General features: G+C 40.4%; 10 protein-coding genes across 14 annotated transcripts in view; 2 read left to right on the forward strand and 8 right to left on the reverse strand.

Annotated features, from left to right (window-relative positions):
- Window positions 1-4,206: 4,206 nt before the first annotated feature.
- LOC311270387 (uncharacterized protein) lies at window positions 4,207-17,601 on the reverse strand. Its single transcript, XM_084375227.1, has 2 exons — window positions 13,720-17,601; window positions 4,207-5,753 (listed from the first exon to the last, which is right to left on the reverse strand). Exon 1 carries the CDS (start codon window positions 17,470-17,472, stop codon window positions 14,383-14,385), a length of 3,090 nt encoding a protein of 1,029 aa, XP_084231353.1. The 5' UTR covers window positions 17,473-17,601; the 3' UTR covers window positions 4,207-5,753; window positions 13,720-14,382.
- Window positions 17,602-21,449: 3,848 nt separating this feature from the next.
- Window positions 21,450-32,925, reverse strand: LOC311270658 (gap junction alpha-5 protein-like). Its single transcript, XM_084375706.1, has 7 exons — window positions 32,581-32,925; window positions 28,536-28,680; window positions 26,446-26,610; window positions 25,974-26,264; window positions 25,690-25,755; window positions 25,446-25,594; window positions 21,450-23,024 (listed from the first exon to the last, which is right to left on the reverse strand). Exons 2-7 carry the CDS (start codon window positions 28,602-28,604, stop codon window positions 22,538-22,540), a joined length of 1,227 nt encoding a protein of 408 aa, XP_084231832.1. The 5' UTR covers window positions 28,605-28,680; window positions 32,581-32,925; the 3' UTR covers window positions 21,450-22,537.
- Window positions 32,926-41,649: 8,724 nt separating this feature from the next.
- On the forward strand, window positions 41,650-47,706 carry LOC311270237 (follistatin-related protein 1-like). 2 transcript variants are annotated; one of them, XM_084374984.1, is made up of 11 exons: window positions 41,650-41,850; window positions 42,089-42,163; window positions 44,508-44,597; window positions 45,325-45,454; window positions 45,565-45,594; window positions 45,702-45,832; window positions 45,956-46,074; window positions 46,204-46,316; window positions 46,415-46,525; window positions 46,639-46,773; window positions 47,213-47,706. In XM_084374984.1, the coding sequence occupies exons 2-10, from the start codon at window positions 42,089-42,091 to the stop codon at window positions 46,752-46,754; spliced, it is 915 nt and encodes a 304-aa protein (XP_084231110.1). In that variant the 5' UTR covers window positions 41,650-41,850; the 3' UTR covers window positions 46,755-46,773; window positions 47,213-47,706. The 2 variants fall into 2 exon arrangements, with proteins under 2 accessions (XP_084231110.1, XP_084231111.1); XM_084374985.1 differs by having other exon boundaries at window positions 46,642-46,773.
- A 223-nt stretch (window positions 47,707-47,929) lies between these two features.
- Window positions 47,930-50,539, reverse strand: runx2a (RUNX family transcription factor 2a; the record flags this gene model as incomplete). Its single annotated transcript, XM_084374941.1, has 6 exons — window positions 47,930-48,359; window positions 48,599-48,664; window positions 48,753-48,857; window positions 49,170-49,329; window positions 49,505-49,698; window positions 50,452-50,539. The coding sequence occupies 6 exons, from the start codon at window positions 50,537-50,539 to the stop codon at window positions 48,013-48,015; spliced, it is 960 nt and encodes a 319-aa protein (XP_084231067.1). The 3' UTR covers window positions 47,930-48,012.
- On the forward strand, window positions 50,236-67,131 carry supt3h (SPT3 homolog, SAGA and STAGA complex component). 3 transcript variants are annotated; one of them, XM_084375175.1, is made up of 12 exons: window positions 50,236-50,299; window positions 51,649-51,752; window positions 54,213-54,297; window positions 63,581-63,667; window positions 63,819-63,915; window positions 64,018-64,157; window positions 64,260-64,335; window positions 64,657-64,769; window positions 64,869-64,973; window positions 65,100-65,228; window positions 65,372-65,461; window positions 67,020-67,131. In XM_084375175.1, exons 2-12 carry the CDS (start codon window positions 51,661-51,663, stop codon window positions 67,059-67,061), a joined length of 1,056 nt encoding a protein of 351 aa, XP_084231301.1. In that variant the 5' UTR covers window positions 50,236-50,299; window positions 51,649-51,660; the 3' UTR covers window positions 67,062-67,131. The 3 variants fall into 3 exon arrangements, with proteins under 3 accessions (XP_084231301.1, XP_084231302.1, XP_084231300.1); XM_084375176.1 differs by lacking the exon at window positions 50,236-50,299 and adding an exon at window positions 50,453-50,529; XM_084375174.1 differs by lacking the exon at window positions 50,236-50,299 and adding an exon at window positions 52,995-53,112 and having other exon boundaries at window positions 51,666-51,752.
- A 103-nt stretch (window positions 67,132-67,234) lies between these two features.
- cdc5l (CDC5 cell division cycle 5-like (S. pombe)) lies at window positions 67,235-74,787 on the reverse strand. The gene is made up of 19 exons (XM_084376265.1): window positions 74,604-74,787; window positions 74,025-74,128; window positions 73,688-73,849; window positions 73,354-73,481; window positions 73,082-73,181; window positions 72,831-72,957; window positions 72,638-72,729; window positions 72,332-72,476; window positions 72,046-72,237; window positions 71,419-71,567; window positions 71,155-71,326; window positions 70,819-70,983; window positions 70,648-70,728; window positions 69,648-69,899; window positions 69,424-69,531; window positions 69,219-69,308; window positions 68,976-69,107; window positions 68,524-68,604; window positions 67,235-67,626 (listed from the first exon to the last, which is right to left on the reverse strand). Exons 1-19 carry the CDS (start codon window positions 74,646-74,648, stop codon window positions 67,513-67,515), a joined length of 2,439 nt encoding a protein of 812 aa, XP_084232391.1. The 5' UTR covers window positions 74,649-74,787; the 3' UTR covers window positions 67,235-67,512.
- Window positions 74,788-76,135: 1,348 nt separating this feature from the next.
- On the reverse strand, window positions 76,136-85,165 carry napba (N-ethylmaleimide-sensitive factor attachment protein, beta a). The gene is made up of 10 exons (XM_084376047.1): window positions 84,912-85,165; window positions 82,155-82,234; window positions 81,571-81,687; window positions 80,237-80,283; window positions 80,054-80,131; window positions 79,889-79,944; window positions 78,610-78,694; window positions 78,349-78,453; window positions 77,804-77,872; window positions 76,136-77,145 (listed from the first exon to the last, which is right to left on the reverse strand). The coding sequence occupies exons 1-10, from the start codon at window positions 85,007-85,009 to the stop codon at window positions 76,993-76,995; spliced, it is 888 nt and encodes a 295-aa protein (XP_084232173.1). The 5' UTR covers window positions 85,010-85,165; the 3' UTR covers window positions 76,136-76,992.
- A 3,277-nt stretch (window positions 85,166-88,442) lies between these two features.
- LOC311270290 (1-phosphatidylinositol 4,5-bisphosphate phosphodiesterase beta-1-like) lies at window positions 88,443-117,637 on the reverse strand. The gene is made up of 32 exons (XM_084375070.1): window positions 117,184-117,637; window positions 113,637-113,714; window positions 112,481-112,549; window positions 110,280-110,420; window positions 110,079-110,158; window positions 108,697-108,750; window positions 107,393-107,468; window positions 106,798-106,898; window positions 105,891-106,054; window positions 104,226-104,372; window positions 103,594-103,751; window positions 103,025-103,107; window positions 102,835-102,919; window positions 102,538-102,703; window positions 100,745-100,800; window positions 98,850-98,946; window positions 98,351-98,435; window positions 97,591-97,715; window positions 96,757-96,911; window positions 96,478-96,645; window positions 96,298-96,397; window positions 95,425-95,529; window positions 94,356-94,468; window positions 94,122-94,272; window positions 93,980-94,033; window positions 93,494-93,671; window positions 93,220-93,352; window positions 92,918-92,994; window positions 92,059-92,148; window positions 91,888-91,945; window positions 91,616-91,702; window positions 88,443-91,121 (listed from the first exon to the last, which is right to left on the reverse strand). The coding sequence occupies exons 1-32, from the start codon at window positions 117,280-117,282 to the stop codon at window positions 90,969-90,971; spliced, it is 3,486 nt and encodes a 1,161-aa protein (XP_084231196.1). The 5' UTR covers window positions 117,283-117,637; the 3' UTR covers window positions 88,443-90,968.
- Window positions 117,638-128,337: 10,700 nt separating this feature from the next.
- On the reverse strand, window positions 128,338-133,675 carry crls1 (cardiolipin synthase 1). Its single transcript, XM_084375136.1, has 7 exons — window positions 133,078-133,675; window positions 131,821-131,958; window positions 131,406-131,535; window positions 131,226-131,311; window positions 131,053-131,121; window positions 129,834-129,925; window positions 128,338-128,932 (listed from the first exon to the last, which is right to left on the reverse strand). The coding sequence occupies exons 1-7, from the start codon at window positions 133,534-133,536 to the stop codon at window positions 128,839-128,841; spliced, it is 1,068 nt and encodes a 355-aa protein (XP_084231262.1). The 5' UTR covers window positions 133,537-133,675; the 3' UTR covers window positions 128,338-128,838.
- Window positions 133,676-133,948: 273 nt separating this feature from the next.
- The window catches only part of mcm8 (minichromosome maintenance 8 homologous recombination repair factor), a 7,959-nt gene continuing 652 nt past the window's right edge, over window positions 133,949-141,255 (reverse strand). The window contains exons 2-21 of one of the 2 annotated variants that reach the window (XM_084374904.1): window positions 140,864-141,184; window positions 140,550-140,615; window positions 140,370-140,452; window positions 140,093-140,242; window positions 139,707-139,804; window positions 139,413-139,611; window positions 139,149-139,234; window positions 138,836-138,981; window positions 138,540-138,614; window positions 138,295-138,430; window positions 137,667-137,697; window positions 137,420-137,557; window positions 137,202-137,262; window positions 136,855-136,935; window positions 136,341-136,536; window positions 136,035-136,248; window positions 135,745-135,954; window positions 135,481-135,557; window positions 135,017-135,206; window positions 133,949-134,787 (exon numbers count right to left, since the gene is read on the reverse strand). In XM_084374904.1, coding sequence (XP_084231030.1) covers window positions 134,695-134,787; window positions 135,017-135,206; window positions 135,481-135,557; window positions 135,745-135,954; window positions 136,035-136,248; window positions 136,341-136,536; window positions 136,855-136,935; window positions 137,202-137,262; window positions 137,420-137,557; window positions 137,667-137,697; window positions 138,295-138,430; window positions 138,540-138,614; window positions 138,836-138,981; window positions 139,149-139,234; window positions 139,413-139,611; window positions 139,707-139,804; window positions 140,093-140,242; window positions 140,370-140,452; window positions 140,550-140,615; window positions 140,864-141,182 — 2,649 coding nt within the window. In that variant the 5' untranslated portion in view covers window positions 141,183-141,184 and the 3' untranslated portion in view covers window positions 133,949-134,694. Of the gene's footprint in view, window positions 134,788-135,016; window positions 135,207-135,480; window positions 135,558-135,744; window positions 135,955-136,034; window positions 136,249-136,340; window positions 136,537-136,854; window positions 136,936-137,201; window positions 137,263-137,419; window positions 137,558-137,666; window positions 137,698-138,294; window positions 138,431-138,539; window positions 138,615-138,835; window positions 138,982-139,148; window positions 139,235-139,412; window positions 139,612-139,706; window positions 139,805-140,092; window positions 140,243-140,369; window positions 140,453-140,549; window positions 140,616-140,863; window positions 141,190-141,255 lie in introns of both variants that reach the window. The other variant, XM_084374903.1, reaches the window with a different exon arrangement.

Raw genomic sequence — 141,255 nt, forward strand, 5'->3', positions numbered from 1 at the left:
GCAGTTTAGTTGATGTCATAGGTTGCACAAGCAAGGCAAGGGTCAAGACAGCAGATGAGTAAAGGCAGTAGTAACAACAAGGTAACTCGATAACCAGGAAAGAAAGGTGGGCCAGCAGGAACAGGTGGACAGAGAGAAGGAGAGATCAGGTGAGCAACTGATACGCTTTAGTCAAATTAATTATATCAGGATAAAACCTTGTTGTTCCCAAACTATACACCTGCAACAACAACTGGAAAACAAAACAAGTCAACAACAAAGGCGTCTTAAAGGAGACTGTTACACTTTTTTGTTTTTTTTCCCTGCACTTAAAAGTTCCTGAAAGTTAAAAAGGTCAAAGTTCGAACACTCCTCTGCTCCTGAAACGCCTCGTCGGCAGTCCCGCTTTTAATTCTGTGACTTTGTGACATCACACTACCTCATGGAGTCACACATTTGCATAATTTAAGCCTAGCAGCTGTTTTGGCAAGTAACAATTAATTTAACGCTCTGTTGTTTTTAAGCAGCGCTGGGTTCAGGCTTGTGTGAGCTGACCAATCAGAGGAGACTTGGTGTTCAGGAGGAGGGGCTTTAAAGAGACAGGAGCTAAAACAGAGCGTTTCAGACAGAGGGGGAAAAAAGTGCTGCTGTAATGGACAGAAGGAGAAAACTGATGTGTTTTTTGAGCATTAAGCAGAAAGCAATAAAGTAAATCTATTCTATGAACCTGAAAATTAGCATAATATGACTCCTTCTAACATTCTGGGGTTAGGGTCAGCAGTTATGTGTCAGGCTCGTGGCTTGTTAGTGATCCCTGGTGGTCCAGGTGGGGTTTTCACAATTAAATGCATGTTTGTGTTCAAGGACAACGGCACAGATTATGTGAAGTCGTAAGTGCGCTGATTACAAAACTCAAACATTTATAGTAAAATTACGTATGCAATAAGAGAGACAGAAGTCAGATAAGTAAGTGAGAAAATAGGAACATTTTATGATATTTTTGGTGTATTAACTGGAAAATCAATCAATAGATCAATAAATCACAGGTGAGAGCACATTAAGATTGTGGAGCCAAGATTTGATAAATGATGTCATAAATGACAATGTCACTGCTGTTTTAAAATAGCTCTTAATTATTGTTTGTAATTTATGGTGACATTTATACAGAGCAACATACGGGGCACGCACACACACACACACACACACACACACACACACACACACACTTGTCCTAACTATAACCACTGCTTGTCCAACATTGAGCCTAACAAATACACTATTTATTATAATCACTAGTGCTTAAATCGTTGGCCTGTCATCTCAAGTGTTTTTTTAAAGGGACGGGACCTTTAAGATTCGGACCAATCAAATTAGGATCTGACCTTCTGATCAGGGAAATGATTCCTTCATCAGCTGCTCTTGCTACTCACTTGCACAACCTACCTTTCCTGATCGGCACATTTGGAAAACAGGGAAATTTTTGTCCCCAAGATTTGGATTTAATCATTTTTAGCCACATAAGATCACCTCTTCTAACCTGAACTGAACACTAACCTCTCCCACTGAGCCAAAAATCATCTGTTTTCCAATTGCTTTTGCCCCCTGATTGCACCAGCTGCCCTAAATGAAATGGTCGTCAGGCTGAAATGTTTCCTGAAGGTAACCTAAGTCATAACCACACACACACACACACACACACACACACACAGAGCCAGCTGTAAATGAGGGTCTCCCTTATGAGTTATAAATACAGCCGACCCAGATATAGGGTTATGGATGACAAACAGGTGTGTGTGTTTGTGAGGAGGCGTTGGATGTGACACAAGCTGGATTACTTTGTTGGTAAAGATGATACAGAGACCTTTAGTGTACACCTGAGGTCATGTGAGGCCTCATGAGGTCACAATATTGTTGTCAACGGCTTTGACTACAAACACAGACGCTAAATTATTTGTACTTGCGAGCACCTGCATTTACATAATTTATTCCCTCGCCACAAATCCTAACCTTAAAATCTCTATAATCTATATTTTTTATAATAAACAATCGACAGAGCTTTGAGACGATGGAACCCGATGTGCAAAAATGCTGACTGATTTCTGGGTTTTAGGACTACAAACCACACCACTCTACAGTGCATGTGAACTTAAATGACAGTATGGGGTGCACTTGAAAAGCTTATGTTCCATGTGTATTTTATTAGTAAATTTGGAATAACTTCCTTCACTTCATGCACGAACCATGACCTAACAAAAGAGCTGGTGAACTTAAAACAACTTTTCATCCATAATGCTGTAAACACACCGTATTCAGGTCATCCTCACTTTGAAGAAAGCAGCATGACTTCCGCATTATGTGTGATTAAACACATCACATCACAGGGTGCTCATAACGAGTTCGAAAAAAAATAGTTAAACTCGCTTCAGGACATATTTTTTTATGATACCCACGTTATCATTTTTACAGCCTGTTGCACTTGTGACCATAAATAATGTTTTCTTTGGTTATGGCTGTATTTCCGTCAGCCTGGTGTTCATGTTTCATTCATGGTTTATTATCATAGATAGTTTGTGAGTTGGTAGTGAGGATATTAGTGGACAACTACAACGTGTAATTTTAAAAAGGTACTAACAGTACTATGGTGTTTTTGTCATATGTGGTTTTGTCATATTGCTGTAATATATTCGACCACAAGGGGGCACCCTCGTCCACACATATTTGTTAAGCATGAGTGATGTTTGCCATTGCGTTTTCACTTTCCAATAATCTTGTGCATTTTTGTTTCCTGTTTCAGTTATAACCTTTAATTTAAGCTTCTCCAAGTAGACTTTTCCATGACATTAATTTGATATTTTCATCTTTATATGCTTCATATACTGTCATTTTCTTTTTACGTTTCTATGGCCATTTTAAATGTAAGCTTTTTGCCATGTTCATTTTGATCTGTCATTCAAATTGTCATATCACAATTTTAATTTGATGACTACTTTCCCTTTTCTTTCAATCGTTTGAATATGGAATCACTATCCTAAAAGTAGAGCCAAATTATTTTTTTATGTACCTTTTCTCTTGCCTTTTTACAACTATTATTATTAAAATTATTCCCTACATATAGGCTTATGTTGCTGATTTTTGGCATTGAAGTTATATAATGGTGGACTATTTTAGTTTATTCTGAATTAAAAAGCTGTAGTATCCCCTCCCAAACAGCAGGATTGTGGTGTAAACACTGCTGCCACAGATGGGAAAGAAGACAGTTAACCTTTCAGTGCTGCAGCTCTCAAACATTCCTGATGTATTCAGATGACCTTACTGGGAATTCTCCCATCAGCTCCACTTCCAAACTGGACATGTGCCATGGGAATCAAGCAAGACGTTTTTAAATATCTTGAGTGCCCCTTTCTTAAATTATCCAGCATTTCTCAGCAGGCAACTGTCTTGATGCCTGTCTCTCCATCAGTAAAGGGCTCTCTTGTCTCGTTTTAGAAAGAAAGCCAGTCAGTAAGAAGAGCATGAAGCGCCTTCAGGTGACATAATGTTATCTCTAGTGGCCATATGATTGTTCACAGCAACAGCAACTGACTAAATCAGCCTATTGTAGCAGATTGTTGTTGTAGCAAGAGGAGCAGAGTGTTAGCACAAAGCTAGCAGCTACCTCTTCTGAAGAACATTAACTGCCTCCATTAATATTTAACATATATTTTTTTTAAGTATTTTGAAAATCTCTGATCTATTTTTTTTTAACTGTTACTGTATTTATTCATCTATATATTCTGTGAACATAAACAATGTCCGCTTGAGTGTGGCGGGAAAGTATTTCCGGGGTTTCACCTTATCCAAAGTTTGAAGAAAGTATCTCAAAATGTAAGTTTTGGTACGTTTTAATTAAAGAGACATATTCAAATCAAATGCAAAACACATATAAATAAACATTTTCACATATGGCAATACTTGTCTTAAAAATGCATGACTAACCAACTCACCAATTGGGTATGAATACCAAAAGATAGTTAAGGTAAAATATATATATAGCATGATAATAATGAGCATTAAAGTGTGAGCTATACTATCGGCCCATTAGGTACCGAGTGGTATTACAAGACAAGATTGTATTCACATTCAGTTTGTCCTGCCCTGTGTAATGAACTCAGCTGCTTCGTGGGGACATTAGGTTTTCCAACATACCATCAGAACCAACACATACCTGACGAGACAGACAACACTAGATTAATTTGCAGCCAATTTATTTTATTCTTATATTTTACAATTAACCTAAGTTGCATTTCTTTGGGTGGGAGGAAGCCGGAGCACCCGGAGAGAACCCACGCAGACACGGGGAGAACATGCAAACTCCACACAGAAAGGTCCAAGAATCTGGAATCGAACCCAGGACCTTCTTGCTGTGAGGTAACAGTGCTAACCACTGTACCACCGTGACGCCCTATGTCAGCCAATTCATACATTTTGACGTTTCACTTTTTATAGGGAGAGAGCAGAGACCCAACATTCCCCCATGAGAAAGGCGACAGCAGCAAGGAAAAACTGCCTTTTTAAAATGGCAGAAACCTTGAACAGAGCCGGACTCTAGGTGAGCAGCCATCTGCCTTAAATGGTTGGGTTGAAAGAGAAAGAGGCAGGGGCAGGAATTGTCCTACCTTGCATGTCTTGGGGTGGGAGGAAGCCGGAGCACCCGGGGAGAACCCACGCAGACACGGGGAGAACATGCAAACTCCCACAGAAAGACCCCAGCCAGGAATTTAACCCTTGCTGTAAATCTAACTGTGAGGTAACAGTGCTAACCACTGTACCACCGTGACGCCCTTTGTCAGCCAATTCATACATTTTGACATTTCACTTTTTATAGGGAGAGAGCAGAGACCCAACATTCCCCCATGAGAAAGGCGACAGCAGCAAGGAAAAACTGCCTTTTTAAAATGGCAGAAACCTTGAACAGAGCCGGACTCTAGGTGAGCAGCCATCTGCCTTAAATGGTTGGGTTGAAAGAGAAAGAGGCAGGGGCAGGAATTGTCCTACCTTGCATGTCTTGGGGTGGGAGGAAGCCGGAGCACCCGGGGAGAACCCACGCAGACACGGGGAGAACATGCAAACTCCCACAGAAAGACCCCAGCCAGGAATTTAACCCTTGCTGTAAATCTTACTGTGAGGTAACAGTGCTAACCACTGTACCACCGTGACGCCCTATGTCAGCCAATTCATGCATTTTGACGTTTCACTTTTTATAGGGAGAGAGCAGAGACCCAACATTCCCCCATGAGAAAGGCGACAGCAGCAAGGAAAAACTGCCTTTTTAAAATGGCAGAAACCTTGAACAGAGCCGGACTCTAGGTGAGCAGCCATCTGCCTTAAATGGTTGGGTTGAAAGAGAAAGAGGCAGGGGCAGGAATTGTCCTACCCTGCATGTCTTGGGGTGGGAGGAAGCCGGAGCACCCGGAGAGAACCCACGCAGACACGGGGAGAACATGCAAACTCCCACAGAAAGACCCCAGCCAGGAATTTAACCCTTGCTGTAAATCTAACTGTGAGGTAACAGTGCTAACCACTGTACCACCGTGACGCCCTTTGTCAAACCAGTTTTGAGATGACGCCTAATTAGAGACGTTATATCTCACGACACTTTTTGAATATCCCCATGAGCATCACTGGGCTCAGGGGGACAGAGGGGAGAGAGAGAGAAAGAGAAAGGAGGGAATAGGGGATAGTAGGAGGGGGGGAGGACAGGGTAGTAGGCACCAGCTGGGAATCGAATCCAGGACCTACTTGCTGTGTGGTAACAGTGCTAACAACTGCACCGCTGACAGCAGCAGCAGCTGGAATGGACTGTCTTTAGCAGCGAGGGCCTTTTGGTCTGTGTAGCCTGATCCTGAGCCTCATCATTCTTCTGTCCCTGACGAATAGATGCTTTTCACATCGGCCCAACATGTGGGTGGGTCTTTTACACAACCTGAAACATAACCCAGATCCTCCAGAGAAACCGGTGGAAATAATGTGGGATCCTCATCGGTTTCTTCCAGAGGGGCGGCGTGGACCTTCTTCTTCCAACATTTGCAAAAGCGGCTCCACCAAGACGACTTTTTCTTGTGGACTTTGTCTTGTGTTTTTGCAGCAGCCACATCACAGGAAGCGTTCACAAAGGAATCATTTAAAATCTGCCTCATGTGTTCGTCAGTGATGTTCAACTCCTTGGTAAATTTTGAAATTAACTCTTGGGTGAGTGCCTCTTTCTCACATACTTGGCAAGAGGTGGCACTCCATGTGTGCAAGCTACAGTATTGGAGGGGTAATGAAAGGTCAGCTTTGAGCCCTTTCGACCAAACCTTCATCCCCTTTACAAAGCTGTCATACAACTTCTTCTGCACATCCAAGCTATAAACACATCTGCTCCATTCCTTCCGCTGCTGTTCAGTAAGGCCGTCCATGAATCCTTTGACTATGTTGTAGAGAGCACTGTTGTCCTCTTGGGAATCTTCAAGATGTCTGTCCTGTGCTGAATGTCTTGAGGTGGAGTCCGCGTACACGATCTGGTCTTTCACTTCAACTGGAGACTGTCCGTGATTCTCTGGTGGTGGAGGCGAGCTAGTGGTTGAGGGTTCGGCTGCTGTGTCTTCTTTCTGGGAAGGTGCCTCCATCTCGTTGGAAGTGGGAAATGGAGATCCTGGTTTTGGCAAATTAGCATCGGTGCTGGATGACCCAATGACCTCACATGCATGTCCTGGTGCCGGCAGCACCGTAATGACTGTAGTGCCTTTATCCATGCCTGTGACATGTTCTGCCTTCTCAGCAGTCCAGATGTCCTCACTGGACCTGATTGAGAAAGTGTTGTACAGCTCTCTATAAGATGCACAGCCAAATTTCAGGTTATTGCTGCCAGTCTCGACATTTTCATCCACATTTTGCTCAGCTCCCACATAAACCTCTGAAGGTTCAAGATGTCCGTCCTGTCTGTAGGGTGCTGGTATCGAATCCATGTCTGTGACAAGGTCGTCCTCCATGACAGGAGACGTCATATCGCAATGCTCCACTGCTTGAAATGAGCTGATTGAGGCAGTATGAGACCTTTTGTTGTGAAATGTAGAGTCACATTTCAAGGAGCTGCTTTCTGATACGTTATCCACACCCAAGGCTTGTTCATCAGTCACCTTTGTTCTTGAATGACAATTGAAAAAACACTTCCATGCAGACTTAAACCCCTTAAAGATCTTTTTGCCCTTCCTTGGAGGAGATTTCTTATCTGCCTTCGGTGATTTTTTCAAATTAGAATCGCTGCTGGCTGATCCAATGACCTCATCCACATGTTCTGCTCCTGACAGCACCATGGAGGATTCAGGTGTTGCATCAATGTCTGTGACTGCTTCCTTACCAGTCATGGTGTCCTCACTGGAACTGATTGAGACAGTGGTAGACAGCTTTCTAGTAGGTGCAGAGTCAGACGTCAGGTCGCAGCTGGCAGTGTCAACATTTTCATCCACATTTTCCTCAGCTCCCACATGAACCTCTGAAGGTTCAAGATGTCCATCCTGTCTGTAGGGTGCTGGTATTGAATCCATGTCTGTGACAAGGTCGTCCTCCATGACAGGAGACATCACATCACAATGATCCGCTGCTTGAAATGAGCTGATTGAGGCAGTATGAGACCTTTCGTCATGAAATGTAGAGTCACATATGGAGTAGCTGCTTTCTGATACGTCATCCACATCCAAGCCTTGTTCATCAGTCACCTTTGTTCTTGGATGACAATTGAAAAAACTTTTCCATGCAGACTTAAACCCCTTAAAGATCTTTTTGCCCTTCCTTGGAGGAGATTTCTTATCTGCCTTCGGTGATTTTTTCAAATTAGAATCGCTGCTGGCTGATCCAGTGACCTCATCCACATGTTCTGCTCCTGACAGCACCATGGAGGATTCAGGTGTTGAATCAATGTCTGTGACTGCTTCCTCACCAGTCATGGTGTCCTCACTGGAACTGATTGAGACAGTGGTAGACAGCTTTCTAGTAGGTGCAGAGTCAGACGTCAGGTCGCAGCTGGCAGTGTCAACGTTTTCATCAACATTTTGCTCAGCTCCCACATGAACCTCTGAAGGTTCAAGATGTCCGTCCTGTCTGTAGGGTGCTGGTATCGAATCCATGCCTGTGACAAGGTCTTCCTCCATGACAGGAGACGTCACATCAAAATGCTCCGCTGCTTGGAATGAGCTGATTGAGGCAGTATGAGACCTTTCGTCATGAAATGTAGAGTCACATGTCGAGAAGCTGCTTTCTGATACATCATCCACACCCAAGGCTTGTTCATCAGTCACCTTTGTTCTTGGATGACAATTGAAAAAACACTTACATGCAGACTTAAACCTCCTAAAGATCTTTTTGCCCATCCTTGGAGGAGATTTCTTATCTGCCTTCAGTGTTTTTGTCAAATTAGAATCGCTGCTGGCTGATCCAATGACCTCATCCACATGTTCTGCTCCTGACAGCACCATGGAGGATTCAGGTGTTGAATCAATGTCTGTGACTGCTTCCTCACCAGTCATGGTGTCCTCACTGGAACTGATTGAGACAGTGGTAGACAGCTTTCTAGTAGGTGCAGAGTCAGACGTCAGGTCGCTGCTGGCAGTGTCAACATTTTGCTCAGCTCCCACATGAACCTCTGAAGGTTCAAGATGTCCATCCTGTCTGTAGGGTGCTGGTATTGAATCCATGTCTGTGACAAGGTCGTCCTCCATGACAGGAGACGTCATATCGCAATGCTCCACTGCTTGAAATGAGCTGATTGAGGCAGTATGAGACCTTTTGTCATGAAATGTAGAGTCACATGTCGAGAAGCTGCTTTCTGATACGTTATCCACATCCAAGTCTTGTTCATCAGGCACCTTTGTTCTTGGCTGCCTGTCGCAGAAACACCTACATGCAGACTTAAACCCCTTAATGAATTTTTTTCCAAACCTTTGTCTATATTTCTGATAAGTGCAGTTTCTGGCTGGTCCAACAACCTCAACTGCATGTTCTGTGGAATCCATGTTTCTGAAAAGGTCTTCAGTTCCATCTCCTTGATGCTCTGCAAACACTCGCCGGAGGTAAAAAAACTTCTGCGAGTGCTGCGCCACCTTTTGTTGGGTGCGACAGGCCCATTGACCCTCAGAGTCAGCAGTGTCGGAGTGTCCCTCAGACTCCCACCTGACGATATGCTGCCCCAGCTCGCTGAGATTGTCAGCAGCTCTATCCAGTGTCATTAGGACGAGCATGTTGGCAACATCAGAGGTCACTGAGGTAGTCGAAGAAACAGAGGAGACAGAACTCTCACTTTGGCGTCTGGAGGGTCTGGAGGTTGATTCTGGCTGTCTTGTCCTGTCTGTGGAATGTTCTCCTGCTCTTTCCATTTTTTCTGGGTCCTGAGAGCTTTGTTTAATTTTTGTATTCTTCTTATTTCCTTCCTGATTCTTCTTGCCTTTCATGCCGCTAATTTTCAGATGAAGTTGTAGTGGGTGAAAGTGACGATGACAATCTGAAGATGAAGATTCTCTTACTGTGTTGAGATTTCAGTTCGAAGTCTAGGAGTGATATGAGGTTCACTGTGGAGCTTCTCCCTCTATGAACTCTGTAGAATGGAACAGTGGTGATGCATGAAAGGACTTCTAAGGTTGTAGAGTTCTGTTCTGCTTTGATCTGTGCTTTGATCTCAATGTTCTAAAACACACACACACACACACACACACAGACACAGACAGACACACACACACACACATACATACACACACACACACACATTTTCTGTACACGAAGCAGCACAACATCAAAATATTCACACATACACAGACTAAAGCTCTCCCAGACCTAGCCACTCTCTCACCCACTGATAATAAATAATAAATGCCAAAATACATACAGTAAATGCACATATACAAAAAGCTAAACAAATACTTACATTAACGTTAATTATGACCATATGTCAAGTATAATATTTGGAATTAGAAACAGAGGCAGGTTGATTGAAGACAAGTCAAAATAAAAGCAGGTAGATCCAAGTGAACTGGGTGGGTTATGTCAATCAGATGGAGCTTTACTGTTAATTTACAGAATATCATGCAATAAAGTTCCCAAGCTACCATCAAACTGCGGACGTCTTTTATTATACAGTACACATCTAGGCCATGGGGACTGGCCCTTTGAAAGAACAAATATGATTCTTCACTGAAGTCACACAGTTTATTTAGTATAGTATTTTCATTTTCCAAATAAGAAGCAAGCTGTAAACTGACAAAAGTTGTGTTTGTTTATTGTTTACTTCAGGATTAGAATAAATAAAGCCACCTACTTTTGTATCCAGACATATGATTGTTACATGCTCCCCCCTTTCATGATCATGTGATTATGGCCACAGCGATAAAAGACGAACCAGAGTATAATTCACACAGAAAGCCGGTGCCACGGCTCCAAGAGAGGCGTGACGATATGCGTCATGGTGATGACGTGTGTTTTTTTCAACGTGTTTCACCGGTGTTTACCTGTTAATCTAAACATGTACCCGCTGTCTGTTTATAATCACATGGATGCTGTTATAATGTGTTGTGATTGGGATCCTGACCCACCAAACTACCTGGAAAGTGACAAAGTTACGCTTTTCTCTAAATTACATAATTACATAATTGCCATCAGTAAACAGGACGCTGTCTGACTCTATCACTCGCGGGGAGGGAGGCTGTTTTCTGGGGGAAAGTTCACTGAAGTGAAGGTGGAGGGCTGACCGTCACAGTGATTTTTTCACTGCGACAAACAGTTGGTTAGTTAAAGTTTTTTGCCGGGGACAGGCGCTGTTTTTCAGGCAGAAATGTGACGAAGAGTTGGTAGCAGGGGCGCAACTACCTACTTTCTGAGGGGTATGCAGACATATTATAGGCCCCCCCCCCCCCCCACCACCACCCTTTTTTTCTATTTTCTTCAATGTTTCACACACTTTTATTTTTCATATTGCAGCAGGTGATCAGCAATAACAAAAAATAATGTAATAACATGTAGCAGTGGGTCTGTATTGCAAATATGACATTATGGCATCTAAACAACAGTTTTTATATGTTTCAGTGTTACCACTACATTGTTACATGGCGTGCCCTTGCACTCGCCCATTTATCAAGAATGGCATCAAATGAAATAGACCGTGCCACACTGTTTTCAATTGAGATCACTGCTAATTGGGTCAGGCAATCATTGCTCATACTCGAACGAAGGTATGTTTTGATAAGCTTCAGCTTACTCTTTTGAAAGGTAACACTCTGAAGTTTTTCCCCAAACTGAAATAATCACTGTAAGTGCTACTACCATTGAGTAATCTAAGTTGGAACACACTGAAGTACAATGTTTTTATTCTCGCCTGAGTTTTTGTTTTGCAATCAGATGCCTGCTCCTCCTCCTCCTCCTCCTCTTCCTCCTCCTCCTCCTCCTTCCCATCATTATTCATACCTTTCATACATTTCCAAATGTTTTTAAATTAACTCAATAATATCTCATAAGAAACAAATCTCTATCTGTCACTAAATGAAATCATATTCCTGGCATCTAAATACTAAGTGACGTTTTGAAAGAATAAAGAACGTGTTTCAGTATCAGATCCTTCCTCCTCTCCTGTCTCTGTGCTGCTGTCCTCCTGCTGTGAGCCTGCACGTTAGAGGGAGGGGCTGCTTGTCTCAATCAGCAGCGGTATACGAGAGTTTGCAAGGTATTAGATTTGTGACAAACTATAGGATTAACGATTAGATGACACACAGACAGCTTTCTTTTTAGCTTGTTTAACGTTAGCTGCTCTGCCCCGTGCTGCGACTGTGAATGTGGAGACGGAGCAGATTAAAATATCGTGCTCTACATGTTCACGTTAATGCATGTTGAACAGGTGTACTGATAAAGTTTTGGTAAAGGTTTTATTACACTTTACTAAATAGGAGCATTGACAGGAGCATCACTACAAACATGTTCCTTTATTTTTCTTGACATGATCTGTAATCAGTACACAGTTGCAACAAGACAACAGTAACCTGTCGTTTTACTAGTAGTAGCTTTAGCTAACCTGAATATTTACAAGCCTCCTCTTGATACACTGACATAACTTACCCACTGTCTTTCAACCACTTAGAAAAACTTTTTTTCATTCCCTCAAAATCTTTATCCTTCTCCCTCTTTCTGTTTTGTGCCCCCGAGAGCTTTCTCTTCTGCCTCTCCATCTCTGCCCCCCGTCTGTCATGTAAACAACACGATTCAAAACGGAAAAAAAAAAAAAACGCGCTCCAGCGCGTGCTCGAGGGGGCGCGCACTGGAACGGCTATAGTGTGTTGTGTGTGGGAGGGGGCGTGAGGAGGGGAGGCGAGGGAGCGGAGGGGCGCCTAATGACATGCCTCTCTGTTACTGATCATATCATTGATTTACACATGCACAAACAGCTGTTAAATACAGAAAATGCCGACTCAAATTTTTTTTCCCCCCATCGCTTTGGCGCCCCCTCTAGCGCGGCGCCCCTATGCGCCGCATATAGTGCATACCCACTTTTTGCGCCACTGGTTGGTAGGACCGACAGGCTGACAGACACTTATCCACGTATAACTGCGGTATTTTTCTCCTCATATAAGTTGCCAAAGACACTACCAGTTACTACGTTATTGTTGTTTGGTCCTGTAATGTTTCTTTGTGGGACATTTCTCTATATTTTGTTGAGTGATGGACCTGTTTAGTTATCAGACAGTGAACACCATCAGATCGACATGGCCTCACTCCGTGCCACCGGCTTATCCGTTCACACTGGTTCGGTTCGGTCCGGTAGTCCGGAGCCTTCCGTAGCAGATACGCAAGGCCTCTATTTCTGCCGGATGCCGGAACATCATTAATGTTATACTCGTCTTATTCTGTGTTTTTCCCACAATTGAAAGTCAACAGCAACTAAATCATTGTAGCAGATTGTTGTTGTAGCAAGAGGAGCATAGTGTTAGCAGAAAGCTAGCAGCTACCTCTTCTGAAGAACATTAACTGCTTCCATTAATATATTAAAATATATTAATATATTTTTTAAGTATTTTGAAAATCTCTAATCTATTTTTTTTAACTGTTACTGTATTTATTCATCTATATATTCTTTGAACATAAACAATGTCCGCTTGAGTGTGGCGGGAAAGTATTTCAGGGGTTTCACCTTGTCCAAAGTTTGAAGAAAGCATTTCAAAATGTAAGTTTTAGTACGTTTTAATTAAAGAGACATTTTCAAATCAAATGCGAAACTCATATAAATAAAAATGTTCACAAATGGCAATACTTGTCTTAAAAACGCATGACTACCCAACTCACCAATTGGGTATGAATACCAAAATATAGTTAAGGTAAAATATATATAGCATGATAATAATGAGCATAAAAGTGTGAGCTATACTATCGGCCCATTAGGTACCGAGTGGTATTACAAGACAAGATTGTATTCACATTCAGTTTGTCCAGCCCTGTGTAATGAACTCCACTGCTTCGTGGGGACATTAGGTTTTCCAACATACCATCAGAACCAACACATACCTGACGAGACAGACAACACTAGATCAATTTGCAGCCAATTTATTTTATTCTTATATTTTACAATTAACCTAAGTTGCATTTCTTTGGGTGGGAGGAAGCCGGAGCACCCGGAGAGAACCCACGCAGACACGGGGAGAACATGCAAACTCCACACAGAAAGGTCCAAGAATCTGGAATCGAACCTAGGACCTTCTTGCTGTGAGGTAACAGTGCTAACCACTGTACCACCGTGACGCCCTATGTCAGCCAATTCATACATTTTGATGTTTCACTTTTTGTAGGGAGAGAGCAGAGACCCAACATTCCCCCATGAGAAAGGCGACAGCAGCAAGGAAAAACTGCCTTTAAAATGGCAGAAACCTTGAACAGAGCCGGACTCTAGGTGAGCAGCCATCTGGCTTAAATGGTTGGGTTGAAAGAGAAAGAGGCAGGGGCAGGAATTGTCCTACCTTGCATGTCTTGGGGTGGGAGGAAGCCGGAGCACCCGGGGAGAACCCACGCAGACACGGGAGAACATGCAAACTCCCACAGAAAGACCCCAGCCAGGAATTTAACCCTTGCTGTAAATCTAACTGTGAGGTAACAGTGCTAACCACTGTACCACCGTGAAGCCCTTTGTCAAACCAGTTTTGAGATGACGCCTAATTAGAGACGTTATATCTCACGACACTTTTTGTATATCCCCATGAGCATCACTGGGCTCAGGGGGACAGAGGGGAGGGAGAGAGAGAGAGAGAGAGAGAGAGAGAGAGAGAAAGGAGGGAATAGGGGGATAGTAGGAGGGGGGAGGACAGGGTAGTAGGCACCAGCTGGGAATCGAATCCAGGACCTACTTGCTGTGTGGTAACAGTGCTAACAATTGCACCACTGACAGCAGCAGCAGCTGCAACCTGAAACATAACCCAGATCCTCCAGAGAAACCGGTGGAAATGTGGTTTCTTCACCGGTTTCTTCCAGAGGGGCGACCTTCTTCTTCCAACATTTGCAAAAGCAGCTCCACCACGACTTTTTCTTGTGGACTTTGTCTCCAGTGGTCTTTGTCTCTGGTGGTCTTTGTCTCTGATCGCTGGTCTCTGACAGAAATAACTTGCGCTCAGTGATCTGAGTCTCCCTGATGATTTTGGGTAATATGCTGACAGGTGTTTTTGCAGCAGCCACATCACAGGAAGCCTTCCCAAAGGAACCGTTCAAAATCTGCCTCATGTGTTCGTCAGTAACGTCCAACTCCTTGGTAAACTTTGCAAGCAACTTCCGGGCGAGTGCCTCTTTCTCACATACTTGGCAAGAGGTAGTGCTACATGTGTGCAAGCTACGGTATCGGGAAGCAGATCCTTGGAGGGGTGATGAAAGCTCAGCTTTGAGCCCTGTCAACAAAACCTTCATCCCCTTTACAAAGCTGTCAGACAGCTTCTTCTGCACATCCAAGCTATAAACACATCTGCTCCATTCCTTCCGCTGCTGTTCAGTAAGGCCGTCAATGAATCCTTTGACTATGTTGTAGAGAGCACTGTTGTTCTCTAGGGAATCTTCAAGATGTCTGTCCTGTGCTGAATGTCTTGAGGTGGAGGCTGGGTACACCATCTGGTCTTTCACTTCAACTGGAGACTGTCCGTGATTCTCTGGTGGTGGAGGCAAGCTGGTGGTTGAAGGTTTGGCTGCTGCATCTTCTTTCTGGGAAGGTGCCTCCATCTTGTTGGAAGTGGCAAATGGAGATCCTGGTTTTGGCAAATTAGCATCGGTGCTGGATGACCCAATGACCTCACATGCATGTCCTGGTGCCGGCAGCACCATAATGACTGTAGTGCCTTTAGCCATGCCTGTGACATGTTCTGCCTTCTCAGCAGTCCAGATGTCCTCACTGGACCTGATTGAGAAAGTGTTGTACAGCTCTCTATAAGATGCACAGCCAAATTTCAGGTTATTGCTGCCAGTCTTGACATTTTCATCCACATGTTGCTCAGCTCCCACATGAACCTCTGAAGGTTCAAGATGTCCGTCCTGTCTGGAGGGTGCTGGTATCGAATCCATGCCTGTGACAAGGTCTTCCTCCATGACAGGAGACGTCACATCACAATGCTCCGCTGCTTGAAATGAGCTGATTGAGGCAGTATGAGACCTTTTGTCATGAAATGTAGAGTCACATGTCGAGTAGCTGGTTTTTGATACATCATCCACATCCAAGCCTTGTTCATCAGTCACCTTTGTTCTTGGATGACAATTGAAAAAACACTTACATGCAGACTTAAACCTCCTAAAGATCTTTTTGCCCATCCTTGGAGGAGATTTCTTATCTGCCTTCAGTTTTTTTTTCAAATTAGAATCGCTGCTGGCTGATCCAGTGACCTCATCCACATGTTCTGCTCCTGACAGCACCATGGAGGGTTCAGGTGTTGCATTAATGTCTGTGACTGCTTCCTTACCAGTCATGGTGTCCTCACTGGAACTGATTGAGACAGTGGTAGACAGCTTTCTAGTAGGTGCAGAGTCAGACGTCAGGTCGCTGCTGGCAGTGTCAACGTTTTCATCCACATGTTGCTCAGCTCCCACATGAACCTCTGAAGGTTCAAGATGTCCATCCTGTCTGTAGGGTGCTGGTATCGAATCCATGCCTGTGACAAGGTCTTCCTCCATGACAGGAGACATCACATCAAAATGCTCCGCTGCTTGAAATGAGCTGATTGAGGCAGTATGAAACCTTTCGTCATGAAATGTAGAGTCACATGTCGAGTAGTTGGTTTTTGATACATCATCCACACCCAAGCCTTGTTCATCAGTCACCTTTGTTCTTGGATGATAATTGACAAAACTTTTACATGCAGAGTTAAAGCTCTTTTTGCCCATCCTTGGAGGAGATTTCTTATTGCTGGCTGATCCAGTGACCTCATCCACATGTTCTGCTCCTGACAGCACCATGGAGGGTTCAGGTGTTGCATCAATGTCTGTGACTGCTTCCTTACCAGTCATGGTGTCCTCACTGGAACTGATTGAGACAGTGGTAGACAGCTTTCTAGTAGGTGCAGAGTCAGACATCAGGTCGCAGCTGGCAGTGTCAACATTTTCATCCACATGTTGCTCAGCTCCCACATGAACCTCTGAGGGGTCAAGCTGTCCGTCCTGTCTGTAGGGTGCTGGTATTGAATCCATGTCTGTGACAAGGTCTTCCTCCATGACAGGAGACATCACATCAAAATGCTCCGCTGCTTGAAATGAGCTGATTGAGGCAGTATGAGACCTTTCGTCATGAAATGTAGAGTCACATGTCGAGTAGTTGGTTTTTGATACATCATCCACACCCAAGCCTTGTTCATCAGTCACCTTTGTTCTTGGATGATAATTGACAAAACTTTTACATGCAGAGTTAAAGCTCTTTTTGCCCATCCTTGGAGGAGATTTCTTATTTCTGGCTGATCCAGTGACGTCATCCACATGTTCTGCTCCTGACAGCACCATGGAGGGTTCAGGTGTTGCATCAATGTCTGTGACTGCTTCCTTACCAGTCATGGTGTCCTCACTGGAACTGATTGAGTCAGTGGTAGACAGCTTTCTAGTAGGTGCAGAGTCAGACGTCAGGTCGCAGCTGGCAGTGTCAACATTTTCATCAACATTTTGCTCAGCTCCCACATGAACCTCTGAAGGTTCAAAATGTCCGTCCTGTCCTGAGGGTGCTGTTGTTGAATCCATGTCTGTGACAAGGTCTTCCTCCATGACAGCAGACCTCACTTGACAATGCTCCACCACATTCAAGCCATGTTCTTCAGGCACCTTTGTTCTTGGCTGCGTGTTGAATAAACTCCTACATGCAGATGTAAACCCCTTAAAGAATTTTTTTCCAGACCTTCTGGATTCCGTTTCTGGCTGGTCCAACAACCTCATCTGCATGTTCTGTGGAATCCATGCATGTTCTGCATGTTCTGCATGTTCTGCATGTTCTGTGGAATCCATGTTTCTGAAAAGGTCTTCAGGTCCGTCAGTTTCAGGTTCTTCTGTTGTACCCCAATCTCCTTGGTGCTCTGCAAACACTCGCCGGAGGTAAAAAAACTTCTGCAAGTGCTGCACCACCTTTTGTTGGGTGCGACCCTCAGAGTCAGCAGTGTCGGAGTGTCCCTCAGACTCCCACCTGACGATATGCTGCCCCAGCTCGCTGAGATTGTCAGCAGCTCTATCCAGTGTCATTAGGACGAGCATGTTGGCAACATCAGAGGTCACTGAGGTAGTCGAAGAAACAGAGGAGACAGAACTCTCACTTTGGCGTCTGGAGGGTCCGGAGGTTGATTCTGGCTGTCCTGTCCTGTCTGTGGAATGTTCTCCTGCTCTTTCCATTTTTTCTGGGTCCTGAGAGCTTTGTTTAATTTTTGTATTCTTCTTATTTCCTTCCTGATTCTTCTTGCCTTTCATGCCGCTAATTTTCAGATGAAGTTGTAGTGGGTGAAAGTGACGATGACGATCTGAAGATGAAGATTCTCTTACTGTGTTGAGATTTCAGTTCGAAGTCTAGGAGTGATATGAGGTTCACTGTGGAGCTTCTCCCTCTATGAACTCTGTAGAATGGAACAGTGGTGATGCATGAAAGGACTTCTAAGGTTGTAGAGTTCTGTTCTGCTTTGATCTGTGCTTTGATCTCAATGTTCTAAAACACACACACACACACACACACAGACAGACACACACACACACAGACACACATACATACATACATTCCCACATACACACAAAATACAGCACATGAAGCAACACATCAAAATATTCACATATACACACAAAATACAGTAAATGAAGCAACACAACATCAAAATACTCACACATACACACACAATACAGCACATGAAGCAACACAACATCAAAATACTCGCACATACACACACAACACAGCACATGAAGCAACACAACATCAAAATATTCACACATACACAGACTAAAACTCTCCCAGACCTAGCCACTCTCTCATCCACTGATAATAAATAATAAATGCTATTGTAAATAATATTTAGCACTCCGTTGTCTCACATGCCCAATTAAAAACACACTGCCCAGGGTCAAAAGGAGCCTATAATCACAATCTCACTTGCAGAGTACATATAGTATATTTTCATTTCCCAAATAAGAAGCAAGCTGTTATTGCTTTTATTGTTTACTTCAGGATTACACTAAATAAAGCCACCTACTTTTGTATCCAGACATATGATACATTCATTACAGGTGTCTATCTTTCTACATAAGTATCCTTATCTTACCTTACGGCCCCATGCAATCCTCCTTCGTGTACGCATGCTTATCACTGTGGATATTTTTCATGTCTCGCACTTCTATCGTTTCTCACCCCTGAATTCAACCAGATCCACGTTCAGTCCGTCTAGGTTTCACTCTAGTTTATGTGCGTACTTCCACTGGCTCCGCTGCGTATCTACTATGTTGCAGCTCCGGCAGTCTGGACCCTTCTGTAGCAGATACGCAAGGCTTCGATTCCTTCCTGGATGCCGGTGCACGGTGCATCAATTCAGTTGAATTCAGCACAGAGCAGACAGGAAGTCAAACACTGCAACGGCAACATGACATCTGGTTAATTTTCATAATAAAACACTCCATGTTGACGCCAGCATGAAAATGTCAAAAAAGAGAAAAATCCAAGCACTTCTTCTAATCCTTCGGTTGGGAACACTAACCTTTTGTCTGCTTGTTGTTGTGTCAATGACATATATATATAACTGCGGTTGCGCGTGACTGTGCTGCGCCGTGCTGCCCTCAAAATGCATGTGGGGGTTGATGGATGACGGAGCAAAACCGCTCCGCAACGTACATGCAACCAGTGGAACTCCTGGGTTAGTTTTATGACCTGGACCGCCAAACACATTGGCCATTTTTACCAGTTCAGACTGACCAATCAACATGAGGAGACAGACTCAGTAATTTTAATCATGTGTTAATACGTTTATTCATAAAGAGAATAATAACCAATTTGTTGTATTAACACAAATGGAAAAACTTATGTTTTGCAATCTGATACGAATTACTTTGAACTTATAAACTCTTGGGATGAGGTAAATGCGCACACATGCACGCGCATGCACGCACACACACACACACACACACACACCCCTGATGCTGACTGCTAGGCAAGCCAGGGAATCTCACTAGGGTGGATGTACACCATCTGATAATCTTGATGAGATGTTTTTTCCGTCATACTTCACAGAGATTTTTGGACAATGACAAATAAGAGACATGAAAGTACCCAAAGTCATCCACGGTGCTCAAGAACAGCAAAATCTCACCGTGTCTCAAACCAAGCATGACGTAGAACTTAATTAAATCCGGCTGGGAGTGAGACTGTGTTGACTTGGCAGGTTTGTTGTTGAGGATACAAGGATGTGCATTGTTTAATTTGCAATTTGGACACACGACATGTTCAATGTTAACACATTTTGAATAAACTGTAAACCCTGCTCTGTTTAGCTCTCTGGCTTCATGGCTCTGCAGACCGAAACAGGCTCACACATGAGCCCTCTTATGTGACCTCAGCGGAAGCAGACATAAACAAAATGGAGATCGACATGGTGCATCCAACAAAAGCAGAAGGTAAAACAAGTCTTGATGAGTTGGGCGACGCTGTCAACACAGGTTTAATATTCTTGAGCGAGAACTGGAGGTGAGATTTTAAGTTTCTGTCGACAGTAGCATGCTAGCTAACGTTAGCCTCGAGGCTAGAATGTTTACTGTTGCTTTGCAGCACTGTCAGCTGCTCTCTCAGTGGGTTTTGGAGCAGAAAGTACTGATGTTATCATCCGGTTTTTACATCGTAAATATCAAACATGACCTGAAGCCATGTAAGACATAAATATTTACAAGCTTTGCTAAAGTTGATAAAAATCTTTAGTACAGTAGTCATGTGAGAACTCAGACCGCCAAACTGCTTCAGCTGCAAGAGACTTGACCAACATTTCTTTACAAGCCAGAAATCCATCTGATCAGCGTAGAGGCAGATTGTTGATCTTTAAGCTGATTTATCAGCCTGCCGGTGTAATCACAACTGATTGGGCCGAATCTGTACAGCGTCTGTCCATGTTGAAAAATGTTAACATGTCATAATAATAAAAGCATCAGCGCAAATAAAATAAATGATGGCTGAATTCAATTCATCTGCTTCAGTGTCAGGGTGCTGGTATTGTTCATGCTCACTGACACGCTGTCATGGCTGACTAGGCCATTGTTAATGTTTGACTCGTCTTATTCTGTATTTTTCCCCACAATTAAAAGTCAAATATCTACTATGAACAGCCCAGTCACCAGAGTGTAATGTCGATATTTGTCGATTTCTGCAATCTACAGATATGTTTAATGTGTATGCTTCCAAAGTATCTCCTACAATAAGTGTAATATCACACTCAGGTTCATGTGTATGAGCTGACTTTAACGTCAGGAGGAGAAGGGACTCTTGATCATTGTAAGCGTGAACTCACTGGATATTTTTAACGAGTAGTTCAGACATTTTACAGCAGTGTTAAAAGGCAGAAAAGCAGATATCGGAACAATTTACAGCCGTGTTAGTGACAACAGAACCAGGTACTTTATGCCAAAACATTATCTTTTCCTGACCATAAGGAATAAGTGTTTTTTCATGGCTAAACCAAAAACACACCTTAAGCACAGCGTTGTCAAAGAAACATAAAGTTTCAAGATATCGGGGTTTGCAGAAACTAAGATTTACAACATTTATTTTGGTGATTGGGTCGTATTTTGTGTCTCCTCGTGTCCTTAATCCTCCGTCCAGCCTGTGACACAAAAATCGATCTCAGTGCGCCATTTTGAAGGATGCATTAATTCCCCGAACATGCATCTCAAGGAGAGTGAAGGCTTGTAGGAGTGAGGATGCGAAGGTGTTTTACCGGTTGCACCGGTGACATAAAACAGGCGTGACCACAGCAACAAATTGCATTTTTTACTGACATTTCACCTTTATATTTATGTCACAAGTAAATATATAAGTTGTCATTGACACTGTTCTGCTCATCTGACAGATAATAAAATACAATACAAGAACATAACAATGGACAGATGATGCAGCTGTGACACGTCATGTCTCATTTTGTTGCCTCGTCTCCTCTCTCCTCGTGTCTCGTCCTCGCCTTCTCCACTCGCATCTCTTGTGGGAGGACTAAGACGCGTAGAGAGGACGCAAGGAAAGGAATCGAGGATGTACAAATGGACAGATAATGGCTGCATGAACTGAAAAGAAAACTGATTCCACTCATAATGTCCATCGTATAAACAGAAGTCCAGTGTACAGACTCTAGCAGGGCTCGCATCGTTTTAAAGCTTTTTAAACATGAAGCATTCACATTTTTTAACTGGAACATAAATATAAAAGTACAATAGAGGAAATCCAACAATTAAAAATTATCCTGATAATAGTGAGCCCCTAATGATGTGTGGAAAAACTTAAAACACACAACCTTCATATCAGATTGTAGAGACTGTAGTAGGCTTCAGTGTAGATGTGTTCATGACCGTAACAGAGTGCAGCAGAAACTCAAGTGACTACTATGTCACAAAAACACAATTTAGGACATTTAGAGACATAAAACGAAGCTTTTAAAAAAGTGAAAAACAGTAAAAACATGCTGGTATGAACATCAAAACATTTGTGATTCATGTTCATGTCTGATGAAACAGGGGAACGAGAATCTGCGTTCAACTGGGCTTAAACAGGCGCTCAAACAAGCCCAAAGCAAGTTAGACTATACAGTAAAAAGGATAAACAAAACTGTTCACTGGTGCCGAGTGATCATAACAAAGTTCAGATGTTGTTACTTCAAGAATTTAAGAGCAGCAACAGTTTATTTCAGCCAGTAAATCAGTGAGTTTAGGCTCAGTCCACAGGTTGATCTTTGGTGGCTCGAGGGGTCAAAAAGTTCCCAACACCCCAAACGCTCTGTTAAATCAGAAGCTATATCTGTATTATATATCAGATATGTTTATTTAGTTTGTGTTGGAGTAGGGGCGTCCGTTCTTTCTAAACAGCGAGGTCGTCTGCTCTCGTTCGGCTGCTCGTTCTGCTGGTTTTGCTGAGTCTTCGCTTGTCCTTCTGACAGACATTCGGGCAAAGCAACAGCCGGTCGGTGTCGCCATTTTGGATCTGAGGGCAGCTGATCTCCCTGCTGCCGGGGCTGTAGCAGTTAGTGTCGGTCATCAGGTATCCGCCATCTTGGATCTCATTGTTACTAGTCTCCTGCCAACCGGGCGGGTAGCAGCTCATCTGGAGGAGACTCACCTCCTCCACGGCGGCGGCCATTTTGTGCTTCTCCGTGGCCATGTTCTCTGAGTTTTGTTGGTTAGCCAGGCGGTGGTTGGGGAAAGGAAGGGGCAGGAAGTGCGTGGAGCCAATCACACACTGGTTGAAGTCTGGAGGCGGTGTTGACGGCGGTGGAGGAGTCAGAGAGAGTTGTCGGGCCAGCGAGGCGTTAGCGGGAGTGACGTCCTTCCTTCCGAAGAAGAACCGCCTGCAGCGAAGAGGTTCAGACACATGAACGATAAAATGTCACCAAAAAGAAAAAGATTAGTAAACAAGATGTTTTAAACTGAACCATGTGCCCAAGAGAGAGCTTGTGAAACAATGATTTGTCTGATTTAATCTTCAAAACTATTGAAGTCGGCCATTCATTCCCAGAAAAAGTGGGAAGTCACATTTCAGGCCTGCGGGGCGTTTTCTCGCACAGTTTGGCCTTTATGTTTCACTCCCGAAATGCTGAATCACTGAAGGCCTAAAATAGTTGTGGGACTCTCTCTGTGGGAGATTTTCTACAGGACTAATACAAAAAGGATTAATACCCACATACACCACACAGCGCACACACAAATCCCTATTTTTCAATCCCACAACACCACAAGGGCATTTTCACTGACATTGTCTAAAAAAAGAAACGCCCCAAAAATGTAAAAATCACCTCATGTTTTGGGTTTTTAGTTTTCGTGATGTGTCAAGTTTTACTTTCCACTTCCTGTCTTTGTCTGTTTTTCCACCTTTTTCTCTGTACACCTGCGTTCGATTAGTTAATTATTCATAAGTATTTAAGTCTGTATTTTCCCCTCGCTCTCTGTTGGTTCATCGTTGTCACTTGTAGCCTGCGTTTGCTGCCTGTGTCCTCGTGCTTTGTAATGCAAAGTTTTTTCGATCATGTTGAGTTAGTGTGAATAAATTAAATACCTTAGTCTAATTCAATTAAATGAATGCAGACGTATACATAAACCTTATGTGTTTTTTCAATTATTACATATAAAGTTAAGTGGGACTTTGACATAAACATAATGTGTTTTCCAGTGGTGGAAGTTACTAATAACAGCTACTCAGATTAATGTAATCAAGTCATGTTTGGTGTACTTTGGGTACTCATCCCTAAATATGCATCACACCGAGTAATCTGCATTTACTACAAACAAGTCAACAAAAACACAAAAAGTTCCCACAATGCTTTGCAGCAGGTTTGGAGAGGTGACCATGACCACTGAGCAGAACAGTAGCATTAGAAATAACTAATACTCTGAGTAATGTTTGAGCAGAATAATTTTACTGAAGTATTATTTTAATACCAGTAGTTTTACTTGTATTTGAGCTATATTTGAGTAAAGTACTGTACTGTACTACAGATTTTCAGTACTTTTTCACCACTGGTCTTTTCAAATCTTTATTATTCAAGTATTCAACATACAGTTAATGCATTTCAAATAGGTTACTGGGATTCCTGTGATAAATCACACATTAAGACATTTATACACATTGACTCAAGAAATGTGACCCTTTCATTTTGAATGTGAGTAGCAGGCAGTAGCTTACTGCATCTTTTAGCCTATTAAACTGGCAGTAGACACATTTTCTTCTGCAACGTATCATTATGAAGTAAATGTTGATTTCACAATGTAATGGATAAGGAATCATGAAACCATTTGCATTTGTATTGGAAGGTTAACTGATCCATTTTTAACGGAGACTCAATGACTGAATAAACTCACGTTTTTACCCTCCTAAAACTGAAACGAGCCAGTTGTCTTGTTAACAGCGGCACTATCAATAATACCACTCGGAAAACACCAGGGGGAACGTTGTCTGTTGCCACTTTAAATTAAACAATGGTAAAATTGATGCAGCAGAGCCGCGGCATCCCCAGCTTGTAGCACAGGCTTTCTGTTAGGTCTCCAAACCTAATCGAGAGGACCCTGATAACATCAACAGGTCTCTCACAGGCTGAATAGTCCCTCTCACGATGGGTAAACTGGCTCTTATGTGTAAAATCAGTGGAGCTCCCCCTCGTGTAAAGATTGATTTCATCCATTTTAAAGGCAGCTTTTGTTTTTTATTTATTTCAACAGAGCTCTCAGATAAAACCATCATAATGTTGGGTTCTCAATTCAGTTATTTCCTGTTTTATTTTGTTTCCTCCTCATCGAATCTCTTCCTTTCTTGGTGTTTTCCTGCCTTTTTTTCCTGTTCACCTGCGTTTCATTTGTTAATTAGTCCCTGTGTATTTAAGCCTCTTACTCTTTGTCAGTTCTTCTGGTTTGCGTCTCGTGTCTTCAATCCTGCCTGTGCTCCCTGAGCTTCATAATGGTTTGTACCACATTCAGTTTTGTATTCCTCTTTAGTTTCAGCTAATGCTATTAAAGCTGGCCTTTTGTTTTTTGCAGCACTTGTAATCCATCTAAACCGCATCCTGTGTTGGTTTTTGGCTCAGTACAAACAAGTTGTTTGTTCTTGAATGTCAGACACAGATTTGGAAAACACCTGCAGTGATGTTGGGTCACTGTGGTCTGATCAAAGGCTTCAGCCACTGTTATGCTCCTTCAGACTCTCATGAATGTGTTCAAGAATAACACACAAACACACACACACACACACACACACACACACACACACACAGAGTTCGTACCTGCAGCAGTGTTTCCAGGCCAGGTGATGCAGTTCGAGCACACTGAGGGCCAGAGAAACAGCCGACACAGCCAACATGAACACTATGAAGACATTTTTCTCTGTTGGTCTGGAGACGTAACAGTTCACCGGATGTGGACACGGCCAGGCCTGAGAGAAAGCAAGCGAGAATATGAATATATAGGACTTGATGTCATGTTTTATCTGTAAAAATTATTAAAAATAATGTGCAGTTCTTGTTTTACCTTGCAGACATACAGAGGATGGAGGAAGATTCCATACAGGAAGTACTGGAGACACAGAAACACTACCTGTGTGGACGTCCAATCACAGACAGCTGCAGTCATATTATACAGTGGTGGAAACGGTGATGTCACACAGTCAAGTTGCATTGTGGGTTATGTAGGCGCCAGGTTAAGAAAAGGAAGAGGTATGTTTGGAATAAAAAAATGACCATGAACATGTGTGGACTGCTTTTAAAAAGCTGGCGCCTACATTACCCACAATGCAATTTAGCATCTGAGTTTACCTCCATGATGCTCCGTATCAGGATACTCAGTACGTAGGTCTGCAGCAGCGCCCCCCTCAGACGCACTCGACCTGCCGATAGACCTTTCTCCTTCCCGTCATCCTTCTCTTCTTTCCTCCCCCGTTTCTCTACTTCTCCTCCTCCTTCACCTCCTCCTGGGTCGTCCTCTCTCCCTCCACCCTCTCCTCCCTCCTCCTCTCTGCTCCTCCTCTTCTCCTCGCTGCGGACAGTGTGCATGGCGTGACCCATGTAGATCAGACTGGGAGTGGACACGAACACGATCTGGAGCACCTGGGAGGAGATCAGGTGAATCAGAGGTTAGTGACGCTCAGAGTTAAAGGGCTATACCAACAGATTTGAGACATGATATCTCATCCAGGAGCCATGTTGTTGAGAAATAAAGTTAATCTTCAGTTCTGAAATGAAAGGAGAACAATGGCTGCAAGTAAAGATTATAAACTGTATACATTACCCAGTATCGTATGTGTGCAATGGGGAAGGCTCGGTCGTAACAAACGTTCTCGCAGCCGGGCTGTTCAGTGTCACAGTCGAAATCTTCCTGTTCATCTCCCCACGATGACTCGGCTGCAGTCCCGAGCACCAGGATACGGAAGATAAACAGGATGGTCAGCCACACCTGTGGAGCAAAAACACAAGGAATCAAACCCTCAGAAACAACACTATGGAAATATAGTAGATAACGTGTGGAAATAATGAAGTAATGAGGAGTTTTTGTAATAAAACGTGCGTGTAGATCTGCAGGAAGATGATCTGCCAGACTTGTGCTTTACTGATATTACAGTTGTTGGTCTCGCCTGCAGATGTTGCTCAGGTGTCTTGTTTCAGTATGCAGGGATAATAAAGTTTAAATTAATGGTACAAATGGCTTAAAAGTAAATAAATGCATGATGAGAAATTATCTAGGGACTCTCGAGTATGATTTCAGGACACCATGAATAGTTATTGTTGTTTTATTTGAGAGTTACATGTTATTTTAGTTTATTTTGAGATTAATTGTAGCGTGCTGAGGGCAACAAACTCAGTACGCTCACATTTACTGTGCTTCATGTGCTCCCTCAGTGTTTCTTGTGCCTCTGCAAAGCCAAACCTGTAGTTTTCCTCATCATTTTTTTTTTCCTTTTGGTAATGTTGGCTTACGTTTTGTACTTTTCAGTATTTATTAAACAATGGGTCTCCCTTGTTTAATAAATACAGACGATTAGAGACGATTGCTGCTACAAAGGTATGTGAGGTATCAAGTTATCAGATAACAGTTGTTCATTGTGTATCTTACTGTTTCTAGTGTTGATTTTATACTCAAGTCGCAGAGACGTTGGCTGGTGGACGCCTCCAGTCACTGGGAGAGTGTGGGAGTGAGTCCACCTGATGGAGATGTAGGTTTTTTGTTTGGTTTTGGCCTTTTCATGGCTTTATCGACAGGACAGCTGAGAGGTGACAGGAAATGGGATGAGATGCAGCAAAGGACCGCAGGTTGGATTTGAACCCTGGGCCACTGCAGCGAGGACAAAGCCTCTGCCTGGGTCGCACGCTCTGCCAACTGAGCTGTTTCTGCAGAACCACAGATATATTTCTTTATGTTGAATTTTTACATCTGTTTTGGTTCAGTTTTCTATTTCTCTCTCGTCATAACACTTAGGTTTAGGCAGAAAATCCACTTGGTTAGAGTTAAGAGAACATCATGCTTTGGCTTAAAATAGCCTTCCTGTTTTGGTCACAACAAAAAAAGTCTGGAAATGTCCCCAGGTCTCCTTTTTAAAAAACACGCCACAAAAAATACAAAAACAGAACGATAGCCGTCTTTGGTCGCCACAAAAACAGCTGGAAATATCATGTGTAACGTGTAACGTGTAACGTGAACATGACATGCCACGTTTGGTACAAATGTCAATCCTCGACGTATCTTTGGTTTTGCAGGAACGTTAACTGCTAACGTTATATCCTGGGGCTGTGCTCCAACAGTGCGTGGTTCACTTTCCCTCCGCGGTATGATGTCTGTCCTCTCCTGTTCTGTTTTCTGAGCAGGCTGGACACGGGCCAAAAGCAAACACCAATCGTACAGTGTTGTGTTGTGTTGTATTGTCAACATGCAAAATGGCACCAAGTTCCCTTAAGTGACTGACTTCCTGAAGTGTTACACTGCCCGCTACGTTCCGATTACGACAAACAATGATTTGAATGATATTTTAAGAGCCTCTGAACTCACAAAATTTAAATCAAATATTTTTTTATTTTATTTTGTTTTAGCTAGAAACATCCAGTCGGCCAAATCAAACCTTTGACAGCCTTGTTTTAGAGTTTTATTACATAAATACGACACATTACCTGCAGCCGTCGTGTCTCAGCTCAGATATTTTCCACCTTTAAGAAATTACATGATGATTTCCTCAGCGGTTGTTCAATGCAAACAAACAGAGCGTGTTTACGTCTGTTTATCTTCTTCCAGCATGTGCGCAGGAAGTCAGACTGGTGCCGCGCTGGCTGGCACGCTGTGTGTGTGTGCACTGCAGTGTGTACATGCGTGAGTGTGTTTGTGTGTCGTACCTTGCCAACTGAGGTAGAGTGCTCCTGTACTTCCTCTAGGAAGTTTCCCAGCAGGCTCCAGTCTGCCATGACTGATTACAAGCTCAGCGCAGATTTTTCAGCTCGTCCAGCGATTGTCTGTTAGCTCTGCAGGTTCACGATTCACCTGAGGAACAGAGAGCGCACGCAGGTTTAATGTCTGCAGCGGGGTCAGGGGTCATCTGTTGAGTTTAGGCTTCTCGTGATCTCATTCATGGTTTATTTCGACAAAAGATTTTGAAAAAAGCTGCATGTATGAAGTGAATCGATGTACTCTAATACCGACTTTAAGAGCTTTAATTACATGTAACTTGTCCATCTAATTTTATTACATACATTTAATATAAAGGGTCACAATTAAAGCAAAGTTTTTCATTCAAATAATGTTATTAACACTACCCGAGTAAAAATAGAGTAAAAATACTTAAATTATCTGACATTAAAAGTAAATTAAACATATATACATGTTATTTACTGTAAACTATGTGTCAGTTATCATCATGGCAGATAATTGGATTTGATATTCGTCATTTTTCTGATTAAAACTGTGCTACTTTGGCTCTGACACTGCATGCAATCTGCAAAGTAACTAGTAACTTAAGTAATCAAAAATATGTAGAGTAAAAGTACAATATTCGCCTCCAAAATGTAGTGGAGAGGAAGTATAAAGTAGCACAAAATGGAAATACTCTAACCCTTGAGTACAAGTACCTCAAATTGTGATAAAATTTGTGACTAGTAATTTAATTAAGACACAATGTTTTTTTTGTGTGTGTATCCTCGTTATTTTGTGTGTTCAAAACATTTTGGGATTAATTTTGTGTAAAACAAGATTTGTTTTTGGTGCATCCACTTTCTCTTCTGCCTCAGTGAGTTATTTCAACACATTCCCAGAATTCCTTCCAACAAAACTCAGAAGAACGTTTTTAGCAGAGGAAAAGCAAACAACCCGTCAAACACCATTGAATATACGTCACCTTTTAACGTGTTATATTGTACTTTACATCTCCAAATTTATTTCAGTTTTCTTTCACTAATTAGCGGCAGATTTGTTTAAAATTTGCATGAAGTTTGGTGGATGGAAGTGGACTAGTGTATACAGTCTGTTACTGTAACATGACTGCTTGGTGTGGGATTGTGGTTTGTGTGTGTGTGTTGTCTTGTATTATCTTGACCTCTGTGACCCTCTCCCCACCAGGCCCACGACCCCATTAATAAAAATGTCTGTGCCCATGTCTTAGTTTAGCTTCACTCTCGGTTCCCACACTCCCCTCCGTCTGTCTCTGGGGGAAGGAAAAACTCAACGTGGACTGTAAACACACAGTCTGTCTCTGTCCCTCGCTGTCACTGTGGATATGAATAAGTATGTTTATGTATGCAGTGTGTACTACTGCTTGTTTTAACTGTAGACTACTTAACAAGACTACTGTAGAAGTTTGGGTGTTCACCATATAAACAATATAGAAAAACAATGTTACAACAATTTTTCTGTTTGTGTTCTGTCCTGAGAGAAAATGCTCGGTAAATGTCGCAGTAATCTGACCGGTACGTTCCAGTGATGTTCATGTTTGGTATTTATGACGTTAAGGAATATTCCTGGAGTTATGACATACTGTTAGATCACTTCAGACAATCCTTTAAGTAAGTTTTTGTTTTTTAAATAATGCTTCTCTCGTTCTTCAGGTAAACTTTGACATGCAACATCTAATATTTGGTGCAGAAAAACACGATTTTCAATGCAAGAAACTGCCTTATTTAGTCTTTTGTGGCTCAGTCGCCTCAACATTTGTCACACCACTGGATACTTGTAAGGACACTCGGAGAAATTTTAATCTGCTTTTGTGGCGTCAAAACTGGGTGTTTTTTCTTTAAAGGAGACCTACAGAAGTTTTCGTCCTCTTTTCTAGTGACCAAAACCTTTTTGGTCGGGAAGTTGAACCATCTCCATCTGTGATCGTGGAGACCAAAACAGATACTTTCCACCAAACCATGATGTTTTTCTAACCCTTTACCAAGTGGTCGATGTATGTAAACCTAACCAAAGCAAAAGCAAAAGCATGTGGTTTTGTAGAAACCTACTTACTGTAGCTAACATGTATTCCTGCCATTGGGTTGAGAACTTGTTATAGTTTTAGGGGATTTGTTTGGACTATAAAGGTTGCATGTATTGTTTTCAGGAGGTGGTGGACCAAGTATTTTATTTTGATTTTGATTTTTTCGAGAAGTGAGAGGACCACAAACTCAGCTTCACTGCTCAACAACTTCATTTTGTCTTGTATTTCTCATGAATGGAAAAAATAAATGCATCATATTCAGTGTGCAAGATTTTTCATCGGGTGACGGATTACAAAACAGACTACGATAAAAACGGACTTGCTGTGCAAAGGCCTTAAAGTCTTGGAACTGAATTGGTGATTCATTGTACAATTCGTCATAACACGATGAAAAGGAGCAGATAAACCCGCACATTTGGGTGATTAAAGCTTTTAAAGTCCTATCGGTCAGTCTCAATCAGTCTCTTCCATTTGTTCAAATGTCCCTTAAATACCCCTCCCTTCCTGTTTTTGTGAAACCCAAAGGCTTTGAACAAACCGTGTGTCTGCGTGTGTGTGTGTGTGTGGGTATGACTTAGGCCACCTTCATTTTAGACTCAAGTTAATCAGGAGGGCTGATGACACCGGGGGCAAAAGCCGAGTCCCTCATTGAATAAAAAGCAGAGTTTTGGGTCAGCGGTCGAGGTCAGGGTTAGGATAAGTCTTTAGGAAAAGAATATAAGTCAATGTAATCTCCCCAAAAGTGACCCAAGTGTGTGTGTGTGTGTGTATTTATGTCTTTCACAAGTGCTCCCACCATCATTAATAACAATATTACTTCCTTGTATAGACTTTCGCCTGACCTTTGCATTCATGTGTGTGTGTATGCGCCCATTATCCAGCACTCAGTATTGTTCTGCATCCTGTCCTGATAACACACACAGACACACACACACACACACACACACACACACACACACACACACACACACACACACTCTCCTCTGCTGGTTTACAGTAATAAATGAATGACCGTTGACATCACTCAGACCTGAGGATGTTTTGACTTCGATATTAATCTTTCTTTATGACTTACACTATTAATATTCCACAAAGTATTAATAGGTCATCTTGATAAGAAATGGTGAGAAAAAAAATTGAGACATTAATTCAAAGCAGGGAAGTCAATTCAGAAACAAAACCAATGCATAAATCAAAAGTTTCCACCTTTTACTCCAAACTTGGACACAACCAGGAGGTTTGTAAGTTTGGGCTCAGTAAAGTTTTTAAAAGTCTTTTATAAACAAGCCAGAAGTTTGTTTTTTGAGTTATTTTGTTTATTTCGAGATGATGCATTTTGGAAAACAATTTCTGGCCAACAAGTCTGGCATTCAAAACAATGCTGAAGTATTATCAACCACATTGACAATCATAAGTAAAAGTACTTGTTGCTGCAGGAAGTTGTTCCCTGTCATATCTGATGTTTTTAGATTAATATCACTGCTGCCATTGCATCATTTTATCTCCTTTGTATACTCGTGGCTTGTTTAATCTGCAGCATCAGTCTGTAAAAATCATCAGCATCACTGTGCTTTGAAAACTGTGTATCTATAAAGTCTTTATCTTTTTTACGGTTTTGCAACGGTGCATTTTCCAGCTAATCCAAGAGGATTTAAAATTGTTTTATTTATCTTAAGAACCCATAAAGGAACATTTAAATACCTGATCAGTCACTAAAGCTGTCAGATACTTTGATAAAGAGTACAATAACTGCCTCAGAGATGCAGAGATGTCATATTTGTTCTTCACGACAGTACTTGTAAATGTACCCAGTTAAATTTCCCTGCTCGCTGTCTCAGAGGAATTTTAACTGATAGTAATCAAATTATGATCCTGACCCAAATCATTTTTAAAAAATAGCGATTTTAGCTGAAAATTACAGGAAGTCGTGTTACAGGATCAACCTGACGGACACACACACACACACACTTTACCTGATTTAGGAAACAGAAGCAGGAGATTGTAGTTGGCGTGAGAAAATCTTGATAAAGCCGTTAAAGCGGCCGCTAAACTCCTCTTCCTCCTCAGCAGGTACTGTTTAAGTGCCTTTGAGCACACAGCACTTCTTCGCCTTCCGCCGATCCTCAGCGGCCAGCAGCAGAAGATGTCCAGGTGTCTTCCAGTTGTTTAAAGTATTTGTGTTGTACTCCAACTAAAGTTTTTAAATGTGAGATTCAGGCTCTGAGCAGAGAGTCAGACACACAGAAGAGCAAATGTTCGAACAGATTCTGAGTCGAGTTCGATCGGTTGAGTTGTCAGTGAGAGTCGGTCCAGCAGAAGACAGATGACAGCAGTTTGTGTCCTGAGGACTGAACTGAAGTTTATGTGAGACTGAAATTTATACCAGCCTCCTCCTCCCTCCCTCCCTCCCTCTGTCCATCGTCTATATCTGCAGTTGAGGAAGTGGGCTTGGGGCCTGGCTGCCTGCTATTCAACTCTTAAGTATGTGCTTGTGAGCGTTTGTGGTGTCTGGCATCTAAAGGAAGTCAGATATTGTATTAGGACACAATGGTCCAGCTCCCAGTCCATTCTTCTCTATACGTCTCTCTTTGTCCTTCTGTTTGGTCATTTTACTGCTGCGACTGAGTGGAAAGTTACATTTAAAATCAACAGCAGTTTACACGTCCATCCACACACACACTTTCATCTATATTTTGCAGAAATTTTAAGAATTTTTCCAAAAGACGTCGGTGAGCAATTTTAGTTTCCATCGACTGCTGCTAGCCTGACAAATCTGCGAGCACATGTTTATTTGCTCAGCCCCAGGCAGATGCATCTCGCCACGCACGCACGACAGATTTCCCCGATTTGGAACGGGCCAATCACGATAGTTTATCCAATGTGGGTCACCGATCCAGATTTAAAAAGTCACAGGTTTCACTGCGCTGACGTCACTCACTCTGTCCTGTGCCTGGTACCAGGTGAAACAAGGTGAACACTGGTGATGCGTTTTATAAGTCTGACCTAAATTATTTTCTCTCTTGTGTTTATGACTTTTGATCTTCCAGGATGATCTTTCTTAGTTCCTGTACGTGTTTTTGATGGTGGGGGAAACCGGAGCACCTCAAGACAGCCTTCGTAAGCACTTGAAAGCTTGAAAACAGACCAAGAACAAACCCCGACTTGCATGCGTCAATCAACACTTAGTCACACATCTCGATTGGTTGCAGGTTTATCCAATTGCATCCAGAGTTGCTTTGGGCTGCACTCGTTGATTACACCACTTGGGAATCCAGAATGAACAGAGAGGAGACACACTTGCGAGTAAGTCTGTTGATGCCATGCTGACTTAAAAAAATGTCTTTTTGGGAAATGTGCTTATTCTCACCATGAGTTAGCTGTTTAGTATAAGGCCACAGCTACTTAGCTTAGCATAAAGTAAAGAAATCAGACACTGTTGTGCCTACATCTTGACAGAGACATGTCTCCACCACAGCATCCCTGATCAAGCTGATGCACTCAACAGGCGGACCACGTTTGTAGGCGACAGCAGGACGAGGAGACGTGGACTCCGCTTGCTGCTTAAACACAGTCAAACTTGATGGACTATATTTCCCTGATGTCAGGCTTTTAATGTGAAGCTGCCAACCATGTTACCATCACCGTCTTGTTGCTGTTGTTTAGACGCAAATTTAAAAAAAATGCCCTACAGAATTACCTCCTGGGTGTATAGGTATATATGTTTATAGACTAAATAACTGTTTATGTGGCATGAGGGTGTAACAAACGTCCATTTTGTTACACAACCCTGTGTTGTATAATGACAAATAAATCACCTTGAATATATTCGCTACACTTTACTGAATATAAGAAGATGTACAGTAAAGGCTCTGGCAGTGTCCTCGTAATCAAAGCAATCAGTCGCCTCAGTCCAGGCAGGCTCAGGAAATCCCCCATCATGCAGCAAACACTCTTCCCACATAGTCACAAGCAAAGTGTCTAAAAGTAGGTGAACTAGTCAACTGACTGTTATGTGGTTGATGTTGACGAGATAGTTTTTATGTGTTTAACTGGTCCCTCTTTGCATATTTGTGACCTTGTGGTTCCAGATACCAATGTCAGCTATAAGGGCCTTGTTAAATTCAGTAATTAGGCTACATGAAAATGATGTATGAGAGGCAAAATAATAAGACGGTAAACCTTTCTACCTGATGCCTAAACCCCTTGGTAAAGCTCTGGAAATGATACTGTAGGTTTGGGCTAAGCATCACAGGGTAGGGCGTCTGAGAGACCACGTCTCAAGTTCATCATGAGTAGATTTGCAAAGGGCTAATACAGAGTTGTTTCAAGGCGGTGAAGTGATTGATGGGCGTCATGGGTTAAATAGATTAGACTTAAGTGCGACTGTAATTAGTACTGTACTGATGACAAGATCAAGACGAAGAGTGGCTGAGATTCTGGTACAATGTTTGGATTCCTGTGATCGTTAAGGTCCGACTCAGAGCTCGTCTTGGCTCACCTCACAATGTAACAAAAGATTCAATCAAAGTATCTGTTTCTTACCGAGGCCCTGAGGGCTCATTTATTTTTCACACATGGAAAATAAATTCTCCCCTCACACATTTTCTCCTAAAAATGTTTTTTTCCACTTGAAAACAAAAATAGATGGGGAATTTTTTTTATGAGCTTTTTCTCAGGGGAGAAATAAAATTGTCAGGGACAATTTTATTTTCATATGTGAAACTAAATGAGAAGATTTTTCTGCTTGAAAAAAAAAATCTGTTTTCAAATATGAAAAAAAAAAAAAACAACAACGTGGAAATTAGAAAGATTATTCGAGGAGATGGTAAAATAAAAGAGAGTTTGAAACCAAGTGTGGAAAAAAAAATCAAGTGAGAAACCTGGCAAAACCTTTTTTTCACCAAGTCTCATGTCATAAAATCTGGGCTCTCACAATTTTATAATGATTTAATCACAAGGATCTGTTAATCAATGCAAATGTTTTGTCTCATCGCAGAGTCTACTGTCACACAGAAACAAGTACACCTAATACCGATAACCAGAGCCCCTAATAATCGCCTACCCCTAGTTGGTAATGATGTGGGATGCCAGTGAGGGATCATGTCCTCAATCTGGCAGGTCAGTGCCTCTGCAGAGGAGTGGTGGGAACAATCGCAGTGTAATTTAGGCATCCCTCTTCAATAAAAAAGTGGTGCAACATGTCTAAATCACAGCAGACTCTCACTTGTCTTTACTCTTGCAATCGATCATTACTGAAGGATGACGGGGGGTAAATATAGTGACAGGATTTTGCCTATAGCTTCTTCGTTCAGCATGAAAAATTCGAAGGAAGCTGCCAGAGAACTTGTGATAGTTTCAAGTGCGCTGATTTTTCCCTCCAGGCGTTGATCGGTTAGTGGGTTGCAGCGAAGAACAGAGTTCCTCTCGATTCATCTGAAACAGTGGTTACACCATGTGACACTTGGTATGAATGGTAGTAAACAACAATACGTGACCAGAAGCTCCAGTTTCTTTCAGCTGGGACGCTGTGAAAACATAATTAGAATCATGTGTCAATCAGCTAATTTTATTTGACAATACTTTTACTGATTGACCTCATCAACTTTATTTATTAATAAAAACAAATCAGTCTGCGGTGCTTTAGCTGTAACTTGACAAAATATTGTTTTTTACATGGCAGCCAAGCATAACAAACATGACTACTGTGGCTCTCTCTCAGATTTGGACAGTAAATTTGTTATGCCTCCCTGCGTTGCACAACGGGAAATTTAAACTATCAGAGGCTTAAAATTATCATTTTTTGGGAAAAACTATACTAATACAAAAGACAGCATGACTGGAAGCCTGCTGATATACTTTTCATGAAAACAGCTGAGGCAAAAATTCAAGCTCCACCTGCAAGACGCTTCAGCTCTAGATCAGGTGAGACGTAGGATCCATGTCTCACTGTCTTGATCATGTCAACTTGTATGAATCTCACTTTGTGGCCCGAATGTGGTGAAGTCTACGGGAGATGCACAGAGAAACACACAAAAACCCAACGTATCTACGTTGTATGACTTCTGATGAAGAAATGCCTCCAGAAAATGAAAGAACACGATTCAGAGAGTAGGTAAACAAGTGATTTTTTTTTATTGACGCATTGTTTATTCCTTGAATTTGCGTAAGAAAGGCTGCTGTTTGTGCTGCTGGTGTTAGTGCAGTGTCATCAGCGTATATCAGTCGGACCGGCCTTGTTTGATCATACTAATTATTATCGGCCCTGTCAATCATTTGGGGGGGATAAGTCAGTGGTTAACCTTCTCTCTTTAGTGTTTTCTTTCATTTTCTGGAGGCATTTCTTCATCAGAAGTCATGCAATGTAGATTTGTTGGGTTTTAGTGTGGTCCTCCCTCCATCTCCGATTGATTTCAACACAACTGGCACTTCTTCCTTCTCTTTTAGGCACCTTGGATCATGTCAGAAAATATCATACATCGGAGAGAGGGCAAAATTATCATACAAATACAATAATTAGACATCTGGCATTGTTGACGCATCCTTTCTTGGCTGATTAGCTCGGCATGCTGTATTCTTATCAGCTCAGGGTAACTGAACTTCCACACCTCCATTTAACAGGTTTGTTGGTAGCAGGTGATAGCATCATGATTGGGTGTGAAAGAGTTATCCTCTAAAGGCTCAGTCCATCACGAGCAAGGTTCACCACTTTACAAAAGGACTCAGGAACACCTCATAAAACCTTTGTCGGTGAGCACAGTCTGCACATCATTGCATTCTGTTTGTATTGTAAGTTTCACACAGCTTCAATATAATGAAGTTGTTTGTGCAAATACATTGAGAGAGTTGTGACCCGAGTGTTTGCTTCACTGCATTAAGACTGCTGTGGGTGGTTTAGCAGTGAAGTGGTGGCATTCAGCTGCACTTCAGAGGAGTTTGATGAAGTTTATGAGGCGTGTCTTCATTTGATACTTCCCCACATTTAATTCAAATGAACACATTTACCCCCTCAAGGTTCAATATGAAGAAAGAGAGCTGCAGATTCACATAAAGATAATTTGGGGTAAACTTCTGACCTTTTCTTAAATGCGCCAAACTTTTAAACAACAATTTACTTGATAAACAACTTGTTCCAAATAACTTCAGGTGATTTGAGCTTGTGCCAAACATCACAGCTGAACTTTGTGTGAACCCGTTTCTCTCATCCTGAGGTCAATTTGGAAAGCTAATAAAAAAAAAACTGCAGATTTTATATCAATTGACCCACTTATTCGGCAACAATTCAGGGATTTTTGTCCTTTTTCCTCTGGCTCCCAGCAGTGATGTGGCATGATAACACATTACGGGTACTAATGCTGGGTCAAATTTGTGGCTCTTCTAAGATTCTGATGCCAGTTCTGAACATCCAGGTGAATTCCTCATAATGTATTATAACACATGTTGGCCTATTATATAGTGTTTGTTTAGTCATTTGTATTTAAAAAGATAAAAAATCTAATTTTAGACTTTCATCTTGTACATTGAACTCGTGCTTGTATGTGAAGCATGGTGGTTTTTGCTGTAGAGTGACAAAACAATACCAGAAGTCAGGTTGAAGTCATTTACCAAGTAAACAATCCCAACATTTACTTTGCTCAAACTATAGGACAAGAGGATTGGCTGCTTTTCTGTACAATTAATCCTTGAAGACAAGAAAAGTGGAAATTCTTCGCAAATTTTGTGACATTTTATACATTAAATAATTGATCAAAACATTATATGAGCATGGAGAATTGTATATTTTTTCAGCCCTAGACTTGAAGCACATCAGTGGGTGTGCATGTCCACAGGCATGCTTGTTGTTGTGGAAGCCCTGCACTCATAATGGACCATCTGTTGTTCTGAACCAGTCAGATTCAGCGATGTAGAGACACGCAGAGAGTGTGAGCAGACTTTTAGTTCCTGTCATCGTCTCCTCTCCTGCTCTCACACCTCACATAAGTGTGTGTGCGTGTGCATTTCAGTGTGTCTTTGCATGTATCACACCTCTGTTATCGCCTTGCACGAAGCTCAAGAGAAGAACGATAACATACCTTTCCTTAAAAGAGACCACACAGGCATTTGATGTGCGCACACTCTGGCTGACCTCTCTGTTGTATTTTTAGGAAGCGCTCCGTCGGTGTTACAGTGCACACCAGGCGGGTGGGTTTATCTGAACTTCTGACACACAGCTGACTGTCACGCCAGAGAGAGAGGGAGAAACTTTGAAGTTGAACTTTACAGAATTAAAATTAAATGGCGATTGATACACATTTACTTACCCTCAATAGAGACGGGACAAAGAGATCCTTTCTGTTGGTCATTAAAAGAGGATGTGAAGGATTATTATACTAAATACGGATTCCATGAACACCACAGCACAGAGTCAGCTCTCCAAAGAGTGTTATGTAGAGGCCAAACTGCTTCTAGGTGTCAGTGCAGCTGTTTGACGAGATTCTCCTTGATCACTTGGCATGGGTCGAGATTTCTGGGTTCGCCCTTGATTGGTTTTGTTCTTGCATTATGCACAGACGCTTCACTGTTTCTGTCTGCAGTCCACACTTGCACTTACTTTTTACTAAAATGTCCTCCATTTATGATGATTTCTTTTTGCTGGATGATTATGAAAAACTTGAGCTGTGCTTTAGGAAGGGAAACTTTTTCATGGCAGATTTTCCTTGTCAAGCTTGGGAGAGAATGCAGATTATTTTGTTTAAGACTCAACTGCAAAATTATTTGTCATTTTGTGAGGAAATGAAATGAAATTAACTGTTTGACCGCTGCAACTGTATTTTTGGTGTCTCATAAACCAATGAGGGTAGGGCACTCTAAAAAAAATCTATCAATTAATCATGTGGGTGCCACAGGGGTCGGTTTTAGGTCCACTTCTTCTCCGTCTTTACTTGTCTCTTTTCACAGCTACGCAGATGATACCGTGCTCTCCCTCCCCCTCATTTCCCAACTTCAAGCCGATGTAACTCAACTACAAAACTGTCCTGTGCATGTCTTCTTCAGTTAAATGAGGACAAGATAGTGATAATGACAGTTTTAGTTTTGGGATTGCCTGTTTTATGTTGAAAGCCTCTCCTTGTATGTCATGTTTTACATTCCACTTCCTGTCTTTGTCTTTTTCATGTGTCTGCGTGCACCTGTGTTTTATTCGTAAATTAACACCTGTGTATTTAAGTCTGTGTTTTTCCTTCACTCTCTGTTGGTTCATTAGTGTTCCTGTGTCTGTTCCATGGCCCTCTGTTACCCCTTTTCGACCAAGGCGGTTCAGGTGCTGGTTCAGAGCCAGTGCCTACTCTGTAATCAGGCCAATAAATTGGAGATGTATGCAGTGATTGAATGATGTGACTCTACTGTAGCTCTCATGTCTGTGGAAAAGCAGAGCAGTTTTTAAAAGGTTCACAGGCTGAACCAGCCCAGAACCAGCACCTGTGTTCCTGCTTTGTTCCCTGTATCTTTCTGGTTTGTCCAAAGTTTTTGTATAACTTTTGATTGTTTAATTAGTTGAATTTTTTCCAACCAACTGCAATATTACCTGATTCTGTGTCAAATCCAATTTATAACAACTTGAAATTGTGGTTCATCTTGTAGTTGTGTGGTCCATAAAGTTGTACTGAGTTACATTCACAGCACATTAACTGGCAGACAGAAAACCTGGTGCTGCATTCTGACACTGTAAAGATCGAACTGCACGTACACATGCAACATGGTGACTCTGCCCTCTGCTGGTCACAGTGTGGTACTACACCAAAACGTTTGAGAGTTTAAAGGAGCACTATGTAGTTTTGGAGAAGAAATTAAGACTCAGTTTTAATATCAGGGTTTCAATATTTAAAAATATTAAAGAGATAATAATACAAACTCAGAAATATTTGTCTTTTCCATAAGTGAATAAACAAGCTGTTCTCAGAGGAAAATAAGGTCCCCAGAACAGTGTTTGAAGCTAGAAGGTTGGCAGGGTCCGCCACTTTATGAAATTGTGTTGTTGTTTATGTTCAGTTTGTTTATTCAGTTTATTCAGTCATGAAAACAGAGAGAGTTTGTGTATTTAGTTTTGTTCAAAGATCTTTCACTTCTGAGTAAAATGTCCTCACCAAAATTATACAGTGCACCTTTAAATCAGATTTGTGTCGAACAAATGATTGAAAATGTCTCTTTTCTCTCAGTATCTCAGTTGTCTCAGGTGAAATATAAATAATATGATGTTCAAACACCCAAAAGTCTTCAAAAAGTGATGATAATAATTTCCCTCAGTGGCCCTGCCACATTCAAGTGCTCAGCACAGTAACAACATGGAAGTCGGCCAGCTTTCATTTTATTATTTTCTCCTTGTCTTATGGTGACATGTCAAAATGTCTTCTGTGGTGAAGGCCTAATGCAGCCTGAATCAAACACTCAACTATGGATTTTTTTTTCTTCTGAACACAACTGCAAGTTTGAGCACTTCTTTAGACATTAACGATTATCTTATCTTCTGGTTATAGGCTGGCTTACTTGCATTTTGATGTTTCAGTACTTTATTTACTGAAAAACCGACCACAAAGGGCTGTTTTTGATTGTTAATAACTCCTTGTTGTTATGTGAGGCGTGTTGATTGTCTGTGTGGCCCAGAAGTATCCACTTCATTTCCAGATCCTTCTGGCAGCACAGTTTAAACATGTAGAAGTATGTCAAGAGGTTTTGTGCAGGAGGTCAAAGGATTTCCTTTGTTGTTGAGCGTTTCAGTCAGAGCAGTAATAACTTCTCCTCCTCTCTCCTCTGGGCTGTCCAGCGCTGCCTCAACATGTCAGCCGGTCGCGTGCCTTCATCGTATCATCCTTCAAGAGGACAGCTCATGTGTGTGTTTGTGTGTGTTTCAGCTGCATGGAGGAGGAGGAGGAGGAGGGAGGTGGGCTGTGTGACTCTGGACAGCTGGCCTCCTTTCTCTCCTCCTCCTCCTCCTCCTCCTCCTCCTGCTCCTCTTTCTTCTTCTAACTCAGATGTTGTTTCAGTGCAGAGCAGAGCAGACAGCTTCTGCTCAATGGATCCATACTGATAATCTGGATATTTGGATATGAATTTACCTCCTGACTGTTTTTAGGATTTCTTTTTCACTGCTGACTGACTGACTGCTGCTCAAACACTGTGGAGTGAATCTAAGGATACTGACTGACCTGTTCTTACAGGCTGTTTTAAAGCAACGGCATCTGGACAAACTGTGTTTGGACTGGCACAGCACGGTACGCTGCTTTAATTGATTTCTCAGTAGTAGCAGCAGCAGTCATTGTAGCATTAGTGGTGGTAACAGTAGTGCTACTACAGTGGTTGTAATAGTAGCAGTCTGTGGTAAATGAGTAGTTTTACTGTTATAATTGTCATTTTTTTGCACAATATTGAGATAATTTAATGAATTTTTAACTAATGAATCCAATATTTTCTCCTCTCCTCTCCTCTCCTCTCCTCTCCTCTCCTCTCCAGATGTTGACCGTCTCATTGCTCCTGCTGCCGTTGCTCCTCTCCTCCCCTCCTGTCTCCTCCTCTCCTCTGGCCCAGGTAAACTCACACTGTGACTCAATATTATCTTCACCTGCGACTTACATAAGCATTACAGTAGTCACTGCATTGTGTTTACATGAGTAATTCTAGTAAAGCAACGCAGTCCAGTGAGAATCACATATCTCCAAAAAGTTCCATGTTTTCAGCTTTGTGATGATGTATTTTCCAGCTAATCCAGGACGGTTTTAAAAGATTTTATTTAGCTGAAGAAGTAGCACACTTTTATCAACTCTAATCAACAGAAAGTGCCTCAGAAGTAACGGAGTAGAGGTATAAAATTGTATAAAAGTGGAAGTACAGTCCACCACTGCGGTTATTCTATCTTGTATTTCTGAGCAGCTACATTTGAATGAAAACAAGAGTATTAAGTTTAAACCAGACTGAACTCAGATAACAGTGTATTTGGAAAAAAACAAACAGGCAGACTGGCTGAAAACACAAGACCACTTGCAGGCACACGCTGTTGACTTCGGGGTTAAAATGTTAACAGTGATGACGTTTTCAATTTAGTTTCCATTTTTCACTTTTCCTTCATTACAAGACGACTGTAAATCCATCAGAGCAGTCACTCAGAGAAGACTGATGTCGACCTCTGGCTACAGGAAAAGTGGCTAAATATTGAATACCTCCTGTACACACTACAGTGTGTGTGTGTGTGTGTGTGTGTGTGTGTGTGTGTGTCTGCTCAGACAGTGAGCAGGTCCTCAGGTATGTGTGTGATGAGGGCTGTCGGCGGCTCCAGCTGTAACTCTGGTTTAAACACAATCTGTAACCCGGAGCTTCCTCTGCAGCTGTTTTATCACCCGGCAGTCAAAAATGCACATCAAAGGAGAAACGTTTGTGTTGATTCATTTAAAATGTATTGCATAAACAAAGGTCAAACAATATACTGTTTGTTTTTATCTGATGCTCTGACAGATATTGAAGTTTAAGCTCAGGAGTTCTTGTTGTTATTAACCATGATGACGCTGTGGCTTTAGAGACGGCAGAGACAGTCCGGCAGTTTGTTGGTCCGCTCTCCACTTTGGCCCAGACTGAAAAAAACAACAACTGTTGGATGGATTTGGTAAAACATTTGGTAAAATGTGAATATGAAGATGGTGAGTGGGGGAAGGAAAAAGATGAATGAAAAGTGAGAGTGAAGGAGAAAGAGAGAGAACGAGTTGTTTTATATTCAAAACAAGGTCAGACATAAAAAAATGTAATTATACCAACAAACCACTGCAGTGTGTGTGTGTGTGTGTGTGTGTGTGTGTGTGTGTGTGTGTGTGTTTTGCTGCAGTCAGCTGGTTGTTAACAGCAGGTTTGCGGTGTAGCAGATGTCAGCTGGAGGCAACAGATGTATCTATTGTGTGTGTGTGTGTGTGTGTGTGTGTGTGTGTGTGTGTGTGTGTGTGTGCGTTCGTGTTTGTGTTTGTGGTTTGTGTGTGTGTGGTTTGCTGACCTGCAAGCACAGAGGAATGTGTGGAATATCAAGGTCAACATCTGTTTGAGAAAATCTTTGTTTCTAATTTTTGTTTACAGTCAAGTGTGTAACGTAATGTGTGTGTTTGTGTGCAGTGTGTGCACGTCTGAGTGTGTTTTCATCCTCGACTGAATTGTTTGTTGTTATGAATTCATGTAACTTCTAAACAGGAAGATAAATGTTGATTTATTCAGTTTTGTAGTTCATGGTCATGGTTATTCTCATGTCACTCCCCAGCTCTCTCTCTCTCTCTCTCTCTCTCTTTCTCTCCCTAAACCATAAAAATGCCACAAATGTTTTTGAAAAGTTTTCTTTCTCAGGCTGAAATAAAGATATGTTGAAGGAAAACTCTTTATTTCTAAGAAAAATGGGTCTTATTTAATAGTTTTTGGCCTGTGTTCATATTGCTGAGCTCTGAGTCTGTTAGGCTGTGTCAGATGATAATACATGTTATACACAAACTCCTGGTTTTGCCGTGTTATTGCAGTTAACGTTAGATTTTGCAAGTCTTTACCTGTGACACTCACCATAGTTGTCAGATTTTACGTATGTTAACATTTTATTCCACTTTTTTAAAAAAGTATTACAGCTAAACTGGGTGTAAAACTTGTATCCAACCTTTTTACGACTTCTGGAGAAAGAAACCTCAAAATGGGCTGCTCTGCCGTCCAGCTGCCTTTATAATAAGTTTGTGTGTGTGTGCGTGTGTGTGTGTGTCGAGACCCATTGTCATTCAAAACAGCGTGTGTCTCTCCCAGTGGGAGGTCAGAGGTCACCATCTGCAGTCTGAAACACACACACACATACTCACACACACTATATTACACAGAAATACCTTGAAAACGTGATACATTTCTCCCTCTGTGTGTTTCTCAGGATGAGTCGGTGTGTGCCAGGACTCACTGTGGTGCAGGTCGAGAGTGTGTATCCAATGACAGAGGAGAACCAGTCTGTCGCTGTCTACAGGTAAAGTTATTGAAAATCTTGTTTTAACACTTAAACTGACAGAAGTTGGCGTTTAGCACAAAGTACCGATGTGATAAAGTGCAGCTTGACAGATCTGGAAGCTGTGGACTTGTTAGTAAAGTCTGAAAGTGGAAATATTCATGTAAATCGTTATACATCGTTTCAATCATGCTATAACAGTTGCTACAAAAAAGGACTAAAATCAAGTATATGAAGAAAAACAAATGTGTTAAAATCCAGCGTTAAACGACTTTACATTTTGAAATCTAAATGATTTGGTCAAATTGTGTCATCGCAGCACAACGAACAACACAAATGAAGTAGTGTAGAGAATATAACAAGAAAAAAGGCAGAAGAAAGAATAGTTTGAGAAGTGATTAAGGGAAAAAGTACTTTCAGTAGGCCCACTTAAAATGTTTCCACATGTGCCTCTTTTCAAAGTAAATTTTCTTTAAATACATAAAAGTGTGTTAGTCTTGGTTGCAGAGAAATAAAGGGCAGCACAGATTCAGCGCCTCGTATTTCTATCTCATAAAACACAGAAAAACACTGATTGACCTAAAAACACAAAAGTTGTCAGCAGACAGGTAGTGTGTCTAGCTGAAAAACAAGCAAAAGTTTCACTTTAATTGATGTCTGACCTCTCACCGAGCCCTGCAGCGTCGTCTTAAATCATCCTGCAGGCCGTTCTTGTTAAACTCGTGTTGACCCTCGCGTCTCTCTGCAGCGGTGTGATGAGACGGAGCACTGGGTGTGTGGCAGCAACGGCAAATCCTACAGAAACCACTGTGAGCTGCACAGAGACGCCTGCGTCACACACACCAAGATACATGCAGAGCACAGAGGACACTGTCAGGGTCAGTGCACACACACACACACACACACACACACCATCAAACACACTCCTACAGTACAGTTAAAGCTTTAATGTGAGCTGTAACGTCGGTGTGTGTGTTTGTATTTGCAGAGAAACCAACAAAGACAGATGTGAGCCCCAGTAAGTCTGCAGCTTATTCAAATTTAAATTATTGGTGTATGACTTTGAACTTGCAGGGACATTTTATCAACTGTTTTTCTGTTTGCTCCTGTGTTTTCGTTGCGTAGTCGTGTGCTTCCTGTCTGATCGTGATTGGCTGAGAGAGAGAGTGATCCAGTGGGTTCAGGAGGAGGTCGGATCCGACAACCTGACCTCGAATGTGTCGTCAACTAATGAGATTCTGCAAACGTACTTTAAGGTCACAATTTTTTAACTTCCTCTCACAGACGTCACTTCTGATCTGACCACGAAAACCACTAACCACGAGATAAATACCTATAAATGTTGTGAAAGTAAAGAAGATTGCGTTTGCGTGTTTCAGATGTACGACGACGGGGATTCAGAGCTCGACTCCAAAGAGTTCCTGAGCTTCCTGAAACATAATGAAACAGCCCTCAACCTCACGTACTCCAATACTCTGGAGACGAACTTGCTGCTGAGGTATAAAAACTTATACAAACAAAAATATAGTCAGTTATCAAGAACTGTACGCAAAGTCTGAACTGCACGTTATTGTAATTAAATCATTAGTTAATGTGTGACATCACTTACTCTCTCTGTGTGTCTCAGGTCTCTGTGTGTCGATGCTTTGATCGAGCTGTCGGATGAAAACGCAGACTGGAAGCTGAGTTTAACTGAGTTCGTCAACTGCATGACACCCACCTACCATCCATACGAGAGAAGTAATGACACACAGACATCAAAAATATATAAATCCAGTCTGGTTTGTTTTTTTGTACGTGTCCATTTATCTGCATGTTTTCTTGTGTGTGTGATGAAGAGTGTGCTCTGGAGGACGAGGTGTTCGAGGACGGAGCTGAGACTCAGATGGAGTGTAACAAGTGTGTGTGTGCCTGTGGAAACTGGGTCTGCACCGCTCTCACCTGCACCGGTGAGGATTTGTATATTTCTTTCCCCTTTTGTCAGGGATTATAGGCTTTTCTTTCCCATCAGCTGGTGTTTTTTTTTTTTTTTGTCTTTGTAACATGATCATTTGTATTTCAGGAGAGCACCAGGTCGAGGAGGATGTTGAGGAAGGAGCAGAAGAGGAAGAAATGACAGAAGAGGAGTGGAGCAGGAGAGTGGCTGAGCTCAACGCTTTACAGGAGGACAGTCACTGAACTGCTGTGACTTTGAAGGGTAAATACAGTCCATTATATATTATTCTGCTTATTCTACAAGTAGACAATATGCTGTATGTGTTACGGTTAGGGTTATTAAAGATATTAAATTTAAACAGAATAATCTTGAAATAAACAGTCCAGTTTGGACTTTCCTTATCATCTGATAATAACTTTTTTAATTAATAAATCAAGCAAACTAAACAGTTATTGTGATTGATTCCTTTCTTAAACTATTTTAAGTATTTTATAAATGCACAACAAAATGTTTTAGCCCTGAAAAAAAAGTGAAATATGCTTTGAAAAGTGGTCTGCAGTAATATAAACTTAACACGGCTCCAAGTTTAATGTTTAAAACATACAAAACTAACAGTGCGGTCATTTAGACTCGAGGTATGAGAACAGCGTTTCCTTTTCTCTCTTCTGTACCTCAAAATACCTCTCACCTGTTCCAACAGGCCCTCACCATGGAGACCTGAGGTCACACCCACTGCTCCCACACCAGCCAATCAGCAGCTGAGTTTTCTTGAACTGCGGTTAACAGGAGCATCTCATTACAAACCCATAAAGTTTTCATACAGAGAATATTTTTATAAATCTGTTTTATAGTATATTTGTATATATCTGTATGCAACACATTCAAATACAAGATTGTTTGCCATCTCAATTTTTTTATGGACTGTATACGTGTGATTCTGGCAGGGTTTTTATTATTATTATTATTTAAGAAAAAAATCTTAATTTTAAGTCACTATGAGAAAATTCCAATTACTGATCACAGGTTAAGTTTGTCAGTGTTGTTTTTAGAAGCTGGTGAAACACTCAGGAGGTTGATTCAGACTCTGAATTAATCATTTTATTGTTTATGAATTATAATATTTTGTTCTGAAGTTCTGAAGTTGATGCTGTTTTTTTTTACACACTTGTTGCTCAAATAAACAGTTTATTGTTTATCAAATAACTTGTCAAATCCTGAAAGACTTTAATGGAAAACAGAAGACTGATTTCATTTCATGCATTTCATTTGGGTTATTAATTTATTGTATACACAGTATTATTAAATAATAGTAAAACTAATAAAACATTACGTAAATATTTTTATAACAGTATAATTGCACTCAGAAGTTACAGTTGACGAAAAACAAAAGTCAAAAAAACAAACCATTTTTGTTTACTGGTGGGTGAAAGGATGAAAAAATATTTAAAATGTCCAAATCTCATTAAAAAAAAATAATCATATTTTAATTGCATCCAATCATCAGTAAGGCCTCCAGACAGGCTCCTCCCCTCTGAGAGAGAGACACGCCCCTTCTATATAATTGCTCAGGGCTGCGATGACGTTGCGGTCCTCCCCTGCGGGTTGGAGCGGTTGGTTCGGTCCGTAGTTGTAGTAGCTGCCCGGCTGGAATGGACCACTGTGGCTCAGCGGAGGTGGAGGGGGAGGAGAAGACAGGTAGGAGCTGTACGGGGAGGGCTGGGTGGAGTAGGTGAGGGTAGGCAGGTGGTGCATTCTGGGATTTGGAGGGAAGGAGGAAGTCAGAGAGGTCACCTGACCCAGGAAGGACGGCTCACTGGTCCAGAGAGAGGACGAGAAGGATCTACAATCTGGAGAGAGATGACGTCAACAACTTTTTAAAATGTATTTTGTATTTTTTGTGAGATGTGTGATTTTTTAAATTTTGGGTTGGTTCATTTTTTTTCAATAAATTGTTGCTATTATCAATTTTCCATTTTCTTTGGTAACACTAGATATTCACTCAAGTACTGTAGTAAGATGTTGTAGTATTTCCAGGTTTCTCACAACCTGATTTAAAACAAAAGATTTAGCGTCCCTCCTCTCATACCTGATGATGCAGAGCTGCTGCTGGATGACCTGAACACTCCTGACTTCACCTCCTTCTGCCTCTGTCCTGAGAGAGACAGAAGAAGAAGAAGAAAGTCATTCTCACTGACAGTTTGGACCAAACCATCGTGTCATAGTCTCTGGTGTGCACTCACGTCTTGGCAGCCGCTGTCCATCCACCGTCACCTTGATGGCTCTGTGCAAGGTGGCGATCTGAGGCGGCGACGTAAGCACGTTGATGGAAATTGTGAAACTCTTACCTAAAATAAAAAAAACAGCAAAGTAAGTGGGTTATTAAAAGTAAGTTAACAACAAAACATAGTTACGTAGGTTGGCCTGTTTAGGTAAAGTTTAAGTAAAATCAAGTCAATTCATCTTTGAGGTTTTTGAACAACGCCTATCCTGAGTTCTCGACGCCGACAATGTTTGTCGAGGGAGTTGAATCAAAGATAACTTGTATAAATAAACTTTAACATTATTGCCTGAGGACAGGATAACATGCTTTATATCTGTGCGAGAAAGACATTTAAGTTACAGAAGATGAGGCTGCTGTTTTTTCTTCGTCTACCAACCTCTGCCGCTGCGACCTATGAAGCGGAGGTCATTAAAGTGGGCGTAGCCTTGCTTCATGGTTGCTGTGGCGTTGCGTAGCTCAGCGCTGCTGTTGTCTTCGTTGCCAGCCATCACCGTGACAACGACACCGTCTGGCACGTCGTTGCCCAGGGCAACCACCTGGAGGATGGAGGATGGTTAAGACAGGACAACAGGACTACTCTGGAATAAGGGATGTCCCACTGACATTTTATGACCTTTGACATTATGAACTGAAGCCACTCTTGTCCTGATAGATAGATAGATAGATAGATAGATAGATAGGAGGGTGGTTCTGTGTGGATAATTTCCTCACAGTGAAGGCTCTCGGCAGGGTTTTGTTACACCTCCAGTGCTTTGGCAGGCTGCTGCAGAGGAAGTTCGGGCTGTCCGTCTGAACCAGGCCTCTGGGTGGTGCTGTGCTGCGCTGGTGGAGGAGAGACCTCACCTCCTGGTCGTCCAGTTGGTGGTTGGTGGGCGATGGTGCTGGCCGACGCTTCACCACAGGATCTGAGAAGAAACAAGAGAGATACCTTTGTTGTCTTTTGTTTTTCTCTCTCCTGATCTTGGCCATATCATTTTTTTTTTTTTTTTTTGCTGACAACTCATGTAGCAAACAGCCTGAATACAAACCTACAACACAAATGAATTCATCTAAAAAAAAAAAAAAACCTGCATTTACACACTAGTCAGGCAAATGACTTTAATCCAGCATAAACAAAGCATACAGGTGGGAGTAGAGAAAGAGAAGGAAGCATCTTTTAGTCTGCATTTTATATAAAAACTCAAAGTTTGTCAAATAAACCAAGTTTAAGTAACGTTACACATAAAAACAACCTGTTTCTCTGTGTTTGTTTCATGAATAACTCATTTGTAAACTCCAGTCTGCCTCTATCCTTCTTCCACTCGATATTTCCCTAAAAATAAAACCAAGTTTTTAATAAAACTATTAGTGAGAGGACTTTTTTTAGGCAGAAACTGTAGAAAACTACAACAACCAAGCTCCCGCGCTTCCTTGATTCGATTTACGTCATCAAACCGCGCCGATAATCGCACCAAACATAAAAGTGTCAACAGTCGCAGCAGCAGCAGCGTTTTCTTATCGACTTCGGTGAGGACTTTAAATGATTTCGGAGCCGTTTCTCTCCGTCTCTCCTCCTCCTCATGTCCGTGTTTTTCTCCTCACTCTCTCCTGCTTTGTGTTTTATTCACCGCAGTGTTTGAATAGGAGGGAACTGCGCTGTATTATCATTCAGATTTTACTGCCGGACAGGAAGTTACTGCGGTCGCACCACCTGTCCCCTCTGTGTTTACGTGTTTCTGTGTCTCTGTGTTTGGACGGTGGGTTCATTTGCCTCAGATCTGTTCTGCTATCTTGTTATTTTAAGCTCTTTTAAGCTCAGCTTTTCTTCTGTGCTACATAGCTGGCTAGTTTTGTTCTGGTTAAATGATCCCAAAGTGCTCATTACACACTACATTTAACAGTGACTGTCTTTTGTTGACATTCACCTTTGTGTCTGTGTGGGAGAGAGAAAAGGTTTTTATTTGTATTTCACCTCTTTAAAGCTTTAAAAGTCAGAGCTAATCAGTTTATAAGGTAGAAACAAGCTAAAACTAATGCATTCCTGCTAGAAAATCTACCTTCATGGGGATTAAAAAGTTCAGTTTTTACTAAATAATGACATACAGTTAATAAGCACTTTAAACGACAGCCTCTGAAACAGTTTAATCAACACCTAAAAACAGTTTAAACTGAACTTTACAACCTTCTTGATGGGTTGTTATATTAGACTGCATTAGTTTTAGCTAATAAACATGAATATTGGTCAGTTTTGAACTACATTGTCCTCATTGCGGAAAATTGTCTTTGGCTTCACAAAACAGCGTTAAAATAATTTGATGACAACAAAGAGCAGATTCACCGCATCGACAAACAACATGATTTGAAACATAAAAACACAAAAGAATAAAAAATGTTTAATGCAAGACTTGGACCCCCTGAGTGAACTAAAGATAATAAAGCAACATCTTAATATATTCCTATGAACTAAACACTGTTGCAGGACCATTGCTGACAGTTTAACAGGTGTCAAATAGTTGTGTAGCCTTTTTGTTATCGGCTCTGCTGCTGGAAGAAAAGTTTCTTCAGAGGTCAGATGTTGATCTTGACATTCACTGACATCAGTGATAGGACCAGGGATCAAAATGAGCCTCAGCTAGTAGCAGAATGTGTTTGGTGGATTTGCTTTCCTCACCAGCCACATGACAAAACAAAACAAACAATGGTAATCAAGTGAGTGAAATGTGAGCGTTCACTAACCACAAAGTTTGCAGCCTGGAAACTACACATGATGTCTCATTAGACAGAATGGATAATGTCGTTTGACGGTGAGCTTAACCGTTATATAACAGTTATTTTTTGTTTTTGTATATTTCTTTTTTTTCCGTTCGTGTCTGCAGGTGGTTGTGGTTATGAGCAGTCCCATGGCTGGCTCTGCCGCCTCCAGTTCCAAAGACCGTCCAGTTTCCAGGACCAGTTTCATCCCAGAGCTACAGAGCATGATGTAAGACACACACACACACACACACACACACACACACACACACACACACACACACACAGAAAGAGACTCACCCCAGTACAGCATCGGGCTGCTGCTGCTGAACAGACTGTTTGAAGCCATAGAAACCTGTTTAACAAATGACAGAGATACAAATGATCACGCTTGCAAACTGCTACCAGAAAAAAACAAAACTAAAACACAGATATCTTAAAACAGTCCTCAGCCCTTCATTTCAATAAAGTATTTTATGTATAATATATAGCATTGTAAAAAGTATTGTGTTGTTTATTTACTTTCTAAAGTAAAAACTTATGTTGGAAAGTTAAGACAATCTTAACATCAAATAAAATAAAAGGAGAACATTCCCTTGCTGACATTGTTAAGGCATTTTAAATGAAATAGACAAGTATTAAGTATAAATTATTACAATAGCATTATCCCTTAATACCAATCAAGGCACATTTAAGATCATCTCTAGACTTTCAGTTCACTTCATAACAACAGCAACAAAGATTTATGACTAATTGATCTGTGCTGTCCTTAACAATCACACAAACACTTAAGCAGCAGACAATTAAACAGTCTCACAAAAAGGTGATTAACATGAAGTGTAGCTGAAATTAAAAGCTACGTTGCGTTTGAACAGTCTTTGCAGTAGAGCTGAATTGATTTGTCAGTTAATGAATGAGTCAATACATTTTTCGTCATTCTCTGACATTTTATAAACTAAAATATTGCATATTTTAACAGAAGAATAAAGTAGATTTCCTAAAATCAGAGACAGAACAACTTTACTTAACTCAAATATTAAGCTTATAGAAAAATCTTACTGGATCTGACTATTTGTACCTCCAAAAAGACCCACGTTGATCATTTTCCTGTCGCTAATTAAATCTTTTTGTGGGTTTTTCAAAAGACACCACATTTGTGATGTGGCATCTATAAATCAGTGTGTGTGAGTGTGTGTGTTTTGGGGTACTCACCTTGTGATGTGTGTGGGCTGCAGACAGAGAGAGAGATGGTGTTGGTGGTCAGAGAGGCTGAAACCAACTAAACCCCAAAACCTAAAACCAACACTCAGCCTGACGCCAACCTCTGAACCTGAGGGCATTCCTGCCCACAACCCCAAACCAGAGTTGTTCTTACCTGTTTGATGGACAGCTGCAAACAGCCAATTATAGCCCAGATAAGGGCGAGAGTGTGGGTCAGTGAGGGGGGCTGTGTGATGTTTGTATGTGACAGAGAAAGAATAGATGAAAGACGGAGGGAACGAGAAGAAACGAGAGATGGAAAGAGCTGCAGGATGTGGCTTCAGCTCAGTCTGCCATCATGGAAGTGGCTTCTCTGGATGCAAATTGAGGTTTGACCATATTGAAGTCAAAGTGTGTGTTTGTGTGTGTGGCCTGTCGACCTCAGTGTGTGTGTGTGTGTGTGTGTCATGGCAGGGGAGAGACACAGAGACATTTATATGTGTATACATTCACATTTGTAAGACCTTTTTATTTGGACAGCGACATGTTGTCTACTGTTTTATTTCTTGACATGTGACATGATAAAGTAACATCAATTGTTTTTTAAAATTTCAATGTACGTGCACTCCTGTTTTGGACGTAAATAAAATACTCATGTTTTTAACTTTATCTGGGAATCAGAATACCTTCATTTTCAATACCAAAATTACTAAACATGTTTTTCAACAAATTGTAGAATTTCTAAGAGGACACATTTTACAAATGATGGGCCTGAATGTTGTCTGAACACAAGCAGCTCTTCTGACTTTGTCAACAAGGGTATGTTATTATCATATAATCTGTAATGGATCATTCCCTTTTTGTGTAAAACAAAACGTACTGAAGTTTAATCTAATTCTGGTGCACTGATAATAATTCAAAAGTGACTTGAGAGCAAACTTCTATAATCTGCCATCGCAGAGTGCTGGTCTGAGTACTGATTAAGTTATTCCTTAGTGCTGTTGTCTGTTCTATTACACTGTGAATATAACTGGCTTTCTGTTGTCACACTACAGTGGATTCATCAGAAAGTCATCAGTCTAATTTTCTTCAAGATTGTCCGTACCACACTGTTTTTCGCTCAGTTTAATTCTGTTGAGTGCTGAAGCCTGTCAGCTTCATAAAAACTATATTATATTTAAACTGTCTGTTGTTGAGGTTTTGTCACATTTAGGCAGCAGAAACGGCAGCTTGATGAGAATAAACTGAAAAAAAGGAGTGAGCAAGGGTGATAACATGAGCAGTGACGGCTGAGTCATCAACAGAAAGTAATAGAACTAGTAGATTGACAAGTGATCTCAAAACTGGTGCAAAATCAGAACAGCAGATAAATGTTTGAAGAACTAACAGCTCATCTAGTCTAGATGTATTTCAGTGTTTAGAGGATTCACTTGAATCTCTGCATCACTTTGATTCATGTTTTGCATCTTTGTGTGTGTTTGTGCATCAGGTTTGCTCTGGGAGACGCTCGCCGGCCTCTGCTGGAGACAGCAGCTCTGGTGGAGGACATCGTGCACACACAGCTCATCACTATGGTAACATAAATACGGTGTAGTTGTGTAGAGACACTTAACTTTCTGTCATTAAACAAAATAGAAATCACACATTTTAATTAATTTTTTTTGGGTGTGTGAAACCAAGAGAAAACAAAAGTTTTGTCAGGAGAAAACATCTTTTGGGGGAATGGCTCAGTTTCTAAGTGTTTTTGTAATACTCATTTTGACCACAAGAGGCTGAAGTGCATCTCTGTTCGAAATAGGGCTTAAAAGCATTCATGTCATGAGTGGAATATAAAAATGAGCCTTCTCCCCAATTTTCTTTTCTCATGAAATAATATTTTTTTCACTCAGTTGTTTACTCATGAACATTTCATTTTCACTTGGTTTCACACATATAAAATGTTTTTTTCTGAAAGATTTTTTTTCCACACAATTTCCAATTTCACTCGTGAAATGAAACTTTTTTTCTCTCCTGAAAGAGGTTTTTCCACTCAGTTTCACACATGAAAAAAATTCTCCTGAAATAAGTTTTATTCACCTGATTTGACAAAGAAAAAAGAGATTCTCCTGAAAATTTCATGAAGATCTTTTTTCACTTGGTTTGACAATTTTTCTCCTGAAATTTTGAAAAAGATTTTTCTTTCCCTTGAAATTTTGAAAAAGATTTTTCTTTCTCCTTCAATTTTGAAGAAAAGTTTCTCCTGAAATATTTTTTTCCAGTTTCACACGTGAAAAATTCTCCTGAAAGAGTTTTATGCACTCAGTTTGACAAAAGAAAGCAATTTTGTCTAGTGACAAAAGCGAGTAAAACAATTCTTTTCACTCAGTTTCGACCATAAAAAATTCTGATGAAATTATTTTTTCACTCGGTTTGACAATTTATTTCTCCTGATATTTTGAAAAAAGATTTTTCTTCTGAATTTTTTTTCAGTTTCACATGTGAAAAAAACAAATGCTCCCGAAAGATTCTTTTTCAATTTCAAACATGAAAATAATTCTCCTGAAGAGTTTTATTCACTCGGTTTGACAAAAGCGAGTAAAACAATTTTTTCATTCAGTTTCAACCATAAAAAATTCTGATGAAGATTTTTTTTCACTTGGTTTGACATTTTTTTTTCTCCTGAAATTTTGAAAAAAAAAAAAAAATAATAATCTCCTGAAATTTTGAAAAACAAAAGTTTCTCCTAAAATATTTTTTATTTACTCGGGTTGACAAAAGAAAACAATTTTGTCTAGTGACAAAAGTGAAAAGCATTTTTTCACTCAGTTTCGACCATGAAAAAATTCTGATGAAATTATTTTTTCACTAGGTTTGACAATTTCTTTCTCCTGAAATTTTGAAAGAAGATTTTTCTTCTGAACAAATTCTCCCGAAAGATTCTTTTTCAATTTCAAACATGAAAATAATTCTCCTGAAGAGTTTTATTCACTCGGTTTGACAAAAGCGAGTAAAACAATTTTTTCATTCAGTTTCGACCATAAAAAATTCTGATGAAGATTTTTTTTCCATCGGTTTGGCAATTTTTCTCCTGAAATTTTGGAGAAAAAAACATTTTTTCTTGTGAAATTTGTCTCCAGTTTCACATGTGAAAAAAAACAAATACTCCTGAAAGATTCTTTTTCAATTTCAAACATAAAAATAATTCTCAGAGTAAAACAATTTTTTTACTCAGTTTCGACCATAAAAAAATTCTGATGATTTTTTTTCACTTGGTTTGACAATTTTTCTCCTGAAACTTTGAAAAAGATTTTTTTTTCTCCTGAAATTTTGAAAAATAAAAGTTTCTCCTGAAATATTTTTTATTCATTCGGTTTGACAAAAGAAAGCAATTTTGTCCAGTGACAAAAGTGAAAAAGCACTTTTTCACTCAGTTTCGACCATAAAAAAATTCTGATGAAATTATTTTTTCACTCGGTTTGACAATTTTTTTCTTCTGAAATTTTGAGAAAAACGATTTTTCTTCTGAAATTTTTTTCCCAGTTTCACATGTGAAAAAAATCTCCTGAAGAGTTTTATTCACTCGATTGACAAAAGAAAGCAATTTAAATAATTATTTTCACTCAGTTTCAACCATAAAAAAATTCTGATGAAATTATTTTTTCACTCGGTTTGACATTTTTTTTCTCCTGAAATTTTGAAAAAAGATTTTTCTTCTGAATTTTTTTTTTCAGTTTCACACGTGAAAAAAACAAATGCTCCCAAAAGATTCTTTTTCAATTTCAAACATGAAAATAATTCTCCTGAAGAGTTTTATTCACTTGGTTTGACAAAAGCGAGTAAAAAATTTTTTTCATTCAGTTTCAACCATAAAAAAAATTTGATGAAGATTTTTTTTTCACTTGGTTTGACACTTTTTTTCCCCCCTGAAATACTTTTTTCCCAGTTTCACAGGTGAAAAAATTCTCCTGAAAGAGTTTTATGCACTCGGTTTGACAAAAGAAAGCAATTTTGTCTAGTGACAAAAGCGAGTAAAACTATTCTTTCCACTCAGTTTCAACCATTAAAAAATTCTGATGAAATTATTTTTTCCCTTGGTTTGACAATTTTTTCCTCCTGAAATTTTTTTGGGGAAAAATTCTCCTGAAACAATTTTTTCACTCAGTTTCGACCATAAAATTTCTTTGAATATTTTATTTCACTCAGTTTGACACATTTTTTTTCTCCTGAAATTTTGAAAAAAGAAAAGAAAATTCTCCTGAAATTTTGAAAAAAAAGTTTCTCCTGAAATATTTTTTATTCACTCGGTTTGACAAAAGAAAGCAATTTTGTCCAGTGACAAAAGTGAAAAGCACTTTTTCACTCAGTTTCGACCATAAAAAAATTCTGATGAAATTATTTTTTCACTCTGTTTGACAATTTTTTTCTTCTGAAATTTTGAGAAAAACGATTTTTCTTCTGGAATTTTTTTCCCAGTTTCACACGTGAAAAAAATCTCCTGAAGAGTTTTATTCACTCGGTTTGACAAAAGAAAGCAATTTTGTCTAGTGACAAAAGCGAGTTAAACAATTCTTTTCACTCAGTTTCAACCATAAAAAAATTCTGATGAAATTATTTTTTCACTCGGTTTGACATTTTTTTTCTCCTGAAATTTTGAAAAAAGATTTTTCTTCTGAATTTTTTTTTCAGTTTCACACGTGAAAAAAACAAATGCTCCCAAAAGATTCTTTTTCAATTTCAAACATGAAAATAATTCTCCTGAAGAGTTTTATTCACTCGGTTTGACAAAAGCGAGTAAAAAAAAAATTTCATTCAGTTTCAACCATAAAAAATTCTGATGAAGATATTTTTTCACTTGGTTTGACATTTCTTTTCCTCCTGAAATTTTGAAGAAAAAAAAAAAAATCTCCTGAAATTTTGAAAAACAAAAGTTTCTCCTAAAATATTTTTTATTTACTCTGTTTGACAAAAGAAAACAATTTTGTCTAGTGACAAAGTGAAAAGCATTTTTTCACTCAGTTTCGACCATGAAAAAATTCTGATGAAGATTTTTTCTTCCATCGGTTTGGCAATTTTTCTCCTGAAATTTTGGAAAAAAAACATTTTTTCTTGTGAAATTTGTTTCCAGTTTCACATGTGAAAAAAAACAAATGCTCATGAAAGATTCTTTTTCAATTTCAGACATAAAAATAATTCTCAGAGTAAAACAATTTTTTCACTCATTTTCGACCATAAAAAAATTCTGATGATTTTTTTTTCACTTGTTTGGACAATTTTTCTCCTGAAATTTTGAAAAATAAAAGTTTCTCCTGAAATATTTTTTCCAGTTTCACAGGTGAAAAAATTCTCCTGAAAGAGTTTATGCACTCGGTTTGACAAAAGCAAGCAATTTTGTCTAGTGACATAAGCGAGTAAAACAATGTTTTTTACTCAGTTTCGACCATAAACAAATTCTGAGGAAATTATTTTTTCACTCGGTTTGACAATTTTTTTCTTCTGAAATTTTGAGAAAAACGATTTTTTTCTGAAATTTTTTTCCCAGTTTCACACGTGAAAAAAATCTCCTGAAGAGTTTTATTCACTTGGTTTGACAAAAGAAAACAATTTTGTCCAGTGACAAAAGCGAGTTAAACAATTCATTTCACTCAGTTTCAACCATAAAAAAATTCTGATGAAATTATTTTTTCACTTAGTTTGACAATTTTTTTCTTCTGAAATTTTTTGGGGAAAAAAAATTCACCTGAAACAATTTTTTCACTCAGTTTCGACCATAAAAAAAATTCTGATGATTTTTTTTTTCACTTGGTTTGACAATTTTTCTCCTGAAATTTTGAAAAATAAAAGTTTCTCCTGAAATATTTTTTCCAGTTTCACACGTGAAAAAATTCTCATGAAAGAGTTTTATGCACTCGGTTTGACAAAAGCAAGCAGTTTTGTCTAGTGACATAAGCGAGTAAAACAATGTTTTTTACTCAGTTTCGACCATAAAAAAATTCTGAGGAAATTATTTTTTCACTCGGTTTGACAATTTTTTTCTTCTGAAATTTTGAGAAAAACGATTTTTCTTCTGAAATTTTTTTCCCAGTTTCACACGTGAAAGAAATCTCCTGAAGAGTTTTATTCGATCGGTTTGACAAAAGAAAGCAATTTTGTCCAGTGACAAAAGCGAGTTAAACAATTCTTTTCACTCAGTTTCGACCATAAAAAATTCTGATGATTTTTTTTCTCACTTGGTTTGACAATTTTTCTCCTGAAATTTTGAAAAATAAAAGTTTCTCCTGAAATATTTTTCCCAGTTTCACATGTGAAAAACTTCTCCTGAAAGAGTTTATGCACCCGGTTTGAAAAAAGCAAGCAATTTTGTCTAGTGACATAAGCGAGTAAAACAATGTTTTTTACTCAGTTTCGACCATAAAAAAATTCTGATGAAATTATTTTTTCACTCGGTTTGACAATTTTTTTCTTCTGAAATTTTGAGAAAAACGATTTTTCTTCTGAAATTTTTTTCCCAGTTTCACACATGAAAAAAATCTCCTGAAGAGTTTTATTCACTCGGTTTGACAAAAGAAAACAATTTTGTCCAGTGACAAAGGCGAGTTAAACAATTCTTTTCACTCAGTTTCAACCATGAAAAAATTCTGATGAAATTATTTTTTCACTCGGTTTGACAATTTATTTCTCCTGAAATTTTGAAAAAAGATTTTTCTCCTGAATTTTTTTTTCAGTTTCACACATGAAAAAAGCAAATCCTCCTGAAAGATTCTTTTTCAATTGCAAACATGAAAATAATTCTCCTGAGGAGTTTTATTCACTCGGTTAGACAAAAGCGAGTAAAAAAAAATGTTTCATTCAGTTTCAACCATAAAAAATTCTCATGAAGATTTTTTTTCACTTGGTTTGACATTTTCTTTTCACCTGAAATTTTGAAGAAAAAAAAAATCTCCTGAAATTTTGAAAAACAAAAGTTTTTCCTAGAGTATTTTTTATTTACTCGGTTTGACAAAAGAAAACAATTTTGTCAAGTGACAAAAGTGAAAAGCATTTTTTCACTCAGTTTTGACCATGAAAAAATTCTGATGAAGATTTTTTTTCCCGTCAGTTTGGCAATTTTTCTCCTGAAATTTTGGAAAAAAAAAAAAAATTTCTTGTGAAATTTGTCTCCAGTTTCACATGTGAAAAAAAACAAATGCTCCTGAAAGATTCTTTTTCAATTTCAAACATAAAAATTATTCTCAGAGTAAAACAATTTTTTCACTCAGTTTCGACCATAAAAAAATTCAGATTTTTTTTTCACTTGTTTTGACAATTTTTCTCCTGAAATTTTGAAAAAAAATTTTTTTTTTCTCCTGAAATTTTGAAAAATAAAAGTTTCTCCTGAAATATTTTTTCCAGTTTCACGCGTGAAAAAATTCTCCTGAAAGAGTTTTATGCACTCGGTTTGACAAAAGCAAGCAATTTTGTCTAGTGACATAAGTGAGTAAAACAATGTTTTTTACTCCGTTTCGACCATAAAAAAATTCTGATGAAATTATTTTTTCACTCGGTTTGACAATTTTTTTCTTCTGAAATTTTGAAAAAAAAGATTTTTCTTCTGAAATTTTTTTCCCCGGTTTCACCTGTGAAAAAAATCTTGTGAAGAGTTTTATTCACTCGGTTTGACAAAAGTCAATTTTGTCCAGTTACAAAGGCGAGTTAAACAATTCTTTTCACTCAGTTTCAACCATAAAAAAATTCTGATGAAATTATTTTTTCACTCAGTTTCGACCACAACATTTCTTTGAATATTTTATTTCACTCGGCTTGACACATTTTTTTCCCCCTAAAATTTTGAAAAAAAGAAAAGAAAATTCTCCTGAAATTTTTTTTTTAAAGTTTCTCCTGAAATATTTTTTATTCACTTGGTTTGACAAAAGAAAACAATTATGTCTAGTGACAAACGCGAAATTTTTTTTTTCACTCTCGACCATAAAAAAATTCTGATGAAATTATTTTTTCACTCAGTTTGACAATTTTTATATCCTGAAATTTTTTTTGGGAAAAAAAATTCGCCTGAAACAATTTTTTCACTCAGTTTCGACCATAAAAAATTGTGATTTTATTTTTCACTTGGTGTGACAAATTTTCTCCTGAAATTTTGAAAAAGCTTTTTTTTTCCTCCTGAAATTTTGAAAAATAAAAGTTTCTCCTGAAATATTTTTTCCAGTTTCACACGTGAAAAAATTCTCCTGAAAGAGTTTTATGCACTCGGTTTGACAAAAGCAAGCAATTTTGTCTAGTGACATAAGCGAGTAAAACAATGTTTTTTACTCCGTTTCGACCATAAAAAAATTCTGATGAAATTATTTTTTCACTCGGTTTGACAATTTTTTTGTCCTGAAATTTTGGAAAAAAACATTATTTCTTCAGATTTTTTTTCCAGTTTCACATGTGAAAAAACAAATGCTCCTGAAAGATTCTTTTTCAATTTCAAACATGAGAATAATTCTCCTGAAAGAGTTTTATTCACTCTGTTTGACAAGTGAAAGCAATTTTGTCTATTTACAAAACGAGTTAAGCTATTTTTTTCACTCAGTTCCGACCATTTTTTTCTCCTGAAATTTTGGGAAAATTTTTTTTTTTCTTTCTTTCTTTCTTTTTTTCCCAGTTTCACACATGGAAAAAATTCTCCTGAAATATTTTTTATTCACTTGGTTTAGTTACAAAAGCGAGTAAAACATTTTTTTCGCTCAGTTTCGACCATAAAAAAATTCTGATGATTTTTTTTCACTTGATTTGACAATTTTTGTCTCCTGAAATTTGTTTTCCAGTTTCACACGTGAAAAAAACTAATGCCCCCGAAAGACTCTTTTCAATTTCAAACATGAAAATAATTCTCCTGAAAGAGTTTTATTCACTCGGTTTGACAAAAGAAAGTGACAGAAGCGAATAAAACAATTTTTTCACTTGGTTTGACAAAAGAAAACAATTTTGTGTAGTTATAAAAGCGAGTAAAAAAATGTTTTCACTCAGTTTCGACCATAAAAAAAATCTGATGAAATCATTTTTTTCACTCGGTTTGACAATTTTTTCTCCTGAAATTTTGAAAAAGATTTTTTTTTTCTCCTGAAATTTTGAAAAAAGATTTTTTTTAACTTGCGTTTGTCACAAGACAAAATTGTCAAATGAGTGAAAAAATAATTTCATCAGAATGTTTTTATGATCGAAACTGAGTGGAAAAAATGTTCACTTGCTTTTGTCATTTGACAAAATTGTTTTAATTTGTCAAACTGAGTGCATAAAACTCTTTCAGGAGAATTTTTTGCGTGTGAAACTGGAAAAGAAATTTCCAAAGAAAAAATGTTTTTTTCCAAAATTTCAGGAGAAAGAATTTGTCAAACGAGTGAAAAAATGATTTCATCAGAATTTCAGGAGAAATTTAATTTTTTTCAAAATTTCACGAGAAAAATGTTGTCAAACTGAGTGAAAAAAATGTTTTACTCGCTTTTGTCACTGGACAAAATTGCTTTCTTTTGTCAAACCGAGTGAATACAACTGTTTCAGGACAATTATTTTCATGTTTGAAATTGAAAAAGAGTCTTGCGGGAGCATTTGTTTTTTTCACGTGTGAAACTGGGAAAAAAAATCAGAAGAAAAAAACGTTTTCCCAAAAAATTTCAGGAGAAAAAATTTGTCAAACGAGTGAAAAAAAATCTTCATCAGAATTTTTTTATGGTTGAAATTATGTGAAACATTGTTTTACTCGCGTTTGTCACTAGACAAAACTTCTTTTGTCAAACCGAGTGAATAAAACTCTTTCAGGAGAATTTTTTCACGTGGGAAACTGGAAAAGAAATTTCAGGAGAAAAATTTGTCAAACTAGTGATGAAATAATTTCATCAGAATTTCAGGAGGAAGTTTATTTTCTTCAAAATTTCAAGAGAAAAATTTTGTCAAATGTTTTTTGCGTTTTTCACTAGACAAAATTGTTTTCTTTTGTCAAACCGAGTGAATTAAACTGTTTCAGGAGAATTATTTTCATGTTTGAAATTGAAAAAGAATCTTTAGGGAGCATTTGTTTTTTTCACATGTGAAACGGGAAAAAAAATTGCAGGAGAAAAATCTTTTTTCTAAATTTCAGTCGAACAAAATTGTCAAACCGAGTGAAATAATAATTTCATCAGAATTTTTTTATGGTCGAAACTGAGTGAAAAAATTGTTTTACTCACTTTTGTCACGAAACAAAATTGCTTACTTTTGTCAAACCGAGTGAATAAAACTGTTTCAGGAGAATTATTTTCATGTTTGAAATTGAAAAAGAATCTTTAGGGAGCATTTGTTTTTTTCACATGTGAAACTGGAATAAACATTTCAGAAGAATTTTTTTTCTTCAAAATTTAAGGAGAAAAAATTGTCAAACCGCGTGAGAAAAAATTTTCATCAGAATTTTTTTTAAGGATGAAACTGAGTAAAAAAATGTTTTTCAGGAGAATTATTTTCACATGTGAAAATGGAAAAAAAAATTCAGAAGAAAAAATGTTTTTTTCCAAAATTTCAGGAGACAGAATTGTCAAGCTGAGTGAAAAAATAATTTTATCAGATTTTGAAAAAACAAAACAAAGGAGAGAAAACAACTTCTTGAACAACTTAAGATCAGACTCAGAAAATGGATCACCAGAAAAAAAACACACAAGACACAACTCTTATCACCAAGAAGGATAATTTATTCTCAGTGTGCAGATTGAAGGACTAAAATCCAACTGTTCAACAGGACTTCATGTTGCTATATTTGACTGATAAAAAGTGGAATTATAGTTGATATCAGATGTGATCCTTGTATTTCTGATCCTTAAAATGACATAAATATAGGTTTAACTAATGCTGTATGATTGGTTTATTCATCAGCTGCATCAGGCCTGCGAGGGGGCGGCTCTACGTGGCTCGAGGGTCATTTCAGCTGAGGACATCCTGTTTCTGATGAGGAGGGACAAGGTGAACAAAACACACACAAAACAAACAGCAAACATACTTTGGATACACAAAATGTGATGTCAGGATTTTTATTGATTTAAAAATGAATAAATCTTAAAATTTCATTCATTCTCTTCCTTTTTTACTTTTTATGTCAATGTCTCTTGACCAGAGGAAAGTGGGGAGGCTATTGAAATATCTCCAGTTTAGAGATTATAAATCCAAACTACTCAAAACTGTGGAGGATGACGACACACAGCAAGACACGGGTATATACACACACACACACATCCAAGACAAAGATCAAAATGCTCATTAAATCTCTATGAAACCAAATAACAGGATAATATGAACATATCAATATTGTGCAGGTGCTGCTGGCGTTGCCGGTGGTAACCAGCGGAGGCAGCGGTTGGCCCAGGATTTTCTGGTGTGGATGGATCAGACCGGCGACCTCCTGTCATTGGCTGAGCGGCAGGAAGTAGACCCTGTCAAACAAGAGCGGATGGAGGTCAGAGGTCGTCATGATGCAATGATTTTACAGTAAATTCAAGTTTTTAAAGACTGGATATGATGAAGATGATTATAATTAATTGTGTCCGTGCATCATCAGCGTTTGGAGCGTCAGACTCGAGCTATGGACCCGGCTCAGTACGCCGAGTTCTGTGAGAGTCGACAGCTCAGCTTTGGTAAGATTTGATTAAGTAATTAAGAAAGTCTTTATTAATCCAAATGTTAGGAAGTTTGTTAAACCACAGAAATGCAGTTTCTATAGTTGTTTTCCTTCACAGCTGGACTGTATGACTTGTGTAGTAGCCACGAATCTTCCACCATCTTCCTGCTGTTAACTCCAAATTAACAAATACAATTAATTTATTAATGATGCAAGATAATTTGACTTTTTTAAGAAGAAAAGTCAAAATTTCTGGCATGTTTTTGTCCTTTTTTACTTGCTAATAAACTCAATTATCAAAATTGTTATTGAATAATTTTCTGTTTTCCGTTTCCAGCTAAGAAAGCGTCAAAGTTTCGGGACTGGCTCGACTGCAGCAGTCTAGAGCAGAAACCAAACAGCATCGCCATGGAGATCCTGTCGTACCTGGCATACGAGACTGTTGCCCAGGTAACCTGACGAGTTACGATGTCTCTGTCTACTTTATGTGTGTGTGATAATAACTTTTATTAAATCTGTCTCCTGTCTCTTTCTGTCATTCTTCTCCAGATTGTAGATTTGTCTCTGTTGGTGAAGCAGGAAATGGCAGCGAAGACGAATCCCATCAGTCATGTGATCTCTGCCAGCTACATCCACTACAACACTCACACAGAGGTACACACACACACACACACACACACACACGTAATTGTCCTGCATTTGGTTTTCATCACTAAAATGTGCAAAAGTTATGTTTGAGGTAAATAATCAACACCTGTCCTCCATCTTTCTGACCACCAGGTAAAGAAGGATCCAGACTCACCTGAAGCCACTCCCCCTTCTACACCAGGCTCCTCCCACTCCTCGAAGCCCCTCCTACAGGGTAACGGCAGTCTGGACGGCAGGGCGAGACAGAGGAAGCGCAAAAAGGTGTGTGCTTAGTCTGCAGCCTTCTTACCTGTATTCTCACCTTGATTTGTGTTTAACTTTACAGTGTTTACTCGCCCCAACATCCACAGAAACAACACTGAAAACTCAACCTTGTTGTATTAACACAGAATAATTTGTTTCAGAGCTGTCCGGCTGCAGTCGAACCTCCCAGCGGAGCCATCCAGCCCTGTCACATCAGAGAGGCTATCAGAAGATACAACTACAGACACACAGTAAGTACGACCACAACACTGAACATGACATTCACACACTACATGTCTGTATTCTTTACGTCGAGGATTGGTTTAGAGTATTTTCTTGTTGTCCACGCACTGAAATTTGCTAACTCCTGTAACATTTTGAACTACAAGATCTTTCTCAGGCAAAATTCTCATATTTTGAGAAAAAAATTGTCAAATGAGTTTCATCAGAATTTCAGGAGAGTTTTTTTTTTCTTCAAAATTTCAGGGGAAAAAAATTGTCAGAGTGAAAAAAAATCAAAAAAAGAATTTTTTTATGGTCGAAACTGAGTGAAACACTTTTTTACAAGTGAAAAAAAATGTTCTCAGTAAAAATCCTTTAGTTTCAATTTGTGAAAAAGTGTTTTTCAGGAGGATTTTCTTTTTCTTGTGATACATTTTCTAAATTGTTTTCACTATAATTTTTGCAAGTGAAAAAATAAGATTTCAGTAAAAGCATTTTTGTTTATTTGAAAACTTGTGGAGCCAAATAAAGAAAAAAATTGTAGTTTTTTTTCATGTGTAAAAACATTCAGGAGAACTTTTTTTTCATGTGTGAAACCAAATTCAAAACATATTTTGAGACGTGTTTTGGCTTTTCCGCGTGAAGCCAAGTGAAAAAAATTCTGAAAAAAAAAAAAATCTTCTGGAAAAACATTTTTCACTTGGTTTTCACACTAGAAATTATTTTTTTTCAGACCCCTGAAATGTGTTTTTAATTTGCTTCACACGAAGAAAAAAATTGTTTTCACTTGGCTTCACATATGATGCCAAAGTGACGCGTGAAGACAGAAATTCTCCTGGATTTCATGTTTGAAGCCAAGTGAAGAAATTAAATGCCGGTAGAAGTGTTTTTTGTGTTTAAATTTTTAAGTGCCAAATGAAGAAAAAAAATCTAGATTTTGTTTTCCATGTGTAAAAACTGAAATTGTTTGATCCAAATGAAGAAAAACAAAGTAGATGTTCGAGAAAAATCAGGAGAACTTCTGTTTTTCATGTAAAGCCAAGTGATAAAAAATTCTGGAAAAAAAACAAAATTGTGAAGAAACATTTTTCACTCCGTTTCACACACGAAAAACAAATCCCTGAAATTTTTTTTTCACTTCACTTCACACGGGACAAAAAACCTTCTCTTTAAATTATATTTGGCTTCAAACATGAAGTGAAGTTTTGGCTTCTTCTTTAATATTCATGTGTGAAGCAAAGTGAAAAATGTTTTTCAGTAAAAATATGTTTTAGTTTGTTTCAATTTGTTAAGCCAAGTGAAAAAAAACATTCTGAAAAACAAAAAAAATCTTCTGGAAAAACTTTTTTCACTTGGCTTCACATGAAAACAAGTATCACATTTTCACAGATGAGAATTGGTGAAAAAAGGTTTTGCCACGAAGTTCAAGTCACATACTCAGGAGAGAAAACAATTTAGATCAGACTTAGAGAAACTAGGGGTAAGAGAATTGTTTTCTTGAAGTGATTCATTTTCTAAGATCCCTCTAAAAAACAGGCCAGTACAAAATTGTATTTTTAAAATCAGTCCACCTCTTTTCTCTCTCAGAGCGCTTATTCGAGAAGTGGGATGGCCTTCCTCACCTGTTGAAGATGCAAGTACCTGCACAAATACGTTTTTTTGTTCTATTGTTGTAATAAAGATTTTTCACTAAGCTTGAGTTTGTATTTCTGACTAAATGTTTCTGTCTGATTTATTAAAATCTTCTGGGTTATCTGACAGTTTTCACCTCGTCCAAACAAACACACACTACAAACTTTGTCATTGTTGAAAAGAAACTTTATTGGTCACTAATACAGAAACACAAGGGACTACTGAGCATGCTCAAAACTCAGCTTGTGACACCATAGCAACATGAGCACACGGAGGCGGGGCTTGACTCTGGAATTGCTGCGAACATGAAAAATGACAGAAAAATTCAATGCAACGAATCGGAGGGGCGATAAACTGGTTTGTGTTCCTCGCAGCAGCTGTTAGCTTGATTTCAACGTCTCCATGAGGAGGATTTGAATGTAGCATGAATGTGTGATTTGTGTGTTGCTCAGTATTTCTGAGCACTGTTGATCAGCGCCTCTCTCTCCATCAGCAGCTCTCCGTATCTCTGCTGAAGCTCTCTCTCTCTCTCCATCTGCCTCTCCACGTCCTCCCGCAGGGCCTAAAACACAAACACAAACATAAAACTCTTCCTGATAACACCGAGAAGCAGAGATGGTGCTAACTGGCTGAGGTCAGACAGTGTAATCTGGTTTTAATGATATTATGGTTTCTTGCTCTTCCAGATATTTAACCCTGATATTTAAAAATAAATACTACAGAGATGATGTACAATCATTTTATTAATGAACTGTTTTGTCTGTAATAAGTCAGCAAACTGGAAAGTTTCCCAAGGGTGAAGTCTTTAAAGTGCTTGTTCTGTGTGACCAACAGACCTGAAGTAATGACATTTTAAGTGATATAAAATAAAGCAAATGCAGCTATTTTTCACATGTGAGAAGCTGGAACTCGGGGTGTCTCAATATTGCAATATTCACAATAATTGTGAGATAAAAAAAATGAAATTCTGATATCATTTTAATCACACACATGATAATATCATCTGAGAAATCAAGCCAAGATGTTCGGCCTTGAACATCTTTTGTTCACGAGTATATCTGGTTTCCTTTTCACTAGTAATTGAGACTCTCCACCTTCCTGTACTTGTATTTTGAGGGTAACTTATTTACCAATAAAAGAGACAAAACAACTGAAAACAAAGTTTAACACAGATTTGATTGTGAGAATTTTGTTCCCCTATTTCATAAAGATATTGCGATAACATTGTTATCATAATTTTGTTTGGCCACAATGGTCCTGTGGTGAAAATCTGATATTGTGACAGCCCTGGCTGGAACCTATAGTTAATATGTTTATCTCAATAAATGGGTTTGATTAATAAATTATCAAAATTGACAAACAGATTGACTTATTGTGAGCGTTTAGGTCAATATGTGAGTGTGATCACTGATGCTGAGGACGTTAGAAATGATCATACGTGTGTCAGAAATGTATTCACCTCTTGTCTCCTGGGGATGGCCATATCCTCTTGTTTCTTCAGCTGATCGAAGGTCTGCAGCTCTGTAGCTGACTGCTCCACCTGGTGGACACCATGAGTATGAGAATATTGTTACAAAAATAAATTAATAAAAAACTCATTTACCAGAAAAACACCACTTTAATCCGGTCTGCACGGAAACTGACTGCTAAGTAGGTAGTTCATCAAGTTCACTCAATTCTAGGTCAAAATGTAATGTTTTACAGGCGGATGTTTTAAATCTAATTCCTCACTGATCATCTCTGTAAAATTACGAATGAAACAAGCAGTAATATTTGTGGTGGAGGGAAAAAACTGCAACAAATCCCATCTGATTAAATGTGTTTTTGCACTCCATTACACTAAAAGGAAAGAATTAAACAGGAAGTGATGTTTTTAATGTTGCAGTGAGACTCCCGCCAGATGTTCAGTACCTGTTCCCAGAGTTCACCGTGCTGCTTCAGGAGCCCCAGCGCTCTGGACTGAAACCCTCCCAGCAGGATTTTGAGCTTCTTCTCCAGTTTAGCTGCTTTCCGGGCCTCTGCTGTCATGTGACCACGGTTCACCTGGAGGGAGACAGACGTCAAAGTGTGTACATGTAGCTCTTTTGAAGTGGAAAAATTAGTAACTTCGGGTCAGGTTCTGTTAGTTTTCTGTGTGTCTGTGTTGTTTCTTACATCTAGTTTTTTCTCCAGGCTTTCAATACGGTCTTTCTTTGATGCCAGGTTAGCTCTGGTGTACCTGTTCTGAGCAGGAAGATATAAAACCTGCAGAGAGAAGGAGCAGACCAGATGAATTAACAGTGGTTGAAGAAACCTTTCATGTGAGGAAGATGGTTACTAAACGAAGTCTTTCTTTAAATTCTCTTCGACAATTTATTACCTGTCCGTAGCACTCCTCCCACACCTGGCTGTAGGCCTCCATGCTGAGATCACCGTGACCCATTCCTCCCTTCACCACCTCCATTTCTGCTGCCAGTACTGCCTTTGCCTGTTTAATAACACACCACCTCATTAATCAGAACCACTGCCTATAAACAGTACATCTACATATGTAACATATTTTTAGTCAAGTGAAAACAGCAACGTTGTCGATGTGTGTGTTACCTGCTCCATCTCCTCTGTGCTGACTGGCTTGTAAGAGTGTGATTCCAGGTAAGCTATGTGTGAAGCGTTGTTTGACGTAGAGGTAGGGCCTCTGCTTTTGCCGCGCTGCAGCGCACTGGCTGCGTTGGCCGACGGGTGGTGCAGGCAGTCGTGGTGCAGCATGGTGATCATTTCCTGTTTGATCAGCTCCTCGGCCAGCTGGAGGTCCATCAGCGGCTCCATGGAGGTGGGACGGAGGACGGACTCGTTTACCTGCAGAGGTAACGAGCGGTTAATATCATGCTTATACAAATAAAAGAACTCATTCATATTAATCACCTTCCTGGATTGATCCAACACAACAGCAATCATAAAACAAATGTGACGTTGAAGAGTGTCCTTAAAGTTATGAGTAAAAATGGTGTCACTGTTGGGGCTGACCCGAATGCTTTGAAGCTTCTACCATTGACGTGCAAATACATTTTCTAAAGCAGAAGCAGCTACTCCAAAACAGATACGAAAGAGTGATAAAGAGAAAGAAATTAAGCTCCTCTGTGGTATCTAATTGGTCTCAAAATCTGTGTACTTAACCAGGTGAGTTCACGTAATATGAGCGCACAGAGCGGTATTTAATTTCTGCACGTGTACAAATGAGGACCCACGGGCACTGGGTTGTGATAGCTCGAGCTTGAATCTGCCTACGCATGTGCAACAGCTTTACTGAAGATGATTAAGTCTCTAGAGTTGGAATGGAATAGACAGCAGCTGATGTCTTCCTCCATCTCATTGGACTCATAATGCAGTAAAAGCAAAGAACAAGGACGCCTCAACGCTTCGAATATTAGCGAGGAGATGCTCACTGAAGCGTCAGAGCCCCAAAATAGTATTTATTACAGCACTACAGACATACAAAACTTATTTTTTAATATTTAAAAACATTGATATATAGACACCGTGCAGTTGTATTTTTGTCAAAAGGTCAGTGGTGTTAGCATCAACGTCTTCATCAGACTCTTGTTACCTCTGTGGGTCGAGGGAGATCCCTCTGAACAGCAGTGTGTCGCAGCTTCAGCTCCTTCTCTCTCTCTGCATCTCGTACAGCCTGACACACACATACAAACACAATGTTACAATACAGTTGGGCAGTTTAGATGAGGTTATGCACTCAAGAAAATCCTGTTATCCGTCTTACCTGCTTGCGTGCCTCCACTTCTGCTGCGTCCTCTGTGAATCCCGTCTCTGTCTCCGTTTCTTCGAGCTCTTTCTCAGCATTTTCGGGAAGAACGATCTCAAAGTCGTTCTTGGGGACAGGAAGCGACAGCAGGCCCTGCCTCAGCTGCTGCAGGCTTTCTCTTTGCTGTGTGTGAGGAGAGAGAGACAGCAGTTAATATAGTGTTAACCTCATCAGTCTCAATTTAGATGTCATTTTATTTTACCTGCCTCGGTTAGTAATATTTGCAAAATAAAAACATACTGTGTGATGTTAATGTTTACATTCCATATTTTCAGACAGGAGCTGTATATTCACCATGTGTTTAGCGAACGCAGGGTCAGCCAGCTGCTCCTCGCTGTTAATATTCAGTTTGTCTCTCAGCGGCGTGCGGCCGGGAGTCAAACCCGGGGTCACGGCCCCGCGTGGAGTCAGCCCTCCTCCAGCCTGAGGAGTCATACCATCCTGGCTCTGACTCCCTCCAGGTGTTCTGTTCCAGATGACATGAATGTTAACATTAACAGCTGATTTGTCTCACAAATCCACAGTGTTGGATGAGTATACATGTGACAGCATTGTTACCTGAACGGTGTGCTGAGAACAGTGTTGGGTGTTTGTATCTGCTGCCGCTGAGGAGTCACTCCGCTGAAGTCGCTCTCGTGCAGCGGAGTGTTGAGGCCTCCCTTCAGAGGAGTGTCGATGTTGGTCAAAGCCATCAGGTTCTGGGCTTCCTGGAAATACAGACAGACACAGATAGTAAATATTTAACACAGAAAGTTTCTTACTATCCAAAGATTTGAATGCAGAGTGTTTTTGTTTTCAGGAAAAATATTCCTGAAAAACAACACAAAAACACAACCTTGAAAAAAGAAACTCTGAAATTGATGTATGCTGTAAATTTTGTGTTTTGCATGGTGGACAAGTTATATACAGATACTGTGAGTCTGTAATAAGCCTGTACGAGCTGTGCATATATTTATCTAGCTGGTGATAAAAGGTGTTATTGATCAATGAGAAAGCAAAATCACACCAACCATCACTGATAAAATACAATGAAATTATGTAGTGAATAAAATTTTTTTTTAAATAAGTGCTGTTTACCTGTGTAGACAAACTTTAAACTGAGAATCTAAAGACTTCTGTGTTTTCTATATAAAGTATAATCACTGTGTGTGTTTACAGTACTGACACGTTCAGTGTGACTGTTACCTGCAGTATCCTGTCCTGAACAGCTGGGGTGCGTGGGGTCCGTAGCCCCGTTGCCATGGTGTTGGTGACGCTGTACTCTGACAGGAGGGCCGAGGAGGCCGAGTTACCACTCTCGCTCTCCTCAGCGGCTTGACGGGCGACCTCGCTGGCGACGCCCAGTTTGACGACTTCCTCCAGTTCAGCATCACTGATCTATGACGGACGTTAAATCAAATATTAATAAATACATGATCTGGTAAAAGAGGATTAATTAAAAATGGTACAGGTGTTGGTGTGTCGTGGTTACCTGTGGTGCAGGTAAAACCAGTTTGGAACGTTTCTTGGTGAACTCAGCCACTCCGCTGGTCTGCAGGATGGCAGAAGGGAGGTCGCTCTCTTTCTTCTTCTTGATCTTCTGTTTGTCTTTCTTCCTCTCCCTCTCCTCTTGCTCACTACATGCAAACAAACAAAAAAGAATAAAGAAAATCAGTCCATTGGTTGTGTTTAACTGTAATGTCTTTCTTGTGCATTTACTGTACTGTATCAGCAGAAGCCATCTGTGTGTGTGTGTGTGTGTGTGTGTGTGTATAAAACAGTGTTTAATGTCACTGACCTGCGTAGTTCTCCGTCCAAGTGCTGCTGTCTGAGTCGTTTGAAGTTTGGCTCCAGAGGGACGTACTGCTCCATGCTGGTGTCGTAGAAACCCTTAAAGTAAACAAAATGTAACAATTAATAAATGACACTGAGGCCAAATGTTGTCAGTGTGCATCCTGTTTAAATAGATTAAAACCGGCGACGGTGTTTACCGATGCAGGTTTCTTTTCGAAGGGAATTTCAGCGTTGTAGTCGACCCCTCTCTTCTTCTTCCTCTTCTTCTGAACATCGATTCCAGCCGCTCTCAGCTCTCTACGCTTCTGCAGAGCCGCCAACCGTCTGCAGCACAAAGGGAAGAATACTCGATTATGTTTACTCTTTGGACTTGTGATCATCCCAAGAAGTTACAACTAAGAACATCAGCATGAAAAACTACCATATTGTTTATGATTGTTTATCTAACCTGGCTTCCTCCAGCTGTTTCTCTCTGGCCTTCCTCTTGGCTTTCTTGCCCTGGGTGTTGGCCAGTCGAGCCCTGGCCTCTGACAGCATCTCCAACTCATCTACAGATAGTGAGACAGACAGACAGAATTAATTTATTTTGTGAGGACACATTGACACTGATGATTTTCAGTTAAAATCCTAAAGCCACAAACATGAAACTTGGATTTGTTCAAATAAAAGTTTCTGGAAAAAATTGGTCAGTGCATCATTGTCCTAAGTGTGTTGATGTACCTTCGTCCATGTCCACAGGGTCGGGTCTGGCTGGCTTAGTTTCAGGATTAGGGTCGATCTCTCCTGGTTTTAACTTCCTGGGGTCGTCTCCCACTTCTTCCTCATTGTCTCTTTGCGCTGCCTTGTCTCTAAATACACACAAACACAGATACAAATTAATTACACATTAATTGTGAACAACAAGAATAAAACCCTCAATTGAAGTCCTCCAGACACTGTATTAAAAATTAAGGTCAAAGGTCTGGAAAGGTCTGTTCTAAACTTTTAATAACTTAATAATAATAATAGAGCATGTGTAGTGTATAAATGTGATTTAAATCATGTAAAAGCGTACAGCAGGTATTCGTAGTGCTCCAGACACTGGGCAGCAGTGCGTCCTATGATAGGAGCAATGGTCCTCCACTGAGTGGGCATCAGCTTGGCCAGATGAAGCAGCTTCTCCTCCTCTTCTCTGGACCATTCTGTTTTCTTGATGCTGGGGTCCAACCACTCGTACCTGCAGACACACACAACAGACCACAGTTCAGCGGAAGAAAATAGGCACAGAGAGAAGATACACAACAAACACAGCCAGCTACACACACAAAAAGTTCCAACATTTCCATCCATGGGACTTTAATGAAGATGTCCCCAAGTACAGGACTGTTATTACGGACAACTTCAAGACTCACCATCTGGCTTTACACTGTTTGGCAGACTTTCGGTGAAGCAGGGAGGCGATACGAGACCACTGGTTTTTCCCATATTTCATCACCGCTGCCTTGAGGATCTCATCCTGGATAATTTAGCAGATTAGAAAACGACACAGACAGAAACACAGAACAGACGCGTTAATATTACATCACCGCAGCTTTGATCCAATCACATCGTTCAATCAGACGTAATGTCCATAAACACTAATGATCAACAGCAGATGTGTTTCACTGCAACCACAAGACAATCCCACTGCTGTCAGTCTTAACTAGTCTAACTTATCGTTAGCTCACTTGCTAACATTTGCAAAGTCTGTGCAGAAATGCTTGCTAATAACGTAGCCGCATTTACTAACAGGCTATGTTATTGTTTACACGACTTCACACAATCAGTAACTAAACTCTTTCGACATTGCTGGCAGCGGGATAAATAAACCAAACTTGCTAAGCGGGCTAATTCCCGTTAAGTGAGCAGCTAGCTTCATGCTAACTCGGACTCGCTGGTCTACTAATAGTGGTTAGCAACATGCTAACGCAGCTAGCCATGTAAACACGTACCTCGGTGTTGCGCCAGACGCCTCCTTTTATCATAATTCGCGGCATCTTTGCGGCTCGTTGTTGTCTCCTCCTTCAGTTAAAGTGTTATGACTGATTCTCAACCAGTCCTGAAGATATTTACACTCAAACAAAATCCAACACACAGAGAAATGCGAGGGAGGCACGAACGTGCACCAAACCGGAAACTGGTGTCGCAGAATACAACAGGTCCGCCGCAATGTATTGTGGGTATTATTCTACAAGTGTTGTGAGGAAATCTGTTCCCCAGACGATTGGTGTGTCTCCTTGATCGAAACTCGAACCAATATTGATCCCCGTATCAAATTAATCGGGTTTTTTAGATGTTTAAACGAAACCTGACCTTACCCTAAACCCACGTACCCATTAACTACACCAAACTACAGAGGAAACGGCTCCGGGGACACTATTTGAAGGGGGGAACATATTTCGACGTAACACCTGCGAACACGAAATGTTGCTCACTGCTTTGTTTTCAAGCTTTTTAAATGCTTTAATTGTTTTGGTGAATTATAAGTAAAAAGGTCGATTCAAAAAAAAATAAATCAGTTGTTAGAGTGATTGCACAATAATAACATAATTGAAAGAAATAACATAAATAGTTAATAGTTTAATAAAGACATACACTACTGGTTATGAGACAAACCTTTACAACCTGGCATATTATGTATTACTCAGTTATTTAAGTGTCACAATGACCAGTTACAACCTCCAGTAGCATGTCAGCAGTTCAATTCTTGGTAAATATTGTTTATTAGCCTACTGTAATTTTCAATAATGAGCATCAGTGCATCTCTAGTACTGTTATTCAACCTTGTTTATTATATGCAATAGCCCCATCTTGTGGTTGTAAGACATACCTGCACTTGCCAATTCATTTTCTGAGAACTACGCAGTCTAAAAAAGGCAGTTTACGTTGAATATTTAGACCCTAGATGGGGAATTGCACTCACATGCACTCCATACAAAAGCAATCACATGTTAGTGATCAGAGTTTCTGGAAGGAATGAACATTTTAAGCAAATTCTTAAATACTTCATACATTTTTTCTATTAGAAAACTTTTAAATCTGACATAATCGATGTCTGATACAAATCAGAGCAGGCTACATCAGGAACAGCTGAATTAAACACCAAGTTACTGAAATAATAAACTAAATAACACAAATAATTACTTTTTGTCGCTATTCAACAACTGGAAACAAAATCCAACACATACTGAGGCTACTAAGTGACTAAAATGTATAAATATCAGCTTGTATACAATATCTTTACATCTTTTTTAAGTTATAAATGCTTGTTTTTTAATGAAAAATAAATTTCTCATACCAGTATTTTGTATTTTGATAAGCAAGTATTTGTAATTTGTAACAAGATCGGCAATTAATCGATCAGTCCCTATCATCCCAGCTTTTAGTATCCCACAACTCTCTATCAACATCATCACAGCCTGCTAGTTGTTGCATTAAACAAAGTACTAAATGCATTAATAATACACCAGGAAGCAGTCAGATATCTGGAGCGATGATGTTTTTATTTCAACTCGGTATCTGAGGTACATATTTACTGATTTCACACAAATGATACCAGGCTACATGTATGTTGTTCACACGTTAGCACGACACGGAGAACACTTACATCAACATGACAACAGACATGCACAAACGAGGCAGAGACGGGAGTGAGCGCTGGCGGCTGACTGCACCGACCAACAAAGAACCAACCAATCACAAAGGGCGATATTACTGACTCGGAGGGGTGAGGGGAGGACGAGGGGGGAGAGGGAGACGAGGGCGGACAGATGAGGAGAGGAAGTGAAGGAGAATAAAAGAGGAGAGGAGAGAGGCTAATACCTAAAATATTAAGACAAGTCGTAACACTGAGCACCATAATAAACAATAAATAATATTCTCAGTATTGACAATAAATATTCATAATCTCATAAATAACATTAGTATCCCTTTTCATTAACATATATCCTTAAATCTGATATGAGCTGCACACTTTCCCGTCAAATTATGATTTACTTTACTGCAGTGGACACACACACACACACTCTCTCACACACACACACACACACTCTCTCTCTCTCACACACACACACTTTTTATTTCCATTCTTTCTCTTTAAGTACAAGTCAGTCCAGTGTTACGAGAGCAATACTGCAGGAACAGGGACACGGGGTCGTTTAAAGGTGATGCTTAGCTAGTTGGGGGGTCACATGCAGATTGATATGTACAACTGTAAACTCCCTCAGTCCCGCCCTCCCTCTCTTTTACCCCCACTTTCTTATCTTATCTTTCATCTCTCTTTTGTTTTATTCCCTCTCCCCTTGTCTCCCTCCCTTGTCTCCCCCTTCTCTACTTTTTTCTCTATTTCAGGTCCCCAGCGTCTCCCTGGATGGTCTTTTTGATGCGCAGCAGCATCGTGGTCAACCACTGGTCCAGACGAGACACCGAGTCGAAATCCTTGACGGCCTCTGTGAACGCCTCGCTGTTCTGCTCCTCGTGGGCATCTAGGAGTTTCTGTGGCAACGAAACATGTGACTTAAGGACCTATTTTTAATCTTAATCAATACCACCTCAGGGTCCTGACTCCCACTGTGAGGTGAGGTGATACAGAAGCTGCTCCTGTCACCATGTGTGGAAGTGTCATAAAGTAAAAAAAGAGGCAGCTGGTGAATTTACCCCCAGGGGATCTAAAATAATGCATTATCATGTTGTTGTTGATTATATTTTGCATTATTGCTTTAAATTCACAAAGGAACAAGTAACTTAAGTTATCAGATACATTTAGTGGGGTAGAAAAAAAAAGAAAGAACTTCATTCCACATCAACTAACAAAAATGAATAAGACATTTCTTGCTTTTTGTGAAATCAAAGTCATCATATTGATGCTGCGCTATCTTAATTTGTATTTTTTTTACTTTTTATGTGGTTGTTATGTTGATATGGAGATGAGCAAGACTAGCAACCACTTTGTGGAAGCTAATGTGAATCCAGTAAAGAATCACGAATAAGCAACATTATTTTTAATGTGACTGAAAATTCACACAGATAACAGCAGCAAACACAATATGTATGCACACTCAGAAGGTCATATAATAAAAATGTCTTTACGAAACACCTTTTTTCGATATATTGAAGTGTTAGCTTGTTTAGTTTGAAGAAAAAAAGAGATTACCTTTAACAGTTTGAGCTCTCTGGAGTCTGAGAAGGCTGGAAACATCTCCTCGTACTTCTCTATGGCCAACTGACACACACACACACATAAATTAATTCATGTTACATCTACAGACAAGGTCACCACACAAGACTTTAAGGTATTTAAAGCTATTACTAAGCATCACATTACAGGTCAATGATGTGACTTTTTTCCACATGCTTTATTCATAAATTCAGAAGTACTGAATTTAGAAATAAGCTTACACGCTTCTGTTTTTTGAGGACCGGGTCTAAAATTCTCAATCTTCAATAAAACACCCTACGAACTACGTATATGAACTATCGTATAGTGAATAAAAGTAATGTAATACCATTGATTTCATTATGATAATTTATTTGGGGAATCATGTCAGTCAAGTCAGCTCTCTGAAGCATCACAAGAATGTAATATCTCTCTCTAAAATACAGCGCATGCATCGGTATCCGTGTGTGTAACTGGCTGTCTGACAGTCTGTGTACACGTTCAGCAGTGTGTGTGTGTGTGTGTGTGTGTGTGTGTGTTACCTTGGCGTTCAGTTCGTCCACTATGAAGTGACACAGTGAAGCCTTGAAGAAATACTCTTTGGCGTTGTACTTCAACAGAGGATTGTCCATGGTGCTCATAGCAACCTGAAACACACACAAGTGCAGATAAACACACACAGTTACTGAGTTTTAGGGCGGCACGTGATCAGATAGGATGTTTTAATCGTGTTAATCCTTTGTTTATTAAAGGGACATTGTCTTCATTTTCATTACCATGTACAGGTGTTACTCGTCCATTACCTGTTCGTAGATTTCAATAGCTTTCTGGTACTGCTCCAGCTGAGCGCTGTAGTGTCCGACCTTCAGGAGACATTTGTTGGCTGAGCTGAACCACAAACACACACACACACACACACACACACACACACACACACACACACACACACACACACACACACACACACACACACACAAACACGAGTATAAGTGTATTATTATTGTCTCCACCATCATGCTCACTGCCTGAATGTAATAAGAGGAACATTTACCAGACTGAGCTTTCATACACAAGTCTGATGTAGATGATGTACGACTCGACTGTAAAGGCCACCAGACTGCGCTCTCATATAAATCTATAGGAGTGGGAGTGATCACTTTGTCTCATTTTAGTGCACTGTCAGCATCTAATTATGGTGCAAAACAGCTGAGCACAAGTTAGCTACATAGAGAAAATACACAGTATATATGTATGTACATGCATGATGATATATTGTACAGGCACAGGGCTGCAACTAAGGATTATGTTGTCACTATTGATCAATTTTCAATTTTTTTCTTGATTCCTTGATTCATTTTTAGTTTAGAAAATGTCATGAAAAAGCACATAACACCGAAAGATATTAAAATGATATTAAAAATGTAATAAAAGAAAAAGAAAAGCAGAAAATGTTTGACATAATCACTTAAAACTTGACTCAAACAACTGGAAGATTATCCAGATAGTTGCAGAGTAATGTTCTGATGACGTTGTGTATTTGGCATGTAACTAAGTACATTTACTTAAGTGCTGCACTTAAGTACAATTTTCAGATATTTGTACTTCACTTGCGTACTGGTATTTCCATTTTCTGATACTCGATGCTTCAACTTCAACACATTTTGGAGGCAAAACTCAAACTTTTAATTCACAACATGTATTTGTTAATTTTAGAAACCAGCTACTTTGCAGATCGCAGAGCAAAAATTGCATTTTTTATGTATTTATTGTATCAACAATCAGATAAAAAACACTGAATATCTGATCTGATAAATATAAATGAATAAATGATAAATAATATATATGTAAATAAACGTAGAATTTGCTTTTACTTGTACTTTTTTACACGTAAATAAATTCATTGCCAGAAAATTGACAACTTAAGTGCATCTAATATCGGATACTTTAACACTTTTACTCAAGTACTATGCACATGGATGACTCTCACTTCTAGCAAAGTTATATTTGAACACAATATCTTTACTTTTATTCAAGTATAACTTGTGGTTACTTCTTTACTGCAGTATTAAACAGCACACGTACCTGTTGGATTCTTCTCCCTTGTAGTAGTCTGCTGCCTGCTCATAGTGGGCGATGGCCTGAAAACAAAACATGTTTGTCAGCACATAAAATCATTATTTAAATGGAAATTAACAACAAAAAAGTTTGATTAAATTACAATGAATACTCTTCTCCCCCCTCACGCACCTTCTCAATATCAACCAGCTCAGCCTCATAAATCTCAGCTATAGTGATGTGATGTTTGGCTGCGATGGTAAACCGACCCTGTAACACACACACACACACACACACACACACACACATACAGGGTGTTACTCAGAGATAAGGATGGTCGTCACAGAGCAGATGAATGGTGGAGGCAGAGCTTACCATGTCAGTGTAGATGTCGATGGCCTGATTTAAACAGTTGATGGCCTCTGGAGGCAGACAGAGAAGAACGTAAGCAGGGATGTTATGAACACGAGAAAGAAAGTGTCTGCTGCAGCCGTCTGAGTCTGTTCAGTCAAATTAAAACTCTCCCAGCTTCCTCCCCCCTGTGACTGCTAACCTGCTAACCCACAGTATTTTATTAAGCTCATCACAGGGAGGCAGGAGAGCTGTTGCAGCATAACCCAGATATCAATTTCCTCGAATGAACCAGGGACCCATTTTAATCTTGCAACAATACTACCTGAGGGTCCAAACTCTGGCTGTGGAGGGAAGTTATACAGAGGCTTTTCCCTTTTCATCATGTGCGGTCTGCCAAGTGCCACAATTATGAAGAAAAAGAGGCAGCTAAACACCAGCGATGGAAGAAGTACTCTTTTATCTGATTAAAAGTAGCAATACAGCTGCTGAAGCTCCTCTCTCCCGCAGAAAACACTGCTCCTGAAACGCCTCGTCAGCGGTCCCGCCTTAAATTCAGTGACTTTGTGACACTACGTCGCCAAGTCACACATTTGCGTAATTTGCTGCATAGCGGCTAGTTTGGCACGTAACGATTTATTTGGCACAGCTGCTGTTGAGCATTGCTGGCTCGGGTGTGCGTCAGCTGACCAATCAGAGCAGACTGAGTATTCAGGAGGAGGAACAGGAATACTGACATGTTTTTTGAGCATTGAAGCACGTAAACCTATTCTAGTACTAACCAAAAATACAATTACGAACCTGAATATGAGCATAATACGTCTCCTTTAAGCAGAACTAATATCAGGAGCAAACCTGAGGACCAATGAAACTTGCAAAGACCCGACACAGAACACATGAAGACTGATTTCTGCCAACATACGAACATGTTTTTAGTCTTAATAACTGTACAACTCTGTAAATACAGAGGAAGGACAGCAGAATGAATAAAAAGTGGACCATAATTCATCAATAAACTATAAACTTTGTTCATTTATGCTGCAATTTGTGTAAAAAAAGACGAAGCAATGGAGGATAGAAGGCAAATTTGGGCAAAATTATGGATTAGGAAACATGACAGTGAACTCAGCAGACAGCTGAAGGTGATTTAAGTGAATTTATCTTAACAGGAACGACTGATACTGATTAAAGTTGATGATTTAAATGAAAGACAAACTGTTAAAAAATGAAATGTTAGTTTGTTGGAGGAACTGCGACAGAGCCGAGCTGCACACATACTGGAATACTAAATCAACTATGTGTGTGTGTGTTTGTATGTTTTCCTGTGTGTGTTTGTTAGACACACACGCGGCGCTCACCCTGTGGGTCGGCCTTCTTGTAGGCGTTGCCGGCGTCGACGAAGCTGGTGGCGGAGTCCAGTTTGTTCTGCAGCTGCATGTGGAGCCGAGCTGCCTGACAGAACGCATTCCCCGCGGCTACACACACACACACACACACACGCAGAGTCACAGTTTAAATGAATGCACTAAAATACGAGAAGGCAATTTTTTTAAATGTGCACTCTCGCCAAACTACGTGACTGTGTTCATGATTCAGGCTGTCGACACACATCAGCCGGCAGAACCATCAAACACATCTGAACAGCTAAGTTCTGCTCAGCAGCAGCTATTATTGGATCCCGGAGAGCACACGCTGGGATCTGCAGCCATGTTTGCCTCACTTGTTTGTCCATTCTGTCCTGAATTTTTCGTATCTGAGTCCTGTGCTTGTGTACGTTCAAAAAGCTCTCACTGCTGCACAGGCTGGTGAATCATTTACCTCCCGTTAAAACATTCAATTAACTGTGTGTGTCTGTGTTGGTGTTTGTGTGGGAGTTTGTTTATTTGTGCTCTGATTTAGGTGTGTATGTTTTTTGTCTTTATGATGAGTGTGTGTCACATACCACTCCAGTTCTTTGCCATCTTAAACATGTTGGCTGCTCTGGCGTACATTTCACAGGCATCCTCCACCTTATGGTTTCCTCTGTAACACACAGGAAAAAGGCAAAGACAAACAAAATGAATCACTTCCTTTCCTTTTTTCTGAGCCCATGACGTTGTGATGCATTTCTAAGATAAAAAAAAAAAAGCTTAATTTCACTGAGCATTCATCTTCATTTTGCAAACTGTCACTCTGCATATTTTAACCTAGCATGCGGTGCAGTCCAGCTGAAGGACGTCACGGCGGAGGGCAGCTGAGGATACGTTCACCCTGCAGGTGAAACCCTCTAAAATCTAATATTTTGCCTCCTGTGAGACACAAATCTGATTTAGTAAAGCTCACATGCGCCTCAGTTTTATACTTGAACCATGTTTGATTCTTATCTAGCCTATATCTGTGGCCATGTGACTGCAGCATGAACTAGTTCACACAGTGTTTACATCACTCTCCATGTGACGGAGCTCTGTGTGTGTTTGGTGAAGGAGAAACTGTAGACCGAGCGAGGTTACAAACTGGGATTTGTTGCGTGCAACTGCACAACAGAGATGTGCATTTTTTTATTTTCTTTGATAGAATTTTATCCGTTAAAAGTTTTTTGCAGCCATTGTTGTAGCCACAGAGTGAATGACTAGCTCTTTGTGCATTTAGAGATGTGGTTAAATGACGTTTATTTCCTCTGTTTTGTAGTTTCAAATAACTTATAACATATCTTTTAAAAATTAACGTCACATGATTCCTACATGTGTGTTTCTGCAGCAGGCATCGCAGCGACAGTATCACGTGTGAAGTAAAATATTATGATTCCTGCAAATGAAATGAAAAAATCTCTTAAAACATCATCAGAATTGAAATCGACAGAGAAGTGCTGCTGAAATGACCCCGGCTGAGTTTACTCCATCTCTTAACTCGGGGCTGAGGCTCATTAAAAAAACATGCTGCTGGTACCATGAGGGGAGAACAGATGTGACCCATTTCAGTTCTCGGGCCTGACTGCAGCATTTATTATCATGTTATTCATCAATAACATTGATTTTATATCAGGAAGATGTAAAACGTGTTATAAAATCTTTTACAACAAAGGTTAAGTGCAAACCAACAGAACACATCTTCATCTAATTGTACACTGAAGTCAGATATGTGTGTATTGATCACTTGTGATTTATGCCTTCAGTTTTCCCGTTTTATTTCATCGGGGACATTTTTTGATTATTATCCGAGTATTTGGCATTCCCTGGAAATATGAATATATATTTGTTTATGATTTTATGTGGGTTGTGGCTGGTTTATAAGCATTTTACTGCCGGTACGGCCACAGCGTGTTGATGTAGCACCGTATGTCTATTGCGCGCTGTGGTTTTATGATCCTGACGATTAAAAACTGGAGCCTGTGTTTTAATTACACATGTAAAAGGCCAACGAGGGGCACGAGTTGAAAAAGCAATGTGTTGGTGAAGATTCTCAGTCATCCAGGTCGTGGTTACTCTGAGTGGTGAATCGTAGGCAACTGGACTTGTTTTAGTTTCTTGAAGATGTTTCACCTCCCATCCAAGACGCTTCTTTAAAGTCCAGTAGCCTAAGATAAATAACTTAGGAGCAGTAGAGGTAAACTCTGTGCAGCACTTTGGTTTCTGTACTGGAACTGCATCGTCACTGCTACTAAATGAAATTGAAATAAAAGTCCCTGGTTTTGGACTGTTTGTTGGACGGAAGAAGCAAATCGAAGACGACACTTTGGGGCTCTGGGAGGCTGCGATCAGCATTTTTCATGATTCATTCACATTTTATGGACTAAAACATTAATAACTGGCAGATCGATCAATAATGAAAATAATCTTTGGTTTCTGCCATATGCACTGCATGCAACATTCAAAACACAGGTGTGTAAAATATCACTCAACATAATGACTGTAGGTCTGCAGATGCTGGAGCTCCCTCATCAGCCTAATGCATCTCCCAGGATGAGCAGTCATCCATCAATAGCCTCAGGCAGTCAGTGAAATGATCAATCAGCTGAATGATCTATCTATCTATCTATCTATCTATCTATCTATCTATCTTATATTCCAGTGTTTCCATTTTACTTGTAATCATCCGCCCCTCCCACACACACACACACACACACACACACACACACACACACACACGAAAGAAAAAAAAAACAACAACCAGCCCCCGCATCACCACATCACCACCGACTGGTTCCCCGCACAGCGTCCCCGCCTCCCTGCACCTCTCCTCGGCCTCACGCTCTGTACCACCCCGCTCTTCCCCCTCCCCTCCCCTCCTCTCTCTCCCGCAGCACATTAACATTCCTCTTGCGTGACAGGCCACGACACGCAGGCCACAGCATCTGCGATGACAGCTCAGATTTTTTTTTTTGTGTGTGTGTGTGTGATCCGACATAAAGATGCTGTGATGAGACATTAGGACACAATGTGACCGTGAGAGCTGCAGCTCCGACAGAGGAACATTAAAGGAAACAGGCTTTAAATACTGAAGATAAATGGCTTGATGAGGCCTCTGAGCTCATTGTTCAGCACCACGGGGACGCATCAGGCTTATAATAAGATTATTATAAGAGTATTTTCATGATTTTACGGTGGTCGACAGGCTGTGCGGGGCCCTGCGTGCAGGAATCCCCCCCCTCCTCCCCGCACACACACACACACACACACACACACACCAAAATGACATGGAGGTAAACAGAGACATCCTTTACCCGAACATCCCTCCGAGGAAGGATCCGGACGCTTTGACCTTCTTGTCTGCCTCAGCCATCAGCTGCATGGCCTCCTTCTCTTTGCCGGAGTTGTCCATGGCGAGCTGGGTCTGCCGCTGGCGGAGCGATGGGAGGAGAACGGGCCCGATGTTCCGCAGTGGACGGAGAGGAGAGGAGAGCAGAGGAGAGAGGAGGCGAGAGGAGGCGAGGAGGGAGACGTCTCTGCTGGTGCTGATGCTGAGGGGGCTGCAGCTCTTCTTCTACGGAGAGAGAGGAAGGTCATTTACGGCGCGGTGCTGCCATCTGGCGGAGAGAAGAGAGGCTGCAGGCAGCAGCATCATCGCTAAGCCTGCAGGACTGTGGAAGTACTTTTCTTTATGATGCTATAAACTTCATTTTAAAACAGCAGCATCTCCTTCTTAAACATAATTTCATTGATTAGAGTTGAATGTATGTTTGTATGGTGGCCCAAAGAGTCAAAACACAACAAACTTTAACACACAAGATTTCACAAGACACAATACTTTGGAAAACACAAAGACAATTCAAGAAACACAACAACAACATTTAACAAAACTTCACAAAGTGTGAAATGTTGTATTTTCTGAAATGTTGATTACTGTTATATGTATGTGTGTATGGTGGCCCCAAGGGTCAAAACACAGCAAAATTTAACAAAACACAACATTTTGGAAGACGCCGAGACAATTCAAGAAACACAACAACATTTAATTAACAAAACATTTCACAAAACTAAACAACATTTTATAAACCACAACAAAACTTCACAAAATGGTAAATGTCGTACTTTCTGAAATGTTGATTGCTGTCATATGTATGTGTGTATGGTGGCCCCAAGGGTCAAAACACAACAAACTTTAACACACAAGATTTCACAAGACACAAGATTTTGGAAAACACAAAGACAATTCAAGAAACACAACAACATTTAATTTAATAAACACAACATTTCACAAAACACAACAACATTTCATAAACCACAACAAAACTTCAAATGTTGTTGTGTTTTGTAAAATGTTTTGATTTTTCCTGAAATGTTGTGTCGTGTGAAACATTATTGTGTTTTCTGAAATGCTGCTGTGTTTTAACCCTCAGTGCTACCGTACATCACAAAAAAACTTTACACCACTAGGTGTCATATATTGTAGCTTTAACATAATTTTACATTTTTATTGTCTATTTTAATTTTCTAAGTTTTAATTTTTACACACTTTTGTTTCTTATCATTATTTAAAAAAAAAATTTTCTTATAATTTCTGTGACATTTCTATTCTAGAGGAAGCAGCTGTAACGTCACCGGCTGTCCCGCTCAGGAATCAATAAAGTATTTCTGATTCATTTAATGATCACAGTGAACACGTGCTAACAGAAACTATTCCTTCTTTATAAAGTTACAAAACTTTTCTCCTTCCTCCTTAGATTTCCAGCTTTTCCCTCTTCAAACTGAAACCTATAAGCGAGGCTTTGTGTTTATTCTTTATTTTCCAGTGCTTCATGTTTACAAGGTGATTCACTCATCTGGCCACTTGGAGGCAGCAGAGCCCAACAACAGTCTGAAACACATCACACACATGTCCAACATGTTAACACCTCGCAGCAGCAGCTACCACGACTGCAGTGTGCGCCTGTCAGAGGTGTCACTCGCAGAGAGAAGCCAACAGAGAATTATCATCGTACTCTGCAGTTTCTTTCTCTCTGCACTATGGAGCGTTTCAGCAATTTTCAGCTCATTATTTTGGTTTTCTGGCTCACAGCTCAACTGTTTTCATTCACCACCTCTCCACAGCGAGCAGCACCTGTTCTTGCCAACCTCGAGAGCTCCTTGAGATAAGGACGATATCTAACCCAAAGCCCAGTCTAAAGAAATTGAGTTTCAGAGACCTTGTTTCCCTCATTCTGGTATCTTCCTGAAGTACACTGCAACAGCATTTTTCTGTTAAATACCTTTAATTTTATTTAAAATTCTTAGGAAAGAAGAAAGGAGAATAATTTGCTCTATTAGTGTGAATTTGTGTGACTCTTTGGCAATAAAAATGGCATTTAAATCTTTAAATCTTTAAATGTTTTGAAATATGAGTATCTTCTTTTCTTCTCGATCTCTCGCTCACCGAGAAGAACGAGGTGCAACTTCACAGCAAACTACCACCACGCTGTACGGTGCCAGAGATTGTTGCTGTTGTGGAGAAAAAGGTGTGAAAAATGAATCATAACTCAGGAGGATACAGGAGAATTGCGACCCTTTGGAGGAAACCGGGAGAGGATGATGAAAAACAGGACTCTCCCTGATAATCAGTATGTGTACATCACCTGCTGAAGTCCAGAGTGTTGGGTGGTTGTTGAAGTGGTTCTCAAAGTTTGACACATCAAGGACCCGTTAAACTGACACTAATCTGACAACAGACCCCAATTTCATTCAGTCCAAGGATTATTTGAAGTTTATTTGTTTTTGCAAGCCATTTTTGTGACGCCTGACTGGCCTGTATTTATTTAGTTTTCCCCACCCTCTGCCAGGAGTCAGCATACATCATTTGATTCAGTAGAAACTTAAGTTTCAGTCTGGCTCATTTAACATCCTGATTTTACATTTGCTTTGCCTGAGAGTGGATAAATTTACCAGAATTAAAAAAAATGGCAGTCAAAATTTGGTGTTTTTTCTTTTTACTGTGAACTCAGGAGATGTAATACTTTTTTAATTTAAAATATGTACTTTAGCCAATTATTATAACATCTCAGGTGTTCTTTGTTTCTTTTTGTGATCCAATATTACCGACCAAAAATATATTAGAGAGAAATATATGATTCATTGAAGGTCCGTTGCCCGTTGGCCCAGAGGAAGAAACTTGTGTGTTGACTTGACAAATCAATGCTGCAGATCGTGATGGTGTAATCATGTTTACTACGGAGGCCCTGAACGCCCAAACAAGACACGTGTGACACTGAAAAGCTTAGAAACTCTACTTTACATTAGTTTTTAAAGCTTATGGATAGAATTTGTGGTTCAAAAGTTATTAAACATTTCAGATCAATAACTAAATATCAGTCTTTGAGGGTTGAAAAGGTTAAAAAGGACAATAATATTACTATTACTATGAAGAAAGTAACACAAATAGTGAGAAAAAAATGCAAATAACCTTGCAAAAGCAACAGCGGCTGATTTGAGAAACAAATGAGCCGCCCACAACAGGCTAAAAAAAACAACATATACTGAACGTATAACTATTGATTAAGTGTCCATGCTGTCAGTGACATCGACAGGCAGAGACTGACGGACCATCTCCCAGCTTATAAAAACCCTCCTCCATTTTCCTCCCCCGTGACAGCACGCTGCCTCCCTGTGAAAGCCCACATTATCTTAAGCACACACAAAATCACTGCGAAGTTTTGTGCACGGACACGAACGCAGTCGATGTGACTGACAACAGTAATTATCTCTGTGCTCTCCTACGCCTCATCCGTGCATCTTAAAAAGATAACACAGCAGTCGGACCAGGAATATCAACTGATAACACCTCATTTTTAGATCAAATAGTTTTAATAGTCTTTCAGTTAAAATAGCATTCAGTAAAACCAAGAAACAATTCAACTGGCGGAGAAATCCAAGACGATAAAAGCATGCTCAGTTTAATCACTAAAGCAGGGGTGCGTTCAACAAGGCGTTTTGTTGGAGAACCTCAGCCACTTTTTGCAGACTTCAACGTGTTTTAAACAGATAATTTCGACCTAAAGTGGTGACAGAATAGTGAGGTACTTTAACGTTAGCACACAAGAGTTAGCAGCTGAGTCTATAAATATTGCAGTGTAGGCTACCTTAACGAGGTCAGATAACGGGCCGTGGCCATGATTGTTCAATCTCGATCAGCAGTGGCTTAAATCTGGAGGAACGGTTCCCGGCAAAAAGGTTGTTGAACACACGCTGAAGCCTTAGTTAGAATAAGTCCAGAGGAAAAAACAAAAACATGGAAAATGTTCCAACAAATATGTTTCTGGAAGATCACTGTACAAAGAGTGACGAGCTCCATTCATTTTACATATTTTTTTTTACAAAAACTGTGCACTCTGAAACAAATTGTTTACGCTCTCGGTCCTTAATTATCATGAAAATAACAATTAATAAATAAATAGATCATCAGAATGATAACTATGTTAAACAACTTTCACATCAAAACAAATAAATCATGCAGTGGCAGCAGACTTTGAGGCTCTTCATCTAACAGGACGTCCAACTGTCAGAGCGTTTTGTGTAGCAGTCGGAGGAAACTGATCGGATGTCGCTGCTCGGCCAGAAAACTCAAACAAAAGAAATAAAAAAAACGGTGAAATTGCAAGAGTTTGTTCTTATCCCACAACGTTTCTGTGCAAATCCTCTTCTTTCTCTTAAACACTATTGAAGCTAAAGTCCACAGGTCTATAAATGTCTTAAGCTAACAGTCACACTATCATATATGATGTTAGTAACTTAATAAAAATCGCCACTGAGATTAATCCCCACATCTCATGAATAAATAAATAAATAAATAAATAAATGCATAATCAAACTATTAAAGGTTGTGATAAATGATCCAGTTGTAGTCGACAGCATAAATCTCGTAAAATACAAAGTACAGCCTGTTTCTTTGTCCTCTGTAAACTCTTTACCTCACTCAACATACTCAGTAATAGTGTGAACTCAGTCTTACATGTTATACAGATGACTGTCAGCTTCTAAATGATAATCAGGTACAAAAAAAACAAACAAAACTGTCCACCCCGAAGTGAAAGCTGTTTCAAACGTGAATAAAAACAGAATGTGATGGTTTGCAAGAGAGCTGCGTCTTTAGGAGAACTTGTATGAGGAGGCTGAGCGGTCGTCTTTTTAAAATCTTTGTACATTTTTGCATGAACTGCCTCCTGCCTCCTCGTTTTTCTTTCCTGACTACGCCATCACTCGCACCTGAAGCCCACTGAGGCAATGGAGGATTATAAAAATAGGATTAAGGACTATTTGGGCACTGAACACTTGGAACTGATTGTTTAAAGTCGTTTGTTTCTCTTATGTGAACATTTTTATGTTTTAAGTTGTTGTTTGATTCATGTGAAACACTTTTAATGCTGCTGTCTCGGCCAGGACTCTGAACGGGAACATAACTGGCAACATAAAGGTTAAATAAAAATAAAAATAAATAAAATGTTTGAAAGGTGTTGCTGGCATCAAATTTTTACAAAAATCAGTGAATATATTGTTTTTGTACTGTTTTCAATTGAGTTTATGTCAAAAGGGAAATAATCACATTCTGTTTTATTCATGTTTTAAACAGCTTTTTTCATGACTTGGGGTTTTGACACAAAACCATAAAAAATCACGATTTCCCACGTCCTTAAAAAAATGTGTGCAGTATTCACATTACACTGTGGTATGTGCGTTATCTTAACAGCTGCTGGGCACATCATGTACTATTATAATACGCAACATATTTCTAATTGTACTTTAATAATCTTGAAAGAGGAGCATACTGTGAGCTCCTCCCTCTGAAGTGCCCCTCAGCAAAGCCACTGACCTCCAGCTGCTCCAGCAAGGCCGCTGGAGAAAGTATCACTGGAGCAGCTGCATCGCTGTTAATGATGAGTAAATGCTTAGAAAATACAGTTCAGGTGGCAGAAGTGAAACTGTTTCCTTTCTATGTGAATTAACGTTGCAGTTTTTGATTCGTGGCGGCTGTGTATCATTGAATTAACGTCTCTCCATGTGAATAAAGAACAGAAGTATGAACAGAAGATAGATAGATAGATAGATAGATAGATAGATAGATAGATAGATAGATAGAGTTGTCATGCAGTACAAACTGTTGGGTGTCAGTTGTCTGTCAAATGAACAGGTGACAGAAAATAAACGCTGAGGAACAGTAAAGTGCATGCTCGAGTGGAATCAGAAAAATAAATCATTAAAGCATTCTCCCATTAAAAAGAAATTAACAGTCTGTATCTCCTCTCGTTTCACACCGACGCTTCCCTCTGTTGGTGTTTCCCGTTCTTACTTCCCTTGGATTCGCTCGTTTCTCTTCAGTCCTCCTCCGACAGAGTCTCGTGTGGCGTCGACGATCGGGACTTGCTGTGACCTCTGACCTCCGTCTTCCTGTCCTGCAGGAATTCTTCGATCTCTCCCGGCAAACACTGGAACTTCTCCTGGAAATCTGCCTCCACGGCTCCTTGCAGCTGGAGAGAAAGACGAGAGAGTTTGATTCAAATGTATTACAAATATCTTTCGGTTTCATTGATGTTCTCCTCCGCAGATCCCGCGATGAGCTCCTGCTGCATTATATAAGAAGAATCAGCTAAATGTATTGTTGATGACTCACTTCCAACGTCAAAAAAGACACAGACATTTGTCTTGTTAATTTCCTCCTGGTGAGACAGATGGGTTGTACATTTAGAGAAGCAACCAGCTGTTGTCAGCCATTACTGCCAACAGTTTAGCAGCTCAAACATGGCTGCCAGAGGGCGCGTTACATCACTGAAACGCCCCGCGTTGACGTCAGCGCTGTTCCTAAAGTGTGTAGGTGTGGAGCTGCAGACAGCAGCAGCAGCAGCTTGAAGCTCCGTGTAGAAGAAATGTCTCGCTGCGTGGCGCATTCGAGCGTGAAGTATGCAAAATGAGAGAGTTAGAGATGACGGGAGGTTAGAGAGACAGTTTAAATGTGTGTTTTCACCTTTGGTTTCTGGTCTTGTATCTCCTGCAGGAGCTCATTGTACTGCTCCACCAGCTGATCGTGGCGCTTCGCCTGAGTCTCCTCAAGCTGCAGACAGAAACACACACACACAGACAATCAAAGAGTCTTATGAAGCGTTTTATGATCACAGAAGAGATAGACACATTAAATTTTCATCGTCGTCTTGGCAGTATTCAGTCTATAGAAAGAAACATCAAAAAAATAAATAAATCCTGCGCTGCTTTAATCCGGATTCTCCATCCTCCGCTCACCCGTTTTATGTTCTGGACGACTTCATTGACGTAGGACTTATTGATCTCGATCTTCTCCCTGGGAACACACAGTCAGACGGGTTTGAGTTTGAGCTACATGTTTGCTGGATGGAGGAGCTGCACAGTGTGTTGTGCAGTGGATTAATGTCGGTGTGTGTCTGTGGGACATACTCTTCTGCCAGATGTTTCTCTTTGGTCTTCGCTTGGTTGATCTTCTCTGTTCTCCTTCGATCCATCTGCCTCTTCAGCTCTTTTTTCTCCCTGGAGCGGGAGGAAAACATTGAAAATTGACAAAGTGGATTAGAAATGTTCAGTCTGGTGTCTAGAACAGCTGGTAGTAGATTTTCTTATCACCTCTATGTTCTCAAACATAAAATATCATAATGAAAAGACCGACACATGGTCACCTCTGGTTTAATATTAATACAAATAGAGTACAGGAAAACATTTTGATGGGAAAATGACCTTTCTACAGTCCAAGGACGTCCCTGGTCAAAGTCAGCATTTAATGAAACAGTCCCACTTCTAATCTTCATCTTTCTAACATAAATCTGTCTCTTAAAGCTTAAGTTTTCAGAAGTTTTCAGTATCATGGCATCTGACTATTTTCTATTACACACTGTAAACAGGACGAGATGCTCTGCCGAGATTCAGGCTGCTCAGAGAAAACGAAGGCAGCTAGTGTCGTCACAAATATCGATTCTGTATATCTCAAATGGTTTCAATACTTATTTTCCAACAGTATCGATACACCTACACCAGTTGCATTTTCTGGCTCTCTCTTCTCTCCGACAGTGACAATTAACTTAGACTCTGTTGTGCTTAACACACACAGTACACAAACCTTGTTATATTTTCCCCGTGGTATCAGACATGAAAGCAAATATAATCATTTTTCAAGGTATTGTATCGAAGTCAGAAATTCCAGGATCGTGACAACAGTAACAGCATCACTCTTAACAAGGTCGTTCCCACACAGAAGCTTTAACACCCAGATGTTTGTCCTCTCAGTCACAGATTTGTAACTTACTTGTCGCAGATGTCTTTGAGTTTCTTCATCTGGGTGTTGTGACTCTCCTCAGCCAGACTGGTCAGTCGCTCTGTCAGCTGCAGGAGCATACATTCATGTTTAACGCTACACGACTTGTAATCATTCAATGACTCATATTTAGCATTTTGTCGTCTTGGGGTGATTTTATTTTTGAAAGAAAGTGCCTGCAACAGGAGGGGAGCTTTAAAATTGTTCATCCAAGTATAAATAACCACAGTTTTTGGAGACAGCGACAGAGATGAAAGTCAGTTCCAGCAGCAGTTGGTTTTGTTTGACTTTACCATTTTAATGTGCTCTCTCTGCAGATATTTCTGACTGTAGTACTGTTCCTGCCTCAGAGCCAGAAGCTGCTGCTGCTGCTCGTCTCTCAGCTGCTGGAGGCGCTCGTCCTTCTCGCTGTCAGAACACGAATTCCTGACAAACAAAAAAAGGCATAAACAAACACACGGATGTTTCCGATCTGCACGACGAACGCGCTGACTCGATGTTAAAATAAGAATAAGATGAGAAGCAGTGGTACAGTAATTAAATTAGCATCACATTATGCGTGTGCACCTGCTCTTGCTGCACTGTCGGGCCGTCTTCTTGTACTTGTTGTTGAACTCTCGGAGGAGCTCGGAGGTTTTCTTCTGGTGCCTCCTCACCAGCTCCTTCAGCTCTTTGAACTGACGTCTCTGCTCCTTCTGATAAACCTTCGACTGCTGCAGACTCTCCATGGCGCACGCTGGGACATCTGGTACCACAAGTGATCATGCAGCATATTTAAAGAGACCTCTGTGAGAATTAATAAAACTCTAACGTCTTTCTCTGCTGTTTCTTTTTTTTTTTTCCGTTTTATGATCTCATGTTTCTTACAAGACTTCTATCATTTTCAGATGAAAAACAACAAAAGATTTCTGTCAGAAAAGTCTTTTCAAGATGTTCTGCTACAAAAAGATTTTTGATGATATTAACCTCATGTATAACTGCAATGGATTGATTGATTGATTGATTGATTGGATACAGGATGAAATGATTAGAAAGCAGTAAATAAATACTGACCTATCAAAACACTTAAAACCAGATCTTCGGTCTTCGCTGCTGGTTTTGCTGCTTCTGAAATGCAGAAAAGACATAATAACTAATCAAATCAACAGCACTTTTCTATGAATGAGTGAGTGTTTTGTTTGTAGGTAGATGCTACCTGTCGTGGCTGCTTGCTGATTGGCCGCGGAGGCTTTGGGCGTCATGGCGATGGGGGTGTGGCCCGCGGGACCAGAGGGGGGGCTGAGTCCGTTCTCCAGTGGAGCTGATTTCAAGTCGTTCTTGCGCTCTGCAGTCGTGTCTGTCTCATCCTGAAGACCAACAACAACAACAACCAGAGTTACAGACGAACGTTCTGCTTTTAAGACCGGAGAACAGGAGAAACAGGACTGACCTCGGCCTGCGTGTCCTCCTCTACGTCATCCAGCGTCAGAGCCGCCAGCTGTTTGGACCTCTGCTCCAGGAGGTTGACGTATCGAATGGGGTTGGACAAAGCCTCGATCACATCTTGAAAAGGAAATACAAAGAAAGACAGATGAATACACAGCTGCATATGATGACAAAGCTCCTCTCATGGACATTTCAAAAACATGAAGCATGCGTTGTTTTATGTTTTATGTATTACTGTCCTTGTTTTAAAGTCTTTCTTGTGTTCCTACGCTTTATTGTTGTTGTTAATGTATTTCATTTGTCTGTAGCTGTCAAGACATCTATCCAGGGACTGCAGTTAAAAATTAGCCAGCATGTTTACAGATATATCTACTATTGTGCACTGTCCTTGTAATTTTAAACTATTCAGTAAATAAATACATAAATAAACAAACAATTAAATAGATAAATAAATACTGAAGTAGTTCTTCATGTATAAACATCTTGGCTGGAGAAAAGACCATGGAGTCGAAAAATCTAGTGGAGAATGTAACTAAGTAGGTCAACATTTACTCAAGTACTCTACAAGAGTACAAATTACAGGTACTTATACTTAAGTCTATTCTTTTTATGCCACTTCATACTTCTACTACATTACATTTAAAAGGGGAATATGGTACTAAACTGCATTTATCTGACTATATATATATCTAATAATGTTGAGGTTTGGACTGTTGGTTGGACAAAATGAGCTTCACATACTACAAATACCATGTCATCAAGAAGAGTATTTTGTTTCTATTTCAGCAGCCGAACGCTTTAACACTCAGTAAACGTGTCTTCTGAGAATGATTAAGTGTGTCATGCAGGTGGCTCTTGAGATTGTGGAGTTTGAATGTGCTCAATACGTTTCACTGCAGTCTGTTCATCTGACATTTACATTTCTGTGAACAAGCAGAAACTACAAAAGGTCACAAAACAATCATCCTTGCAGGAAAATCCGCAGCAAATTTCTTGGAAGTTTTACTTGTTTTTATCTATTTTTTTGTCATGTTCTTTGATGTCACACAAGAAAGTTGACTTGAAGTTGGTACCTGCGAAGGTGTCTGGGACGTAATCTTTGACCACGATGTAGACGAACACAGCAGGAAGAATCAGAGACTGGTTCTTCTCGTTCCTCAAGCCGATGTAACGGTAACCTGAAGGAAAACACAGACTCTGATGTTACCATCACTGGGTTATTCAGGGTGAACAGTAATGTAGGAAATCTGCCAAGAACGTTAAAAGGGAAAGAGAGAGAGCGAGACGCAGTGGAGTTCACACCGAACATCAGTCATGTAATGACAAAATTACAAGAGAAAACGACCAGTCATTTCATTTAAAGTGGTGAGTGACATTTTTCAAAGCAGCAGCGTGTCTCTGCAAACTGTTTTAAATGGGCTTTTGGAAACAGTTGGAGGCAGCAGGTGCAGCGAGGAGGGAAGCTTCTGAATAATGGGAACAAAAACATGAGCGTATTTGGAGCCTACACAGACATTAAAGGCAAAAGAAAAGGAGGTGTAAATGTTTTTAATACGCATTAACGTAATAATGTTCGGCATTTGCCTCGAAAGACAATAACAATTTATCATAATTTCAGTTCAGGAAAGTTTTGACAGTTTAAAATAAGTGTAGTCTGTTGAGTTTTTCTGGCACAGCACCGCATTTATACAAGCAAAGGGCACTTTTCTTTTTTTTTGAACAAATAGAAGAAAAACTGGAATGTGGGGTAGTGAAAAAAGAGTGAAGCTCAGAGAAACTCAAACTTTACTGACAAAAAGATGAAAGAGCCACACTGGCTGGATCTCTGGGAGCAGCAGGTAGTTTTCACCAAAGATATGAAAAAAACAAAAACCAAGATCTTACAGATAACCGCGTTAAAGTTTTAAAACTTAGGGATGAGAATGGTTGGAATAAATGTGACTTACCTGGTCTGATGGCAGAAACTGGAATGATCCGATGACCAATAAACTTCCCTCCTTCCTCAAAAGCAGCGATCCTCAGAGAGGCCAGAGTCGGAAGAATCACCTGCCAGAGAGATGAAGTCGCACCGTTAACAGACAGATTAATATAGATTATAGATCCGGCCTCTTTGTGGTGTATCTTACCTTTTTGAAGACGATTGGCTCTTCGTCCCACACTGGGTTGATGGCGTTGTTGTTCTGGGAGGTTTTGGTCTTGAGAGCTTTCCTCCTGGTGTCCGCAGGAAGTCCGAACATCTCCACCTCCACGTAGACGCCCACCCGCCGCTCAGTCAGGAACTGGCCTGAAATCACCTACAAACAACAGTAGGGACAGTTTACATTATTCATAAAGTAATATCTGTTTTCTGCATTAACTGTAAGATGCTACAATCCCATAAAAGATTTAAACTGCTGCCGCTGTACCTTCACAGAGAGCGTGTTGGCTACGATGCCGTCCACTGTGTTTTCTGTGAAGGGGTCGAAGTGTTTGTCCGGTCGTCTCATGAACTCAGGCTTCAGTCTGTAGCCGCCTCGACCGTTGTACTCGAACATGAAGAGATTCAGCTGCGTGGACAAATCTGGAACAAAAAAAAAGCTTATATTAATTTTTATCACTACAAAAGCTGAGAGTTGTTGCACTCCTTCAGCCGAAGAGGACAGGGACACTTTTATCTGACTGGGGATGCAGATTTCCAAGACTTGCATCAAGTTTTTCCCTGTTAGAGGAACAAAGGACAGATAATACAAAGGAAATATACAAGAGTGAGCACATAGAAACTTAAAGAGACGAATGAGTCCAGAGAGGAACATCCGGCCACTGTAATTCTTCTGCAATGCCACTAATGTCTGCTTGAAAGATTCAGTCAATTAACTTTCAGATTTTGGATGAGTTTTGGGTCGGTTCAGTAACTAGAGAGCAGTGTTCAGCTCATGGGAAGTCTAGGATTTAGGCACACAATAGTTCCCAACATTAATGTGTTAGGTCAGCCCTTTGTTGGGGGGCTGAGATGAATAACAAGATAGAGAAGTAGTCCTCATGAGTTAGTGGATAATATGAGCTCTTTCTGGTCACAACATGCAGACCTTTGAGAAAGCAGACCGAGCTCTGATTTAAAATGTTGGAAATAACTGCTCTATTAAAGAAAAGGTTGACATTCATACTGAAACAATGGTTAAGCTGATGCCGGTCTTGCTGAGGTGTTTGTTACAGGTGTTGGTGGTTGACTGGAGATCAGTGATGAAAGCCTGGACTCTCACCTATAGTTTGGTAGTTGAGCGCCACCAGCTGACAGCCGGCGTTCCAGAACAGCTGAGGCATGAAGTTGGACGAGTCGACTCTGGTTCCTTTTGGATAGATCCGACTCAGCTGGGATTTATTGTATCTGGTGAACGTACGGTTAAGATCGATTACAGAGAAGGTTAAATACTTCGTCAGGTCATGATAAACATCTGGTCATCACACACAGGACGACACGACTCCTTCACTTCTGACTATCAATCAGTCAGTCGATCAAACTTTGATTTAATAGCACCTTTCAAACAAATTGACAAAACTTAAACATGGATTTAGAGACTAATGCACATCGAAACAAGCAAAAACAGAAAGAAAGAAAGAAAGAAAGAAAGAAAGAAAGAAAAGAGAAAGATTAACTAATAAAACAACAATTATAAATGGGAAGCTCAGATAATAAAAGACGAGACAATAATAGATGAAACTTACGTATATAGGATAAAAAGCTAATAAAAGAAAATTATGAAATAAGTAAAAAAATAAATAAATTGATTACAGCAAAACAGTAACATGTTAATGAAATAGAATAGAATAAAATAAAGATGAAAAAAAAATTCGATTCTGATGGAACTTGATCTTTAAACATACAGACAGAACCGGTATACAGACTTTAAAACATAATACTGCATTTAAATTTTTAGTGTTTTTTTGTGGTTTTGTACAGAAAAAGCATCAAAAGAGAAAAAACATGAAGCGTCGAGTCGCCGTCACTGTTGCCAAGGATACTCCACAAACTCCACTGGTGACTTTGTGAGATGCTCCAAAGCTTTGGTCTCCACAAAAGACGACATGTGGTAACAGCGGGCTGCCTCTACACACACACACACACACGCACGCACACACACACGCACACACACACACACACACACACACACACAGACATTTTTCAGTATTTGTCTTGGCTTCTGCATGATTCCCACATTCTCTCTGGACATCATTTCCTACTAATTCTTGTGCCTGTATCTATTTTTTTATGTTTCTGTGGTAAAATGCAGGGACCCCAACTTTGATAAAGTACAAAATGACTTATTTTTGACTCATAATCTTCTCGTTTTCAAGAAACAATGAGATCAATGCTGCTCTATCATTGCACATCATCCTCAAGTTGTGAAATGTTGATCCTTGTATTGAATGAAATGATTTTCCAGCTTTGAGGAAGCTCTGTGTTGCAGAAACACAATGTGAATCAGTGTGTCAGTGCGCGGTTCTGATCTGCTTTTCTTACTCTTGGAGGCTTCGAATGAGTTGAACTTGGTTGGCTGGACGTAGTTTACCAGAGTGGACATTTCCTCAGTAGCCACGGCCTCCCGCTCTGCTGAGCCCTGAAATAAACGGGAAAAAAAAAAACAGGGATAAAGTTTCTCAGACTGAAATCCGAGTGCTGGGTTTAATGGTCTGTCAGTTGAATACACAGGAGAAATACACATGTACTCCAACAAACTGTTGTCAAGAGTTTTTAGCACTTAGTGTCAAAAAGCAGCATCATTATCTGACAGTGAGCAGTTTCACATCGTCACACAGAGCAAACAGCCGACCAGAACCACTTAGACAAACACACGCGATCACAAATACACACATACATGTGAAAACGCACAACCAGATCTCACAACAGGCCTGTGTTTAAACCCTCCTTGTAATTGTTTGCATTTGTTTTCATCCTATTCTTCTTTTCTCTATAGCAAATTGTGTTTCAACAGCCGACACACTTGTCTGGCCTTTTGATATCTGTTTAGTTTCTTTCTTCTCTTTTGATGTGAACAGAGACGCTTTAATTAGTCGTTTCTTTGTTTTAGCAGAATGTGTCTCTTCTTCCTTCCTCCACGTTCAACTTATCTGGTCGTGCAGATAAAAGAGGAACTCTGCAGACTCTGAGCATCAAAATCTATTCACAGCTGCTGCACATCAGAAACTAGAATTACCCCTTACAGTTTTGTGCCTCCCCAATTTACATCCAGTGTGACTTTTGTGTGAGATTTTGTCATAATTAGCGTATGAATTCTTGGGTTATGGGGACAATCATGCCAGCACGGAGGCAAATACAGTTTTAAAAAGCCCTCTGTGGCTTCAGAAGGAGCTGCTCAGTCTGATAAATCGCCTCAAGTGATGTCACTCATGTCAATTGAAAACTACAAGTACGAAAATGAAAATAAATGTGCTGGTGTGAAGAAAGAAGTGAGCTCTGTATCCTGCTCCTCACGTCTGCTTGAGACTAGCAACTTGAGGTTACATTAGCCGCTGCCAGCATGACTAAACTAACTGTATCTCCGACTGTGCTGTATGCAGTCAGAGATGCATTGTGGGTAATGTAGGCTCCAGGGAGAACATATGTGAGATAATATCTCTGTTTCTGCTGCATCCACTTTGCTCCTTTTGAGCTGTTTTCAAACACTGTGAGTCTGACGTTGTTATAGGAAAGCAGTGCTACATCTTTTGACGTTCCAGTGTGCAGGATTTAAAGGATCTATTGGCATAAATGGAGTCTAATATTCATAATTACAAATAATAATTAAAGCATAACTGAAACTAAGAGTTATTGTGTTTTCATTATCGTAAAAAGAGGGTGATTTTCGACGGAGTCCGCCATGTTGCACTGCCATATTTCTACAGTAGCCTAGAATGGACAAACCAAACAGCGACTCTGAAGAAGGCAAGGGATATTTCACTGGTTGCAATGTGCAACCTCACCACTAGATGCCAGCAAATCCTACACACTGCACCTTTAATGAAAACCCAATCGAACCAGAAAAAAAGCTAAAACTAACAACAAAACTAAGCTTGTACGGCTAAAGCTCAGACCGACGGTTGACACTATGGCTAAGAAAACAAAATGGCAAGAATAAACAACAACAGCAGCAAAAAGGACTAAACAGCAACACACTGCAGAGACAACAGCAAAACAAACGACAGGAAAAAGCAGCGCCGACAACGACCGACAACACGAACAGTTAGAGCGGCAACAAGATTAACAGCGACAATGACACAAAAAATCAACAGCACAACGATGAAACTCAAAAACACTTGTCGACATTAACAAACGGCGACAGCAGTGAGGGCAAGAGCAGTGAGGGCGACAGCAGTCAGGGCAGCGGCCCCTCAGCTTTGTGTGACGTCACCACTGACCTTTTTACCATCATCATCTTCATCATCATCATCTTCCTCACTCTCAGCCTCCATCTCTGTTAAAATTAAAGTTAAACATGTCTAAAAAAGCCCAATGTAGTGGAGTAAAAAGTACAGTATTACCCTCTGAGATGCAGAGGAGAAGTAAATAAACCGACAGGAGACATATTTACACGACATCTGAGTGATATGTGAAGTCTGTGCTGCGATTTCAAGCAGAAAACACACAAAAAAATCTGAAAATAACAAAACACATGCCTGTAATTTTGTAAACAACCCACTGCTTTAATCTCTGCAGGTGATTATTCAGCCCACTCAAGCGTTCGCTGACTAAAGGGTCACTGCCGGTGTACGAGTACGTACTTCAGCTCAGTCTGCTCTCCGTCTACCAGCTGGGCTCTCAGTCCCAGACCTGTTTTCAGGATCTGCACATCAGACGTGTCAATAAGGCTCCCTAATTTCCCCCTGCACCTCTGTTTAATTGCTGCTCTGAGCTCCAGACCTCTTCTGGGATGTCCTGCTCATTACCGAGGCATCCCCGAGGTGCAGCGGACTGCAGGAGGAAAAATCTAAGACACCAGCGTGAGCAGAAGGAGCAGGTTTGTCACTCCGGCCAAAATCATGAAATTATGGTTGTATAATAGATAGATGCACCTGTTAAAAGTCTCTGAATCCAGAAGCACTTATAAAAAACAGATGTAGCCGCCATGCTTTTGATATTAAAGATTAAATATATTATATTTTGACATTAACGTAGCATCAAGCAACTATTTGATATGTAAATTTACAGTATAGGTGAGAACTGGGGTGTTGAGTAGAGAATAAAGCCACACTTCCTCTGTGTGTTTCCTGATCTGAGCTTCTCTGTTGTTTGTTTTCGTAGCCAAGACGGCCGAGCGTGCGTGTCAGTGCATGTGAGTCCCTCTGTCCACACCATGTCCGTTTTAAACATATTGTAGATAAACAAAACACTAAAATTAGTGGTGTCACACTTTCCAAATTCATGATTTGATGTGATATTTGATTTTAAGTTAGCTATGCCATTATTAGACTATTGACAACTGGTGCAGGTGTGATGTCTAGTGGCAGTGAATGTCGTTTGTTTCATAATTTGGTCATAATTATTAAGGGAATCATTGCGTAATGGCCAAAAATATGTTTGGTGAGGTCACAGTGACCTTAACCTTTGACCTTTGGCCACCAAAAATCGAATCAGTTCATCCTCGAGTCCAAGTGTGACATTGGACTGAGATATTGTGTTCACAAGAATGAGATGGATGGACGTGCGTATGGACGGACAGACAACCCGAAAACATACTGCCTCCGGCCACGGCTATCGTCGGTATAAAAATAAACGATGGTCAGCCTGTGAAATTTGTCACTCTTTCTCCAAACCCTTCTGCTGTCTCTCCTTCAATTCGTTCATTAAACATGTAAAAATATTCTCCGTCGTCTGAATATCTGGGCACCGATCGGATCGTCAGCTGATGCTGCAGTGACGCGGCATCGTCGTACCTTTTTTTTAAAAATGACGCTAATTTGGAGGTGACTCATATTTTGCGAGGTCATACGTCCGCTTTATGTGAAAACTATTCGAGAGATTCACACAAAAAGACTCTCTTTGACAATTTGTGTGCGGCTAATTTAAAGACTGAATTCTCTCCGGTATCAATATTTTGCGGTAGCCTCAGAAACCACAGCGTCACCACGGTCTGTTTTGTGTTTTGAGACAAAGACTGTCGGTCGGTCACAGCTGAACACATTTCACATGTCCTTGCGTCTTTGTGTCTTACCTCCTGTGTTGTTGCTAGGAGACACTGGCTCATTGCTCTGATTGGCAGGTTGGTCCGTCAGTCTTTTGGTGTCTGTGTTGTTGGAGGGTTTATGGGATTTCTTGTTCTTGATGAGGATTTTGCCCATCAGCTCCTGAGGACTGGGCAGGGGGACGCCTGACTCCAGCTGCAAACACACACACACACACACACACACACACACACACACACACAGTAGAGACAACAGATCAATCGCTAGTTAGCTAAGAACACACATACTGAAACACAACATTTGTCTTGTGTGTGCGTGTTACTTACAGCGTATTTGTCCAGAGGGTCAATCAACAGCGCTTCTCCGAATATAGATCGACAATATTCTGCCATTTTAGCCTGCTGCTTCAAGCTGATAGTCAGACAGAAGAAAGGATAGAGAGAAAATCTTCAGTGTGATCAGGTCCACATCGATCGATTCACACGTAAATCATGAATAATAAATCGAGATTCTCACGAGTCCACGTGGTTTTCAAAGGACAGTATGACGGGGAAAGGTGAGGTCTTGAAGGCGCACTCTGCGATAGCTTCAATCACTTCCTGGAAAATGAGAAAAAAAAAAAATTAGTCATAATGAGGCAGATATTAAATACATAGTGTTTGCACAGACAACTAAATACACAACAAATGTAACTTGTGAAACGTGCAGGAGAAGAAGAATATTTTCTGTCTGCCTTTAAACAGCACTTCTAATGCAAAGTGGCTGAATATTGCAGCAGTTAAACCATAAAAGCAGCTTCAGCCAGTTATGATTTCGTCCTTGAAGACCAAAATGGACATTTTTGTGGCTTTTATGCCGTCATTACAATTAATTGGAGAGAGATTAATTGAAGGGAACAGAGAGAGCGAAGACTGTGGATTCCTTGGTGAAGACATTGTGGAGCGCCTCGTCTCAGTGCCGCTAACAGAGAGCTAACAGAAGCTAGTGATAGTCAGAGAAACAGGGTCTGCTAACATAAACTAACAACTTGCTCTATGAAAATGACCTTTCCTGGATACTAGTTACCTGGATGCTAATCTACACACCTTAAAGGGGATTTCTGATGTCATGGTGAACCCGTGCGTGATGACAGGTTCCTCCTCGGCCGTTCGTCCTTTCCACACGTCTAACTCCACGCAGCGGCATCCGGCCAGAAGAACCTGCCTGTACATCTCCACCGAGGAGCTGCCTGCCAGCTGGCCCGCTGAAACACGGGAAGAAGAAACAGAAAATAAAACGTTACGGTAGGTTAAACTACATGTTCACATTGGCTATATTTGAAAGACTTGATGACTGAATGACTCAATAAAAAAGGTTGTAAAGTGTTGTTGGGTTCAGTGTCACTCTGAAGAACGTTAATTGCTCACACAGTGGAGCTTTGTGTTCCCACGACACCTGGATGTGTTGTAATTTACCTTCTCTGCTGTTCAAATCAGCTGTGAACTGAATGAATAAATATCTCGGCACTGGAGTCGGTCCAGATTTTCATCGATGGATGTCAACAACAATCCACCTCACACCTGCAGAGTACTTGACTTTTTTAAAGTTGTTTCCAGTAGAAAGAAATGTATCGAGCAGCCACTGAGTGCATCAATCTCTTAATAGCAAAGTGATGAACCTGCTGCTGGTAGTTGAGGGGTTGTGTGTGTGGTGTGTGTGTGTGTGCGTGTGTGCGTACCTGTCAGGTATGTATTATGTGACGAGTTGATGAAGTAGTGTGACAGGGGGAAGCTCATGTCTTCAGACTGGTCCAGTTTCTCTGGTGGGATGACTCCGTTCTCATCACTGGACAGATAACTGGAGAACGCCTGGAGGGTGATGACGCCTGCATAGCAAGCACGCAAGAACGTGCGTGCACACACACACACACACACACACACACACACACACACACACACACACACACACACACACACACACACACACACACACACACACACATTAGGAGATCAAAGTAAGAAACACACTCCAACTAAAAGGGATAAGAGAGGCAGCAGAGTAAACACATTCATCTTTCTGGTGTTTCTGTGGTATAAATATTTGATGCACCCTCAAGTGTCACTTCAGACTCTTTCTCAACATCTCGTTGGTTTTTTAACATTTTAGATCTGAAACTTTAGTCTATTAGACTTGACAAAAAGGTCAGTCGTTCCCAGCATGTCCTGATATCTAAGACAACATTGCCTTTTATATCAACCCGTATGAGTGTATTATGATCTGCTGCCCTCATGGTCACATCCAGGCAAATAAAAACAACGTGATACAGATTAGGAGTAAAAACGTCACACTTCCTGCTTTGCTACCGAATACAAACGGCAGATGTTTTCTGGATGGTCTCCTCTTCATCCTAAACCTCCTCCTAAACATTTTCAGGTAAAAGCAGAGCAACATATCGATGTTGCAACCATTTTTTTTTTGTTACGATGGCAGAGGCGACGTATGATGAAGCAGTGGCCGGTAGCTCCTCCAAATTATGCTACATTTTTGTATTTTTAACTGTCTGTTATGTATTACCTATGGCAGAAATACTGTCATCAGCATTGGAGAAGAAAATGGGTAACGTCTTTCAACCTTCCTGACTGGCTGGACCGCCCCAGGGAGGAAGAGAGTTGAAATAAGAGCAGTGCTAATCCTGCATTGAGGGCTGCTCCTGGGCAACGTCCAGTCGCAGGAAAAGGAAAATGGACAAATGGGACTATAACATGGATGCTTGGTGCTCATGGACAGTCATCAACCATCATTTTGCTGCTGTTTACAATTACAATATTGTATAATGATGAAAAATGTACCTTATTTTGGTTGTTTATATATTGTCCACCCCATTTGCATACATGAGAGGGGCAGAATATTAGGAACACCTTTCAATATAATGCACTCCAGTACAACAACAACACCACCACCAGCCTAAAAAATAAAAAAATTCTTATGTTTCTGACAGTGTCAAAAACCTGAAAAATCAAAGCTTCTTTAAAGAAGAATTCAAACAGAGCTGTTACATGTTGGAAAATCTATTTATTCTAAAAATGACCATGTAAAATCATGTAAGAGGCGGTGCTGGATTTGAAGTAGGTGCCAACTTTCTCTTTGGCAGCATTCAACACGAATGTGAGCACCTTCAGTGTTTATTTTAGCAGTTTTCTGTCTCTGCGGATGTGTGGGTGGGTTAGGAGAGTATTTATGTATCAACCCATGTACACATGCAACAGTACATGTTGCTTACAAACACAGACAACTAGCTACTAGCATGTTCAGCAATTTAGGAATATAAAACAGCAAATATTCTCAGTGTGAACCAGGATAAGGACAAACGTCTGCATGTGTGTGTGTGTGTGTGTGTGTGCACCTTGCTTCAGCTGTGCCTGGTCATGCTGGTACCTCTCCATCACAGTGTGTGTCTGAGCAGGACGGAGAGGCGGGTAGAGGATCTCGTTGAGCCTCGGGTCTCTCTGCTTGTTGTTGATGAACTCTGTCATCTGATCGACTGACAGCGACCTGTCATCCCATCCTCTGCAGACCAGAGCACAGTCACAGCTGAGGCCAGGGAGTATTACACAATGTCTACAGATCCTCAAAGCATCTAACAGGATCCTTTATTATCATTTAATACTGTGTCCGCTTAATGTCCGATAAACTAAATCCTTTTGTGTTTTTAAATTGTTATTTAGACTAAATGATCGAGTGGAGGACGGCAGGTTGACTGCACTTATGAATAAAATACATTTTCTAACATTTTAAAGACAGATGAATCACAAATAATCGATTGATAAATCAATGAAAGCAACAATCATTTCTGCGCCTGGCTTTGAATGTGCAGAACGTAACAGAGTTAATCCTTTTTTAAGTTAAAGATAAGAACCTCTCTTTCATCCTTCATCTGTGTACAAGTAGGACAGAAGATGAATCATTATTCATCATTCTTAGCATATCAGAGAAATTGGCCCGGAGCTAATCAACAACAACACTCCTCAAAAAAAAAACGCTTATTTTGTGGAGTAGCTTGTCTGACATTAAAGGGCAACTCCACCAATTTTACACATTGACGTGTGCTAACAGGTCTTACTGAGTACTACTGCAAATTACATGCAGCTTCCTCTGGAGCCACAAAAGGCTTAATACTACTTTTTCACAGATGCTGTAGTGATCCCCAAGACCTGTAAACACACTTTAATGTGTAAAATGAGTAGTAAAGTCAGTCAGAGGTCAGTGACTGTCGCTGTAAACGAAGGTGAAGGATTTTTCTAATCACTCACTGCAGTTTAAAGATGTTGCCGAGCTCAGGACGAGGACACAGACTTTCCAAAAAGCTCTTGTAGATCTCGAGTGTGAAATCCTCCAGCTTGATGCTGTCACCCTGTCAGATATATAGGACATTAACATTACCACATCTTTTTAATTAGCAAGAGCTGAAACTGCCAGCGATGAAGATACTGTGTCCTCATCTTGGATTGATTTCTAAGACTTTCCTCCATTAGAAATAATCTTTCCGTGCTCACAGGAATATTCAATGTGAGATCCAGCGTGAGCAGAGAGTCCGACTATTACATTTATGCTTTTTCACTGGTTGCTTCAAAACTTGATGACCCAGATCTCTGAGCTCATCTCACCCCTCCGTGCACTGTGAGTCACACTGGACCAAAAGCATCAGATAAAAAGCCTCAACAGTGAACAGAAAATGGAGATAAAGGAAGGATAAAGCTGAAAAAGACTGTGTGTGTCTTATATAATCTACAGAGACAGAGACAGAGACAGCAACAGCGATTCAAAGCAAGTATTCATGGTATAATCTAACTGGTTAAACTAAAATCTGTTATGATAATACAATTTAAACTTATTTGAAGTGTTTACCCGACTGTAGGGCAGCTTGCAGTTCTCCAGGGAATTCTCCACTCTCTTTCTGTCTGACGAAAACAGTCGAACAATGCTGCAACAGACGGGGTTAGGGTTAGGGACATCACACCATTATCAACTCATCCTTAAACACAACATGTCGCCAAGGCAGAACGTACAGTCTGACTTCTCAAAGCACCTCCTCCAGACTGCTCTCTCTAATTAACTCCCCCAGACGTCCTCCTCTAACAGTCACAAAATTTACCTTCCTCAAAACCTCCCAGAAGTTTACTAACTTTACCAACTTCTCAACATCTCCTACATCTTTAAGGCTCAGTCCAGACACGTTCGCATGTTAAAGATATGACACCTACAGAAGCTCCTCTCTCCCACAGAAAACACTGCTCCTGAAACGCCTCGCCAGTAGTCCCACTTTTAATTCAGTGACTTTGTGACATCACACTGCATCACCACGTCTTACATTTAATTAATACCTACCGGCTAGTGTGGCACGTAAGAATTGAGTAAGTAGTAACCCAAAACTAAATTATGAACCTCTGCACACCAACCGTATCAGAAGGAAGCGTGCATCCATGTAAACATTAATGGCGTCCTCTTTAGCTGAGATGTAATGTTAGCTAGCTTAGTTAAATAACCTCTCGCATGTTGCTTCTCCTCGGTGGTGCGGTTTGCAAGCGTACATGAAACTACTCACAGCAAGTATGTGAGTAACCGGGTCAAGATTTCTGGAAAGCAACGCTTCTGTTTAGGTTTTCACATGTATTTTTTTGTCCTTTTGAGCACAAAAAGCTGAGTGCTGTCTCGTTTCTATTCTTACGAGAGAGAGCTGATGTCTTCAAAAAATCACGTCAAAACTATTAAGATGGTTAAATAACACTACAGGTAAGAGGAAAGACATATCTACGAACTGTCCCTTTTGAAACATCCCCTCTCCTCATTTGACTTCCAAGATATATCAACTGACCTTAATTCAGCTCCACGTTTGCTTCTAAAGTACAGCTTTCCTTCATATAATCCATCTCATGCTCTGGCAGTGGTTGATTACCAGGTCAGTGCTGAATTAAGCACCTTCGTGAATCCTGTCCCTGTTTTTGCTTTCCCAAGTGCACATGGAATTAAGTTTATTTTTGGAAGCAAGGGACAGGAAAGAGCAAAGTTTCAGTTTTGTGCGTGTCTCTGCTGATTTCGTCGGGCTATTTTCGCACATCCTCATCTACCGCCGCTTGTGCCTGGAAGTTAACACTCAGACAGGAGCATTGATTAAAGATTAGGAAGGGTAATAATAATCAGCAGGAACTCACTTCTTGACAGGAATCCTCCCCTCTGCGTTCGGCTGCAGAGTTAACCTGACGTACCTGAAACAAAGAGAGGACAAAAGTTCAGAGCTGTATATCACAAGGCTTCTTTAACTTGATCAAAGGCTTTTAAACTCTGCAAGGGAGCACCCAGCAAAATGAAAGAGAGTTTAATACAGTGATGCTCCCACTTACAGTTTAAACAGACAGCAAAAAAATGATGATAAAAATGACGTGTGTGTATAAGAGAATGGATTATTTACGTTTAAATGCTTTATTCCAACAGATTTGAGGAGTTAGATATGACCTCCTTCTCGTCATTTCATGGACACCAAGTGGACGTAGAGACGTAAAGAAGGATACTTAATCTGTAATCTGATGTAAACTCACAGAGGATTTACAGTCACAGTTGTGTATAGATTTTTAAATCCTGAATCATGATCCATCATTACATGAAAACTGAAATAACTTGACGTGATTATATAAGATTATATAAGATAAAATTCAGTCATTTTCTCCACACCCACATGCTGATGGAAAGTCTGGGAAAGTTTCGCAGTCCACAAAACATTTCCGGAGCATCACATCGACAGCTCGTCTGGTGTAATCCAAAGTCTCCAAAAGCTCCAACGTACAAAACTCATTTGACAAGTTATTTACACCCTTTTTCAAACCTAAATCTTCATTATGGCGGCTAAGCTAGTCTGTTGTGGACTACGAAACTTCCCCTGCGTTTCCATCAGCATGGGGGTGAGTGGATAGTCACTGACATTTAATTTTTTGGATGAAGTTATCCTTAAAAACTTCAAGGATATGACTTGTATTATGCTTGTTGTTAACTAATCCCATGAAAAGATCAAAACCAACAATGCATCAGTCCAAGCCTCTTTGTTCCTACTAACGATGTAAATCTTTAAAGAAAATGGTCCTTTAAAAGCTGGGCATTGTATTTTTCACCAAGCCGGACTGAAGCAGGAGGAAATAGTTCCTTCTCTGGGGACTATTTTTAGCAGCGGAAGAACACATGGTCGGCGCTCCGGCGAGTATTTAAGGCAGCAGGATGGTGTAGGAGGGATTGACTCAAAAATAAACTACAGTTGCTTGAGGGAAATAAAAGATCGGGTCACCCAGGGCAACAGTGCTGCTCACTGATGTGTTTTTAATAAATTCTGGACAACAGCGGCGCTCAGATGAATAAATACGTCTGCCTTTGGACACACAGACGATACAGTCACACAACACTTGTTGTTTTCAAGGGATTTGTCGACATTAAGGAACGATAAAGAACATCAGCAGACTTATCCTCTAAATAGCCCGAGGATACAGAGTGCTTGAAGTGTGTACATGTATGTGATTGTGTGTGTGTGTGTGTGTGTGTGTGTACTCACGCTTTCAACAGACTCTGGTCTCTGTTGAGATTGTGGCTCAGCAGGTTGGAAGACAGAGAAAACAGTTCCTCACACCACACCTAACGAAATCAGACACTTTATCATCATCATCATCATCATCATCATCATCATCATCATCTCAGTCATCATAGTCATCGTCACCATCCGTCCCTGTCATCAGCAGAGCACTGAGTTCATTACCTTGGCTTCGTCCTCCTGGGAAGCGATGAAGTTGAGCTGGTTGACGTTTACAAGGTCTGAAGCCGTAACCACGGTAACCATGCGGTTCTCAAGCCGGCCAACCAGGTTTCCAATATCGAGCAGCTCCCTCAGCTTGGCCTCCTATTGGACGACGCAGAAATAAAAAAAGCTGTCGGCTGAAGCAGAGCCGCACACAGGAGACGGATGCTCCTCGTTTATCAACAACTACTAAACGTCTGCTTTTCTACCTGCTCTAATGGTGAGAGCATTAAACATCTCACAGGTACTCAGAGTTTGGATCTAATGTTAAATGTCAAGTTAAAAATCTGTGAAATATCAGCTGGTTCAACATAAAAAAAAACCATTTAAACTGCTGTTTCTTGGGCTGTGTGGCTTCATTTGTGGGAAGCGTTTTGGTAAAGACAGTAAAGCAGCATTTTCCTCCAGTTTGAACTCAGTCATGAAAAAGCATTTGAGAGATGTGTTCATCATGTTGTTTACCACACTCATGGTACATGTGGTATTTTGTTTCTTGGCTGAGGAAGCTGTCTGTTGGCACGAGTGGTTCGTGCCATTTCGTGCAGAAATTCTGCAGATCCCCTGCAAATTGCCAATGTGTCAGGTTTTGGAGAGCACATTGGATTGGCCCTGCACTGCGCTTTATGCTCAATACACATTTATTTAGTCAGGGAATTACAAAACAATCAGGCAGGTCTGATCCAATAATATAATGTTAGAGGAAAATTTTGGGTATTTTTAAGCCTGGGCTCTATAATTACATGCTCCGGTGTGTAAATGATTCAAAGCCTACTTAGCAAAAGGTATGAAATGGTTCCAGCTGATCGCCTCGGCTGGCAGCTGAGACACACCTGCAACAACATGTGGGGCAACTCCGACTGTCAAAGTTACGCTCATTAGAAGTGCTTGTTTTTGCCACTGACAGGCCGAGGTTGTTGTGTCTGACAACATAACAGAAAATGATTCCTAAGAAGAAAAACCTTTTTGTTTAATACATTTTGTACGTCTAGCTTGAGGAGAAGTCTTACCCTTGAGTTGAGGCGAGTTGTTGCAGGAAGAATTCATTTCCAAAGTCACGGCTGAATATTTAACCGACTTCTAGATGAGGCAACAAATTAAATCGCTCACCTTACACAAGATTTCAGAGCGAGACCTCTCCTGAAACAAGACTTGTGTTTCTGGTTACACAAAGGATCTGATTACTTAACAAAAGATTCTCTCTCTGTAGGAATCATTTCTGTAATGTTGTCAAACACTCAAACAGAAACAAGCACTTTTAGTGGACATAACTTTGATAGTTATAGTTGCCCCAGAGGATTACATGGCAGTCGTTGCAGCCGTTTCGCAGCTACCAGATGAGGCGATCTACTCGACCGATTTCAAAACTTTTTGGTAAGTATGACCCATTTACACAGCAAAACATGTTAATATAGAGCTCAGTTTTAAATATACTAGAATTCCCCTTTAATGCCCCAAATATCAGCATAAAACGGCATAAATAAACATCCACACAGCGTTAAAGAAGTTAAAATTGTTCATCAGACCCCCCCCATACACACAGTGTAATCCATTACAGTCCCTTCTTTGACGCCATCGTTTTTATTCATGCATTTCTTCATGAATTTGGGTGTGATCATAATACGTTTTAATTCCCTCCTCCGCCCAAACTGCTGAGACTTAGTGAGGATGAATCCTCCATCTTTTTAAGGCGCTTCTTCTTTGGCTACAGCAAATGTTGAAATATGAACATCCATTTCTGGGTGACAACATAAATGCGGAGGTAGTGGAGGAACAGAGGGAGGAGATTATTAGAGATTTGTACAGCAGCCACAGTAATCATGACTTAAAATCATTCCAGAACCGCTGAGCGACTGCCAGCGAACGATATACTGTATATCATATTCTGTTATTTATAGAGCAACATGCACAGAGAGCTTTCAGAAGAAGGAAGATAAAACACAATGACAGGACATGAAAGCGTTAAATGCAACATATGATAGGAGAAAAATAAAACAGAAAAGTAAAATATCTCAAAGAAAGAGAATCAAACGTACTGTACAAATACGAGAGGGATGCTGGAAACTACATGATTAAAACATCAGTTGCTCTGCATGAGAGCAGTGAGAGGTCACAGAGATGCAGGTGTGAAGAGGGAGATGGTTAAAACCTGAACGGTGAAGTACCTTGGGTGTTTTGGTGCTTCTCCCCGTTCTGACATCTTTGACGAGGGTCAGGTCCAACAACTCTGTCTCCTAATGAAAACACACACACACACACGCACACACACACACACACACACACACACACACACACACACACACACACACACACACACACACACACACACACACACACACACACACACACACACACACTGTCAGCTGTTATCTGGGAGGGTAAATGCTTCATCCTGTTTCCTGCTGAGGATTTCATCCCACCTGGAGAGAAAGTGTGAGTGTGTGTGTCTTTGTGACGATCAATGATCACTTGCTGTCTATTCTATTCAGTTGTTCCCACAGCCTTTCATTCTGGTTTATCTGTATAGTGTTTTTTCTTGAAGATAAAACAATATAAATACTGAATGCACTGGAAATAATTAATAAGTCTTATGTGTAAAACAGCTTCATCAGAATGTTTGATAGTTAACCTAACAAATTATGTTAATAAAAGTCCTGTTTTTGACTGAATATATGGAATCCAGATTTAAAGGAGACATATTCTGCTCATTATCAGGTTCATCATTTTATTTTTGGTCACTACTAGAAGAGATTTACATGCTTTTTTTCTCCACCTCTGTCTGAAACGTTATGTTTTAGCTCCTGTCTCTTTAAGGACCCCCCCCTTCCCTGAATACCCAGTCTGCTCTGATTGGTCAGCTCACACACGCCTGACCCAGCGCTGACACAGCAGCTGTGCTAAATCAATTCTTACATGCTAAACTAGCTTCTAGGCGTAAATTATGCGAGTGTGTGACATGGTGACGCCTGTTTTTACATTAATCAATGAGTGATAACACCGGCCACTTTCCCCCATTGAGCACTTTTATTTTTAATACTTCATGTACATTTTCCTGATTATTCGTACATATTTTAATATACTTTTATTTCACTGTGGTGTATCAAAGTTTGGCTCAGAACTGTATCTGACTTTTGTCCCACTTCTAATGACTCTACCGCCCAGATCTGCATATTGATGAGTCAGATTTGGACGTAATTAATTAACTTCACTGTTTTTTTTTAGCATGGTGCTAAATTAGCTCCTCATCATCCGCCTGGTTGGTGACAGTTTAGGCCTACAGAGGCGATTCAAGACGTGTGTGTGTGTCTGTTGGAGTTGAACCTTGTTTTGGTCGGTCCAGTAGAGGTAAAATCCATGTGGATCCACGTGTAGGGTCACTGGATTTACAGTAGACAGATCCTACAAGACAAACAGGAGAGAAACAGCCTGAAAACATACAAAATGCATTCAACATTTGCAACATTTTGGTATCAATAAAGACTTGTTCATGTTGGAGTCGAGGTGTCATGTCAGTATTATGCACAACCCTTCGTACTGAGCGGTACCGATGAATCTCATTTTCCTGCTCACATCCGAGTCAGCTTCTAAATGTGCTTTTCAAGAGAGAGAGAACAAGGGGCTGATGTCACGGACTAAAGTTCTGTTCAGTTGTCATGACACGCAGCTATTTTTCCCAGTTGCCAGAATAATCAACCCTGACAGTTTGTAATTGGCTGCAGGTGGAATGAGACAGTTGCAGCTGCCCTGATGTTCTGCCGTCTGAACAAAAATAGTATAAATTGGTTTTAAGCTGTTTGACTACAAAAAGTATTTCATTCAAATCTTGGCAGTAAGAATGGTCGCCATAGGGGGGGAGTTGCAGTGTTTGATGTCTTCCAGCTCGCAGCCGGGATGGACGTACTTCAGTTTGGTTTAAAGCTATTTCAAACAACGAATACACACAAACACACAACAAAGCAAAAGACACATGAATTTTGTTGGAAAGTCCACTACGTTTGGCTTTAAGTATACACAGTTAAACAAGTGTTCTCAGTGGCTTCAACAGTATTACATAAAGTCAGAATGAGGTGGCCTAATTTTTACAGATATGGGTGAAAAGTACTTGAACTTAACTATTTAAATCTTTCCCAGAATCAAATGGCTTCCTGCTTCCAGGTGGTTTAAAATAAGACTGAAAGTTCACAAGGCTTCATGTGATCGGCTGAGTACGGCTTGTTTTCAGTGACGTAAACCTAAAATCTACTATAGAGCAGATCCAGGAAGGAGCCAATCCAGGCTCAAAATGCTCTGTGTTAAAGTTAAACATGTAACTTTTCACAAACCACAGGAAAGGTAAAGTTATTTGACCATGGAGCATCGGATCACAGCTGGCAATATGCTTAATCTTCGTTTATCATGAGACAGTAGGGGTGGGTTTCGACCGAATTGCCTCGATACTATTGAGTATTGAAAAATGTTTTGTTATTGGACCCCAAATTTCAATACATAAGGAGTTAATCTCATCAGCATCAGTGAACCAATAAGCATGCAGCATGCTTGTTGTGCCAATAACTAATAATGCTGGTGATTGGCTGTCTCGAGGCGTGCAGGGAAAACACTAGGCTATGCCCAGATACAGGGAAAATGTATGTGTGCACACTGTCATCTTTTGTTAAAACAGACTTCATAAAAATCGGAAAAAAGTATCGTTCAGGAACCGGTATCGAAGTCCAGGTATCGGTATTTCAAATGTTTTTAACTAATAGCCAGCCCTATGATTCAGTCAATGCATGGATACAACAGTAATGAATTCAAATTAAATTATAAAACATCAAGATAAATGACAAAATACGATATTTTTTGTGCATCTCAAACTCTTTTCTGTATTGCAGATTTTGTATTAAATCAAATGGTAAATGGGCAGCGAACTTGAATTTACGTAGCGCTTTTCGAGTCTTACAACACTAGTCAGCATTCACCCATTCACACACACATTCATACACTGGTGGCCACCATGCAAAGAGCCATAACCATTCACATGCACACTTATACACCAATGGAAGAGCCACCAAGAGCAATTCAGGGTTCAGTATCTCGCCCATGAACACTTTAACACAGCAGGACCCGGGGATGAACCACCAGCCTTCTGACTAGTGGACGACTGCTCTACCCTACTCAGCCAGATTAAATTAACTGGCTGATGTAAGAGAAACATTATTGTCTTGACAAACAAATAACTGTTAAGGTATAGATAAGGTTACACTTTCCATTTGGCACTGAGTGTAGACATAGTTGTTACACAGGATCCCTGATTTATTCATTACTATACAGAGTTTGAGCACAGCAGGCAGAGGGACGCTTTGTGAAGGAAGTCAGTCATTTAAGGGGACTTGGGATCCTCGTATCATTATGCATTTTAACAATGCAAACCATAAAATAGATGTTTGCTTTCGGCCTGTGGTCCACCGTTAGGTTTCAGATCTGGGCACCCCTGTTTTAAGCTGTTGGAACAAACATCAAATTCTCATCATATTTCATATTTCTGGAGGGAAGAGGAAAGCCAGATCTCATTCGATGTAAAATGCTGCTTCTGGACAGAGCAGAGAAGAGAAGGAAGTTTATAAATTAGAAAAAGATCTAAAAGGCACATGAAACACTGCACATGTGGCATGAAGAGAAGCTTTAGACCAGCGGGATCTCTTGAGGGGAAACAGTCTGATAAAATATTTGTGTACATGTCAGTGCTCGTAAAGTTCTGTATCATTTCCTCCATGTTTAATGAAAAGGTCACAGATTCTGCTGTCTGAGCCGCTTTCCCTCCTGACGGTGCAGCAGCCGACATCCAAAAGAACCAAAACTGGAGGATAAAGCTCAGAAGATGGTTAACTAGATCCCTGGTTGTCACTTGTTGGCATAGCAACCGATTTCTATTTTTCATAAAGCCCAGCTCTACATGTTGGAGAAATTCAAATATCAAAACACACACACACACACACAAACACACACGCACACACACACACACACACAAGGTTCAATCACGGTGAATTGGTTCAACGGTGGATGAGCTCTTCTGTGAGTGATTCATGATATTATATGGCTCAATACATCGATGCACACACACACACACACACACACACACACAAACAAACATCCGTCCTTTCTCACACACACACACACATCAGATCTGTTTAGGTGGTGGTAACCATGCCAGTTACCATGGCAACCGGACAGCACGTTTTCTCATAGTCAGGACCCATACTTCAGCATACCAGCACACACACTGACACACACACACACACACACAGACACACATCCTGCGTACGCACACAGACACACATCCTGCGTACGCACACAGACAAACACACGCGCACAACTCCGCAAATTATGTGTTGTGACCGTGCACATGACAGCACAGGAGGAGCTCTGCATGTGTGTGTTTGTGTTTAATACACATTTCAATGCACACTACAGTCAGTGCATACTAATGGAGTCCATACCAACAGGTGGCAAACCAAGAAAATTGACCACAGATGCATTTCACACACACACACACACACACACACACACACACACTGTCACACTCCTCTCCCGCTTGCTGGCGTCTAATCCACAGGTACTTACTGCCAAAGCTCAATCAACAAATGAATGTAAACACATCTGACAACATGGCACATTTCCTCCTCTTCCTCCTCCTTTTTCTCTCACTCCAGTACCATCACACTGGATCCAATTCAGTCGGGCATAGTCGTGATTATATTCTGACATTTCCAAAATATATGTTTATGTTATGAAATTAAAAGTGAACCCAAACATGTCATGAAACTAAGCAGCTCAAAATAATAAAGCTCTTTGGTTTTGCGCCGCATGAAACACAAATCAGTGTCCTTACCTCGTCCCATTTAATGAAGTTGCTTCCGTTCCTCAGTGTGAGAGAGACGGAGGGAGGCTGGAGTTTTAATGCATGGACCCCCGGCTGAGCGCTCGCCATGGCTTCACACACACATTAAACACACTCTCGCACACACACACAAACTGGAGATGCTCAGACTCAGACGCTCAGATGCTGCATCTCTGTCATGTCCGAGCTCAAACTCCTCAGAAGTCAGTCAGAGACGCTCAGCTGCAGCAGCATCCTCTCCTCCTCACATCCAGTCCAGGCTGCACTTGTCTCTCTGTTCTCTCTTTTTTTTTCAAAATTCAGTCTTCTCTTCTCTTTCTCTTTGCTCTGTGTCTCCTTCCTCTCTCTTCTCTCTTTTTTCTTATCCCTCCCTCCTCTCTTCTGCCTCCCTCCCTCTGTTTGTCTCCCCCTCTCTCCTCTGTTGGTGCTGCATCTCACTGAGAGACAGACTGAAACAGATGCCTTCGTGGGAGACAGGATACGTGTGTGTGTGTGTGTGTGTGTGTGTTTGTGCGTGCGTGTGTGTGTGCGTGCGTGCACTGCCTCCACAAATTGACTCATCGGCGACATGCGCACAAACGGCAGCTTCCCACAGATGGGGGAGGGATAAGAGAGGGAGAGCAGGAGGGACGTGGAGAGGTAGAGAGAAAGAAAGAAGAGAGTGGGAGAGATGGACAGAAATGAGAAGAGAAGAGGAAGGAGGGAAAAGAGAGAGAATAAAGAGCGAGTGGGAGAGAAGGGAAAGAGAGTGGGCGATTTAGTGGATGGTGAATCAAACCAAAACCAGGATTTTTGGTCAAATGAGGCCACTTTTGAATATATGCTTCGCTGCCAAAAGTACGAATATTCCACCCATATGTGGTTCTATCTCCTAAAGCATCGGCATTAATCTGCTGCTACGACAGCCTCCACTCTTCTGGTTCCATCAGATTTTTGGATCCTGGCTGCGGGGATTTGCACTTGGTCAGCATTAGTGAGATCTGGCACTGACATTGGGTGATAAGGCCTGGCTTGCTGTCAGCGGGTTCATGGCTCTGTGCAGAAAAATCTTACACACCAAACTGGGAGAGATGTGGCTGAGGGCCGATACTGCTGATACTTTGTCCTGTTTTGGGTATCGATATGAGCGTCAAGAGGCTCCGTACGAAAAAAACCCCAAACAGATCCTTCCCATATTAGATCATGTTCTGGTCACATCCTTCGTAGTGCATACTTTCTGTGCCTCTCTGATGCTGTGATGTTGTTGTTGTGTTTGTCAAATCATTTGGTCATTTTCTTAATAAGTAGTGGTACATGGCCATCTCCCCTACATAAGAACTGATGTTGGTGATGCACGTTTCTGCAAACCACAGATATATTATGAGCCAACTTTACGTGTTTTTAGGTTAAATTTTTAGTTTTGTCTCGTGATCTGGTTAGGTTTAGGCACAAAAACAACGTGGTTCGGATTATAAAAGATCATGTTTGAGCTTAAAGTGCCTGTTTTGGTTGCCACAAACGCAGCAGGAAATTGTCCTGAAGTCTCCTTAACAGCTGAACTGCGGTCACTGGCTTGGCACTACTGTCCCCTCCACCTCCCGATATGAAAGTAAGACCATAGACATGTTATTTGAATGTGATATGACAGATTTTGTAGGAATGTCAATATGGTACATAGCCTATGATACGTGTTGTACAAAGGTGAATTTATCAGCGGTTTGCAGAAAAGTTAATTGACAACTGGCGGCTGGATTCTGGCCCTGGTGTTGTTAACACACAGTCTGTGAAACTTCTGTGTTGTGCTGGAAACCGGTCGTTAGTTTATGTTAAAAGACTCCATTTCTAAACTTACGTCAACTAATGTTGCTCTCTGTTAGCGAAGCAGAGAGAGGCACTGACATGAGACACTCAAGAACATGCGTACTTTAAAGTCACATCCGTTGGACTGTCGCAGAGAAATCCAGTCCAGCAGCATTAAACTACTTTATAGGCGACTGGCAGAGACAGGGAAGATCTAATTTTTCACGTCACGTTACAATCTGCTCACATACGGTCAATAAAAACTTGAATACATGCAAAATGCTCCAAATCGTTACACAGAGATCAAAAATATAATTAGAACGATGAGTTGTAGCTCAGACCCTAAAAATATGACAGTTATTTCCACATACTTTTGGAAAGAGATTTTTTCATGTTTACAAGATGAACTAATTATAACAGAGGATGGAAGAGAGTGGGCGAAACAGTCGAGAGTCAATAATTGACTATTGGAACAATATCGGAAAAAAAAACACAGTCAGTGACAAACGGCCTGAAAGCTGTAACAACACGTCTCTGCCTCCAAACTCTATAACCAATATTGGCAGATTTTGGTGCATGAGGAGTCCAGTTAATGACAGGACATGTTGGTTTAGAGTGTGAGCATGTGTGTAATGATTCAGGGGATCAAGAGGCAAATGAGGACATTGAAGGACACAAGCCTGTGAATGTGTGTAATATCTGCCCCTGCGTGCTCGGCCGTGGATTCAAATCCAAGTCATGTTTTTCTGAAAAAGCAATCTCAGTAAAACATGTTGTTAAGTGTTTGCAGAGCAGCAGACAAAAACAGACACATAAATTAAATTAAACGCTCATAAAAATGCATCCTCACTGGTATCGGCGGGACATCTGTGGCAAAAAGTGTTCACTGATTCATTTATCTCTCTTTGTAGGGATGCAATTAATGATTATTCACAGACTCTGCAGTTTTTATTGTTTTATTGTTTTGTAGAAAATACTTCAGATGAAAACTGTTTGTAGTCTCTGGACTAACAGAGACAACATTTCTTACTGAAGGGGAGATTTAGTACAATTGGATGAAAAGTTTATATAAAATTAAAATAGTCATTGTTCACTTTCATGTCAAAATTATGGTAAGCCACAGTTAAACATGTTTTATTCACTTTGTCTTAATTTGGATTTTGTGCATCTGAAATTAGACATAATTTGGACAGATGGATGTAAAATATATGAGAAACAACATAATTTGACACTGATGTTGTTTTTGATTCATTGGTTCATCATTATGTTAATAAAAAAAAGGTTCAAAAGCCAGAGATGATGTCTTTAAACTGCCCGTTCGCTTCGACCAATAGTCCCAAAACACAAAGATATTCAATTTACAGTGATATAAAACATTAAAATGAAATTCTCATACTCATATGTGCTCACATTATTAGAGAATTTGGCTGTTTTGTTATCTAAATGATTATTAGACCACCAGTGATTTGACTAATTGCTTATTTTGACTAATAACTTTGTTGTTTTCCAAACACAGACGAAAAAAAGAGAAATGTACGACTCTTCTTTTTCCTTCGTTTTCTTTCCGGTCACATCTTAAAGCATCTTTAATCATTAGTGTCGTTGCATTAAGACACGCACACACACAACACTGCTAACCAACCACATGGATGTTTGCATTAACACACCAGCCTACGCAGTAACATACAGGAAAACATCGATTCCACGTATACATTTTGTAAGAGCCAGGATCATACAGCACTCTTCTGAGGTCACAGCTTGACCCTGACTTCTTTCAAGGCTGGTTTTATCAGGCTGCGGTCTCCTACACACTCACACTCGTAATGTATAAAAAGACACGTGCAGAGACTCATGTTGCCATGACACTGTGAGTTTGTACCTGATGCTGTTAGTCAGTGCCAGAACCAAATGTCTCAGCAAACGTGCAAGATTAATATACGGTTGCATATACAAGACGGATGTATAGAAAAAGACGTGAGCGCTGTCTTTACATCTGTCGTCATCAGATCACGAAGGAGGACGTATCAGATTTCTGCAGAACAACAACAGCACGAACGCTGTTTAGTCCAGATAACAATCCAGTATTGTTCACGTAAACACAGCAGGCGTTCTGCTTCAGTAAACACTGGGGAGGCATTGAACAGCTTTATGGCTGTCAGCACAAAAGAGCAGTTAAGGTGCTCTGTGCTGCACCTCAGTGAGATGAGACAGAGGCTTCCCACAGCGGAGGTGGGAGGTTTTGTCTCGGGTGGATTCAGTTCAGGATCCTCCAGCTGGATTTACATATAGAAAGTCCAACAACCATCGGTGGTTAAGTCCTGTCTGTTCATTGTTAGGGCCTGACTGATACTTGGTATTATTGAGTAAATAGATACACACATCTTGTGACCAAGATATGTAACAGAGGCAGGATATCTTAGTTTAACAATAAACGTTATTGTCCAAAATGACATCAGTGCAATGAAACGATAAACTTCCCTGGGAAATGAATAATCATAAATTACCCCAAGCATCTTTTTCTGCATTATTATACCTAAATATCTGCATACATCGGACAACATATCCAACGATAAGAATACGTCTGTGACGGAACGATATCCGCCGGTAATATCAACTAACCGATATGTTAGTTGGGCTCTACAGTTTCAGGGGAGGGATCCCGAAACGATCATTTCAAAGACTCAGAGTCACGACTGCAACCTGGGTTTTATGTCTATTAGGATAAGCAATGAGTTTAGACAAGACAGGCTGAACAGTAAATGAATCCCCAGTTCCAGGTCATATAATTAAGGACCATTGATTTTAGCTGTAGACAGTTTTAACATTAAAAACATTAATCTTCAGTTCCTTTTCACTTCTTTTTAGCCAGCACTTCCTCACAATGCTTCAAAGTTTAAAGCTGTATGTGCCCCTGTAGCATCACTTCCTGAAGCGCGAGAAAGACGAGTAATAACAGCACAAAAGTTAATATGTCATAATCTGTGAAATGTATGACAGCAAGCTTTATTTTGGACGTCTAACCGGACATTGTTTATGACACATTATTGCTAACTTGACTGCAGACGACGGAGGGTTAGGTGGAGCATCACAGTTTGAATCCTAAGGCCGCTGACGGCTGCTGTATTTGATGAGCTGGCAGTGAGAACGACTTGTTCAATTCCCACGCATACAAAATGTATGTTTCTTGCTGCAGGGACACAGTTTGTAAAAGCTGTACGATACACAAGGTCCTTCTTCAACAAAGACAGCTGAGAATATGTTTGTGGTTATACAAGGATCGAAAGAAAACGTGCACCAGAGTCCCTGTGCGTAGCAGCTCAGCCATAAACCATTTTGTTCTGCTAATAGTCTTCTATCAAGAGTATTGTTACTGTTATATTTAAAAAAGCTAAAAATCATGAGCTCTCAAGCGGTGGCAAGCTCCCTCCAGAGGTACATGGAGTAAATGAAATAAGTTGATTTTAAAACATACAGTTAATACAATCAAAATACTGTTCGAATACTTTAAATGAGACATCATTTAAAACAGTTTTGTCTTTCCTGTATTATTTATGTTTCAGCCTGCTAAGAAGTAAGGTTCATGCACGTGCACGCACATACAGTAAGTTAACCAGGATTAGTTAGGAGCTAAACTCCACTGTGATGGCAAGATAGTAAGCTTTTGTGGTTTTGTGAAATGTTCAGAAACACTACAAACATGGCTCCAAATGATCAGGAAGAGAAGCGAGGAGCAGGAGAGTGTTTCGAGCAGGGCCGTTGAAACTGAAGTTGACGACTCGAGGCTACTCAAGCAGCTCCTGCGAGCATTAGCAGCAAATGAACAATAAGCTGAAGAGAGTAGACCTACACTAATGTATATCAAGGTCAGCCATAATGGCGGTACTTTCGAGAGACTAATATTTTCTGAGGTGGTACATGACATAAAAAGTTGAAGAAACTTTGGCCAGTGGTACTCGCTGGAGTTGAGTTTTCCACTTTAATGAGGAATCATAGTAAATGTGTGAGGGTAATTATCCTTTTAAACTTAAAAAAATGTGGTTTATAAAACTGTTAATCCGGGTTTGTTTGCATCCTGTGTCATTGTTTAACTGGTTGTGTTTCTCGCCCTGACAGACTTAATTCTGCTGCTGATGTCACAATAGATGTCAAAACTACAAAAACGAGGCTGTTAACTAAAAAGTAAAAGGTTGTTTACTAATTTGCCGCACGCAGCATCGCCAGCAGAAACTCACCGACAGAAACAAACACACACACACACACACACACACACACACACACACACACACACACACACACACACACACACACACACACACACACTTGCTTACACACAGGACTCAAGACACTCCTACTGCCCACACACTGGCACACGCACAGACAGAGGCGCACATGTGCACATACATAAACAGGCACATGCACTCACACACACACATGCTTGCACACACCCCAGTCTTCACCAGCAGATCTCCGTGCTGGGAGCTTATATAAGGGAGAGTGGGAGGCTGAGAGCTATTTCAGGACCAGAAAAGATGTAAGTGTGCATGAGTGTGAGCGTGCGCGCGCATGTGTGTGTGTTTGTGTGTGTGTGTGCATGGCTATAGTACCCATATGGATTTGTATTGGGCGCTGCTGTGTGTGTGTGTGTGTGTAGGCCTGCTGTAAGGACTATAAGGACTCTGATTCAGTGGGTTTCGTAACCAGTCAAGTTTGAAGTGAAGTTTGGCTCAGAACCTCTGGCAGCTCGGAGAGTCTCTGTGCCTACGACGTGTTCAGTCACACCCCGGAGCTGCCTGCACGCACATTAAAAAATCAGCGATCCCACAGAGCTGCATAGCAACTGGAAAATGCCTACATGTTTACTTGTTGTAGCCAAAGACATGTCAAGTGCAGCCGGATGTTGTGGCAGCAGCGTCCTTTCTCTCTCTCGGCTCTGATGAGAGCCTTTCCAACGAACGCTTTTAATTGCAGTCTTTTCCCAAAAAAAGCCCGTCTGAATTCCCTGAGATCTCCGGGAAACAGTTCACTACTTTCTACTGGAGAAAGAGTCGCTGTAAAAACTGTCCAAAGCATGTTCAGGGAAACATACAGAATATGAGGGGACACGTGTTGCTTTGAGATTCGGACCTGTAACTGCTCAATGCTTTGATGGACCTGATCAAACAAAACCAAAACTATCCTCATGAGTGTATGAGGATCATGCACTAAGAGGGATGTGAAAGAAAGTGTGTCTTTTTTTAGCACTGCTCACAGTGTAGCTCTTGGGTTTGCAATGCTGGCTGGTTGGTCCACCACTTTGATCTAGACTGAAATATCTTCCTAAAATACTGGAGGGATTGCAGCAGGATGGATCTTATTGACTTTGCTGATCCACTGCTGTATAATGTGATCGAAAACGAGAGGCCAAAGACAGACTGCTAAAACAGGGAGTGTCAGGGAATTGCATTAGAAACATCAGCACATCGTCCAACTAGCTCATCTTTCTGACTTCACTATGACACACAACGCAGGATAAAGTTGTCAATGCACGATTTTGTTCACAAAACCTGATGCCGTAGATAGACAGATATTTGTTGTGTAGAGCAGGATTAATGAGAATCTACTGTAAGTGGACTGGAGCTGGATGACATAATGGTTTTGGTCTTACGAGGAATACTGGTGGTTTGTACCGTCAAGGACTTAAGTGGACTCACTGTGCTCATACAGGAATGGTTTTACTCCCACCGAAACAAAACAGCGTTTAGGGCTGGAACAGTTTGTGTATTTGTGCCAAAGCATCACAGTATGGGGGGTCACAGGAACCACAAACTTTAAGGTGCTTCAACACTATGACCAGAAGTCTTTCAAGAGGTTGAAGTCAGCCTTTTTATTGTGAGCATAAAAAGAAATACACAATATAGCCGAAGTCTATGTAAAGCATTCTACCTGAACTAACTTTGGCTCAGCTAACCATGTACAACAGCAAAATAAAGCTTTACAGCATGGTTTTGGCTTTTCACAGCCTCCACTTCAAATTAATCTCATTTCCTGTTCAGTAAAATAAATGGGCTGATAGAGTCTATCCTGTAGAGCAGAGCTAAGCTTCTTCAGCTCTGTGAGGAGACAGGATGCTCTCACTTGATGCAGGACTGACAGCAACAGCGAGCGGTAGCCGGAGGGCCGTGCTGACATAAGCATACAGATCCAAAAGTTTTGTCCTTGTTAGCGTGATTCAGCCTGTCTGTGGGTTCTGGAGGGCCGCGCTGTGAAGTGTGAAGGCACATTTGGCCGCTCTCGCCTCCATCACTAAATCATCTGTATTACTGGTGTAATCTTACTGGTTCCAGCAGCCGCTTTAGAAAACTAGCCTCCTGTTTTCACAACAAGAGTGGTCTCTGGAGAGCGACGTGTGTTTTCAAGTGTGTCTCGTCAAAAATGGAAGGAAGCGCGCTTGTTACATGAAACCAAAGCTCAGTGAAAGTAAAGAACGACACAGAACAAAAGTCACATAAATGTATGAAAACATGTGAAAGGCAATTAATAATCTTTAACTGTTTAACGCTGACAACATAATTTCCTTCTCAGGTGATTTATTTCTACAGTCTCTTTGGGGTAAAACAAGCAAGTTTTCCTGCAGCTTCTCTCAATTAATTGCCGTTTGGATTTCTCTGACTCAATAAAGCATGTTATGTAATATTGACTGACAGCACAGATACTGACTGACAGCTCAACTGTTAATGGGAAACTGCCAGTCACTGATATTTTGCACATTAATTCAATACCTTAAAAATTTCCGAACAAGCCAAAACAAGTGTTTTTTTGTTTTGTTTGCTTTTGTTTTTTTTGTATTCCTGTCATGGTGAGAAGTATAAAAATAAAAAACAAACATTTTCTCAGAGACTGTTTTAAAGTTTGCTGCTCCTTTTTGACCAGATCAAGAACTAAAGTAACTGAGGACTTGATTTAAAACGTCAAAATAACTACTCGGGAAAAAAAGCTTAGCAGAAAGGGTGTAAAAAACTAAAATATCTTCTGGGCTTCTGGAGACTTGGATTGCTCCAGATGAGCTGTTTTTTCAGTTGTTTTTTTCATTTCAAAACAAGTCCCCAGCTACGTCAGTTGTTTTGCTGTAAAAGCTCCAGAAATGTTTTGTGGACTACGAAAAACTTCCCCCGACTCTCCATCAGCATGAGGGTGAGTAGATAATGACTGACTTTCTGTTTATGGGTGAACTTATCCTTTAAATTATACACTTACAATGGTTAGTAGCTTCAAAGAAACACAGGAGGTTTCATAATTAATCAAATCAATAAGCTGCATTTTACGTCACTGTATCTCTTGTATTTTGTGTGGTGAATGCTGACCATGAGTAACACTGTAACGTAGTGCTGCCTGATAGCACGCCCTGTGATCTCGGTCCGAGCTGTGCCCTGCCAGTGACTTGTAATAACTCCGGTTCCGGACCGGCAGATACAAATTGTTCCATTTTACATTCAGTCTACTCAAATATCAAAAGGCGAGTGGAGGACATTTCCTGAGATGAGGGCATAAATTATGTTTAAATATAACCGAAAAGAACATTTCTATCAACAGAGCAGTGTTAGGCTGATGGATTCCTATTTGAAGTGGACTAATATGATTTCAGAATATGCAACCCGTTTCTGAAGGATTGCTTTCCAAACAGACCAGAGGAGCACAAAAACCACGAGGTCATGTCAAATCTACATGTGTTTTGGGCGAGTGACCAAAAAGTTTTTTTTAAATTAGACTCATGTGCTTGCATGAACAACTTTGGAATAAAGAGTCAGCATTAATGAACTCATACTGATATTGAATAAGTAAAATTCTGTCAATATTTGTCAATCATGATCACATGCAGCCTGCTACATTTCCAGTTCATTACTGAGAGCTTGAAAAGAAAAAGAGCGGCTTGATTATTTTTAAGCTTTCATCTCAGAGTCACCACTAATTAAAGCGCCGTTCTCTCAAACACTACATGAAACGCCTGTGGGGCATCATCTGGTTCTTCCAAATTATACACTTCCAATCTGTGTTTTCAAATATGGACTTAAGTTAGTATCCTCTGAAAAAAGCAGCAGAAGTTCCTCAAACAGTCGTTTAATGAGCGTAGGTATCAATTTGTTCCCAGTGATGGATATCTCATTTTTAGAATGAGACTTTTAAATTATTCAGCGAAGAGATAATGAGCAGACATCCCACACAAAAGCCACGAAAACAACTCGCACAAGCCTGGCAGTCATCGGCACGCTGTCGGTAATGAAACGACATTACCCAAGTGGTTGCAGAAAATTGCTAGAAAATGAGTGGAAGAGTTGAAAAGGTTACACAGCCTCCCTCCCCGTCTCCCTCATCGTACAAGTTTTCTTGAGGGGGGAAAATAAGCGGCGGAGTCGGATAAAATCGCCAGAGGAGTTCGACGAAAAGGGTCCAGTAGTACCTGGTGTTCTACCCAAGTGTGCAAATCACCTCTGGCTCATTGTGCTTATTGATCTTGAGACTGGAAGAACTTGAAAGGAGCCTTGTAGCAATTATGGTTCTTGGTTCAGAGAGTTCAGATATGAGCTCTGCACCTGAGTAAGAAACTCAACAGTGCAAACAGGTGAAACTGAAAAACATCTCATGGAAGTCAAACATTCACTGGTTGCAGCTGGCTCGTTGGCTCAACTGTGGATGTTTGGCATGTTTTGTTTGTTTTTTTATCAGTTCAAGTGGAATATCTTTAGAGGTTTGGCAACAAAATAAGCAAAATTAAGATGTCACCTTGTATTCTTGACTTCATTAATCAAAGGCAGCACATTTTAATTAAGATGAATGTGATGCAAGTGAGCCAGTCTTTGCCTGAACGCCACCAGCCGGCGTTACTAGAAACTTGTTAATCAACCAAAATAAAATATAATAAAAACAAGTAAGAAATTATTCACTTGATTAATTTGGCGTTATTTTCCTGTAAGGTCTATAAAGTGTCAGAAAATAATAAAAATTGATCCCCATAGTTTCCCAGGCCAGAGAAGTAAGGTATGCAGTCCAACCAAGAGTCCAAAACACAAAGATGTTTGATATTCAAAGCAGCAGATCCTCACACGGGAGGAGTTTGAACTGTGAACGTTCAAGCAAACAATCAATTAATAGAATAATTGTTTCATCCAAATAAATACCAATAATTTGCAGCTCTAGCATTAAAATGACATTTTTGTGGACTGCGGACCATGAAATGGATCCTGGTAGCATGTCATCGCTTTTCATACCCATCTTTAAATGCTCAGTGCTGTTTTCAGATGGATTAACTGTCACATTCGTGGTCTGGTGAGATTAAATGAAACAAAGAAAAAACAGCCCTGCACACATTCATAAACGCACAGAGAGACAAACCCGAGCAGATTTTCTTTTTTAATCATAAATCATCGGTTTACAAAATTAACAATCATAATCAGGTTGACTTTTGCCACCTCTTGATTGAAAAACTAAAAAATAGAAGCTCTTGCCAGATCACTTAACATATACTTGACACGTATGTTTGAGTGTTAATGTCTGTGTGTGTGTGTGTGTGCGTGTGTGTGTTTGTGTGTGTGGGCGGTCTATATTGCTGTTTGCTGTTTTCTATCTGTGTGCATGTGTCTCTCGTCCACCACCAGTCCAGAGAGGCAGAGCTGCTGTGCGCCGTAGTGTCTCAGTAAACCATCTGCGGTCCTCCGGTTGGTTTCCGTGCGTCATTGCCATGGCGACTCATAAATGGTTGTCGCGGCTACTTGGTTTTCAGAGCTCCTGGCGATCATCCATCTGTCTGTCTGACTTCTTCCACGGCTGATCAGCGTCTCCGGCGCCTGTTCGTTGATTTTGTTCCGTTTTCCTGATGCTTCCTGGATGTGGTTGTCATGGTGATCTGGTGTTTAGCACCTTGACAGTCTTGCGGCCGTAGTGCCAGTAGCTATAGCCGGACGCTGCTGTAGTCACGGCTGTTACGTACCTGCAATATAATACATGCATGATAGATTAACACAACTGAGCGGTCCAATGAGTTTCTTTGAAATGAAAACGGCATCATTTTCACACTGTAGCAAGTTATTATTGAGTTATATGAGGGGATTACTCCTCATCAGCCAGTGGACCTCTTACAGCTGATTAATTGATACATTTAAGAACAATGTAATGAATTAATTAACCTGACTTGCAATTGTGCAATTAAACTGTATGTGTAAAATGTGTGCCCCCTAGTGGCAGGATCAAGAAAGATATTAACAGAATGGAAGCTATTAAATGAAAAAAAATGTATTTCATTCAATTCATTCATATTTAAAGACAGATTTAGAAAATCATTTAGAGAGAATAATCTTGTCGATTCATCATTTTCAAAAGAAAAAGACAGTTTATAAATTGTATATTATTATAAGGACGTGCAGGGTAGAAACTAGTTGCAACTCAAGCAGATGTTTAAGTCTGTTATAAAGGCTTAAACCACCACGTCAAGTGTCATGAAAGATAAATGAATCGGTGTGAAAATGAAGCATAAATGTACAAAAACCAAGCATGAAAAATGCAGCTGCCCGTCGTCGTGTCGATCAGTTCAACAGTCTGCTGAATTTGTATAAGTATGTAGGTCACTGTGACACAATAAAATGTTTGTCCAGAGTCGGATCTCTGCTCCGTCTCACTCGGAGTTGTAGATTGAAATGAGTCAATGCACTTGACCCGAACACTCTGCTGGAACAAACGGCGTTTAAGTGCTTGAGAGAGATGAAACCGCTTGTATTCAAAAACGCTCGGAGAAATAAACATGTATTTCTTCTTTGTAATCACTATATTGGAAAGTAAATGGCCATGTAGGATATTTTAAGTGAAGTGGGTGAGATGGCGTGTGAATGATTTACCATAAACACTGCAGCAGGACGTGGTCCGTGTACTGGAAGACTGGGGCAGCCAGAGAAGATGCGACCAGAAAGAGCTGGATGGCTGTGTTCACCTAACAAAAAAATATATAACATTATAAAAAGGCACAAAAACCTTTCACCTGTTTCTCTCTGGCTCATTATTTTTGGGAAAACCTGTTGAGCGTGTTACAAGAGTTACGGATGCTGCCAAATACAACACTCTTAGGCAGCTTTAAAAAAAAATACTCCTGCCGGCATCCAGGAATGTACTCTACACAGTCGAATGTATTAAAATGAATTATGCAGAACCTGTGGTGGAGCCATAAAGGAATATTCTGAGAGTGAACTTTAATGCGTTTCTGCACAACAGATTTCTGTGTTCAGTATCACAAGTACAGTATAGTAAGTGCATCCATTTAGAAAGGAATGAGTTTTACATCAGATGATTATTTTCAACGGTAGAGTGTCAGATCTGTTGGTTTGGTTTAAGGCTGCACAATATGGTTTTAAAAAAAATCTAACTGCAATTACTTTGACAGATTATGATTGTGATACGATGATGAATAATGTGAAAGTTCATTTTTGCATCACGATTTCCTTTTCACTGAAAAAGCTGTTGAAATCATGATGATGAAAAACAAACAGAACAAACATTTTTTTTAATCTGGAGTCAGAAACAGTTGACATTTTTTAGTAGCTTCTTGCAATTTGGTTATTGCACGTCGCCATATCACGATTTTGATTATATTTAAACTAATTGTGCAGCCCTGGTCGGGTTTCTTTCTTGACTCTAGTTCTACGTGCATAGCAGTAATAAGTTTGAGGATAAAGATGTATGTTTGATCTAGTTACGGCATTTGCATTGCAGTTTGACAATTCTGCAATAACATGGTTTAAATTTTAAAAGAAGTCCATCTCAAATATCAGCTTTTCATAAAAAAGGCAATAAAACATTTGGAAAAGAAAAACACATCTGTGTGCAGATTCTGTAACGCCCTCTATTAGATTATGAGTTTCTGAATCTGCTGCTCAAGTGACTGAAAACATAATAAAATTGTCACACACATACTGACTAAATCCTGTTATTTAAGGCTCCATTGTAGCTAAATCTCCACTTTACTACAGTAGCGTACAAAATGTTAAAAGTCCAGTGCAAAGTGAGAGTGGGTGGTAAGTTTGTAAGAGTGTGTGTGAGTGTGAGTGTGTGAATGTGTGTCACCTTGCTGAAGAGCGTGGGCTTGAGCTGTGCTGTGGTGTAGCAGGGGTTAAAAAACTTACTGAGGGTCACCTGGAGGAAAGAGAAGGAAAGATTGGAAAGTATTTTACTTTCTTCAGCTATTGTGGTCTTTAAATTCTGTTAAATAAACCGTGTTAGAGTGAAATGTGTCTCACCGGTGGAGGTACAGTCTTATATCTGACCCAGAAGACAGCAGCTATCAAACCAATGTCTCTGAAAATCACTAGAGCCGTCAATGGAGCTAAAACAGAATAAACAACACGTTAAATAACCTTGTAACACTGTAATACATTGCTAGAACTGTCACATTATATACAATAATACAAAACAGATACCTGGTATAAGCTCCGCATAGGTGAGACTGACGTATAAAAAACTGATGAGAATCTTATCAGCCAATGGGTCGAGAGCGCTGCCCAACGCCGACTTCTGAGTGGGCCACGTCCTGGCGATGAAACCATCCAGCTGAGTCAGAGACAAAGAGAGGAAGACATTTTAATAAATGCTTTCTGAAGTCTTAAATAGCTAGTTTTTATATAGATGACTGTATGAACTTCATGGCAATAATAACACATTTTGAAACAGTAACTGTCTCACTGTAGGTATTGTGTTTGTATTCAACAACACTTACCAGTCACTGCTAATGTCAAATATCTCAAATCCAGAACTATGTCACTATCTTGAACATTTTAAATAGATGACTAATGAAACTCCTGCAAGTGATTCAGTGAATGTGTCTGTCTGTATTACCAGGTCAGTAGCTCCCGCCAGTATAAACAGAGCGAGACTGAGGTGAAAGTGCTGCTGGATGATCAGGTGACCCAGGAACGGAGCCAACACGATCCGACACACACACAAAAAGTTGGGGATTGTCCACGGGTTCTCATACTGCAGAGAAACAGATCAGAAACTTGTTAAAACCACAAAACAATATAATAAAAATGACTTAAATCTGTTGAATTCACATGTCAGACACATCAACATACTTCTGTAGTGAGTGGTTCTGCACCAATTATGAAATTCCTGGCAGATACTGATGCTTAACATGACTATTTGCTCAAATCGGATGGTTATTTATGCTGTTAATTTAGTTTTTGTTGTTATTTATGACCCCTTTTGTATCAGGGAAACAAATAAATCTTTATTAGTAAGTGCTTCAAAAGCTTTGTTAGCTCTCTTTACCACTACCTACTCAATGATCAGAATGTTTCAGTAGTTACATAGCTTTCTGACCTGATGCCTTATGACTGTGCTGGCATAAAATTGATGTGACACAACAGATAACTGGCCTTTGGTGTATGCCATCGTATTTACTGATAGCGGTCAAAAACGCGATTATCAGACAAGTGATAACTAAACATTTTCACTGATTATCCTAATTTCTTGTTGCGTATACTGAGATTTAAACTAAGAAAAACATTAAGAAATGATCTGGTGCACCAGTGCAAAAAGGTAGTTTCCATCTCATCTTCACCAAGAACGAAGATTATTGGAGAATCTTAAAGACTTCTGTGCTGCAACTTCAATTTACTTGCAGTGGGCTAATATCAGCCCATCCAATCAGTGCAGTACCTCCGTCTAAGTAAAATGTTGTACTACTAAAACCCACTAATTTTTATAGAAATCAGATTTTACATACGAACAGACACAGTGTAGTTCAAGACTAATCTTTACAGCTGTATCTCAAACAGCATCAATATCAACATGCTGTTAACACATCATGCGTCAGTATCAACAATCCTACTACATGACTTAGTTATAGTCCAATGATATATACTTTTGAATGGTTAAGTAACATTTTAAATACACATCTTGGACCTCACAGAGCATCTTCAGTGTTGTATTAAGGATCAGAACTTGTTCTGACTTGCAGCATCACCGATAGTAACAGAAACTATCTGTACACACGTCATACAGGTGTATGTGTGTGTGTGTGTGTCCTTTTGTCTCGTCACACACCTCACATGCCTCCACATAACTGTCACAGTCATCCAGCTCTACACTCACCAGCTCTTTGAACTTGAACAGCCCTTGTCCCGGTACCGGACTGGCTTCATTCCCGTCCCCCGCCCCAGAGCTGCCTGGTGTCTCCTCGGTCTTTCCGCTGCAAAGCCCACGAGCTGGGGGTGACGGCAGAGACCGGAAACTGGCCACCGACCTCGCGTGACCTCCCGGGTACACCGGTGGCACAGTCCCTTGCGCGTGCCAGGGTGTCGCTTTTACCTGCTGGAGGATCCCGGTCCAGCACGCGACACGGCTGTCGGACCCTTTGAGCCTGAGCTGCCACGAGCCGCTCACCGGTGACTGCTTCAACCTCGCGACCTCGCTGACAGGTGTGTGTCTGTGCCGCCATGACGCAGGCTCAAGCCAGCACACACCCGCACCGCGCGTGGACACCGCACAGCGAACACTTGCGCCATTGCGGCACAACAGCGCGGGAATCCTCCGCAAACACATAGTCATCATCGTTCACGAGCCCTCCGTTACCGACCTGCGGGTCTCCTGCAGTCCGTCCTTGTTTTCATGTTGCGGTTTCAGATTGTGACGGTCAGAGCCGACGGGGTCCCAGCTCAAGACAGCGGGCTGCCATGTTGCCGTAAACCGACACGGCACGTAATGTCGTAAAAATGTCCGAGGCTTTTATTTTGAAAATATCTGTTTATATGATTTAGAAAGCTCAAACGCAAAAAGAAAGGTATCAGAGCAACGTTTTAAAATAACTTTGCTATGAATAAATGACACTATAACCGTGTCTATAGCTTTAGTGTTAATAAAAAGTAAATTGTGTATTGTTACATTTTAATTTGAAACTAATAGCACCTTTAAATCCCTGTCAAACCTTTTTTTGTAATCGTAGAAAAACAACAAAATGCTGAAATTAATAAACAAATAAAATGATTTATTTACTGAGTGTTGAATGTTAACAACTGACGTGCAACGATACAAAAACCCCAGAAACAGTAGAAAATACAGAGCATTTGAGACAGCATGAGGACCAAAATGACAAGTGAACACTGTACATTTTGTGGCGTTCAGATCAACAAACTATAGCCCCAATATGGGATACTTATATCATGACCTATAAAGAAAAGCTGCAATTGTTCAATGTTCACTGTGTCATCGAGTGTAACGGAAACACTGGACAAGCTACCGAATACCATAAATTTATACATAAATATAAACATGTCATTTCATTTTCATAAAAAATAAGAATAGCTTCTAAAATATAGTATTTTTTTCTTTTCTTTCTTTCAAATTCTGACTTTTTATGTCTTTATTAAGAAACTGATATGTGTGTAAATAACTGCAGACAGTTGCAGAGGTGTGTGTTCAGGAGTCAGTTAAGCTTATTTCCTCTTTTTAGCAGGAAGGTTGAGTCCATCCAGGAAACTGGTTGCTGTCAGATGATCTGCCCTGTATTTGCCAGTTGTTGTGGTTACAGTCTCTTCAGAAGGTCACACAGAGGTTGGAGGTTTGGTGAAAGTGGTTTGGATAATGGGTTCACCATCACTGTTTCCTTTCTATAAAGAGAGACCCTGTTCGGTTATCCCACACACTGACCTTGTGGTGAGGTCTACAGGGAGGAGCAGGTGTGTTTTCTGACTCTACTGCAGTTGTCAGAGATCAGATAGTCTGCAGCTGGTACAGTTTGTGTCCTTTCTTCAGCAGGAAACCCTGTTCATTCAGGGAACTCACCAGACCTTCAAAATCCATCACCTGCAGGAATCAACCAAAGGCTGAATAAACAAATAATCCAGCATGCATACAAAGGTCTTGTGACGTCAAGTCACGACAGTTTCAGTTGCGGATTTCTTTAGTAGCCAATATCTCACAGATGGTGAGTGACTAAAATGGAGCTGTTTGTGCCTTTCATGCATTTAAATCTAGCCAGCAGTTAACTTGACTGTTTTTTTATCTAGTGCATGTGTATTTTAGTGCATTTCACCTTTATGTTCATTCTCTCGGCCACAGATCGGAGCGTTTGGAGGTCAAACTGCGTCTGATTGGTCCTCTGGGCGTGAGAGTGCAGTGCATTGACCAGTCGTTTTGCAGCGCTGCGCTGACTCATGCCTGCCCCCAGCTGAGAGCGCTCAAAGTCCAGATTGCCCAGACCATCTGAGTACGTATCAGCCAGACTGCACAACAGAATAATACGCACACACACACACGCAGAGGGGGAAAGAGACATTTACATCACAGGACAGTACATTCGATGTCAGGACAGCACAACTACGATATAGTGCTCATTTTGTTACAAGATGTCATCACAGTTATCAGTTCTGTAAGGGTATTGATTCATAAAGTATTTTTCTAAATGCATTAAGTTATTCACACTCTTAAAGCAAACAGAATTGGCATAATTGTCAGAACATACACATCTTTGTACATAAGTTACTCCTGTAATTTCACCTGTGTTTCATGATCTCCACCACGTCCTCAGCATCACTCTTGGTAACTTTCTCTCGGAGATCCAACCTGGCTCTTGCCTGCACGAAAAACACACAGTCAACCACATTAGTACTGGGACACTAGTGAGAAAAAGTTCCTCTTGTCAAACACATAACATTTTGGAGTTAGGTATAGCCTCAAACTACAGCAGAATAAAGATGTTATCCCGTGTTAATTCAGCACATGTTGCTGATGGGTGAATGCACCCAACATTCAGAAACCTACCTCAGTGAGTCTAATTAAAGACTCGAGCTGCCGTGTGGTGATGGGTGTCGAATCAGCAGAGTGCGCCTGAGATCTCAGCGACAGGTAGAATTCCTGAATTGTCTGCGCTGCTTCAGGAGAGAGCGTCGGATGGACATACTGTCGAGCGTAGCTGATATACTTCCTCAACAAGCATGCTGGAATGGGGTCTACACATTCACCTGCAGGGATCTTGACACAGAGACACACATATTGTATAAATGCAACTGATATTTGACAGATATCACAGTAGTCCACGGTCCAGTTTTTACCTGCAAGCGTTCAGACAACGGCATATCAGAGTGATCTAGTAATATGGAGGTCTCTAATTCACTGTTAGTCCTGGTAACTACGGCGCTGCTGGTTCTGCCTCCTGCTGCCCTGTTTGCCATGACGTGCTCCGACAGCCGGCGGTCATGTGACTCATCTGGGATGTCCAGGAGGAGGAAGACTACGTCGAATCGAGAGAGAAGAGCTGAACCCATTCTAAAGACAAGAAAACACCACCGTTAACACAAGTCAATCACTTGTAGAGTACACAGATAAACATCTTCCAGCAATTGCTAAAAAACACTTACTTCAGATTTTCAGAGACGGTCTTGCCTCTGTTGTAATGTCCCCCAATGGGGTTCGCAGCAGCTAATACTGACGCTCTGGCAGGCAGAGAGGAAACTATTCCGGCCTTCGCTAGACTCACAGTCTGCTGCTCCATGGCTTCAAGTAAAGCCTGCTGCTGGCTACCCAATTTATCAAACTCATCGATGCAGCACACTCCTGAAGAAAACAGACAGAGAGTAACAAGAGGATGAGGCCAGCAGAAGACAGTGAGGTAGAGAAAGAAAAATATTAGACACAAGCAGGAGTGAAAGAAATTCTTCAGATTTCTCAGGTTTCACGTCAAGGGTGTTTCTTTAACTCCTCTGTGAATTAAGAGGTTTGTCTGACAACTGTGTAAACCTGGGGAACCAGGAGGCAGTGCTGCACTGGGTGAAAGTAGAGATGGAGTATATATCAACCATAATAAATCAAAATACACTATAAGAGAAAAGACAAACATACTTTTTAAATGTGTGTTCCCACTCTCTTTCCTACCTTGGTCAGCCAGCACCAAGGCTCCAGCCTCTAGAGCATAATCCCCTGTTCCTGAGTCTCGGGATAAACTCACTGTTAGTCCTAAAAACAAAACAGAACAAAACAAAAATATCATTAAATATTAAATTCCCAACTCGCTTATGTTGTAACAAATCCAAATAACTGTTTAGAGCATAATCACCACACTCACCTGCAGGATTCAATTGATGCTCTCTATTTTTGCTATCCCCTTTGATGCTGTAATATTGCAAATTTCCCCGTGGAGGACTAACAAAGGATTATCTCATCTTTTCTTATCTCTTATATACAGCATCATTTAGGAAGAGAAGTACTTAAACACAATTTACCTGTGGTGCTTGTGCTGTTGCCACACACATAGATTCCTCTGGGAGCCACATTACACACTGCCTACACACAAAGCACACATGAATATGCAAGTATTAACTTCACATTTTATCACTGACACGGATGTATCTTAACTTTAAAAATTCAATGTGCATCACAATCTCATCTTAAAAACAATACAAATAACACACAACAAAGTATTTCATGTTTTCTGTTTTACCTGTAGCATCTGACTCTTTCCCAGTCCCGGGTCTCCCACTATCAGGATGTGTGGGTCTCCTCTAACTGGGACGCTGTTCTTGTCCGTGTGTTTCTGTCGGCCACCAAATAACGCCAAGGCTAGAGCGGCTTTCACCAGCTGGGGGACACACGAGAATTGAGGATGTTGGACTGAACTTCTGTGATATTTGACAAATCCTGTTTATAATGTGTGAATGCTGCAGTCTTATTCTAGTTACTCAACTCACCAAGTGGCCGTAGATGACAGGACACAAAGAGCTGAAAGAGGCGAGAAGATCAGAGTGTTACATATGAGTTATATATCTCTGTATGAGTTAACAGCACCATGGAAAACCGAACTAAAGAATGACTAAAAGTCTACACCCACAGTAGCAGCCCAGTGAGGCTGTAATGCTTATTACATAACGCAAGACAAAGCTGTAGGATGAATGAAAAAAAGGCAAGAGGAGACCTAAATACCTCACCACTAGTTCAAGTTTGGCCTGAAGTGGTGCCAGAAGTCATTTTGTGTCCTACACCACAAGGCTTTTTCCTTTAGATGGCAGCCATTTCGGGACACAGACTCAACACTGTAAGACTTGGCCAAACTTACATCAGTCTACATTTTTTCCCAGCACTCAGAGGAATAAATTATGTTTCAGCTGAAGAAAATCACTAGAACAGACTAGATCAAATGTGTTCACACAGCCAGTAAGATGTTTTCTCCTTCCATGAAAAAAGGAAACTTTCCTGAATTTGTCCCTCAGTGGCCCATGTTGTTCTACCTGTTTGGCTTGGGTTGAGTTGATGTGTGAGAAAATGCATTAACTTTTTAAAATAGTGAACATGTGTCACTGTGAGTAATAAACATCTTACTGTACGATGAGTCTCAGCAGGTTAGGCTGTGACTGGATCTCCTGGACTGCGTACAGCTCCTTCAGACTGAACTCCTCCCCTCTAGAACGATCTTCATGCGACCCTCTTGAGCCCTGACCTGACTTGGACTTCTGACCTACATGTTAAAAATAAATAACATCTTATTGCTCTTTTACATACTAAAAAAAAATCACTGCTTTGCAAAATTCAAGTCCAACTTTAAATAAATACACAAGCTGCAGTACCTTTAGTATTACTGACTGAAGTGGCTTCAAGGTAGAGGAGGAACATACACTGATCCTTCTTCCCTCGGGAAGTACCTGCACAGGAATAAGTAGGAGTTTTTCAAATTTTTCACAAAAGCACTTCTTATTCAATTCCTTTCCAGAATTTTTGCACTTAAATACAGGTTTACAGTTTATACTCATACTGTATATACACATAAATAGATTAATAGGTCACCAACTACCAGTAAAAGGTAACAGCTGACTCCAAACTTGCTCCCACTGTAGTCAGAGTGTGTGTTTCAGTGTGTTCGTACCATCATTGGTAACTCTAACTATCCCCGTCACAGTAACTGTGTCTCCAGGGACGCAGCTGTCACAGAGGTCGGAGGTCAGGTGACACTCCACGGTGCGTGGGATTCGTCCAGCCTCCCTCTGCTCTCCGCCCATCACCTCCTGCACCCTGAAGTAGCATAAAAAACACATTTCAAATGAAGTATGTGATGTTTTTCTCATTAAAATACATCATGAGAAAAGCTGGGACTGTCTAGCAATATTCCACTCTTTTGTAGAGACAACCTTCCACAACAGTTCACTACTGCACAAAGGCACTTAATATACTGTACTTACTTGATGATCTGCCAGTCGACAGTTTGAGTAAGAGGAGAACTCCGGCTGGGGGCGAAGGAACGACTGCGACAGTCAGGCTGGATACACTAGGTGATAAAAGACACATGTGTATAGTATACACACATTAAACGTTCAAAGTTAACCTATAAATCCAAGTAATGATGTCAAAGATTGTTTTGTGTGTATACCGAAAGGAAATTGTATCGATACAGTGTTACTTCTGGGTACTAAGAGTACAGAAAAGATACCCGAGTGTGCTCATACCTTGGTAGGTGTAGCATATTTCCCATGCTGCAGTGTCAGAGACTGTGTCTGTGAGCAGCCCAGGCACTTGAAGGCCATCCTGGTACACAGAGGTCTGATATTGCTCACTCTCACCACTGTTCCCTTCACACACACCAGCCGGCCAAACACACTGGCACGCAACGTCCGCAACGGAGTCACCGGTTCATAGTTATACAGCCTGCGGACGATTTTCATCATCAATAAAGTCATCTTCATTCTTGATCAGGAAAAGTACAGTACAGGAGTCAAGCAAACAGTGATTGTGTGAAGTACCTCGCACTAATGTGAGGGATGTTGATGATTGGTGCGGCGACAGGAAGCTCTTCCTCTTGCAGCTCAGCGACTTGTTTCTCCAAATCTATGGTTAACACCTAAAAGACACACACAGAAAAAAATTATCAATCTGTTATTTGTCGTCTCAGCGGAGCAGTTCCACACTTTACCTCCTCACAGACCTCAACGTTTAAAGTTTCAGTTTTATAGTTGAGGGAGAATTGCTAATAATGACAGATGATACAATAACATGCCAATAATTCATTTTCAGAACACTTTATCACATTAAATATTCATGTATTAAAAGGCGTATCTAATAAAGTATGCACATGAGAAAGGCTGAAACGTGCAGATAACATATTAGTAGTGTCTGTATGTGTGTGTACCTGGTGAATAGCCACTCCCAAACACTTGAGTAGCACCTCTGGCTGTTCCTTCAGCTGTGTCGTCAGATCAGGAAGTGCAGCACGCACAGTTTTGTCTCCAGTCAAGTCTGCATAGTCGACCAGAACGCTGCCCTGACGCTCAATCTCATCCTGCACACAAACACACATGAATCATCCTTTTAAGTTACATCATAAACATAAACCAGGACACAGAGTGGAAAAATGTCCATGTCCATAAAATGCACAGAAAGATACACAAGCTCACAGACAGACTGACCTTGTCGTACAGGTCAATCTTGGGTGTGAAGTATTTATCAAACACTTTAATCTTCTCCACACTGAGTGAGCTCTCTATGAAGCCTGCACATAATAAGACAAACAGCATTAAGACATTTACATACTAGACAGAAAAAGCCACATCATCATGTGAAACAGAAGTATAAACACACACACGTACCTTCGGAGAAGTAGAGTGTCCATCCTCTGTACGGACACAACATATCTAAAGTGGCCTGAGTAAGGACTAAAGAGGCAGAGGAGCAGTTAGACTGTAAATTCAGACACATATTGTTGCAACTTTCCACATACAATTTCATTTTAATGAGATAAAAAAACGTTAAATGCTTCAGCATTTTTACCCCACACTATCTTAATATGCAGCTTACAAGAAGAAGAGGAAACTGTCAGCAAATTCATTTTATAAAACATTCATTGAGAATTTAGTTTCTTCAACGTTGGTAACTGGAAAATACAAAAGCAAATAAAACTCACCTCTCTGTTGGTTTCCTGATCCTCCTGCCCAGCCACCACCTCCACCTCTCGACCCTCCAGCTCCTGATCCTCTTCCTCCTCCTCCACCTGCTGATCCTCCTCTCCATGGTCTACCCCTCCATCCTCCTCTCCATCCTCCCCCTCCTCCTCTCCATCCACCACCACCGCCTCCTCTCCAACCACCACCGCCTCCTCCTCTCCATCCTCCACCACCGCCGCCTCCTCTTCCTCCTCTCTGTCCTCCACTACCACTGCCTCCTCCTCCTCCACCTCTCCCTCCACCCCTCCATGAGCCTCTCCTGGATTCCTCTCCACTCATAACTTTCCTAAGAGAAAGCAAGAAGAAGGAACAGACCAATAATCCATTAGAGTGACAAGGCATCAGGGTAGAT

This window comes from Pagrus pagrus (genome assembly GCF_965226575.1).
Source record: "Pagrus pagrus genome assembly, chromosome: 15".
Lineage (NCBI taxonomy): Eukaryota > Metazoa > Chordata > Actinopteri > Spariformes > Sparidae > Pagrus > Pagrus pagrus.

What these genes read in the sequence shown, in the direction of transcription:
- LOC311270387 (XM_084375227.1), bottom strand. Translation starts at nt 17,472, where the DNA reads ATGGATTCCACAGAACATGCAGAACATGCAGAACATGCAGAACATGCA.
- LOC311270658 (XM_084375706.1), bottom strand. Translation starts at nt 28,604, where the DNA reads ATGGCAGACTGGAGCCTGCTGGGAAACTTCCTAGAGGAAGTACAGGAG. An exon ending in TTGCACACATACGATACTGG is followed by an intron (nt 26,265 to 26,445) that starts GTAATGTATACA and finishes ATCTCCTCCCAG; the next exon opens with GTGCTCCAGATCGTGTTCGT. An exon ending in GCCTGGAAACACTGCTGCAG is followed by an intron (nt 23,025 to 25,445) that starts GTACGAACTCTG and finishes TCTTCGCTGCAG; the next exon opens with GCGGTTCTTCTTCGGAAGGA.
- LOC311270237 (XM_084374984.1), top strand. Translation starts at nt 42,089, where the DNA reads ATGTTGACCGTCTCATTGCTCCTGCTGCCGTTGCTCCTCTCCTCCCCT. An exon ending in GCACAGAGGACACTGTCAGG is followed by an intron (nt 45,455 to 45,564) that starts GTCAGTGCACAC and finishes TTGTATTTGCAG; the next exon opens with AGAAACCAACAAAGACAGAT. An exon ending in TTCTGCAAACGTACTTTAAG is followed by an intron (nt 45,833 to 45,955) that starts GTCACAATTTTT and finishes TGCGTGTTTCAG; the next exon opens with ATGTACGACGACGGGGATTC.
- supt3h (XM_084375174.1), top strand. Translation starts at nt 53,006, where the DNA reads ATGAAAGACGGAGGGAACGAGAAGAAACGAGAGATGGAAAGAGCTGCA. An exon ending in GAGTCGACAGCTCAGCTTTG is followed by an intron (nt 64,336 to 64,656) that starts GTAAGATTTGAT and finishes TTCCGTTTCCAG; the next exon opens with CTAAGAAAGCGTCAAAGTTT. An exon ending in ACTACAACACTCACACAGAG is followed by an intron (nt 64,974 to 65,099) that starts GTACACACACAC and finishes TCTGACCACCAG; the next exon opens with GTAAAGAAGGATCCAGACTC.
- cdc5l (XM_084376265.1), bottom strand. Translation starts at nt 74,648, where the DNA reads ATGCCGCGAATTATGATAAAAGGAGGCGTCTGGCGCAACACCGAG. An exon ending in GTTCTCAGCACACCGTTCAG is followed by an intron (nt 71,327 to 71,418) that starts GTAACAATGCTG and finishes CATCTGGAACAG; the next exon opens with AACACCTGGAGGGAGTCAGA. An exon ending in AAGTGGAGGCACGCAAGCAG is followed by an intron (nt 70,729 to 70,818) that starts GTAAGACGGATA and finishes TGTGTGTGTCAG; the next exon opens with GCTGTACGAGATGCAGAGAG.
- napba (XM_084376047.1), bottom strand. Translation starts at nt 85,009, where the DNA reads ATGGACAACTCCGGCAAAGAGAAGGAGGCCATGCAGCTGATGGCTGAG. An exon ending in GATGGCAAAGAACTGGAGTG is followed by an intron (nt 81,688 to 82,154) that starts GTATGTGACACA and finishes GTGTGTGTGTAG; the next exon opens with CCGCGGGGAATGCGTTCTGT. An exon ending in AAGGGAGAAGAATCCAACAG is followed by an intron (nt 78,695 to 79,888) that starts GTACGTGTGCTG and finishes TTTGTGGTTCAG; the next exon opens with CTCAGCCAACAAATGTCTCC.
- LOC311270290 (XM_084375070.1), bottom strand. Translation starts at nt 117,282, where the DNA reads ATGGCGAGCGCTCAGCCGGGGGTCCATGCATTAAAACTCCAGCCTCCC. An exon ending in ACTGGACCGACCAAAACAAG is followed by an intron (nt 112,550 to 113,636) that starts GTTCAACTCCAA and finishes TGTTTTCATTAG; the next exon opens with GAGACAGAGTTGTTGGACCT. An exon ending in CGTCCCAGACACCTTCGCAG is followed by an intron (nt 94,469 to 95,424) that starts GTACCAACTTCA and finishes TTCCTTTTCAAG; the next exon opens with ATGTGATCGAGGCTTTGTCC.
- crls1 (XM_084375136.1), bottom strand. Translation starts at nt 133,536, where the DNA reads ATGATGACTATGTGTTTGCGGAGGATTCCCGCGCTGTTGTGCCGCAAT. An exon ending in TGTTCAAGTTCAAAGAGCTG is followed by an intron (nt 131,959 to 133,077) that starts GTGAGTGTAGAG and finishes GTTTCTCTGCAG; the next exon opens with TATGAGAACCCGTGGACAAT. An exon ending in GTCCTGCTGCAGTGTTTATG is followed by an intron (nt 128,933 to 129,833) that starts GTAAATCATTCA and finishes ATTATATTGCAG; the next exon opens with GTACGTAACAGCCGTGACTA.